Source organism: Lactuca serriola, chromosome 5 (assembly GCF_051521515.1).
Source record: "Lactuca serriola cultivar US96UC23 chromosome 5, Lser_US96UC23_V15, whole genome shotgun sequence".
NCBI classification, from domain to species: Eukaryota; Viridiplantae; Streptophyta; class Magnoliopsida; order Asterales; family Asteraceae; genus Lactuca; species Lactuca serriola.
The window spans coordinates 285,045,657-285,189,835 of NC_136412.1; the positions used below are offsets into that span (position 1 = coordinate 285,045,657).

General features: G+C 40.0%; 6 protein-coding genes and 1 pseudogene across 7 annotated transcripts; 4 read left to right on the forward strand and 3 right to left on the reverse strand.

Moving 5' to 3' along the window:
* The first annotated feature begins 18,385 nt into the window (after window positions 1–18,385).
* Window positions 18,386–19,500, forward strand: LOC145051684 (uncharacterized). Its single transcript, XM_078999536.1, has 3 exons — window positions 18,386–18,859; window positions 18,956–19,108; window positions 19,199–19,500. The coding sequence occupies exons 1-3, from the start codon at window positions 18,437–18,439 to the stop codon at window positions 19,451–19,453; spliced, it is 831 nt and encodes a 276-aa protein (XP_078855662.1). The 5' UTR covers window positions 18,386–18,436; the 3' UTR covers window positions 19,454–19,500.
* A 529-nt stretch (window positions 19,501–20,029) lies between these two features.
* LOC145051685 (uncharacterized) lies at window positions 20,030–22,066 on the forward strand. Its single transcript, XM_078999537.1, has 7 exons — window positions 20,030–20,282; window positions 20,369–20,525; window positions 20,601–20,678; window positions 20,772–20,872; window positions 20,967–21,137; window positions 21,241–21,426; window positions 21,508–22,066. The coding sequence occupies exons 1-7, from the start codon at window positions 20,058–20,060 to the stop codon at window positions 21,832–21,834; spliced, it is 1,245 nt and encodes a 414-aa protein (XP_078855663.1). The 5' UTR covers window positions 20,030–20,057; the 3' UTR covers window positions 21,835–22,066.
* Window positions 22,067–40,644: 18,578 nt separating this feature from the next.
* LOC145051686 (cell division cycle 5-like protein) lies at window positions 40,645–42,309 on the forward strand (annotated as a pseudogene). The gene is made up of 3 exons (XR_013683771.1): window positions 40,645–40,922; window positions 41,121–41,335; window positions 41,444–42,309. The product of XR_013683771.1 is annotated as a cell division cycle 5-like protein (transcript).
* Window positions 42,310–65,100: 22,791 nt separating this feature from the next.
* On the reverse strand, window positions 65,101–67,379 carry LOC145054521 (exocyst complex component EXO70A1-like). Its single transcript, XM_079002740.1, has one exon. The coding sequence runs from the start codon at window positions 67,141–67,143 to the stop codon at window positions 65,290–65,292; it is 1,854 nt and encodes a 617-aa protein (XP_078858866.1). The 5' UTR covers window positions 67,144–67,379; the 3' UTR covers window positions 65,101–65,289.
* Window positions 67,380–72,414: 5,035 nt separating this feature from the next.
* On the reverse strand, window positions 72,415–75,217 carry LOC145054522 (pollen receptor-like kinase 3). The gene is made up of 2 exons (XM_079002741.1): window positions 73,608–75,217; window positions 72,415–73,516 (listed from the first exon to the last, which is right to left on the reverse strand). Exons 1-2 carry the CDS (start codon window positions 74,929–74,931, stop codon window positions 72,783–72,785), a joined length of 2,058 nt encoding a protein of 685 aa, XP_078858867.1. The 5' UTR covers window positions 74,932–75,217; the 3' UTR covers window positions 72,415–72,782.
* A 2,853-nt stretch (window positions 75,218–78,070) lies between these two features.
* Window positions 78,071–79,332, reverse strand: LOC145050585 (uncharacterized). Its single transcript, XM_078998811.1, has 2 exons — window positions 78,832–79,332; window positions 78,071–78,757 (listed from the first exon to the last, which is right to left on the reverse strand). The coding sequence occupies exons 1-2, from the start codon at window positions 79,330–79,332 to the stop codon at window positions 78,071–78,073; spliced, it is 1,188 nt and encodes a 395-aa protein (XP_078854937.1).
* A 41,917-nt stretch (window positions 79,333–121,249) lies between these two features.
* Window positions 121,250–122,209, forward strand: LOC145050586 (uncharacterized). The gene has a single exon (XM_078998812.1). The coding sequence runs from the start codon at window positions 121,250–121,252 to the stop codon at window positions 122,207–122,209; it is 960 nt and encodes a 319-aa protein (XP_078854938.1).
* The last annotated feature ends 21,970 nt before the right edge of the window (window positions 122,210–144,179 follow it).

A 144,179-nucleotide genomic window follows, 5' to 3' on the forward strand; every position in this document is an offset into this window, starting at 1 on the left:
AGGCTCGGGGAGTGGACCAGGCCGACTGAAGGCCCAGTGCGGGCGGACCAGTCATACTGTAGACTCAGAGAGTGGACCAGGTGGATTGAAGGCCCGGTGCGGGCGGACCAATCACACTGTAGACTCGATGTATATGGCTAGATTCGGAGGGTGGACCAGGTGGACTGTAGGCCGGTGCGGCGGACCAGTCACACAGTAGACTCGAAGTGCATGGATGTTCTGTTCTGGTTATGATATTATGCGTGTATGGTATTGTGGTTGGTATTTTGGGGGTATCTCACTAAGCTTTCGGGCTTACAGTTGTGGTTTAATGTTTCAGGTACTTCAGGAGACCGTGGCAAGGCAAAGGCGTGATCGTACCGCTCCTCATGTTTATGTTTTATGATATGGTTCTGGGGAATACTCTGATAATAAAAGTATTGAAAACCTTTTTGTAGTAACTTTATGAATGTGGGTTGTTTTTGAAAAGTATTAAATTGGTTGAAATTTTTAGAGCGTTACAGTGAGCATGTGTGATGAACAACCACATATGAGTTGATTAAATTGAACAAATTTGATTAGCTATTATTACAAGTCTTACTTGATATGAACTGAACACTAGGAAAATTGTTAGTTTAATCAACTGGCCACTGTTTGAATTAACTTGTCTACTAAAGGATTGGTAATAGTGAACATGAACCCAATCACATTAGGAATCAGTAACCATTGACATATTGATCCATTGCACTTGCCACGAAATCAACCATAGGAATAAGTGACTCAAATCTGAACAGAAGTCTGTTTTATCATTGAATCTAGTTGTCATTTCTTATTCTTCTTAGTTGTTAATTGTCTTTGTTGGAGTGTTAATTGATTATTTAAGTTTCTAGTCTTGCAAAACTAGATAAACCTCATCTTTTATTACTTGTTTTATTTAGATAATATTAACATTTATTTTAATTTTTTACTGTTCCGTGTGTTCGATACCCTACTTACTTGAACTAAACTGCTAAACGATAGGTACACTGCCTTTCGTGTGTTTGTCTTTGTGTTTAAGTTAGTAGGATTAAAACTAGTTTGTTTAACACACATCAGGATCCTTAATTTCAAAACTTTAAAGTTAAGGAAAGATGGAACCTGATTGTCTTCAAGTTTCTCTTTAAGCTTCATGAGTCTTTGAATTTTAGACTTTACTGAGGATAAAGTCCAACTTAGGAGAGAACTTTGGCTCAATGTTAGGAATGAGGTCCCTTACTAACGAAGGTCGATGAGGATCCTTACTGTCAGAGATCCTACAAAATAAAGATCTTGGATCTTGTCAGGGAAATTTCTCCTTAGGCTAACCTGTTTAGATTATAGACTTAGATAAAATAGATAACATGTTAATGTTATATTTTGGGGAGGATCCCTACTTGAGATATAATTCATTGTGTATGTAACATGAAAATGTTACAATTTGACCGTGTTCTCTGAGGGACATTCCCAACGTGTGACAACATGAAGATGTTATAGACCTTATGTAATTTCTGTGGCAAAATCCTAATCTTTTATAACATGAAAATGTTATATGCCTTAAGTAGTTACTGGGGTAAAATCCCGATAACATGAAAATGTTATAAACCTAGAGAAATCACTGGGGTAGGATCCTAATTTTTGGATAACATGAAAATGTTATAAACCGTAAGGATCCCAACTTGTGTTCAAAGATAAGAGGTTTGCCAAGCCACTGAATCGTGAAATGATCCCCTTACCCGTATCCCACAGTTATATATCATGTGTCCAAGGGAGGTGTATAAACCTTATTTCATGTGAAAGAGATAATTAGCTCTTTAAACCTTAGAGGATTAAGTACCCTTAGGCGTGGGAGAGATGATCAGTCTCTAGCTTGTGTACATGATAGTTTAGGGATTATATTGTTAAATATAATGGAGTTTACCAAGTATTAGGATCTTTATGTGTCAAGATCCTTGTGCTTCAAGGTGTTCAATTGTGAGGATCCTGATGTTTCAGGATCTTCACTTTTGAGGATCATTGACTATATGTTGCTCTGCATAGCAAACGTTAGCTAAGGGTGGGCGTTAGTCTAGCTAACGTCCCTTCGATGCTTCAGTTAGTAATGTATTCGAGGAGAGAATCAATAATAATAAATTTTTTAAGGTAAAGAACATGTGTACCTTGGTTTTGTTGTGGATCATTCGATCCTACTTACATGTAGTATGCTTTGACGTGTATGGCATTCCAGGATCTTGGTAGAACGTCACCTTAGAGTGTCGATAGCCAGTATGCTCCTTTTCCTGCGTCAACATCTACAAGGTATGGTCCTTCCCATTTGGGAGCCAATTTTCCTGCACTAGGATCCTTGGTGTTTTGGAATGTTTTCCTTAATACCAAGTCTCCTATTTGAAACCTTCTGACCCTTGTATTCTTATTTTAGGCCTTGGTGATTCTTTGTTGATGAGCGACAATGTGTATTTTGGCGAGATCCCTGAGCTCGTGTGTAATAACCCAATTTCCGCGTCCAAAAATCTCACTTTCATAACTACTTTAATTAAAACATTCATAGGAAAAACATTGACAAATCATAACATCTCATAAAACCATGTACAATGTCTGAAAATCCAAATCATAAACTGGTGATAATGTCAGAGTACAATCCCAAGGAAACTCATAGTGCGGAATCTGGGGTATGTGTATGATGTGCAGCTACTGTGCTGACTCCTTCCCCTTCGTTGAAGAGGCACCTGAAACAAAACTGAAAACTGTAAGCACAAAGCTTATTGGGTTCCCCCATCGCACCACATACCACAAAATCACATAACATGCATATATTATCAGGCATATCTGGGTGCCCGACCTACCCCTTCAGTCCTATCTATCGGATAATGCCTAGCATATTTGGGTGCTGGCCTCCCCTTCGGTCCTGTCGACCGGATACTGCCTAGCATATCTGGGTGTTGGCCTCCCCTTCGGTCATGTCGACCAGATACTGACTAGCATATCTGGGTGTTGGCCTCCCCTTCGGTCATGTCAACCGGATACTGCCTAGCATATCTGGGTGTTGGCCTCCCCTTCGGTCCTGTCGACCGGTAACCTGGGACTATTTCACCCCTTACTACTACCACATAATATCATAATATGCTAGCACATAAACATAGCAGGTAGCAGCAAGTCTAGATGAATATCACAAAGACAAACATCTCATATACAACTCCTATTAGTGGGCCGGCATTGTGGCCGTAGACCCACCGCTAATGGAAGGTAACTCACCTCGAAAGGTTGACTGCTGAAAAACTGATCGGCAACTGACTGACTGCTGCTCCGGTAACCCTCCGGCTATAATCCCACAAAACACTCAGTTAGAATCTGATATATACTCTTAGGGTAAAATGACTATTTTACCCCTAACCAAGTCCAAGTCAAAGTCAACTTTCAGTTGACCCGACTCGTCGAGTTGGGCCGCCAACTCGTCAAGTCCCTAACTCTTTACCCGGCCTTATCCACGACTCTACTCGTCGAGTTCAATAATGACTCGACGAGTTCCCCCTCCCTTATGAACATTGAATGAATCTTCATCCGACTCGCCGAGTCGGATGAACAACTCGTCGAGTTCACCTTCTTCTGATAAACAAGCCATGTCCTTGACTCGCCGAGTTGTATGAATAGCTCATCGAGTTCATCTTCAACTGCAAGGATATTGCCTTGTACTCACCGAGTCCATTCTTGTACTCGTTGAGTCCAACGAACTCCAGATCTAAGGCTATGCCCAATACGTTGGGTCACTCCCTTGTACCCTGTAAAAACCCTTCTCGCGCACAACTGGGTTCCTTCAAATCTTAACAGAAAAGGGGAGTTTCGCCTCGGACTCGCCGAGTCCCAATAACGACTCGTCAAGTCGGGCACGTCCAAGTCTTATTTCTCGATTACCAGCGTACAACTCTTGACCAAAAGGTAGATCTAATCTCCTTCAATCGTTATAGCACGTAAAGTTACAAACTTTACGTGCATGCATGGGACTTGAGCTCAAAAGGACATAAAATAAGCTCTTACGATGCATGGGACCTTAGACGGGTGCAAAATCAACCCCTAACTGCCTTGTGACTCCCTTAAAGACTAGATTCTGAAGCCTCAACCCCCAACCATGCTTGCAATCATGGATGGTCACCAAAAATGGCTTATAAAAGCCCTAAATCTCCCCAAAAAGGGATCTATCAAATGAAAGAGCAAGGTTTCAACTTTATACCTCCAATGAACTGCGGAAGATGCACAAACTCGGGTTCCCTTGGTCTTCACTTGTTTCCTCAAGTCTTTCCCTCCCTCCTTATGGTCACAACTAGCAAGATCCACCAAAAATGCCTTAGATCTTCTAAAAAACGGCTAGGGTTTGCTATGGGGAGTTCTGGAAGCATTTGGGGATGAAAGGGAGGTTGAGTAAGTGGTTTAAATAGGGTGCAAACCCTCATCTAGGGTTTTTGTCCGGACAGCGCCTACTCGCCGAGTCCGGACGCGGGCTCGTCAAGTAGGTCATTAAACTTCTGTGTCCAATACGCTCTGACTCGAAGAGTTGGACCTCAACTCGCCAAGTCCAATGCCAAAATGCAAGATACTAGAATAAAATACATAACAGGAACCAGGTGCTACATCGTGAATTGTGTCAAGATCTTGTGCTAGGATCCTGTCATTATTCTCTTGGTCTTGCAGCAAGTATCTTACCGTCGGGATCACTACTTCAATAGGCATTATTGCTTTTGTTTCAAACACCAAGGAATAGGGGGTCCGACCTGTTGCTACTTTGGAAGTGGTTCTATCTGCCCACAAAACAAAAGGAAGTTCTTCTGCCCATCTTCCCTTCTTTTTGTCCAGCCTTTTCTTCAAATTATTAACTATGATCTTGTTGTTGGACTCCTCTTGACCATTAGCTTGGGGATGAACAAGAGTGGGCATTATCATTTTGATCCCTCAGCTTGTGCAAAAGTCTCTTGTTCTTTTGCTAAAAAATTGGGACCCATTGTCGCATATGATTTCAGTCGGGATCCCAAACCTGGTCAGGATATTACATTTAATAAATGATACTACCTCTTTGTCTCTTACCTGGTCGAAACCTTCAGCTTCGATTCATTTGGAGAAGTAATCAGTCATCACCAACATGAAGACTTTTCCTCCTGGGACTACTGACAATTTTCCTACGATATCCATCCCCCATTTCATAAATGGCCATGAGAATATAATTGGATGTAGAGGTTCTGCCGGTTTATGTAGGATGTTGTTGTGTCTTTGGCAAGCATCACACTTTTGAGCATGTAGAAAGGAGTATTTCCTCATGGTTGGCCGGTAGTATCATGTTCTTAGTATTTTGGAGCATAAGGATCTGCCCCCGGTGTGATTACCACAATCACCTTCGTGTATATCCTTTAATACTTCTGCAGCTTTGGGATCTTCCATGCATCTTAGGTACGGTCCTGCCATGGATTTTTTTTAAGGTTTACCTTGGATTATCACGAATCTCGAGACTCTTGTCCTGAATGCTCTTTCACTTTTTTCTCCCGTCGGGATTGTGCCATTTTGGAGATACTCCATAATGGGTTGGATCCTTGATCGCGGACTTCTTTGAGGATACCGTTACGGGATCCCTTTAAGGAAGGATCCTAGGGTCAAGATCTTCAATAGCTGCTACGCTTGTCGGACGCTTAGGATCTTCTGATTTGTCGGAGAGGGTTTCTATGGCTGGGGTTATTATGTGAGTTATACGAATCTTCGTCTTTGGTGGGATCCTAAGGGAGGATCCTAAGGGGTTATTATGTGAGTTATAGGAATCTTCGAAATCAGAAGTTGATTTTTTGAGGATCTTTAGGTATAATGCTAATTGCTCACCTTTCACTGCATAAGATCCGTTGTAGTGATTGGTTAGTAATAAATAATCAACAAATACATGAAGATCCTTGATTTGAAGATCCTTAGCTAATTGTAGTCCCATGATGAGTGCTTCGTATTTTGCTTCATTGTTTGTAGTGTTGAATTCACAACTAACTGCCTGGGGTATGATGTCCCCTTATGGTGAATTTAGTATGATCCCTAGGCCTGTCTATTTCTGATTTGAATCTCCATCTGTAAACATCGTCCATTTTCCTAGGTGTTCGTCTTCCAGGAGACGCTTGGTTTCCATGTCTCCTTCGTTTTGTAGATCATAACTAAAGTCAGCCACAAAATCTGATAGTGCTTGTGATTTTATGGCGGATCTTGGTTCGTATCTGATGTCAAATGTGCTTAATTTCACTGACCATTTTGCCATCCTTTCTGACATTTCTGGTTTTTTTCATGACATTCTTGATAGGATAGTTAGTTTTTACATGTACAGTGTGTGTTTCGAAGTAGTGTCTTAATTTGGTAGAAGCAGTCACTAAGGCAATAATTAACTTTTTGAGGTAAGAGTACCTGGTTTTAGGATACCGAGAGGTAGAGAATAAGTGGTTCTCTGTCTATAGGTTTTACCAGTAGTAGGGCAGAGCTTAGATATTTTTTCAATTCCTGGAAGGCTTTCTCGTGTTGCTCCTTCCATTCAAATCTCTTGTTCTTTTTCAAATTATCGTAAAAGGGCTTGCACCTTTATCAGGATCTTGAAATGAATCTGTTGAGTGCTGGTACTCTCCAGGTTAGCCTTTGGATGTCCTTTGTTGAAGATGGGGATCTTAGTTCCATGATTGCTTTTATTTGTTCTGGGCTTGCTTCTATCCCTCTCTTGGTCACCATTTATCTAAGGAACTTGCCTGAATTCATTCCAAAGTGACATTTGAGTAGGTTCAACTTCATATTGTACTCGTCTAGGGTGTCAAACTCTTCCTTCAGGTCTCTAAGGTGATCTTCGACGTTCATTGAATTCAGTACCATGTCGTCAATATAAACATCCATGGTGTCCCCCAGTTTGTCTTTGAACATCCGATTCACCAATCTTTGATATGTCGCACCTGCATTTTTAAGACAAAAAGGCATTGCGGTGTAGCAATATATAAATGTTGGTGTTATGAATGAAGTATCTTCTTAGTCTGATGGTTCCATTTGGATTTGTTGGAATCCTGCTGAAGCATCCATGAAGGTCAGGAGTTCATGGCCAGCCGTGGTGTCTATCATAGAGTCAATATGTGGTAGGGGTAAAGGATCCTTAGGATAAGAATTTTTAAGGTCAGTGTAATCTACGCACACCCTCTATTTTTTGTTTTTCTTTTGTACGACAACCACATTAGCTAGCCATCTTGGAAACTTTACTTCTTTGATCATCCCTGTCTTGAGGAGTTTCTCTTCCTCTTCCTGAATGATTTGGTTTTTTTCGGGTGCGAACTTCCTTCTCTTTTGGTGTATTGGTTTGAAAGAAGGATCAATAGTAAGTTTATGAGTAATAATACTCTTGTCTATACCTGTCATATCTTCGTGTTTCCATGCAAATTTCTTGCTTCTGGTTTTTAAGAAATCCAATAAATCCTGCTTGATTTGCTCAGGCATTGAGGATCCTATGAGGACTTTAGCTTCGAGATCCTCAATACCTAGGGGCACTTCCTTTACGTCTTGTTCCTTTGTCTTTAGAACATGTCGTGCCCCCTGCCTTAATTGTTATGCTTGTTGGGGTTTAGTCGTAGATTTCATAGAGGTTTTGTAGCATTCTTTCGATTCTTTTTGATCTTCACTGTTCCCCATGGAGTGGGCAACTTCATACACTGATGGTATGTTGATGGAACCGCTTTCATCTCGTGGATCCATGGTTAAACTTGTATCACATTATAAGAAGATAAGGTGTCAATAACACATAATTTTTGTATAGAGTTTACCCCTTCTATGTATATTGGTAGATTTATTTCTCCAATTGTGTGTTTTGTTTCCCCGTCAAATCATATGAGGACTGAGGATCCTCTGACTATCTCTAATTCTAGGATGTTCATTCTCTTTAGCACGTTTAGGAGTATGATATTGACCGAGGATCCTTCATCAAAGAGGATCCTTCTGACGAAATGGTTCGCCATGTACATTGTTATCACGATTCCGTCATGGTGAGGATCCTGAATTCCTTCCATATCGGTCTCGTCAAATGTGATTTCTTTTTCACTACTGACCATGGTAGTCTTTCATGGTTCGTCCTCCTTTTTTGTTTTGGATACCTTGGTGTGTCTTTTAGCCTAAGAATAAGAGGTACCACAGATGTTAAATCCGTCTGAGATAACATTAATTATCTTAGCGTCAGAGGGTGGAGATCCTGGTTTCTACAACATCCTGTGATTATCTTGGCTGTTCTCCTTGGATTTTTCTCTTTTTCTCTCGAGGATCTCTTTGAGGTGTCCTTTGCTAAGGAGGTAGCTGATTTCTTTTCATAGGGCTATGCAGTCCTCCTTTATGTGGCCAAAGTCTTTGTGGTAAGCACACCATTTGGACTTGTCTTTCCAAGCGGTGAATTTGTTGTCTCTTTTTGGCCATATTGCTTTATCTCCAAGATCCTGCATAGTGTGAATTACACCTGAAACATCCACGGAGAAACAATAGTCAGTGATTTTAGGAAGCTCTTCTTCTTCTCCTGTAACTTCAAGGGCATTAACCCTATGACGATCCTGTTTGGAATAGGGCTTCGATTTGTAGGATCTATGAGTTGAGGATTCGACCTTCCTGTTGGGGTTCTCATATTGATTCGAAGGGTTGCTTCTTTTCTAGATCTCTCTATCTTCTTCGAGCCTTATAAATCTCAACGCCCGGCACCTGACTTCATTCAGATTTTTTCAAGAGGTCATCACAAGGTCTTCATATAAAGGTGAATCCTTTCTTAATCCCATTTTAAAAGCTTCCACAACGGTGACCATGTCAAGGTTAGGGATGCTCAGAGCTTCCCTACCAAATTTGTTAACAAATTCCCTAAGTTTCTCCTTAGGATCCTGAACCACACGGTAGAGATCACTAGGGATCTTCTCGAAGGTTCTGCTACAAGAAAATTGGTTATTGAAGATATTGACTAAGTGTGAAAATGAAGTAATAGAATACAGGGGAACGTTTAGCAGCCATTTGAGGGCTGATCCCGTAAGGGTTGAACCAAAGCCTTTGCACATGCAAGGTTCCTTCAAGTGCCTTAGGATGGGGATGATCTCCATCCTTTCTCTGTATTGAGCTACATGCTCCTCGAGATCCGTAGTTCCATCGTATAGTTTCATGTTGGGAGTTTGGAAGCTCTTAGGAACTTCGGTATCGGCTATCACAGGAGCAAATCTAGAGATAATGTGGCTTGTAAGAGACAATTTTGGTATTGGTTGGACCACTCCGGGCACACTGGCGATCATTTGTCTCAATTTTTGAAGTTCCTTAGCCATGTTCGGGCTTATTCTTGCATCAACATTAGTGTAGTTAGTATTAATAGTACTGTTGTTCAAGAAACTACTAGAATCTAGGTTTTTTGGAGTGTTGAAAGGCACATTGAGATCATTGATCATGGACGCTCGGTTGTCCATATTTGCCCCCCAGGGCGACGCCACATTGGTCGGAATCGTATCCTTCTGGGGATTTTCTGAGGATCCTGCATTATTGAAATCCAAGATCCTTGGTTGCACAACTGTGGGCGTAGTTTCCTAGGATTTCTGAAATTACGTCTTCATCCTCTCCACTTCTTTGAGTAGTGCTCTATTCTCCTCCTGCTGTTGGGTCACCTGTTGAGTTATTTTCTTCATCATATCATAGAGTTCTGCAGTAGTGACTGAGCCAGTCGGATCCTGGAGCCCTGAGGATCCAAAACTTCCTGGACTAGTGATTGAAGGGGTATTTTTCTTGGAAGTGTCAGGCGTTTTCCTCTGAGTGGGGGGTCCACTTGGAGGGGTGGTAGGTTTTTGGTTGGAACGGAAGGAGCAGAGGATGAAGAAAGGATCGGTTGTGTAGACATCATGTTTTTTGAGGATTTTTGAACACCACGGACCCACGGTGGGCGCCAAATTGTTTGGGTCAAAAATTACACAAGTACTAATCAACCAAATTGAACAAGAGGTTGTGATGTTCAGATTGTGTAATAGCAAGTAGTAAAAGAAAAGTGACACGATGGTTTACAAGGAAAGCCCTTGATCGTTGCTAGGATCTCCGACATAAAACCTTGGGAGGTGATAATGATCACCTACCTTAATGATGTTATTGATATAAAGTAAAGATTACAGTGAATTCTTAGTATGAATAAATGTAGAAATTTGTAGAGTGAGCTTAGAATAAGAATTCATGTGTTGTGTGCAGATTACAAGTGTCAATTTATGGACTAATCTAGCCAACAAGATGTCTTATATTTTTGGGATCCTCTATGACCAGCTTCTTGAACGTTATTTGACCAAGTATTCCGAGTCTTTAGCATAGTTGAGATGATTCTTCGTTGAGAATTAGTCTTCCCTTTACTACTTCTGCACACGTGTTAGTTATAGACAAAATATGACCGTTATAAATATTAATAATAAAAAATAATAATAACGATAATTAGCTGGGATCCTGGTGTTGCTGAGGATCCTGGATATAGTAAGGATCTTGGTCCCAACACATAGGATGAGCGGGAGTTACACTTCCCATCATCCTTTCTTTTTGTCTAATCTTTTCTTCAAATGTTGACGATGATTTTGTTGTTGGATTCAGGTTGAACATTAGCTTGAGGATGAACAGGGATCCCGAACTTGGTCAGGATATTACGTTTGATAAATGAGACTACCTTCTTGTATCATATTTGAATACATGCTTCAACCTCTATCCTTTTTTTAGAAATAGTTTTTCATTACTAGCATGAAGACCTTTCAACCAGGATCTTTCGGTAACTTGCCAACTATACCCATTCCCCATTTCATGAATGGTCAAGGGGAGATGATAGGATGGAAAGGTTATGTTGGTTGATGAAGGATGTTGTTATTCCTTTGATAAGCATCACATCTTTTTGCGTGTAGGAATGCATATTTCTTAATTATTGGCTAGTAGTACCTCGTCCTTAACACTTTGGAGCATAAGGATCTACCCCCAACATGATTGCCACAATCTCCTTGGTGTATATCCTTTAGTACCTCGGTAACTTCATGAATTTCCAAGCATATCAAGTATGGACCAGCCATGGATTTCTTGTATAATTTCCCTTAAATCATCACAAATCGTGAGACCCTCATCTGGAATGCTCTATCACTTTTCTCTTCTTTTGGAATTGTGTCATTTTGGAGACACCCCACAATGGGCTGGATCTATGATCTTGAGCTTTACGAAGGATCTTGGATGTCGGGATCCTGAGGATTAGGATCTTGAAGAAGTAATTAAGTATCAAGATCTTTAATCATTGCTACGTTGGTTGTTTGATCAAGGTCATTAGGATTTTCTGGTTTCTTGGAGGGATCTTCTATCGCTAGGATCAATATATGGGTTATAGGGATCCTGATTTCTGGCGAGATCCTGAGAGAAGATCCTAGGTTGGTCAATGCGTCTGCCTCAATTTTTTCTTCTTTGGGAACATGACTTAGGCTAAAAGCTTCGAATTCAGAGGCTATTTTTTTGAGAATCTGGAGGTATACTGCCACTCTTTCTCCTTTTACTGCATAGGATCCATTGAAATGATTAGTTAATAATAAAGAATCAATAAATACCTAAAGATCCTTGATTTGAAGATATTTGGCCAACTGTAATCCCATGAGCAGTGCTTCGTATTTAGACTCGTTGTGGGTTTTCTCAAATTCACAACTAATTACCTTGGGTAACATTCCCCATTGTGGCGATTTTAGTATGATCCCAAGGCCAATTCCTTTTTGGTTGGATGCCCCGTCTGTGAAGATCATCCACCTTCCCATGCTTTCTTCGCTTTTAAGTTCCTTGCGTTCCAATTTTGGTCCAGGTTGTAAATCATCATTGAAATCAACCACAAAGTCTACTAGTGCTTGTGGTTTTATTATTGATCTTGGTTCATATTTGATGTTATATTTGCTTAGCTTCAAGGACCACTTTTTCATCCTTCCTGACATCTCTGGTTTTCTCCTAATAGTCTTAATGGGGTGATTAGGTCTTACATGTATAGTATGTGGTTCAAAATAGTTTCTTAATTTTTTTGGAAGCAGTTACTAATGCATGTATTAGTTTATCAAGGTGGGAGTACATAGTCTCAGGATTCAAGAGACTTTGCTTACATAGTAGATAGGATGTTGGTCCCCGTTAACATCCTTGGCTAAAACTGCACTTACAACATTAGGGGATCCTGAAAGCTATAGAAGGAGCGGTTCTCCATCTTTTGTTTTCACCAATAAGGGTGCTGAACTTAAATAATTTTTAAGTTTTTGAAAAGAATTTTCATACTCTTTAGTCTATTCAAACCTTTTGTTCTTCTTCAAGATATCATAGATAGGTTTACACCTCTCTGAGGATCTTGAAATGACCCTATTTAGGACTGCTACTATTCCTGTTAGTCTTTGAATATCCTTTGTCGAGGATAGGGATCTTAAATCAATGATGGCCTTTATTTGCTCCGGACTTGCTTCTATTCCTCTTTAGTTACCATGTATCCAAGGAACTTGCTTGATCTCATTCTGAAATGGCATTTGGAAGGATTCAACTTCATGTTGTATTCGTCTAGTCTGTTGAAAGATTCTTCAAGATCCTTGAGGCGATCTTCATCTTTCTTTGAGATGACCACCAGGTCATCGATGTAGACTTCCATGGTGTCCCCACGTTTGTCCTCAAACATTCGGTTAACTAGCCTTTGGTATGTTGCACCTGCATTTTTAAGACCAAATGGCATAACAATATAACTATATATATATATATATATATATATATATATATATATATATATATATATGTTGGGGTTATGAGTACAATATTCTCTTGGTCAGATGGTTCCATTTGAATTTTTTGGAACCTTGCTAATGCATCCATGAATGTTAATAACTCCTGTCCAACCGTATCATCTATCATGGAATCTATGTGTGGAAAGGGGAAACGATGCTTTGGGCAAGCCTTGTTAGGATCCGTATAGTCCACATATACTCGTCATTTCCATTCTTCTTCAATACGACGACCACGTTGGCTAGCCACCTTGGGAACTTGACCTCCTTGATCATCTCTGTCTTAAGAATTTTTTTTCCACTTTGCTTTAATTTTTATGCTTGTCGTGGGACTATGGAAGTATTCATCGACGTCTTGTAGCACTCCTTGGATTCTTGTTGACCTCCTGTAATCTTCCCTGTCCCCCATGGGGTGGGCATCTTCACACATTGATGGTATGTTGATGCGATTGCGTTCATTTCGTGGATCCATGGTCTAGCTAATATAATATCATAGGAGGATAATGTATCAATTAGGCAAAAACGTTGCATGAAGTTTACTACCTCTATGTAGATAAGCAACTTTATTTTGTCGACCATATGCTTTGTTTCACCACTTAATCCTATTAGTACTGGGGATCATTTGACTATTTCAGACTCTGAGATGTTCATTCGTTTTAAATCATCCAAGAGTGTAATGTTGATTGAAGATCCTCCGTCGACAAGGATCCATCTGAAAAAATGGTTGGCAATATAGAGAGTGATCAACAATCCGTCGTGGTAGGGATCCTGGACGTTTGCTTTCTATGTCTCGTCGAAGGTGATCTCCTTCTCATTCGTGATTGACGTATTCTTCAGCGTTCTTTCTTTTTGATCACCTGTAATCTTCCCTGTCCCCCATGGGGTGGGCATCTTCACACATTGATGGTATGTTGATGCGACTGCCTTCATTTCGTGGATCCATGGTCTAGCTAATATAATATCATAGGAGGATAATGTATCAATTAGGCAAAAACGTTGCATGAAGTTTACTACCTCTATGTAGATAAGCAACTTTATTTCGCCGACCATATGCTTTGTTTCACCACTTAATCCTATTAGTACTAGGGATCATTTGACTATTTCAGACTCTGAGATGTTCATTCGTTTTAAAGCATCCAAGAGTGTAATGTTGATTGAAGATCCTCCGTCGACAAGGATCCATCTGACAAAATGGTTGGCAATATAGAGAGTGATCAACAATCCGTCGTGGTAGGGATCCTGGACGTTTGCTTTCTATGTCTCGTCGAAGGTGATCTCCTTCTCATTCGTGATTGACGTATTCTTCAACGTTCTTTCTTTTTCTCTGTTTTTGACAATTTAGCATGCCTTTTTGCTATATAATAAGAGGTACCACAATTTTCAGAACCTCCAGAGATAACATTGATTGCCTTGGCGTTTGTAGGAGGGGATCCTGGTTTTTCTAGGATCTTATGAGGATCCTAATCCTTTTCTTTGGGTCTTTCTTTTCTTCTCCCAAGGATGTCTTTGAGGTATCCCTTTCCTAGGAGGTAGCTGATCTCCTTCCTGAGGGATATGCAATCTTCTGTAACGTGACCAAAGTCGTGGTATGCAGATTATTTGGACTTATGTTTCCAGCCAGTGGGCTTTTCTCCCTTTTTTGGTCATATCGCTTTGCCACCAAGATCATGCATAGAGAATATTAAACCTGAAACATCCACTGAAAATCAATAGCCAGTGATCTTGGGAAATTCTTTTTCCTTTCCTTTATCTTCACGGGCATTAACCCTATGATGATCAAGTTTGGAATATGGTTTTGACTTATAAGATCTTTGGGCCGAGGAGTCGGCCTTCCTATTGGGGTTATCATATGTGTTTAAAGGGTTTCTCCTCTTTTGGATCTCCTTGTCTTCTTTGAGCTTTATGAACCTTAGTGCTCTCTTCCTTACTTCGTCCATTCTTTTGCAGGGATTCACTACAAGGTATTTGTAGAAAGGAGAGTCCTTCTTTAAGCGCATTTTAAAGGCTTTTACGATAGTTCCCCTATCGATGTTGGGGACACTCAGAGCCTCCCTGCCAAACCTGTTCACAAAATCCCTAAGGTGTCCCTTAGAATCCTTAACTACCCGGTAAAGATCACTAGTCATTTTTTTAATGTTCTGCTACAAGACAATTGATTGTTAAAAAGTTTAACTAAGTGAGCAAATGAAGTAATAGAGTAAGGGGGAACGTTAAGAAGCCATTAAGGTTGCTCCTGTGAGGGTCGAACCGAAGCCCTTGCATATGAAATCTTCTTTTAAATGTGTGGGAATGGGGATGATCTCCATTCTTTCCCTATATTGTGCCACATGTTCTTCAGGATCCCTAATTCCATCATACGGCCTCATGCTAGGAGTTTGAAAGCGCTTTGGGAATTCAGTATCAACTATCGCAGGAGAAAATCTTGAGATCTAGTGGCTTGTGGGGGATACCTCTTGTATAGGTTGGACCACTCAGGGCACGCTTCAGATCATCTACCTTAACTCCTGAAGTTCCTTGGCCATAACCAAGCTCATTTATGCATCAAGGTCCACACAGTTAGTATTAAAAGTATTAGTATTCACGAAGTTACCAGGATCCTTGTTATTGGGGGTGATGAAGGTTTCGACAGGATCCTGGATCATATGGGCTCGCTCTTTTGGAGTTACACCCCAAGTAGGATTAGGTGGCGGTGTTGAGGATCCTATTTAATGGTGGTTTCCGGCTGATCATGTATTGTCAAAGTTCAGGATCTTGGGCTGCAATATTGACCGTGTTGCTTCTTGGAGTTTATGTATCTCCTCCCTCATTCTTTTTATTTCCTTGAGCACCGTCCTGTTGTCCTCCTAACTTGTTGTTCCAGTATCTTCATCATAGCAAAGAGACCGTTGTTGGAAATCACTTCACGAGAATCTTGAAATCCTTGGGTAGTGAGAAAAGAGGTGTTCTTCTCTGGTGCCTTTGGGGTCTTTTTAGGAGCTCCGTTTGGAGGTGGTGGAAGGGTTTTAGAGGAAATGGGAGGAATCGATGGCGAGGATAAGGTTGGTTGCGTAGACATGATTCTTGAATGATTGTTAACACTATAGCCCCACAATGGGCGCCAAATTGTTTTGGTCAAAAATTGATCAGGTATTATTCGACCAAATTATATGAAAGGTTGTGGTGTTTTACGACACGTATAGTTGTGTCAGTTTGATCGTGAAACTTCGAAGTTGGATTGCAGTACTCCTTATATCCCCGAGATAGTCATTACGAAGATTATTTACTATACCTTAAATGTCTAGCCCGAATTCGCGGGCGTTACAGCTCGCGCCAGTGTCCCTGTAGTAATTGTTATCCGGAGGCAGTTGAAAAAACATTGCTTGAAAAATTAAGTTGAGTTCAGTCATTTATGGCTGAGGAAAATGAAATAGAGCACTAAAAAAATTGTTTGACCGTTGTGGAGATGTGTCGAGATTTTCAGGCTTGTGATGCAAGAAATGGGGGTGTCCAGTTGGAGGTTGTTGGACCGAAGAGAAGGAGGCTTGGGCCGACTAGGACTATTAAAGCGGACCGATGAGCCTGATGTGGCCTGACGGTAGTTGGGTCGTAGAAAGGAGAACTAAGAGCAGCATAGGGTAGGTGATAATGTGAACCAGTGAGTCAAGTTGCTTGTGGCTGTCGTGGAATCTGAAAAGAAGATGTATTTGACGGATTTGAACCAAGAACACTTGCATAATTAGGTTGTGCAGATGTAGTATTTCCCGCAATGTGATTAGTACCAATATACAAAGTAGAATTACCCCCAACCTTAAAAGCAACCAAATTATTATTCCGGTTTTTATTCCATTTGTTTTTAGATTTTCCCAAATTATTGGATGTCGAGTAAAGAGTCATCGAGGATGTGAGTGTACTATCATGAGGAGCATTAATGGTTTCTTTGCTTCCTTCATGTAAAAGGAGCATTTTTTTGGCTTCTAGGAACGAAGTAAAGGGATTCATGTTGGTGATGACATCCACGATACTAAGATAGGACGGTGGTAATTGTCGTAAAATATGCATGACAAGCTCAATTTATTTAATATCAGATTTGACATCATGTAAAGTATCTATAAGGTCTTCAAGTTGTGACAAAATTTAGTGATAGATGAGGAACCTTTTTCGTGTCTATGAACTAATCTTGAATCATTTTATTATTGAGAAAAAAAATTGTGTAACAGGTTCTTCAAGTTGTGACAAAATTAATTCGTCCCATAGATTATTGGCAGTGCAATTGCCACGAGATATGATCTGAAGTAGGTTTGGATCGACAATGGAATAGAACCAAGAGTTGACTATTGAGTCAATAACATTCCAATCTTCATCATCTTCACTTGTGGGTTGGGATTTTTATATTGTGTGACCAACGAATTTGGCGCCTTTGTGGATATCAGTAAAGATAGGTCACCAAAGTTTATATTTCGACCCGTCCACAATCAGCTTGAAGCTAAACTAGTTGTACACATTTGTTACATCATAAACAAGAGTTTGAGCAGTCAGGGTCGATGTGGAGGAAGAGGAAGGGGTGATCATGATTCCAGAAAATCTAAAAATGTGTGAAATAAAAAAGAACGAATAATAGTAGGAAGCTTTACCGTGGGTAAAAGGATTGTATACTATATGATATCAATCCTTGAAGATGATGCAATGAAGTCGATTGAGAAGCAGCAAGTCGACAACATCGATAAGAGGAGAGAGCGACGTCGAGTGGAAGCAGCGGAAGTCTAAACGTGAGCCAAAGCCTCCCCGATTCTACTTTTGGCAGGCTATGGCGCGGATAAAAGCTTATGGGTTTCCTCTTGCTTATTCATTAGGGCGAGTGGATGTCAAGGGAGGGGATCATGGTCTTTCAACTCATCTGGAATACCACGGAGCAACTTCGTGCCCCTGTTCCGGTCCCCGATGCAGCCCGTCATCAGTAGCTAAAACCAAGGTCGGCCCTCGGGGTTTAGTACGCCCCGCCAAAACGGCTCTGAAACAAACAAAAAGGTGTGTGCCGCACTCACGAAGGGCTGCCAGTGGTATACCGGAGGAAGGCGGGTATGACGTCAAGTCCGCATGGCCTTTATGGGCTGGGCCACACACGTGCCACAATGGCAATTACAGAGAGAACAAACCGGAAAAAAATGTCATTTGCCGGAGGTGATGATCCGATATAGGAAACATGCGCCAGAATTTGGAAGATCACGTCGGAGGGAAGTAAGAGTGAAATCCTTAGTTTGATATCATATTGGATCGTGAAAATATATGTTAGGGTTTATATAGATTCCAATGTTTTAAATAGTAGTATAGGCCGAGAATACAATAATCTATCTTTATGATTTTGACATAAAGATTTTTATATCCATATCGAACAACTTTTCATTTATGGTAAGAGAGGACATATTGAACAACTTTTCATTCCAATCCTGGACAGTACACGTTAAAAAAATGTTTTCGCAAACTATATAATAAAATTAATTTAAAATGTTTATTAGGAATTAATTAAAAATCAACAATTACAATTAAATAAATTCAAAGGAGGGTGTATAACTGTATAATTATAAATTAATTTGGCTGTATTACAAACCAAGCGCGAAACACACAGTCACACTCGCACAAGCAAATTCGCTTTGTTTATCCTCCTCCTCCTGCGAGGTTCTGATAAAAAGATGACCACGGAGTTCTCAAAATCAGTGGACACCGGAATTAGGCTATCTAAACGTATATACTATGGAAAAGAATACGAGCCTCGCATGTCTGCTCCGAAGCCGGCGATAAGGACCAAGTCACCTTCACCGTCACCATGTTCATCCCCTTTGCCGACGAAGCATCATCCAACGGCGCCGATGGTTTATGCGATGATTACTGAACCTGATATAGTCGATAATCCTGATATCCGGAGCTACCAGCCTCACGTGTACGGACGTTGCAATCCGCCGGCGTTGATTCCTCTTCATATGTATGAGATTTCGATGAATATGGAGTGTTATTTGGACATTGCGTTTGTTACTGTTTCCGGCACTTGGCACGTCCATTGTGTCACTGCAAGTGCATGCTGTGATTGCTGTATCGCGATTCCCATGGGTGAGCAGGTAGTGATCTTGTTTCGTTAATATACGTGACACGTTTCTCTTATCCTTCTACTATGAATTAAAGTTCCCTGATTAAGCACTCGGTTTGACTAACAGGGTTCAATTCTAGACATCAAAGTTGAGAGCACTAAAAGATCATATTTCACAAAATTGATTGCTCATGGAGGTGAGAAAGATTCAGATCGAATAACCAAGGCAAAAGATGGGTTCTTGATGAAACGCAACACATACACACTAAGAATTCCTCAGGTTTTTCCTAAACCATTGTGCATGATGCTTTCTAATTCAATTTTTAGACCAGTCGACTTATTACTCAATATTGATGCTCAACTTTTCAAGGTTGATGGAGGATCCATTATCCATGTCAAAGTTAGATGGTCTCAGAAACTGGTGTATCAAGATAATGAATTCTTCCTCAGTATACCTTTCACTTTCCCCTCATATGTTTTACCTTTGAAGAACAAAATTCCTCAAATGGAGAAACTTCTGGTAAATGTGAACTCTGGTACTGGGACTGAGATTACATGCACTTCTACTAGTCACCCTTTAAAGGTACACTATAATCTAACAACGTTCAAATCCAAATTAAAATGACATCTTTGTCCAGTTGTCAGTAGATCTTCCAAGGATATGTCAACATCGAGCGGTAATTTGTATGTCCAAAATTGTCATTTAAATGAATTGGGTTTATTGTTAATTTGGTCTAGTTAATATTAATTAAAAGTCTCTTATTTTACATCTTGAAAGGAGGTACAACGAAAGCCGGCTGGGGAAGCAAGCTTCTCATACGAGGCAGAAGTTCCTAAATGGTCCACTCAAGACTTCTATTTTGCTTATTATGTAAGATCTTAATTTTTATGTCTCTATCAAATGGTAAAAAATTCATCATATAGATTAGATTGATTGGTAAAATATGAACAAAATATCTGGTGTCTTTTTTGTTTCTTTTGAGGTATGCTCGAATGAGATTTTTGGTGGTCTGCTGTTGCATCGTCCATCTCTACATGATTATGATCGAAGAGATATGTTTTGCTTTTATCTTTTTCCCGGGGCTAACATAATTAGAAAGGTTTGTGGCCAATTCTAGGTACGTTATTCGTTCATGTTCTTGATCTCTGTGATTGATGTGACTTTTTTTTTTTAATTCTAATAGCATTTTCGGAGGGAAGTGGTGTTTCTATTGGATAAAAGTGGTAGCATGAGAGGTGATCCTTTTGAGAAATCTAAACATGCAATTATAACATCCCTCTTAAAGCTTAATCAACAAGATTTGTTTAACATCATAGCCTTCAATGAAGGCATTCAATCATTCTCATCTTCACTGGAGTTGGCAACAAAAGAAACAATTAGAAATGCAACTGAATGGATGTGGAAAACATTGGTTGCAGAAGGAGATACAAACTTGATGTGCCCACTGAAACAGGTGAATCTATATATTTGTGAGATTGATCTTGATAATATCTCATCAATTTATTTTGCTAAATGGTATTGTGTGATCTTTATCTCTAGGCACTTGAGATGGTTGGTAAAAATGGTGAACTTATTCCTCTCATTTTTCTCATTACTGATGGTACTATTGAAGATGAAAGAGAGATTTGTAATATGATGAAATTCAGCCATGTAGATGGATGCTTGAGTTCTCCCCGGATTTTCACATTTGGAATAGGTGGCCTTTTTCTTCTTTAAAAAAAACAAAACTATTTATGTTAATTCATTAACATGTTATTCTTTCCATTTCCAGGTTCATACTGTAATCATCATTTCTTGCCAATGCTTGCTCACATTGGAAGGGGATATTATGATCATGCATATGATGTAGGTCAGTTTAATCAAATTACAATGAGCTTATAGTCTCACATTATTGTTAAGTTTCTTAATTCTTTTAATTTTATGGACATTGTTTATTTGCCAGATTTAATCGGTGATCGTTTGCAAAGGCTGTTTAATAATGCATTGTCACCTTTGCTTACAAATGTAACCCTTGATTCTTTAGAAACTCTCAAATCATATGAGGTGGCATTTCTATTTTTTCACTTAAAATTTCAGCATTTAATTGTTTTTCCATATTTAAAAATTACATTCTTTTACTACATTACTTTTGTTGCAGTTGTACCCATCTCGAATTCCAGATTTGTTACCAAGAAGCCCGTTGATTATATCAGGTCGATACCAAGGCAAATTTCCAGAACTTGTGAAAGTTAGAGGTTTGATGACAGATCTAAGTAGTTATGTGATGGATATTAAAGTGAGAAAGACTTCAAACATTAACTTGGATAGAGTAATTATCTTTAACTATTGACACGTAATCCTTTATATCTAATTACAACCAAAGAAAATATTCATCCAATGGTATCTTATTTTTGTTCTTTCTTCATTTCCAGATGTGTGGTATGAGGGAGGTGGATATACTGACATCACAGGCATGGTTAGACCAAAACATAGATATGGAGAAGAAGGTTGCAAAAATGAGCTTACAAAGAGGAGTTCCTTCTGAATATACTTGCGTAATTCTAGTTCACAAAGATAAAGTAAAGTCGGCCACCCTTCAATCTCTTCTATTAGACAAGGTACAAGTATCATTGCAGAAAACCCAAGTGGAAATCTTGATTTATCAAACTTTAATTAATGAAATGTTTATTGGATTGCAGAAATGTTCAAGATTGGGAAATGAGAAGGTGATATACCTGAGGAATCCATGTGTTGGATTTGGTAACTTAAAGGCTACTGCTGCAAATCTACCTCCAGGAATGGAAGACATAAAGTTAAACGAAGCTACAAAAATGGTGGTGGAGGCTGCAACATCATGTTGGGGGATGTTCATCAATTCATGGTGTTGGAGGTGTGTCAAAAAGATGTGGTCTCAACTCAAAAGCGAGCATTGCACACTTGCTATCACACAGATTTGCACTGCTCTTACTTGTCTTGAATGTCTTGATTGTTGTTGTGATATGTGTGATTTGTGCAGCACCCTATGATAATTCTGGTAGACCATTTGGGCTATAATTTATGCCCATTGGATCATCATGAATGTTTCAAGTTCTAGGAAAGTTAAAAGGGTCGTGATAAGCATAAAGCATGGCTCGTGGAGGGTGATTTAGGTAGGTAACTGAAAGTACAATGCTATTACGGGTAAGGACATGAGCAAGTGTTTGTGTATTACTTTAGTTTCTCAAACAAATATTTTTTCCCTCTCGCCTAGAAAACCAACTTATTTGTGACATTCGATGATCCGCCCTTTTAATAAAATTATACTTATTTGCACAAAGGTTTAGTATATGATTGTACAAATAAAAAGATTATATTAGTGTCAAAAGAACCAAGTGATGCAATAATTTATATGTTCAAGAAATGTAGGATGGTATTTATGCACTATAATTAGAGAATTCTCTAGTTCCCACCTTCAAAAACAAATATTTTCTTATAAGAAACATCTTAAATTCAAATTTAACATAAATAAAATCGGCAAATGTCACAAACCACAATGTCTTTCATTTATTTTGTTTACTTCAACCATTAGATTTCCAAAGTACAATGTTGCTTTGTTTAAGGATTGCATTCCTAAAACTGGGTATTTTTCACAGTATAATGTTGTAATAAGAAAATGTAAGTAGGATTATTATTTGAGTTTAACCCTAAATCAGACGAAGGCTAACCCAAAAAGCTTGCTACAACAAAAAAGAAAAAACAAGTCAAACAAAGATTCAATAAAACTGTAGTTACCACAGTGCATCACAAATCCTATAATATGAAATCTTAGACAAATACTTGTAACACCTAAATTTCAGGTATTCATTTTAACCTTTGAGTTATGTTTATTTTGAAAGATTAGTCCCTGATGGTAATTTTGTAAATATGAATACCTTTGGAGTTCGCGAGGCGTACACCCTCGTACGCAGGGCGTGCTCCAGAGTGCCTTAGATCGCTAAGCGTACGTGGCTACACAGGGCATACGAAGTCAGAATGCAAACCCTAAATTTTAGGGTTTAGACCCTATTTAAGCTCACTTATGGCCTCTAGCACCTTTTTACCTTCAACCTTCCTCCTCATCTTGAAAACCCTAAGAGTGTTTGTGCTTGTGAAGCTTGTTGGAACATTTTGGTGTACTTTTGGAGCTCTTGGAGTAGAAGGAAGAACATTGAAGTGGTAGTGTTACAATCAAGGCTTTGGATCCAACATTTAGTCCCCCCCTATGCACCTTGTGGAGGTAAAAAGTTTCAAACTTGACGATATAATCTCTTGGATCTAGTGTTGCTCAAATTGTTTCCTTTTTGGTCCCAACTTAGTCTTTGTGAATAGGAGGTACTCTAAGGCATTTGAGTTGTCCTTTCAAAGGTTTTTAGGGGTGTTAAGTCATAAAGTTGGGTTCTTGGTCACTAGTTCCCCCCCCCCCCCCATGCAAGTGCTAGATGGTCTTAAAGGGTTAAGAGGCTAGGGTTTTTGGTTTTAAGGACTTTATCGCCATGCTAGGCCATAAAGTTGGAAACTCTATGGCTTAGGGCATCTTACGTGACCTAGATCTGAACTTTCGACGTGGGTGCTTAAGGGATTAAGCACTTGGTTAAGAAGTTGGCAAGCAGCCTCATACACAGGGCGTACGAAGGGTAACCTAAGCGTACGAGGTCAGCCCCGCGTCCTTTGTTCCGAATTTATTAATTCATTAATTAAGAAAGCCATTTATTCTGCATTACATTTATTAAAAATCATATTATTGTAGAAACACGTAATCTTCAATGTTGCTGATGAGTGTGTACAGTCCCCCCTTCGCCTTCCACAAATAACCGATGATGCCTGAAACCATAAACAACGGGTTAAGTATAAAACTTAGTGAGTTTCCCCCAAAATACCACCACACAAAACAAGGCATACACACAAACACTCATGCCTGGCCCAATCAGCCTCAGGCTGGAATACTAGGCATGTCCACTATGGGTCCAGTCATCCTCGGGATGGAATACCCTCGGTTTGTTGGCCTACCGCCTCAACCCTACTGCTCCTCCCGAGCCTCCGTGCCTACGGCTTACAGCCGGCCCACACCAGGTATCTTGGACTACCGTACAAAAGCAGGACCGCCTAAACCAAACCAAACACAATATGTCGACATATAAACTATCAGGATCAAGTAGACATATAATACAGGCAAACAACAATCATACAGCTCACTACTACCTACTAATCCTCTCACAACATACATTCCCACTACCAGCTAATCCCCATAGAATGTGTAACCATAATTAACCAGATGTGAGATAGCTACCCAAACAGATGGTCCTACTCTAGAGCCACAACCAAATAAGGAATAGGCAAAAGAGCCTAGACCAAGAGTTCTTAGGCTATCCTACATGACCACCGACAGTCCTTAAGGGCACTCCATAGATGATAACCAGCAGGCACATATCACTATAGCATAACAACATGTAGGATACTAGGAGACAGATCTAACATATCACTATAGCATAACAACATATTAAATATCAACAATCCAAGAAATGCATGGCTGTAGATACTCAGACGTGAGATAGTCACCCGGACAGGTGATCCTACTCTAGAACCACAACCAAACAAGGAATAGGTAAGAGAGCTTAGATCAAGAGTCCTCAGTCTATCCTACATGGATATATACAGTCCCTAGGGTATCCCTCTACTAGCAGATAACCAAAACTAATGAGCCGACATTGGTGCCTTCGACCCACGGGTATAGTGAGGCGAAACTCACCTCGATATGCGCGTAGATAACCACTGTAGCAATGAAGAACTCTACCAGCTTCAACTCACTTTCAATCGCCTATAGGAAGATACTTGATTTAATACCCGATCACAAGTTATAGTCATTGCAAAAGTGACTACCCCTCATGAAATGGCGATTAGGGTTTCACATAAGATGACGATTAGGGTTAAGTAAGAACACTTAACCCATTAAGGACTTAATCACTTAAGGGTATTACTGATTAAGGTTTGACTTAGTCTTTCTCGAGTGAAATAATAATCCAATCAACAGCCCAATACACGCCCAATCATTGTCCAAAATAGAGCTCCTCGATTCTAGGGTTTTTAAATAAAATGATAACTAGGGTTAGTGTTCCACACTTAATCCATTAAGTCCAATATTGCATCAAGTTAATTGTGGAGAATTATTAATTATTATTTTAAGTTTAATTAATAGTTTTAACGCGGGTCCCGACCAACTCCAAAATTAGGGTTTCTTGATATTAGGGTTTTCTAAACCCTAATTAGGGTTTCCAACAATCCAACACACATACAATTTCCTACAACACACACACACACACTAGCACCAAAAAGAATAAGAAAAAGCCCAATACAACCACCAAAAACAGTGGTCGGCGGCAGCAGGAGGTGGCAGCCACCACCTCACGGTGGTGGTGGTGGTTTTTCTTCAGTCTCCGGTCAAGCAACAGCTAAAAACAACATTCAACTGAAATAAACACACACATAAACACCATTTTACACACACACAACCACCACACGCGGTGGCTGGTGGCGGCAGGAGATAGCAATATGCGGCAACCACCATGGTTGGTTTCCATGGTGGTCTTCTTGTTTACTGGCTAATAATTCATGAAAAACATATTGAAACATGCACACACACACACACACGATCAAATGCACCCACCACGCAACTACACTTCGGTCTTGAAGGAGGATGACGAAGGAGGGACGACAAATGGAATGGCAAAATGAAGTGGTGGCAGCAACGACGCCGGCAATACGAACGTCGTTACATGAGTTGGGGCGTACAACAGAAGAAACGGGAAGAGAATGAGATCGAATCAACCGCGAACAGCATCAGCATTTGTGCAACTTGAACCTCCGATCTCATCGACTGACTTAATGTCGGTCTCGTGACTCTTCGTCTTCGCCGGCAATAAAACAATGAAGATCTCCTCGACTGACTTAATGTCCGTCTCGTGACTCATCGGTGGCGACGAGGGGTGGCGGCCGGAGAGGAGGAGTGATAAGGTGGCGGCTGCAACGTCGTTTTACGGTTAGGGTTTGGAGGTTGCAGCTTCAAAATGAAGGGACATGGGTAGAGTGACAGGTCTTAACCCGTCTCTAATCAAACTTCTGTCAAAATTTCACTTTCAGTCCCTCCCTCATGTAACAGCCCGAAATCTCAGGTATTGTTAATTATGTTTTTGGGGTGAGTTGAGAGGGGACTCGGCGAGTTGGAGCCTAGACTCGCCGAGTAGGATCGCAGACCTAGTCGCGGGTCCGCGACTGGACTCGACGAGTCCAGATATGGACTCGGCGAGTCGACGCTGTTCAGCAGAAACCCTAACCGTGCGGTTTTGGATCGTATATAATGCTCTTATGTGCCGTCATTGTTCGTTTTTAGTCGATTGAAAGGGACCCTAAACGGTTGTGGGCATCTAGAGCAAGATTGGAGGATATTAGGGCTTGAAGAGGTTGTGGGGCAAAGAGGAGAAAGGTTTTGGCTAAAGGAACAACAAAGGATTCGAGTTCTGCGGTTTGGAAACACAGAGAGGGCATATTCCAGGTAATATTTCGGATTCCCTTCTGTTGTTTGTTGTGTTTATGAAGTTAGGGTTTATGAAACCCATTTAGTGATTAGATGGGTTATTATGTTATTACCCAAACGTTTATACCCCAGTAATGAGATGTTTAGAAGTCCAGAAAGTCCCATGGTTGTATATCTCGGGACCACACGTAATTCAGGAAGCAGTTGCTCGTCTGCATGGCATGGACTCGCCGAGTTGTTCTTCAGACTCGGCGAGTAGCTTGAAGATTTACTGGGACTCGCCGAGTTGTTCTTCAGACTCGGCGAGTGGAGTCGGGGTGGCCCCGCGATTCCTTCAAGGGTAACTCGTCAGGTTGAGGAGGGTACTCGACGAGTAGATAAGGAATCTCAGAAAGTTGGAGGACGTCTAGACTCGCCGAGTCGCCATGGTACTCGCCGAGTCCGGTCGAGCTGACCGATTGACCGTTGACCAGAGTTGACCTAAGTCTGACTTCTTAGGGATAGTCATCCTTAGCAGTTATAAGTGTTAATGAGATATGTGATGTTATAGGAAGGTTGTAGCTCGTCGGATTGTGCACGAGTGATTTCAGGAGTTGCTAGCTTTCAGCATTTACGAGGTGAGTCTTCTCACTATACTGTACCAGGAAGGGTTTGACTGTGTGACCGGAAGGTCGGATATGTTATGTGATATGTATGAAATATGTGGTAAGTTAATTGTTATGTGTGCTTATGTATGATATGTGGGCCGGAAGGCAATATGTTATGGGCCGGAAGGCGATTATGTTATGAGGACCGGAAGGTCAGGGCCTGGAAAGGCGTATGTGCGTAAGTGTATGTTGGGGAACTCACTAAGCATTTATGCTTACAGTTGTTGTGCATGTATTTCAGGTACTAGCGAGGACCGTGGGAAGGCGCCGGCATGATCGATACACACTGAAGATTGTCTTTATGATCTTGGGATTTTGAATAATTGTATTTGACAGAACAATTAATCTATTTATGCCTTGTTTAAAATGGAAACAATTATGTTTTTAAAATGAAAAATTTGTTTGAAAAATTTGAGCTGTTACAATTGGTATCAGAGCCTTGGTTTGAGGGATTCGGGTGCACCTTAGGGGGTAACTGAACTCAAACCGAGGATTTGAGGAAGCTTTTTAAATAAAGACATAAACTTTTGTAAATAGTTTTGTGGTAAGCAAGAAAGAAGCAGTGTGTGCGATCAGTCAGCGCCCGAACGGTAAAGATTCCCCAAAATACCTTACAATATTATATGATATGAATTGTTATGCATGCTAGAAGACTAGGTATTCATGATAGGACTAGAGTGGCCCGATTTGTGATGCCTTAGTCTAGGGAAGTTGCCTATATGAGATGCTTTGCTAGTATGCGGGTAGATAGAGCGTGTCAGAAGTAGAGTACTCACTATCCGGAGTTTGGGGAGGAGGACTTGGGATGAACATTGATGCGGTGTGGTCGGTAGTATTGGGCCCGTACTACCGAGGATACCGGGTCAGTGGGAGGCCCAAGTAAGAATCCCTGGATATCTGGGACTGAGTAGGGTTGCGTATCGAGTACGATTATACTCGATAGAATCTCTGATAGTTTTATGTTGTATTTCAGAGATATCATGGTTAGACCGCGTCAGGGAGCAAGTACGAGCGGTGTGAGTGACGAGGATATTCGTCAGATGATCCACGAGGAGGTGGCGGCGGCGATCCGGGACGAGATCCCGGAGATGTTTGGGTCTATCAAGACCACCCTGATGGAGACGTTCGACGAGCGGTACGCCGCATTGACTGAGGCTGCAACCGCTGCAGCTACCGCAGCTGTGGCCGCTGCTAGGCCACAGGGGGGTGATTCATTGCTGTTCCGAGAGTTCAGCAACACGAAGCCACCAGAGTTCGATGGGACGCAGGATCCGATTGCTGCGATGAGGTGGATCGCAGATATAGAGGGGTGCTTCTACACTTGTTCATGCCCGGAGCACCTGAGGGTACGGTTCGCTTTGAACCAGCTCCGTCTGGGAGCAAAGGACTGGTGGAAGTTCGTGACGGCGAACTTCACTTTGGCAGAAACTGCGGCAGTGACATGGGAGGGGTTCACTACCATGTTCAGGGAGGAGTATGTTCCCCCGGTGGAGCGGGAACGATTAGTTCAGGAGTTCTTAACCCTCAAGCAGGGTACTGATTCGGTGGCGGCGATCACGCGGAAGTTCCATGAGAGGGCGATGTTTTGCCCCGAGCTGGTGGCCACAGAGCAGGCTCGGATGAGCCGGTACTTGGGTATTCTGAGAAGGGAGATCCGGGAGTTTGTGTCAAACTCCACTTACCATACTTTTACTGAGCTTCAGGCGAATGCCAGGAAGCGTGAGATCGAGTTAGAGACTCAGGCCAGGGAGGAGGCCGAGTCTCAGCAGGCAGACCGGCGGCCGGCTCAGTCTCAACCGGCAGCCAAGCGGATCAAGTCCGCCGATTCGAGGACGGGAGGTTCGAAGAACCGCACTTGCGTAAAGTGCGGCAAGGGTCACGATGGGGCGTGTCGAGCCGGTGCCTGCTACAAGTGCGGCAAGGAGGGGCACATTGCTAGGGAGTGCCCCAAGGGGTTTATGGTTTGCTTTCATTGCAACCAGACCGGCCATCGGAAGGCCGAGTGTCCGCAGCTTCGTCAGGGATCTGCACCTGTTGCCAGGACTACTGAGACTCGACCGGTGAAGGTCGAGGCCCCGAGGGCTCGTGGGAGAGCCTTTCAGCTGACTGCGGAGGAGGTCCGCGCTGCGCCCGATGTTGTGGCAGGTATGTTGTAATTTGTGTAATTATTTTAATGTCGATATGTTATGCTTATGTTATTATGCGCGTAGGTACTTTCCTTGTGAACTCTGTGCCTGCCTTAGTGTTATTGACTCGGGTGCGAGTAGGTCCTTTGTGTCCTTAGCCTTTAGTCAGCAGATCGGCGTTAGTCGTGAATCGTTGAGTCGACCTTTGCGAGTTTCTATAGCTGACGAGAAAGTGATTCGTGCTACGGAGGTTCTTCGGGGATGTGTACTAGAGATTTTCGGGGTTGAATTCCCGATTGACCTGATTCCTATTGCGATGGGGGATGTCTGTGTTATCGTGGGCATGGACTGGTTGAGCCGATTCGGCGCTGTCATCGACTGCGAGCGTCAGTTGGTGACCATACGAGACCATAGTGGGGGAGTTCTTTCGGTGTACGGTGAGGGTACCCGTTCAGGATCAGCTTTTTGTTCGGCCGCTAGGGCGAGGCAGTGTCTACAGCAGGGCTGTAAGGGTTTTGTGGCGTATGTGACGGATACGCGGGAGGTTTCCGAGAGACCGAAGTCAGTTAAGGAGGTCCCTGTGGTGCGTGAGTTTTCAGATGTTTTTCCCGAGGAACTGCCGGGAGTACCTCCTGTGAGGCAAGTAGAGTTTGGTATCGATCTGGTTCCGGGGGCCGCGCCTATTGCTAAAGTGCCCTATCGTCTTGCACCTCCAGAGATGCAAGAGTTGTCCTCGCAACTCCAGGAGTTGCTGGGAAAGGGATTCATTCGGCCGAGCAGCTCGCCATGGGGAGCACCCATTCTGTTCGTCAAGAAGAAGGATGGTTCACACCGGATGTGCATTGATTACCGGGAGTTGAACAAGCTAACGGTCAAGAACCGTTACCCGTTGCCTAGGATCGATGATTTATTCGATCAGTTGCAGGGAGCATCTTGGTTTTCCAAGATCGATCTGAGATCAGGATACCATCAGGTGAGGGTACGGGAAGAGGACGTCCAGAAGACAGCGTTTAGGACGCGATATGGGCATTATGAGTTTGTGGTGATGCCTTTTGGACTCACCAATGCCCCGGCTGTGTTCATGGATCTCATGAACAGGGTATGCAGGCCGATGTTGGATCGGTCAGTGATTGTATTTATCGACGACATTCTGGTGTATTCGAGATCTAGAGAGCAGCATGAGGAGCATTTGAGGGAGGTCCTTGAGGTATTGAGGTCGGAGAAGCTTTATGCAAAGTTCTCCAAATGTGACTTCTGGTTGCGGGAGGTCCAGTTTCTAGGACATGTGGTTAATCAGAAAGGGATATTAGTCGATCCGGCCAAGGTTGAGGCGGTGATGAGTTGGGAAGTGCCGAAGTCACCCTCTGAGATCAGGAGTTTCCTTGGGTTGGCAGGATATTACCGGAGATTTATCAAGGATTTTTCCAAGATCGCAGTGCCACTCACCAGATTGACCCGGAAGGGTGTTGCATTCTCATGGGGACCCGAGCAGCAGACCTCCTTTGAGACACTTCGCCAGAGATTGTGCGAAGCCCTGGTATTAGCTCTCCCAGAAGGGATGGAAGATTTCGTGGTATATTGCGACGCATCGATTTCGGGATTGGGTGCAGTGTTGATGCAGAGGGGTCATGTGATAGCTTATGCGTCGAGGCAGCTGAAGCCTCATGAGACGAGATATCCCACACATGATTTAGAGTTGGGGGCAGTAGTGTTCGCTCTCAAAATTTGGCGTCACTACTTGTATGGGGTTCGATGTACGATATACACGGACCATAAGAGTCTGAAGTATTTGATGGATCAACCCAACCTAAATATGCGTCAGAGGAGGTGGTTGGATGTGGTCAAGGATTATGATTGTGAGATCCTGTACCACCCAGGCAAGGCTAATGTGGTAGCCGATGCATTGAGCCGCAGGGCGGAGAACACTCCATTGCGAGATGTATGCTTGAGACTGACTGTGATGACTCCAGTATTGGACGCTATTCGTGGAGCCCAGGCAGAGGCTGTGCGACCAGAAATGCGGAGGAAAGAGCGGGTTGTGGGGTTAATCTCAGAGTTTGTCAAGGATAGTCGAGGCCTTATGACGTTTCAGGGTCGGATTTGGGTACCGTTCGTGGGCGGTACGCGTATTACGTTGATGGAAGAGGCTCATAGATCGAAATTCTCGATCCATCCCGGAGCTACAAAGATGTATTTGGATCTAAGGAAGGAATATTGGTGGCCCTGTATGAAGAGGGACGTAGCATGGTTCGTTGAGAGGTGCTTGACCTGCCGTAGGGTTAAGGCCGAACACCAGAGACCGCATGGCAAGTTGCAGCCATTGGAGATCCCCGAGTGGAAGTGGGATCAGATCACTATGGATTTTATCACCAAATTGCCAAGGACTGCTAAGGGAGTTGACGCAATTTGGGTGATTGTGGATAGGTTGACGAAGAGTGCACACTTCCTTGCCATCAGTGAGAGTTCTTCAGCGGAAAAGTTGGCGGAGATATACGTGAAAGAGGTGGTGTCTCGGCACGGGGTGCCGATCTCGATTGTGTCAGACCGCGATGTGCGCTTCACTTCCAGGTTCTGGAAGAAATTCCATGAGGAGCTGGGTACTAAATTGCATTTTAGTACCGCATACCATCCCCAGACAGACGGCCAGAGCGAGCGGACGATTCAGACGCTGGAGGACATGCTCCGAGCGTGTGTGTTAGACTTCGGGGGTAGTTGGGATGCGTATTTACCATTGGCAGAGTTCTCCTACAACAACAGTCATCATTCGAGCATTGGTATGCCACCTTTCGAGCTGTGGTATGGTAGGAGGTGTCGGACCCCCATTTGCTGGGGAGAGGTGGGACAGAGAGTGATGGGCAGCACGGAGATCGTGCTCCAGACGACAGAGCAGATTCAGCGAGTGAGGCAAAGGTTATTGACTGCCCAGAGCCGACAGAAGAGTTATGCAGACAGGCGCCGATCCGAGCTTGAATTTCAGGTCGGCGACTTCGTTCTCCTGAAAGTCTCTCCTTGGAAAGGAGTGATTCGGTTCAGGAAGAGAGGCAAGTTGGGGCCCCGATATATTGGGCCATTTCGTGTGATTGCAAGGATAGGTCGGGTAGCCTATCGGTTGGAGTTACCAGCGGAGTTGGGTCAGATCCATGACACTTTTCATGTGTCGCAGTTGAGGAAGTGCATAGCCGATGAGTCGGCAGTGGTTCCATTGGAGGATATTCAGGTGGATGCGAGCCTGAATTACGCGGAGAGACCTGTGGCGATCAGGGATCGGAAGATCAAGGTTCTGAGGAACAAGGAAGTACCTCTGGTTTTGGTTCAATGGCAACACCGTAGGGGATCAGAAATGACTTGGGAGCCGGAACGTGAGATGCGGGAGCAGCACCCGGAACTATTTGCAGAATGAGACTTCGAGGGCGAAGTCTAACCCAAGTGGGGGAGAATTGTAACAGCCCGAAATCTCAGGTATTGTTAATTATGTTTTTGGGGTGAGTTGAGAGGGGACTCGGCGAGTTGGAGCCTAGACTCGCCGAGTAGGATCGCAGACCTAGTCGCGGGTCCGCGACTGGACTCGACGAGTCTAGATATGGACTCGGCGAGTCGACGCTGTTCAGCAGAAACCCTAACCGTGCGGTTTTGGATCGTATATAATGCTCTTATGTGCCGTCATTGTTCGTTTTTAGTCGATTGAAAGGGACCCTAAACGGTTGTGGGCATCTAGAGCAAGATTGGAGGATATTAGGGCTTGAAGAGGTTGTGGGGCAAAGAGGAGAAAGGTTTTGGCTAAAGGAACAGCAAAGGATTCGAGTTCTGCGGTTTGGAAACACAGAGAGGGCATATTCCAGGTAATATTTCGGATTCCCTTCTGTTGTTTGTTGTGTTTATGAAGTTAGGGTTTATGAAACCCATTTAGTGATTAGATGGGTTATTATGTTATTACCCAAACGTTTATACCCTAGTAATGAGATGTTTAGAAGTCCAGAAAGTCCCATGGTTGTATATCTCGGGACCACACGTAATTCAGGAAGCAGTTGCTCGTCTGCATGGCATGGACTCGCCGAGTTGTTCTTCAGACTCGGCGAGTAGCTTGAAGATTTACTGGGACTCGCCGAGTTGTTCTTCAGACTCGGCGAGTGGAGTCGGGGTGGCCCCGCGATTCCTTCAAGGGTAACTCGTCAGGTTGAGGAGGGTACTCGACGAGTAGATAAGGAATCTCAGAAAGTTGGAGGACGTCTAGACTCGCCGAGTCGCCATGGTACTCGCCGAGTCCGGTCGAGCTGACCGATTGACCGTTGACCAGAGTTGACCTAAGTCTGACTTCTTAGGGATAGTCATCCTTAGCAGTTATAAGTGTTAATGAGATATGTGATGTTATAGGAAGGTTGTAGCTCGTCGGATTGTGCACGAGTGATTTCAGGAGTTGCTAGCTTTCAACATTTACGAGGTGAGTCTTCTCACTATACTGTACCAGGAAGGGTTTGACTGTGTGACCGGAAGGTCGGATATGTTATGTGATATGTATGAAATATGTGGTAAGTTAATTGTTATGTGTGCTTATGTATGATATGTGGGCCGGAAGGCAATATGTTATGGGCCGGAAGGCGATTATGTTATGAGGACCGGAAGGTCAGGGCCTGGAAAGGCGTATGTGCGTAAGTGTATGTTGGGGAACTCACTAAGCATTTATGCTTACAGTTGTTGTGCATGTATTTCAGGTACTAGCGAGGACCGTGGGAAGGCGCCGGCATGATCGATACACACTGAAGATTGTCTTTATGATCTTGGGATTTTGAATAATTGTATTTGACAGAACAATTAATCTATTTATGCCTTGTTTAAAATGGAAACAATTATGTTTTTAAAATGAAAAATTTGTTTGAAAAATTTGAGCTGTTACACCTCATCTATCTATTCAATTTAAGTCCATAAATTAACAAACAGACCTTGCTTCATGAATTTCTTTACATCTCAAGTCCTAATGTTACAACATAGACCCCAAGTTCTGGAAATTATATCATTTAACTCCTTATGGATAACACTGATAAATTATTACGGGTTTAGGTCCAAAATAAAATAAAATATAAAATACATCTCGGGGTCTTAGGGCTTATTTATTTATCATTATTATTTGTTTATTTACTTATTTTATTTTATTTATTTATTTTTAACGGAATGTTACACAACTGCGAGCTACGCCCCACATACACGAGGAGTACGCCCCACGTACTAATTGAGTCAAGTCGGTTGACATTGACCTGGTTTTGACTACAGTTTGACCTAAGGGATCTGGAACGCTGCTCTAAGCAAAGCCCGGTTTTCTATAAAACTCGCTGTAAGTGAGCTACGCCTACGCTATTTTTAATATAGCTTTTATTTAATTATAGTAACGTTATTAGGAACTTATAATAAGTATTTGAGCTATTATTATGGGTTATATAAGTATTGTTTAACACTTATATAATAGTAATAATAGCTAGACTATTAATTAGTCTCAGCGAATAATAGACTAAACTCTAGTGGTAATAATACTAAGTTTCGTCGAAGGGAATTATTTTTAAGAAGCGAAGCGCTGTCTGAGTTCGGAATCACCACCTTTTCAAGTGAGTGCGTAGTCACTTTCATCTTACACATAGATATGAAGTATTTTATATAAATTACGTGCTATGTGTGCATATTATCTTTATACTTGTTGTCTATGCTGATGAATGATTTTTATACATGTTTTAAAGAATTTAAACTATATATGTATTTTATATCTACAAAAAAATGTTGGGGAAAAACATGAGTAGATGTAGTAGATGACGTGTGATAAAATGATGAGAGGCCTCGATGTTGTTGTTGATTATGTCATCTAGCGGAGTATGGATGACGACCACAGACTCTTCTAGATAGTCCAGTAGAACGCTAGTAGGCTCACAACCTGTAGGTGTTTGTGAACGATGTGTTCACCGGTATACTCCATCCCCCACATGGTTGCCTTAAGGACATTTATTACTGAGGAATCCCCTTAGCATTAGTGTCCATCCCAATGTTGATCCTTAGTCTAGGTCCCTTATGATATGTGTTTTAGGGACGTAATGTGAGGATGACGGGAACAGGTAATCGGGTTATTGTTGGTTGATGAAATTAATAAACTTATTTATTGTGACTTGAAAACCCTATGTGCTCACCAGACTTTCAAGCTTGGCCCACTTAGTTTCATGTATTTCAGGTAGTGGCGCTCGAGCGTAGATGTGATGTTTTGGATGAAGGATTACGGATATAGGCATGTAGATATGAAATAATGTAGTAAGGCTTATATTGTACTGTTTATGCTTTTGATATGTATCGAACATGACATCCCGAGTCTTTTTAATGAAATACATTTCTACGGAAATGCTTTGATAAATATTTATCATATTTTATTTTAGGAACAAATTCCGCAACACTTTTATGAAAAATATTACTCTGATTTTCAAACAAGCATAAACAAACTCGTTCTTTTCTGGCCGTGAAAATAGGGATGTCACACACACATTCAAGATGGATTGGATTACAGTTGACCTAGTTTACTTGTTGTTGTGTTATATGCCTATCTATTAAGGCAATTCATGTATTATTATTATTTGTAAAAATCTTGTATTTAAACATCAAGATGGAACACAAATGCTATTTTGTTTATTGTTGTACGTGTGCTATATATTCAGTTTACCTACGATCCACAAACTTAGTCGCACAGCTCGACGTGTTCCGCGGCCTCGGGCGAGGGTGTGACACTTGATGGCTTTGATTCAATCATGCATGAATTGTTGTTCATAATGTGAAATTAAGAAGTTAGAGTTTGATTTTGGACTTCTTTGACCCATGCAAAGGCATCAAGTTGACGACTTTATCAGTTAAGAGTAGGGATGTTATTCGGGCCGGAACCGGACCGAACCGACCCGAACCCGAATAACCCGAAAACCGAATAAGGGTTATTGCATGAATCAAAAACCGAACCGATTAACCAATACGGGTTTGGTTTGGCTCAAGTATTAATCGGTTCGGTTCAATTATTACCCGAATAACCCGAAAAACATGTATAAAATGATTAAGGACCTAATATGACCAAAAAAACCGAATAACCCGTATTAGGGTTCTATAACCCGAATAATAAAATAACAATGTACTTTTATACATCAACATAAAACATTCAAAGACTAACATAACACAATAACACATTGAAATAATAATATTTACATCGTAGATTGATATAATGAGAATAATTTCTTACTTGAGTTTTTTGAGTTGGAGCCTAATGTTCCATGACTAGACAAAGTAAGAATTTGTGAATCATTAAAGACAATAGGAATGGTCGATTTTTGAAAGTTTGAAACAAGAGGAAGGATTGATAGAAGTGATTTTGAGTTTGGAAATAGATAAGAAGATTGGTTGATTTTGAAACGATTAGAACGAGCATAGGTTTTTTTATGTTATGAACGAAGAGGACAAAAGTATGAGTCGTGATTTTGATTTCTATCGATCAGAGAAAGGGAAGGAGGAATGCTTATTTGGGTCGGGTATTTAGAACCGAATTGGCTCTTATTTGGGTAACCTGAACCGAATAAGCATAATATAGATACCATAAAACCGAATCGAATTGCTTATTCGGGCCTAATTCGGTTCGATTCGGTTCGGGTTTTCGGGCCAAATTCTCATCCCTAGTTAAGACATCCTCAAGAGCTAGATCTATGATTTGGGCGATTAGACTTTAGGCAATAAGTGTGTAATATGGACCTTTGAGCATCAGCAGAGTACTCTGGGCGTACCCTCTAGGTACGCTCAACGTAGCGTGTTTAGCCTCGATTTGCTTATATGTTAGTCTAGTACGTTGGGCGTAATAGGGTGGTTTACTTGGGGTACTCACCAGAAGGGCATTTGGGCCATTTTTGGGCCTTGGTTCGTATTGGGTTTTAGGCCATAACGGTTGGGCCAAGTATGAGAAGGGTAAATGGTCTTCTACCCTTATTATGATGGATTGTGATTTGGACCTTTAGGTGTGGGTTATTACCCTAAATAGTAATTAGGGTTAGCTTGAATGTGTTCATTTTAAGGAGCCATCGTAGCAGGAGCTTGTGTGTATGACTGTTTATCATCAGATTGAGGTGAGTCTTCTCATAGTGTTTAGCAAGTGGAAGGCACCAATGACGGCCCATTGATTTATGTTTATAGGATGCTAGATGTCTATGTGACTCTTAAATGTATTGTATGTGTTTGTATGTATATTAGGCGGGGTTCGATGTCAGGCGGAGCCTGATGAATGTGTCAAGCGGGGCCCATCTCATGTTACTGACAGATATGTACCTGGCGGTGTCGGACAAATGTCGGGCGGGGCCCATTATATGAATGGTATGTGGTATTTTAGGGAACTCACTAAATTTTGTGCTTATGTTTTAAGTTTATATTTCAGGTACTTACAGTTCGAAGGGGAAGGGTCCGACTTGATCGCAGCACATCCACTCGTGTCTAGTATTCTATGATTTTTGGGATTTTACTCTGATAACTATTTTCACATTGACATACTTATGATTTTTGGGATGTTACATTTTTACCATGCACGTGGAGCCTGTTTCAAGCCAAATAACGAGTGTTTCAATTTGCACACATAATCTGGGTATTTAGAGTGAACAAACCCACGTGGTTGGTGCAAATAAACAATCTCCTGAATGTCTCCGTGAAGAAACACATTATTTACATCAAGTTGATGAATTAGGCAACATCGAGATATGCCAAGTGAAAGGACGGTTCATATAGTAGTCGGTTTGACTACAGGGCTAAAAGTCTCCATGCAATTTATGCCCACCGTCTGTGATTTTTCGTTAACCACCAAACACGCTTTGTAGTGCTCCAATGACCCATCAGATTTGAATTTGTGAAGAAACAACCACATACATCAATTAACCGGGTGGTTGGTGGGTGTTGGAAAAATCTCCCATGTATCAGTTTTCGGCAAAGCACTATATTCATTTTTCATAGCATGTTGCCAATTAGGATCCCATGTATCAATTTTCGGCAAAACACTATATTCATATTTCATAGCATGTTGCCAATTGGGATCTAATAACGCTTTCAAGTAAGAGGTTGGTATTGGTGATATATGCTCAGAAGTGGTGAGATGGAGATTTAAGCGGGTAGCAGGTTTAGTGATCCTTGATTGTAATCAAGTGTGCATAGGATGCGTGGGAGGAGGGGTGGTGGAGGTTGTATCGATGGTGGAGTTGGTTGTGTGGGAATGGTGTGATGTTTCATGGGGACAGGTTCATCATCATGTGTGTGTATTGTGTCATCATCTAAGGGTTGTGGGCATATGGGCGATGTTGGGTCTAATGAGGTAGGAGTATTAGTGGTAGACGGTGGGGTCGACTGGGTATACGTATGTGGTATGGGAATTGTTTCATCATCCAAGAATGTATCGCAGATGAAGAGTAACAGGTTTGGTCATAGCTGATGCGTCACTGGATGAAGAGTCGCCAGCCATAGAGATCAGCAAAGGCAAAGGACGATATGAAGGTTATATGCGGCTGCTAGGTATATGGCTTTGATACCATGAAAACCTTTGTAATTGGATAATATCTTGTGACCGTAAAGAATCGATATACAACAATATATAACCATCAACCTCTTAAACGGGCCTAGAAATCAGGAAGGATAATATCTATCCTAAAATAAAAGATATACAAGATATATGTACGCCAATATTCTCATGTTTAAAGTTACTATTCTGACATATACTCACAGATAAAGTTGAAATTTACGTTAGCTTTTAGATATAAAAAAGACCATGATATATACTGGGTATTAGGGGTGAGCGCGGTGCGGTTCGGTGCGGTTATTATCCAAAACCTCACCACTAACCGCAAATGTGGTTAATGCATTTTCAAAACCGCTTGGTACGGTTATTTTTGTGGTGCGGTTAGGCGATTATTTTTGCGGTGCGGTTTTGTTTTTTTTTTGTGTTGCGGTTATTAACCGCATGAATTTGGTGCGGTTATTTTGTGTGGTTTTGAACCACAGTTTAAAGTTCAAACGGTTTTAAGAGTTCAAACATATTACTTGTAATAATAAAAAAACCATAAGGTATAAGAAAATTAACTTAAATCACAAATAACTAATATATTAAAAACGTCAAATCAATAGTAATTAATAATAAATATCTTAAAATTGTCTAATTTAACTATTTTTCAAAGTTAAACATAATAAAAAACCAACACTTTTGTCTTCTAATATTTTATCCATCTTTCATCCATGAAACTTGTCTCATTTTTAATATTTTATATATTAATAATTAATAAAAAATTGTATATAATATATGTGGTACTGTGCGGTTTTTTTGCGGTTTTTGAAAACTAATAACCGCACTGCTCCACATATTTGCGGTTTTTGAAAAACAGAAAATTTCACCATCGGTTTTTATTGCGGTTACGGTTTATTAGTTGCGGTTTATGCGGTTTTTACGGTTAATTTTAGCTGCGGTGTGGTTTTTGCTCACCCCTACTGGGTATCTTATACTTGATATTAAATCGAACACTTCCAACTTAAACTTGGATTTATACCTATGTTTATGTTTTGAGACCAATTCCGGCTTTAATGTTTGCAAACAAATAATGATTTCAAAAAGATAAACTCGTTTCTATTAGCCCATACAAAAGGTGTTTTAACATATAATAGTCTCTTATAAAGTTATAACATGATTACTCATGAATGATGACAACAAATTTTGACCCAAAAAGAAAAAAGTGAATAAAATCGTATTTTCTATTATCAACCTTTTCTGGTTCACGTTACATAATTTTTCTGTAAAACTTACATTTAAGAAAAAAAAATTGATAGATGATATATATTTGTTTCTTGTTTAAGAAATGTATATATTAAAGGGTGTATTATAATTGGAGAAATCAAATATCTTCTTACTTTTTTTATTATCATTTTTTTACATATTTAAAATTATGACATTTGTTATATTTAATAAAATTAATAAATTTTTATTATACTTGTCATGAAAGTGATAAAATGATAAGATAGGAAGAAAAAATATATATATATATATATATATATATATATATATATATATATATATATATATATATATATATATATATACTTTTTCTTATAATTTCTTTATTTCTTAACCCAATCTAAAAGGCAAATCATCTATGAAGTGAGCTATTTCTACATTGATATAAAAGAAAATCCATATTTCATAAAATAAATTTTATAAAGTATTATATGATAAAAATGACGGACAAAATCTTTGTTGCTGCCTGCTTCAATATGATGTTACGATTTATTTTAATATTGTTTTTTCACTTCAGTTTTTAATCAATAATCATAATATTATTTTATGTTAACAAAACTAGTTATTATTTTGCGGTTCCAAAAATAAAAAAAAAAATTACTATTATCATTTTATCAGCTAAACTCAGCTTATAATTCAAAAATTAAAATTGAAGTATAATTTTATTTCAACACCCGTCGCTAAAAATCCGGATTTGTGAATCTCATATCTGTAGAATTCTAAATATTTTACAAAACTTCCGATTTTTTGAACCCCCCTCACTAATTTAGGAAAACGATTGTTTTCTCGGCAAGTATGTGTGGAAGCTTTTTCGGCAAGTAGATTTAGGAGAATATACGGTTTCTCTTTCTGATTTTCTCACAAACGGTTATTTGATCATCTATAAATTCTGTTGCTCAAAGCGCCTTTCTCCTATTATCGGTTTCTAACAATCGCGACTCTCAAGTCTGAAATACTACAACATCACAGTCACGATTTTATTCCGATAGTAAGTTTCTTTGTTTAATTTAATGAAATAACTGTTGATTTATTAATCGTTAAATGTTGATTTGTTCAATTGTTGTAATTTTTCAAAGAGTCAAAGATTTCGATACTTTGACTGAGTGATAATGATAAGCGTTTTGATTAGGACTTTATTGCTTTTTCTTTGTTTAATTCGTGACGTAATTTTTTTTTTTTTTTATAGATCTGGGACTGATCAAAACGTAGAAAAAGAGGAGGAAGATGAAGATAATGGTAAAGGAAGGCAGCTGGACGAATACAGAGGATGAGATCCTCAAGGCTGCTCTTTCGAAATATGGAACCAACCAATGGACTCGTATCTCTTCATTACTCGTTCATAAATCCGCTACGCGGTGTAAAGCGCGTTGGTATGAGTGGCTTCATCCCTCCATTACAAAGGTATGCATGCAATTTACTCTCAAGAATTAGGTCACTTACAAAAACTGAAAAATCGTTTGATCAAATCCTGAATGTTTATTTTATTTTATTTTTTTGTAACCTTTACAGATTGAATGGACGAGAGAAGAAGAAGAGAAGCTGCTTCATCTTGCTAAGCTCATGCCCTCTCAATGGAGAACAATCGCTCCTATTGTGGGACGCACTCCATCACAGTGCCTCGAACATTACGAGAAACTTCTAGATGAAAACTATGAACCAAGAAAATTAAAACCCGGAGAGATCGACCCAAACCCAGAATCAAAACCCGCGCGACCCGACCCAGTTGACATGGATGAAGATGAAAAACAAATGCTTTTAGAAGCACGGGCTCGTGTATCCAATACCAAAGGGAAAAAGGCCAAAAGGAAGACCCGGGAAAAGCAGCTTGCAGAAGCTAGACTTTTTGCTTCTTTGCAAAAAAGGAGAGAATTGAAAGCAGCTGGAATCGATAACCGGAATTGGAATGGGAAAAGGAATGGAATCGACTACAATGCTGAGATTCCATTCGAGAGAAGGCCGCCACTTGGATTTTATGATGTTGCTAGTGAAAGTTTGTTGATTGGTGAACAACCTAGTAAATTCCCGACCACGATTGAGGAAATTGAAGGGGGAAAGAAGGGTCGATAAAGAGGCGCGTTTGAGAAAACGGGACATTGAAAGGAAAAAAATAGCACAAAGGAAAGATGCTCCATCAGCTATAAACAAACTAAATAATTCGGAATCCGTTAGAAAAGGCCGAAAATGAATCTCCCGACACCAGGCATTTCAGATTATGAATTACAAAATATCGCACAAATGGGTCTTCAAGATTTGAGCCATGGATTTTCATCTTTTTAATTGTAATGTCTCATGATTATGATTCCAAGTTCATACTGTAATTAGCGATTGTTTGCGAATGCTTTGCACGTATTGGAAGGGGATAATATGATTATGTATGTAGTTTTATTAAATCCAAAGGTTTTAATTTGTTATAAATCCATGATATGACTGTTGTTTCACATGATGGTTAAGCTTCGTACTTCTTTTGCTTTTAACAACATTTATTGGACAAATTTAATCGGTGATCAATGATCATATGCAACGGCTGTTTAATAATGCTTTATCATCTTTCCTAGTAAATGTCACCCTCTCAAATCATGAGGAACATTTTTTATTATTGAGGTACATTCAGTCAAAATTCTTGATTGTAATGCTAAGTTTCCTTGATTGTAATGCTAAGTTTCCAGTTTTTTGATGTGAAACCAATATGGTTTGCTTTCTTGTCCTAAATGAACCACAATCAAGCTAAAATTTGATAAATGAACATTTTGGACAAAGGTTTATAAAAGTTCAGTTTATAATCATATACAGAAAGAAGCCACATTTATTAAATCAACATTTGTATGTTCCATTTACGTTCAAGATTCATTTTCTATACATCTTGGGGACCTTTGAGATGACTTTTAATCCCAAAAGTAGTGTTGAATTTTTTGACTTCTTCCATTTCAATTTTTTCAAAAGTCTTCAAACCAAAGTAGCAACGCATTATATCCAAGATTTTAGTCCCCTTGAGAGAAAATTAAGACCTATTGTTCACAAAAGTTAAACATCATTAATTACAATTTACAAACAAAATCATCATCTCAACTAATAATGTCTTCGTAATTTAGATATTTAACAAAAGTTTGCATCTTTTTTAAAGTAACACAACCTATAATAAGCAGATCAACTAAGAAATGCTCATCTTACCACCATCACAAATTCAGTCACCCTTATCTATCTTGAAGTAAATGGTGTCTCAATGTATCTTTTATTCACAAAGAGAGTTCCATCTTATTTTTCAAAAGTGGAAATGCTACGTTTAAAAAAATTGATAAAATGCTAGTATATTTTAAAAGAAATGTTATTGCACGCTGCTGTATTTGTGTGTACTTTAAGGAAATATGAAAGACAAGCATGAAAAAAAAAATCTAAAATATGACCTATGGAACTTATACCACTTGTCATTTTTGTCCACTTGAGTACAACTTATGATGATAATATCATAACTAAAATCAATTACAACATCAGTTATTTATATAACAAAAATCAACTTTCAAAAACTCTGAAAATTTGAAATCATAATATAAAAAAGGAATATTATTTTACAGACATATTTTGTTACGGTTTATCATTACTGCCAGTTTTCATGTCAAAAAGTTCAGTCATATATTTTAGTTCAACCAAATGAACACTGCAACCAAGCAATTCAGTTTTTCATGGTGAGAACCTTTGGAAAATAGAAATCGAAACTATATTCTCCCGTATCGATTATTTTGCAATGATAGGATAGAGTTAATCGGGGAAAATCGTAAACAAATTGATTATAATAGATATTGGAAAAGTCAATGTATACATTTGGACAATGAACCTGTCAGTAGCTCTACCTCGTAAAAACCTGATAGGCTTAAAATGATGAGGTTTGGTTATTTCACCATCTCGAGAGATCTACAAAACAATAAAACGGTTTAAAAGGTTATGAAAATCGTATTTATTTCATCATGTTGTTCATCAAACTGTAAGTTGGCATAAACAGAAATTGGAAACCGTTTTTTTTCTTCAAAATATTGTCATCCCTCCAACTGCACAAAGGGTAGATTTGTCATTTTGTATAATTAGAAACCTCAAGGCTTAAAGTGTATTAACTTGTAAAAAGAAAACAATATAAGCTCACTTACCTCTATCAATGCATGAATTTGCACCAATCTCAACATTATTCTATGAACTTAAGAGCCTGAATATTAAGAAAAAAAAATAGAATAAATTACAAATGAAATGTGAAAATTGAAAAATGAAAGACAATATTATTGGGAACGAATGCAGATTATTACATTTTGTTAAGTGAAATTGATCTTAACTAACATCTTTAGCATTGCAGACTCCATAATGGATGAGACATGACTCACCAATCGTGTAATTAGCAAGTGCAACATTATATCTAACAAAACATAGGGATCTAAATTAATACTACATTTTAATAGAAAAATATTGAAAAAGTGAAATTAATAATTCAAATTTAATTATACCCTATTTTTGTGGATTGACCAATAGTGGCATTGGCCCAATTACAACTATTGATCCTACATGAACTAAATTCTATTAATTGAGTGAGATCAATGCCTGCTAGTGTGTGAAACATTCCTCCTTTGTGTCATTCCAAAAATTGAAGGTCATCACTTTCAATAGCATCATGGGATCTTGGATTGTAAGGCATATGCAATAATGCAAACGTCATTCTATTTTCTCATCATCTCATTTAAGTGACTTTTCTACCATTCGAGAACTTGTATCACTAGTCATGGTACCAACTTTCATTAATAACATCCCATCAACAACTATAACTACAATAAACATCAACAGTAATATTTATATATGAGCATTCAAAACAATAAGAAAATATGCAAAAGTTTTACCTTTATATCCGTCTCCGGTCCAACTCAGACATGTTCTTCTAGTCTTAGTTAAAAAGTTTTAGGTTAATGATACAACTAAATTTCATATTTTCAGATTTAGTAAATGAAATTTAAAAAAAAAAACCATAAAAAATTAAACCGAAGAATGAGTCGTTATGATTTCTGTAACGTCCCAAAATTCAAGACTAAAAATTTCATTTAATAAAACATTACGTTAAGCAAACTCATCGTTTTCAAACATAAACAAAGTATTAGTTTCCAAAATACATATTCGTTATCAGAGTAAACATTCCCAGGCTGTCTAAGCTATGGTGTGTGCCATGCGATCATCCCGAGCTCCATCATCCGTTACCGGAAGTACCTGAAACCAAAACTGAAAACCGTAAGCACGAAGCTTAGTGAGTTCCCCACCCTACCACATACCATGCATAACCACATACTGCACATACTGGGCCGCGCCCGCTATCCTGGGCCTCGCCCCTACCTCGGGCCTCGCCCGCTACAACGGCCCCGCCGCTCCAGGCCCCGCCTGGCTTCGAGCCCCGCTCGGATACAGATCTGTTTCACGTAGGCCTCGCCTGTCACAGGGCCTCGCCCACTAACATGTAATAGCACATAAACATCTCACATAAGCTAAACACATACTAACGGATATTGTCCTAAGGCCTCGCCTATCTCTGGGCCCCGCCCCTGACCTGCTACTGATGAGTCACGGAACCCCGTCCATGCTCCTACTAGTAGTGAGATACGGGCCCAGCCCACACTCACTCCTTTCCTGACTTGGGCCTCCCCCCTGCTCTGCTGCTACTGAGATATGGAACACCATCCACACTCTGCTATTGGTGAGATACGGGACCTCGCCCACACTCGCCTCCCTACCAGGCACATACAAGTATCACACAGACAACAAGTATAAACTATCACATAAACCATTCCTTGGGCACTCGCCCTCTATCATTGGACCTCGTCCCGAGTATCATACTAGCATACTGTGCCTAGGGCTAACCCCGGGTCTTCTACTCATAACTACATGGGCCGACATTGTGGCCGTAGACCCATTCATACAAAGGGAAACTCACCTGATACTGCTGAACTGTTGCTGCTAATCCCTTTGACCGCTACCTGACCACTGACTCCGAACTGCTGCTCCACTAGCTCCCCGAGCTACCAATATCAACATAACACTTAGTCTAACTGACCTTCAAAGGTCAACCAAGTCAACTCTTGCCAAAGTCAAAGTCCTGGTCAAAGTCAACCTTCCAGGTCAACCCTACTCGCCGAGTCCACTTACTGACTCGCCGAGTCCCTATGCTCAAAGTCCTTCCAATCACGACTTGACTCGCCGAGTCAGCCCCTGACTCGCCGAGTCTACTGATCCCCGAATCCTGTCCTGTCCAACTCACTGAGTCCTTGCTCGATTCGCTGACTCGAGTCTTAACTCGAAGGGTTTGGGACTGCGCGACCTGACTCGCCGAGTCTAAGAACAGACTCGCCGAGCACGAGGCAATCTTCATCCAACTCGCCGAGTTGTTCATCCAACTCGCCGAGTTCATGCCCATCTTCATCCGACTCGACGAGCTGTTCATCCCACTCGTCGAGTTCCTCCTTATCTTCATGCTACTCGCCGAGTCCACTCAAAGGACTCGCCGAGTCCATTCGGATCTACTTACATGCAGAGGACTTTCTAGTCATGCATGGACTCCAAACTATAGATCTACCTTCCCAAGCCTATCCCCCACGTAAAGTTGCAAACTTTACGTGTAGAGAGGGAGATCTAGGCAAAAAGCACCAAAACTAGGGTTTAAGGCCAAGGGGCTTCAAAATCGACTCAAGGGCTGATACTTTATGCTTCTCTAGTCCATAACACACTTGGATCTGAAGTAACAACTCCAGATCCGGCTCCTAACTCAAAATAATATCATTATGGCTAAAGAGCCCCAACAACCACACATAAATTTAGATGCAAAAAGGGTCCAGGAACTAGTTTATACCTCCAAAAGCTCAGAAATGTCTTCCCAATCCCGGATCTACAGCCCCCTTCTTGCACTCTCAAGATTCTTCTTCTTTCTCCAAGCTTAATGCACTCTTGAAGGCAATAAATGGCTTAAATAGAGGATATGGCGGCTAGGGTTTGATATCCAGGGCTTAAGAGGCAGTAAGGAACCCTAGGAAGAAGATTACGACGTTTATATAGGCTCCAAGTCCCGAATTTAGGGTTTTCCACGCACAGACCAGACTCGCCGAGTCACCTTGGCCGACTCGCCGAGTCGGTCACTTACTCCTCGACCTGGATCCCGCTCGGACTCGCCGAGTTCCTCCTTGGACTCGCCGATTCCCCCCTTAACATTAAGGTTTTCTTTCCTTTCTTGGCCTTCAAAACTTTGGGTGTTACAGTTTCATTTTCAAATCACGTTTTATTGTCTATTCTTCCAAGTAAATGGTCAAGATTTGCTTAATAATTTAAATTATATTTAAATTCTTAATAATATCTACAGATATAATTCTTTTCACACGATACAATTTTCCATGATGTCTAAGGCTATGTTTGGCGCGCCACAGCTAGCTGATAAGCTAGCTTATTTTTTGAGCTTTTTTATGTTGTCGTGTTTGGTTAGCCGAAAAGCAGCTTATAAGCTAGCTTTTTGAAAATCTATTTAGACTAGTTTTTTAGGAGTTTTTTTTAAATTTTCCAAATACAGCCCTTAATTAATTATACGAACACATATTCTTATATGTCCTTTTATGTAATTTTAAATATTTCAGCTAGTTTTACCAAATGTTATTTTTTATCAGCTAGCTTTTTAGCTATCAGCTAGCTTTTTATTTAACAACTAGCTTTTCAGCTAACAACTAGTTTTTCAGCTAGTGTGCCAAACATAGCCTAAGTGTATAAATTAATAAAAGTCATTTGGGGGTGTTTTGATCTTGAATAAACATTAGCAGATGAAGATGAAATCGAAATGATTTAGTGAAACAAATCGACCCAAAAAAAAGAACTGGGCCCCTAATTTGTAAAATCAAAAATTACCTGTGTCCTCGTTGCGTTGTTGCACCGAAGTAGAAAGCAAGGAGGAAATGAAGTCGATTCCACGCCGATGGAGATATAGAGAGGCAGTGGGGAGAATCCTATTAGGGGAAAATGGAAGATGGAAATTTCCCAAAACAAATTCATATCTCAAACGAAAGACACAGTCGATGAAAAAACGGAGTTACCTGAACGAAAGAGTACATGAGGCAATGAATCACCTCTTTTTTCTCTCTTCCGATATTTTCCAACTCCAAATCCATAGCTTTTTAGATTAGTAATATTTTAGAAATTACTGATATGTGCATAATTAGTTCATATTAAGTATTCATTTGTTAACTTAATTATCGCATATTATGGACAAAAGGTACTTAAAAGTGTTAAATTATGTTTTTCAGTCCAAAGATGAAGCTCGGAAGCGAAAGGAAGCGGGAGAAACAGTTAGAAGATTGAGAATGGAATAAAGAAGAAAAACACTGAAAAAGGCATCGACTCGGCGAGTCAGATCGTCTACTCGGCGAGTTCAATCGAAGAATCGAGAAGATAATGACTGGGGATCCCAGAGAGTTATCGCAATACGGGGAATGTGAGAGGGACTCGACGAGTCACCACTTGACTCGACGAGTCAGTTCGTATATTTAAAGATAATTCCACAGATCAATTGGAGGCGACTTCTAACCTAATTTAGTCGACAATTAACTTCTGTTAAGCCGTTTTGAGGGTCTAGAAGGCGGCCGGAAGGCCGTTAAGCTAACGGGAGCGGAGATCGGAAGGATTGGAGAGCGGATACATGTCGGTTATCATATGGATTGCTGACGTGACCATGTTTAGCATTCCATTGTGGTACTTTTCTGTATTTAGTTTCTGATTTGGGTGTAAAAACCTTTTACTTTGCGTTTATGATTGAATGAAGCTTTGATTATTAGACTAATTGCTATATTGAATAGTTTATTTGTGTTTAATTTATCTTGCCAAGCTTGTTAAAAGATCCTCATATGTTAATGATGATTATTTTCTGTTAATTGTTAAGTGAATTAAGTTGTATGAACATATGCTTGATTTGCTTGTCTCTTATGATTTTTGATGACCATCGAGATTATAAGACTAGAAATAACGAATGTGAAACCAGAATTAATTTGAGAATAAGTAAGTTAATGTGTGAGCCTTGTTTGATGACCATCAACAAGAGGTTAAATTGAATTAGTAATTCGATTAATTATATTTACAAGTCTTGCTTGATACGAACTGAACACTAGGAAGCATGTTAGTTTAATCAACTGATCACTGTTTAAATTGACTTGTTTGCTAAAGGATTAGTTATAGTGAACGCGAATCTAATCATTTTAGGAATCGGTGAACATTGAATAAATGAATTTGTGTATGCAATTGTCTATGTTTTAAGGTGTAATTTATCTAAACCAAAGTACCTGAAGAGATATGCTTTCCTGTTAGTTTATCGAGAGTTGTTAATTGTTAGTTTGAGATTTATTAAACCATTTTCTTTATTATTTCCGTGTGATCTATAACCTATAATCAAATATATTAAATTAATCCACCGTTCCCTGTGATCGACACCCGACTTACCTAAGCTATACTGTAATCTGACTAGGTACACTGCCTATAAGTGCATAGATAGTCTAAGTTTGTTAGGTTATAAATATTAAAATTAGTGGGTACTTTTGTGCACATCAAGTTTTTGGCGCCGTTGCCGGGGAACGGCTTTCAATTAATTTAGTTTATTTGATTATTCGTTATTTGTGTTTAGTTAGTTTTTTTATTTTTTATTTTTATTTTATTTTCGATGATATTATGTCACTTGTTGGGAAGGTTTTTGTTGCTATGTGCAGGAATTCGTGATCATACACATTGTTTGGTTTTACTTTTTGCATGGGTTTCGAGATTGCAAGCGATTAGGGAATTCTTGACTTGTTTAGTCTACTACTTTGTTGATTTGTCCAACTCGATCTATGAGGCGTAGTATAGCAAGGCGTGTCGTGGTGGTTAAGTGGAAGACCGAGCTCTTGCTGTTCTTGACTAGTTTGGTCACTTCTTGTTCTACTTTTAGTTAATGTTGCAAAGAAAACAAAGGAAATAGTCTGACAGGTCCCGAAAGTTTTTGTTTTCACAAACCACCTCTTGCATGCAAGGGATTTAATCAACAATTGTAACTTAATTTCGACGAAGTCGAGTGATCGTGATATCCTTTTTAGTTATTTTGTTTTTTTTTATTTATTTTAGTGAGTTTTTATTTTTATTTTTAGTTTGTTTAAATTTTGTTTTCCATGTTGATGCTCTTGATGTTTTAGATCTTTGCAAAACTTTTACCCTTCAGATGCTTTCAGAATTGGATTAGGAGTACTAGCTTCAAATGGGTTTAGAGTCATGGAATCAAAGTGAGAAAGAGAGTCAAGGAGGTGGAACTTTAACGTCAAAGTGTCGAGTCCGGTCCTTAGGGGTATGAGCAATTGAGTCTAAACATGGGGAAGAGTTAGAGACGTTTTTAGAGGATAAAACAGTTGCAAAATACCAAGTTTTTTCGTTCAGTGGCCTACTCGACGAGTGCACTAAGCTGACTCGACGAGTCGCCTTGTATTTCTACATATTCTGAGAAGGCGCGCTGGTACTCGACGAGTCCACCATAAGACTCGACGAGTCGTTCAAATGTTATACCGACGGACTGCTGATTTGATGCTGCTACTTGTTCCACTTGCTCACTTATTCTTCCATATCCATTCTTGAAGATCTTACACTGATTTCCGTGTATTTGGAGCAACCCACACGAGTTTTGACACCCAAGGCATGGATGAGATGTTACCATGTCTAAAGTTGATTAAAGTTGGAGCTTAAATGAGAGTGATCAGCCTATCGACTGCTATTCCAGAGGAGTTTGTTTCAATTCCCTCTTTAGTTTATTTTTATGGCATAATATGCAATGAGGGCATTGCATCAAATAAGTGTAGGGTAGGGGGTTGGTTACATAATAGAAAATCTAGAGTCTTAATTTAGGTTAATTTTAAAATTTTGCATACCAAAAGTATTACTTAGGATTTATTTAGAAATTTTTGGTAAAAAAAAAAAAAAAATTAGGATTCCATGTTAGAGTTGTGTTGATAATTGCATGATAACCCAAATGTTTAGTTGAACCTATACACGTTCTAGTGCATTTGTGGCTTCCTTATTTCAGTGAAATCATGAGATAAAAACACAATCTTGCTCAGCCTGAGGGATGCAATATGTTTAGCAGCCTAAACCTGAAATGTATCCAGGAAAATTTTTATCATTAGCCAATAAAGGTTGAGATTGAGCGCCCCTGCTTAAGCATGTAGGGATTTGAGTGAAAAAAAATATATATTGAGAAATACATGAAAAAAAAAAAAAAAAGAATTGCATGAAAAGTTATAGGAATTTTGGAGCAAATAAAGTGAAGATCAAAAGATCAAAATTCCAAGAAATTCAAAAAATTGAAGATACCCGAAAATCAAACAATAAAGGTGGTGAATTCAAAGATATCAAAGATCAAATTATCCAGAAAGTGAAGAATTCAAAAGAGCTCCATAATGGTATCGAAAAGTTGTAATTCTAGAATATGTATGCTTGGGTTGCTCAATTAAAAATAGCTTGAGGGTAAAGAGGTTTTCTGCGGATGGATTCGGAGGGTTGCATAAAATGAGCATAGTTCGTGGTGAGTGGGTGAATGTTTATGAGGATTGTGAGTATTTGGAATATGGGGGGGTTATTAGGAAAATTTTAGACACAAATGCATGCGTTGCGGTCTTGGCATAATGGCTGGGTTAGATTGGAGTTGTTATACATAATTCTAATGTGTTAAAATTCAGTTTTGCTTGAGGGCAAGCAAAAGACAAGTGTGGGGTATTTTGATATGTGCATAATTAGTTCATATTAAGTATTCATTTGTTAACTTAATTATCGCATATTATGGACAAAAGGTACTTAAAAGTGTTAAATTATGTTTTTCAGTCCAAAGATGAAGCTCGGAAGCGAAAGGAAGCGGGAGAAACAGTTAGAAGATTGAGAATGGAATAAAGAAGAAAAACACTGAAAAAGGCATCGACTCGGCGAGTCAGATCGTCTACTCGGCGAGTTCAATCGAAGAATCGAGAAGATAATGACTGGGGATCCCAGAGAGTTATCGCAATACGGGGAATGTGAGAGGGACTCGACGAGTCACCACTTGACTCGACGAGTCGGTTCGTATATTTAAAGATAATTCCACAGATCAATTGGAGGCGACTTCTAACCTAATTTAGTCGACAATTAACTTCTGTTAAGCCGTTTTGAGGGTCTAGAAGGCGGCCGGAAGGCCGTTAAGCTAACGGGAGCGGAGATCGGAAGGATTGGAGAGCGGATACATGTCGGTTATCATATGGATTGCTGACGTGACCATGTTTAGCATTCCATTGTGGTACTTTTCTGTATTTAGTTTCTGATTTGGGTGTAAAAACCTTTTACTTTGCGTTTATGATTGAATGAAGCTTTGATTATTAGACTAATTGCTATATTGAATAGTTTATTTGTGTTTAATTTATCTTGCCAAGCTTGTTAAAAGATCCTCATGTGTTAATGATGATTATTTTCTGTTAATTGTTAAGTGAATTAAGTTGTATGAACATATGCTTGATTTGCTTGTCTCTTATGATTTTTGATGACCATCGAGATTATAAGACTAGAAATAACGAATGTGAAACCAGAATTAATTTGAGAATAAGTAAGTTAATGTGTGAGCCTTGTTTGATGACCATCAACAAGAGGTTAAATTGAATTAGTAATTCGATTAATTATATTTACAAGTCTTGCTTGATACGAACTGAACACTAGGAAGCATGTTAGTTTAATCAACTGATCACTGTTTAAATTGACTTGTTTGCTAAAGGATTAGTTATAGTGAACGCGAATCTAATCATTTTAGGAATCGGTGAACATTGAATAAATGAATTTGTGTATGCAATTGTCTATGTTTTAAGGTGTAATTTATCTAAACCAAAGTACCTGAAGAGATATGCTTTCCTGTTAGTTTATCGAGAGTTGTTAATTGTTAGTTTGAGATTTATTAAACCATTTTCTTTATTATTTCCGTGTGATCTATAACCTATAATCAAATATATTAAATTAATCCACCGTTCCCTGTGATCGACACCCGACTTACCTAAGCTATACTGTAATCTGACTAGGTACACTGCCTATAAGTGCATAGATAGTCTAAGTTTGTTAGGTTATAAATATTAAAATTAGTGGGTACTTTTGTGCACATCAAGTTTTTGGCGCCGTTGCCGGGGAACGGCTTTCAATTAATTTAGTTTATTTGATTATTCGTTATTTGTGTTTAGTTAGTTTTTTTATTTTTTATTTTTATTTTATTTTCGATGATATTATGTCACTTGTTGGGAAGGTTTTTGTTGCTATGTGCAGGAATTCGTGATCATACACATTGTTTGGTTTTACTTTTTGCATGGGTTTCGAGATTGCAAGCGATTAGGGAATTCTTGACTTGTTTAGTCTACTACTTTGTTGATTTGTCCAACTCGATCTATGAGGCGTAGTATAGCAAGGCGTGTCGTGGTGGTTAAGTGGAAGACCGAGCTCTTGCTGTTCTTGACTAGTTTGGTCACTTCTTGTTCTACTTTTAGTTAATGTTGCAAAGAAAACAAAGGAAATAGTCTGACAGGTCCCGAAAGTTTTTGTTTTCACAAACCACCTCTTGCATGCAAGGGATTTAATCAACAATTGTAACTTAATTTCGACGAAGTCGAGTGATCGTGATATCCTTTTTAGTTATTTTGTTTTTTTTTATTTATTTTAGTGAGTTTTTATTTTTATTTTTAGTTTGTTTAAATTTTGTTTTCCATGTTGATGCTCTTGATGTTTTAGATCTTTGCAAAACTTTTACCCTTCAGATGCTTTCAGAATTGGATTAGGAGTACTAGCTTCAAATGGGTTTAGAGTCATGGAATCAAAGTGAGAAAGAGAGTCAAGGAGGTGGAACTTTAACGTCAAAGTGTCGAGTCCGGTCCTTAGGGGTATGAGCAATTGAGTCTAAACATGGGGAAGAGTTAGAGACGTTTTTAGAGGATAAAACAGTTGCAAAATACCAAGTTTTTTCGTTCAGTGGCCTACTCGACGAGTGCACTAAGCTGACTCGACGAGTCGCCTTGTATTTCTACATATTCTGAGAAGGCGCGCTGGTACTCGACGAGTCCACCATAAGACTCGACGAGTCGTTCAAATGTTATACCGACGGACTGCTGATTTGATGCTGCTACTTGTTCCACTTGCTCACTTATTCTTCCATATCCATTCTTGAAGATCTTACACTGATTTCCGTGTATTTGGAGCAACCCACACGAGTTTTGACACCCAAGGCATGGATGAGATGTTACCATGTCTAAAGTTGATTAAAGTTGGAGCTTAAATGAGAGTGATCAGCCTATCGACTGCTATTCCAGAGGAGTTTGTTTCAATTCCCTCTTTAGTTTATTTTTATGGCATAATATGCAATGAGGGCATTGCATCAAATAAGTGTAGGGTAGGGGGTTGGTTACATAATAGAAAATCTAGAGTCTTAATTTAGGTTAATTTTAAAATTTTGCATACCAAAAGTATTACTTAGGATTTATTTAGAAATTTTTGGTAAAAAAAAAAAAAAAATTAGGATTCCATGTTAGAGTTGTGTTGATAATTGCATGATAACCCAAATGTTTAGTTGAACCTATACACGTTCTAGTGCATTTGTGGCTTCCTTATTTCAGTGAAATCATGAGATAAAAACACAATCTTGCTCAGCCTGAGGGATGCAATATGTTTAGCAGCCTAAACCTGAAATGTATCCAGGAAAATTTTTATCATTAGCCAATAAAGGTTGAGATTGAGCGCCCCTGCTTAAGCATGTAGGGATTTGAGTGAAAAAAAATATATATTGAGAAATACATGAAAAAAAAAAAAAAGAATTGCATGAAAAGTTATAGGAATTTTGGAGCAAATAAAGTGAAGATCAAAAGATCAAAATTCCAAGAAATTCAAAAAATTGAAGATACCCGAAAATCAAACAATAAAGGTGGTGAATTCAAAGATATCAAAGATCAAATTATCCAGAAAGTGAAGAATTCAAAAGAGCTCCATAATGGTATCGAAAAGTTGTAATTCTAGAATATGTATGCTTGGGTTGCTCAATTAAAAATAGCTTGAGGGTAAAGAGGTTTTCTGCGGATGGATTCGGAGGGTTGCATAAAATGAGCATAGTTCGTGGTGAGTGGGTGAATGTTTATGAGGATTGTGAGTATTTGGAATATGGGGGGGTTATTAGGAAAATTTTAGACACAAATGCATGCGTTGCGGTCTTGGCATAATGGCTGGGTTAGATTGGAGTTGTTATACATAATTCTAATGTGTTAAAATTCAGTTTTGCTTGAGGGCAAGCAAAAGACAAGTGTGGGGTATTTTGATATGTGCATAATTAGTTCATATTAAGTATTCATTTGTTAACTTAATTATCGCATATTATGGACAAAAGGTACTTAAAAGTGTTAAATTATGTTTTTCAGTCCAAAGATGAAGCTCGGAAGCGAAAGGAAGCGGGAGAAACAGTTAGAAGATTGAGAATGGAATAAAGAAGAAAAACACTGAAAAAGGCATCGACTCGGCGAGTCAGATCGTCTACTCGGCGAGTTCAATCGAAGAATCGAGAAGATAATGACTGGGGATCCCAGAGAGTTATCGCAATACGGGGAATGTGAGAGGGACTCGACGAGTCACCACTTGACTCGACGAGTCGGTTCGTATATTTAAAGATAATTCCACAGATCAATTGGAGGCGACTTCTAACCTAATTTAGTCGACAATTAACTTCTGTTAAGCCGTTTTGAGGGTCTAGAAGGCGGCCGGAAGGCCGTTAAGCTAACGGGAGCGGAGATCGGAAGGATTGGAGAGCGGATACATGTCGGTTATCATATGGATTGCTGACGTGACCATGTTTAGCATTCCATTGTGGTACTTTTCTGTATTTAGTTTCTGATTTGGGTGTAAAAACCTTTTACTTTGCGTTTATGATTGAATGAAGCTTTGATTATTAGACTAATTGCTATATTGAATAGTTTATTTGTGTTTAATTTATCTTGCCAAGCTTGTTAAAAGATCCTCATGTGTTAATGATGATTATTTTCTGTTAATTGTTAAGTGAATTAAGTTGTATGAACATATGCTTGATTTGCTTGTCTCTTATGATTTTTGATGACCATCGAGATTATAAGACTAGAAATAACGAATGTGAAACCAGAATTAATTTGAGAATAAGTAAGTTAATGTGTGAGCCTTGTTTGATGACCATCAACAAGAGGTTAAATTGAATTAGTAATTCGATTAATTATATTTACAAGTCTTGCTTGATACGAACTGAACACTAGGAAGCATGTTAGTTTAATCAACTGATCACTGTTTAAATTGACTTGTTTGCTAAAGGATTAGTTATAGTGAACGCGAATCTAATCATTTTAGGAATCGGTGAACATTGAATAAATGAATTTGTGTATGCAATTGTCTATGTTTTAAGGTGTAATTTATCTAAACCAAAGTACCTGAAGAGATATGCTTTCCTGTTAGTTTATCGAGAGTTGTTAATTGTTAGTTTGAGATTTATTAAACCATTTTCTTTATTATTTCCGTGTGATCTATAACCTATAATCAAATATATTAAATTAATCCACCGTTCCCTGTGATCGACACCCGACTTACCTAAGCTATACTGTAATCTGACTAGGTACACTGCCTATAAGTGCATAGATAGTCTAAGTTTGTTAGGTTATAAATATTAAAATTAGTGTGTACTTTTGTGCACATCAATTACGTTTGCATATTCCAGAATCGAAAATAGGGAAGAAATTAGGGCTCAGATAATGTAATCTGAAAGCTGAAGATTGAAGTGATAGATACCATAGACATAAAAATCTATTTAAAGGCATGAGTGAGTGTGGGGAAATCACCATTGTTGGCGAATCAAGCCCTATCACCAAAAAATGGTGTTTATGAAAGTGTAACCATTACATGAAAACAGAGAATCAGGGAAGAAGAAGAGTATACCTTTTTTACTGCAGCTGTGGATCGAGGAACGAATGGAGAACTAAGACAAACAACAACAAGTTTATGAGGGTGTGCGGTGATTTACCGGGAGAACAGATTATGGGATGTTTACTCTCTGAAGCCGACTGCTTTTTTGTGTAACAACGGAGAAAGCAAGAAGTAGACAGTGACGATGAGAATGAATCGATAGAAAAACTGACCATCGAGATATGTGAGGAACAATGGAGAAGATAGATAGTGGGAAAGGAGGCGACACATTGAGATAAACTGGGTATTGGTATGAAGAGGTTGTGCATATGAGCAGTGGGCGGTGGTTTTTCTAGGAATGAAGTGGTGGAGATGCACATTAATCCCCGTTTTATTGGTTATAATGGCGGTGGAATCAGACGTATTTAAAAAAATATCTATCAATAGGAACAAAGGAAATATAAACTATTGCTCACAAGGGCTTTTAAATTAGTATATTACTAAGTTATTATATAATTTATTACTAGATATGAGATCCATGTATTATATAGGTTTATTTAAAAGAAAAAAATAAATATAAAATTCTAAACATTTGACAGTTTGAATTTATAAGAAAAATGAGAAAAATATAGAATAATGAAGCTTTAATTTAGTAATTTTGAAAATTAAAAAAAGTTCATTAAAAAAATTAATATGCATTTATTATTGTATTTAAATACTATGTTGAATTTAATAAAATAGAAAAACCATAAAATGACATGTGGAATATAAATTAATTCAAAATAACCACAAAATAACACTTGACAAATTGAATAAAAATGTGACAAGTGGCAAAAAAAATCTTCATTTATTAAAGTAGATTAATTAAATAATTATTAATATGTACGTATTTTTTTATAATTTATTTTTCAATTAATTATGATTTCATCATAATTTTTTATATTTTTATTATTAACTTAAAAATATTAATTTGTTTAAACATACTACAAAACAACATTTTTGTTATCTATTTTATAAGTCATATAAGATTTAAAGTCATTATGCCATGTTCTCTAACATTCTAACATAAAAGAGACTTGTAATTCTATTCCAAAATAGTATAGTATTAAAACAAATACAAGGTCTCAATTTCATATTAAATAACAAAATATAACTTTAAGGTAAATATCCAAACATAATATAATTATTTATTGATATTAGGATGAATTCTAACATAAAACCAAATTATAGGATCTAACAACCTAATTCAGTTTTAGGGGTGTTTTTTTTTCCTTTTTAAATCAACTTTTTGAAAATTTAACTTTTTCAGCGAGTTAGAAAAGTCCAAAAATTGTTTGGTAAGTGGAAAATGACTTTTAAAACCAACTTTTACTAAAGCATAAAAACTAGTATTTGCAAAAGTTATACATCCGTGACTTTTTGTATCTTTTTGAACTCTTAAGGTTGGAAAAGCAAAAGAAATACCAAACACTTTTTAAACGTCTTTTGGAAAAAGGTTTTCTACAAAAAGAATTTTCCCTTTGAAAAGGAATCCCAAACACTCCCTAAAGTTCATCTGATACATTAGGTGGCATGACTTTTATAACAGTATGTAACCATCAAGTAATTGTTATAAATCTTAATTGATGTTTTGATCTAACAGTTATGATGTTCGTTCTATGGTTAAGATCATATAACTTTGTTTTGAACTTCTTATCAATACAAGCAACATCCTTTTAACTAATTAATAGGGTTAGATTATTATATTCTAACTAACTATTGTGTGGATATAAGATTGATTTTTAGTTATTTTAAGAAAGTGATTAATAAATATTATTAAATTAAATATAATAGAAAACATCATCTAATTTCACTATAAAAGTATTTTAGTTATTAAGATAAATTTATTTAAAAAAAAACTTCATATTTTTTGGGATAATTAATTCTCTTGATTTAAAAATTCTGAATTTTTTAGCTAATTCAATTTTAATTCTAACATAATTTTTTAATTATATCCAATTTTATTTTGTCAAAATGACATTATGTTAGAATGATATTATATAAAAATGTCATGATATATATTTTTGACAGAATACATATTTTAATTAAATTAATTTCTTGAAACATTAGTTGAAAAATAACACGATCTTTGTATATTCATGGACATCTGAATGTAGATATATACATATTCTTACAGAATAATAGTCTTATACATTTTAATACAATTATCATATTCTAACAGAATGTCATAAAAAATGAAATAAATTCTTAAAAAAATGACAAAATGGAAAAAAACGGTCTCTATGGTTGTCAAAAGTAAATGATTTTGGTCCAAAATCGTTTGATGGTGCATCACTGGTCCAATTTTGGATACCTTATGCAGTTTTTGTCCCTATATTGTTAACTTTAACAGTTTAACTGTTAACTTTTTTAAAATGACAATTTTACTCTCATAGACTATTTATATAACTATGTATTTTTACCAAACTACAAGGACCATTTTTGCATCTCTTATTTTTAGTTTTATTTAATTATTATACATTAATTGTTTTAACTAATTATTTTTTAATCTATTTTTTATATAGGATTAATTTTTTAATTGGATTATTAGATATTAATAAATACTATTTTTAATTTATAATAATTATATATTAATAAATATAGTTTTATTGGCTTATTAATTTCTGTTAATTATATTTTTTAATTTGTTTTTAATAGATTGATTATTTTTTACTGACTTATTATATATTGATAAAATATTATTTTTAATATATAATATTTATACATTAATAAATATTTTTAGAACGATTATTAATTTATTCTAATTAATTCTTTTTCCTTTAATTATTTTATTGGATTAGTTCTTTTTTATTTGATGATTATGTATTATAAAATATTACTTTATTAGATTATTAATTTCTTATAGTCAATTATTTTTAATTCCGTTTTTATTGAACTAATTATTTTTTATTGAATTATAATATTCTAATAAATATTATATTAAATATATAATATTTATATATTAAAAAGTATTATTTTATTGCATTACTAATTTTTTAATTATTTTTTTAATTGTTTTTATCTGTTTTCTTTATTATTTTAAATAAAAAACCCAAAAAAATCCCACCCGCCTCACATATCCTAATTTATTTTAAATATTTGAAAGATAACATATTTTAGACAACACCACTATAACACCCATAAGATATGGATAGATTATTAAAATATAATAATAATTATTATAATTAAAATCCCCAAAATAGATGTTTTTGATAGAAGATTATTTGGGCTTTGGCAACCTGTGGAGACAAGTTTTACTTCGTTTTGAAGTCCATAAACAATCTAGGGGTCAATTTTGAAGATAGAAATTCAATTGGGGCATGGATTTTTAGAGTCAAGTGCTATTGTATCGAGATTTCAGTTCGAGTTTGCTTGATGATCGTGTCTTGCAATCTTTTGGTGATGTTTTTCTGCTTTAGTTTACTAAATATGGTGTAAAAACCTTTACTTTCATTAGATCTTGATGAACCTTCGTTGATATATTTTGATTTTGTTATTTGTATTATGTGAATTTGGTTAATACTTGTGTTCAATTGATCACCTTACCTTTCATGTTAAAGTTATGATTTTTATTGCCTATTGTTGAGTGATGTTTAGTTGAGAGGATCGATCTAATTACATTAACTTGAATCTTAATTAGTTTATGACCATTAGACTGTTAGAACTAGAGATTGACCATATCCTAGGGTTAGGTAATATTAATCGGTGACTTTGACTGTGTTAGAGAGTTAGATATCCATGTTATGCTTCGATTGATTGTGATGACCATTGACAAGAAATCACTAGATTATATCCTTCATAACTTGAATATGTTTAATTAATTATGTGTTCACTAATTGCATGACTATTGAGTTAGTTGTTCATTAATTATTAGTACTAGGAAATCTGACTAGGATAACTAGTCATATTACAATTCGGTAATCAACTCATTAATCCATTGCACTTCTAATAAATCAAACATATAAACTTGGGGGATTCGTATTCTAGTGGAAGTACTTCTTATCTATTGTTTTCGTTTAGCTCTTTAGTTCTATGTGATTAACTGACCGTTAAATCTAGTTTAATTTAGTTTAAATAAGAACAATCTTTTTTTACTTTACTGTTATAACTTTAATTAACTCTTGAATTATTTGATCTAAACTATCCAGTTCTCTGAGTTCGACACCATTTCGACACATCAAAGCCCTTATTCGTGTTTTTTTGGTTCGTTTACATCCCTATATAAATGTTATATAGTAAAATAATAGTTTTTAATATATAATAATCCAATAAAAAAATTTAAAAATAAAAAACAAGAATTAATTAAAAGAATTAATGTATAATAATTAAATAAAATTAAAAAGGAGAGATGCACAAATGGTTCTTGTAGTTTTGTAAGAAGACAGTTGCAAAAATGATCCTAAAGGGTAAAACTATCATTTTAAAGAAGTTAATGGCGAAGTTGTTAAAGTAAACGGAATAGGGACCAAAACTACACAAAGTATCCAAAATTAGACCAGTGATGCACCACCAAATGTTTTTGGACCAAAACCACATATTTTGACTACCATATGGACCATTTTTGCAATTTTGTTTAAAAAATGGCATGCTTAAATATACAATTCTTGAACAAATGCACTTGATTTTCTTCAATGGTCCAAAGTTGATTTGATTCCAATCATTCTTTTGAGAATGACATTCTGTGAGACGAACATCATACGAGAATTACAATATGTAAGACTACCATTCTGTGATAACACAATTATCTTCATCATCTAATATATGCAATGCTCATGTCTCTGACAAAAGAATACACATTATCAAATCCTATGATTAAATACCCTTACAAAATTTAATGATTATGAGTGGTCCTAAACAAGACACATACAAACAAAACACAAACTCAATCAGAACCCAAAAACGATACTTTCTAACAACCTTGCTACATTTTAAGTGGCCATGAGTGTGTGTGTGTGTGTGAGATACTAACTTCTAACCACTAACCGGCCATTCAAAAAACATAACCTTATTCTAATATATTGATTTGATGTACATTCCAACATAATCATAGATAAATGAAAGTATGAGATTCCATTCAATTGAAAAAGTTGAAAAAAAAAGTAATTAAATAGCCAAAATCATAGTTAAGTGAAATTACGACATATCATTATGTGATGTGTTTGGGAATTCACAGTTTAAGTTGACTTAGAATTCGAGATTCCATTCTAACATAACTAGAATTCGAGATTCCATTCCGTCAAAATTGTTGTAAAAAATACACCCTCGGACTCCGTCTTTTTCTAGGGAAAATAGATTAAAAAATATCACATAAATTGATTCATAAGTTCATCCACTTGTTCTTTTTCTCCACAACACCCTTTTAACCACTAAAATAATTATTATTTGAAATTGTATGAAACCCTCGGTATTTGATTTATATTGAATCAATTATATGCTTTTTAGGGTGTTTCCTAGGTTAATTGATAAGAAACAGTAATGAAATCCCGATTTTTGTCATGGTTAGCCGAAGAACAATTCCTCAAAGAGGTATGTTGATGAAGAATAGATCTGTAGAGCCTCAACAACCTTTACCAAAGCCCCATCTGATGAAGTATGCAACAAACTTTATTTTTTTGTCTTTTTCCGCTGCCACCTCAATTCCTCGTTACTATTCCAATTCATCAGAAGGTAAAAGGCTTCTACAGAGCCCCCTCTGCGGATCCCTTGGTCATTTTACAAAACTCAAATTTTCATGGTCAAAATGTTCAAACACCTCCTTCCCTTTGGTCATTTGATGAAATTTCTCTTTGTATTAAATTTTGAGTATTAAGTAATGTGTATATTGTTTAAGTAGACATTTTATCTTTTTTGATAAATATTACTTTGTGGCACACATCAACATTGTGAAATTGTAATATTGAAAAAGGGTCGGGTTAATAAGTCTGGTATTCGTTGATTCGGTGGATACGGGTATGGATTCAATTATTCAAAACCCTGAGGGTTATTTGAATAGGGCAGGTCATGTTTTTAATTTTTTTAAAGGGTTTGGATCAAGGGCGATTCGCTCCAAACCCGCCCCATTGACATGTCTAGCTAGCATACAATAAACATAATCCAGTGGGCCGACATTAATGCCTTCGACCTACGAATACATTAAAGAGACTCACCTCACAGACGAAATCAACATCGTCTCTCACAACAGAAGTACACGTTCTAAACACAACCTAATCAACCACACAAGGTGAACCCCTAGTCCACTTTCTAAATAAAGCAATTTGGTCAAAAGTCAACAAGGTCAAAGTCAAAGTCATAACAATCGACCTCCACGTCGTGGCCGACAGGTCTAAACCCGATTAAAATCCAAATCAAACAGTCAATATGGCCTCAGCCAATCTCCACGTTGTAACCCCCAATGGCCATGTCGTGGTAGCTAACAGACAAAATAATCGTGGCTTTCCTTCAGTCCATACACCGTGGTAGCTACCCGCCATGCCATGGCGACACTGAAATGACGTTCTTAATCCATTCAACCCTTAATCCACTAAGCCCTTAACCTATCTTCTCTAGAATGCTTCTAGGACCCCTAAAGGTCCATAAAAATCCAAACTTTATGGACATGCATGTCCTTTCCCAAGTTAGGTCAAATATGGAGAAATATGACCTAAAACCCAAGTATAATTCACAAATTACCACAAGGTTCTATATCTGAAAGATATAATACCCAAGGGACATAGATGAGTCATAAAGTTGATAACTTTAGCTCTTCTAACCTACCAAACACAAACAAGAGTCCAAAATGTGCCCAAAACATCTAGATCTATGAGATAACACTAACAAGAATGGAACTATGAAGCCCACCAAAGATCTAGAGAGTAAACACAAGGGGTGGAGGCGGATTGCTTGCTGATTCTTGCACTAAACTTCCTTATTCTCCCTTTAAAGATCACAAAAGTACCAAAATGAGCTCACGACATGCAAAGAAGGTTGGGGTTAAGGTTTCTTAGTTTAGGCGAGTAATGGAGGATGAATGATCACGAAGCCTTTTTATGGTTGAAACATCATGAATAAGAGATGAAGGAAAACAACTAGCTTATATACTTGTTTTGTTACACATTAAGCCCCTCAAGTTTCTAGTTTTTGCACATTAGCCACCATATGACTAAATATGTTACTAGCAACATAAGAAATTTCATAAATGACCATTCTCCACTACTTCTCTCATCGTGAACTCGAGAACATAGAGAACAACTTGGATCCATCTCCACCAAACCTCGTTTATTTATGCCACCCAATTAACTCCAACATCCACTTCACCCTCCCAATAGATATTTATGATCCTCTCTCTCTCTCTCTCTCTCTCTCTCTCTCTCTCTCTCTCTCTCTCTCTCTCTCTCTCTCCTATTGATTTGTTCTATTCTCATTAACCTAAGCTTTAATGACTTCTAATAAGAGCTTTAAATCACCATGTGCGGAGGTGAAATCGTCATGATGAAGCTTTCTTATGGTTGAAACGTCATGAACAAGAGATGAAAGAAAACAACTTGCTTATATACTTGTTTTGTTGAACATTAAGCCCCTCAAGTTTCTAGTTTTTGCACATTGGCCACCATATGACTAAATATGTTACTAGCAACTAAGAAATTTTATAAATGACCATTCTCCACCATTTTGTTAACATTCAAGTCCTATTTAGTCAACAAGGCCTAACTTTCGTGATTTAGAAACTTTGGTTCTTAATCATATTCTTCTCAATTTTACTCTAGGAAACTTCTAATTTATCTATGATATCATCATACTTATAATATATTTTATTTATTATCTTTTTGTTGGTTATACTTATAACTTTTTATTATTTACTTATATCTATTTTATTTTATTTACAAAAAAATCATTAAAAATAACAAAAACGTCTAGGTTCTGACGATGTTACACAGACGGCACCACATAAATCATACGTCATAGTATAAATCTACTTTAACACGATTTTTTTAAGTGACGTTAAAATCACTAATGAAAGGGGTTGTTGAAATAAAATTTGGCGCAAAACAACAAACAAGACTGAGAAGTCTTTTACATTTGGGTTTGGTATTGCATGTCATTTTCCTTTACTCCTTTTTCTAGTTTATAAAATCCAACTTTCAAAGACGCATATTCATGTATTTACAACACCACATACATATAAATACTAAACAAAAACATAAAAAAAGGCATACTAAAGCAGTTATGCAAGTTTTATTAAATATGAGTATTCATGTTAATAATTAACAAGAAAAGTGAAACAAAGTGATGAAATAACATACAACGTGCTAACAGATTATGAGGCTTCATCTTTCTTTTACTCAAAAAATAATCAAAGAATGATATCCTACAATATCCGACACTCCCTTTTACTGTGATCTTCTCCTCGAGTGTTGTGAAGCTGCATATCCTTCAAACAAATCCAACACAGCAGTCTCAAGATCTTCAACAGAGTACTTGATGTAATTCTCAGGGTGCCTCCCACTCTCAATATGATTCCTGAATCTCCCAAGAAACGACCGGTAAGCCGGAATTAATGTTTCCAATATGGAAATTCTGAGCTCTTCACGAAGCTGTTCATCGGGTACCAGCCATAACGATTGTGTCCTGTGAACTTCATCGAATATGGCATTGAACGATTTGAATCGTTCTCTCAGAGAGCTCTTTGAAACCCCAGCAGATGAGAAAGTTTTGGTGGTGTGTAATCCTTCGTCTCTCAAACACCGCAGTACTCCCACCCAGGTTGCTCGTTGGTGGTTTGTAGCTGCCTGTCTGAAGATCCTGGTAAGAGTTCTCAGGTACTGATCTCCGATCATCTCTCTCAACTCCGATGAACCTTTGATCTTTTGAACGATATAGTGGACGTTGTTCATGATGAACAAATGAGCTAGGGAATTGTCTTTGTAGTGTTTGGATTTTCCTTCCAGGTTGAATTGCAGTATCGCAATTATCCAGATTAAGTGGAGGGCTAATGGTGATTGACCTTCGTGGTCGGTGAAATCCATGTCCGGAGTAGTGGAATCATCAGAGTATCTAGATCCGGTTGTAGGTTTGGAGACGATTAATTCTGCTAGGGTTTGCTTGTAATCTGAAATCAAGCTTATGTAGTTCATTACATACCTCGTTAATGGATGAATGGTTCCACCGGGGACAGGAACACGAGAAGGTTCTCGAAGAACTGCACCTTCAAACTCCGATAGCATGCCTCTAGCAGCCTCCGCTAATCTGGAGAGTATCTCCGTCGCCTGAGTTTTGATTGATTCGGCTGGTTTAGAATCAAAAACGTCGTCAATGTCAGGTAATAAATCCAATAAGGAATCGTGTAAATCCAAGATCTTGAACAGCTTCTCCGGCGACCTACGGCTAATACTAATGGCTTCCACGAAGTTAAAAAGCTGAATCGCCGGACCTTTAACTGTTTCCATGAAACAAGCATCATCCGCCGCTGTTCCGAGATCCTCGAAGATCTGTTTGCAGAGTTTCTTCTCGCTTGCGAACAAGACTCTAACACAGATTTTGGCAGCGCGTATCCACCTTCCGATTTTGGTGTTCAACGCATCCCATTCCAGCCTCTGGATATCGCCGATGCTCAGTTTCTCAACACCGAGCTTCTTGAAGCTTCCATCCACCACGGACTTCCGTACGCTTCCATATACCTGCACGCACTCTCTAGAGTAACCGGCGGTGAACATACGCTCGGCGATGCATCGGAGATCAGCAATGCTTTCCGATGGTATGAGATCTTGCTCGCGAATGCTGGTCATAGATCTGCAGCTCTCAAATGTCGCACTGCGTTCCGGAAAGGAAGAAGAGCCATCTCTGGAAACAGCGTCGTCTTCCCCTCTGTTGCTGCAATCATCGTTTTCCGGCGACTCACTGCGGGAGCTATTGGTTCTGGTAGTCAAGCGAGTTGAAGAGATCGACTCGGTGACAGATTCGGTCTCGATCGGAGTAGAGTTGGTGATGAGTATATTACGAAACTCATCCTCGAGACGAGCCATGGCGATCTGGATTGCATTGTTGACTTTTGTTGACTGCTGGTCATCATCCGACAGTGTAGTTGAGTCCATGGATCGTTGAATTTGATCGACGGCCTGCAAGTAACGCTCAATCTCTTGCCGATCCCCGTCGAAGATCATACGGACCCTGGCGTCTTCCGAGGCCGTGGCATCCCATCGGAGGATAATCTGTTCGGCGGCGCCGTCGTTCACCACCGGTTCCATTACAGTAATCAAGAAAAAGGAAGTACTTTTTGTTTCAAAAAGCGTGGTAAAACGAAAATCTAAAAGGAGGGTTGGATCTTTGTATCGATAAAATGTATATAATTTGTTTCTAGCTTTTGTGATTCGTTAAGGTCGGTGAGATCGGGGAAGAAGATGACTTCAATCCAAGAGACTTAAAAAATAATCGAAATACAAACGATTCTGCTGGAATAATTAAATCCAAGGGAATTCGTGAAGGTTTTAAAATTACATTATTCAATACTATTAATATTTTATGTTAGAATATTATTTTTAAGATATAAAATTTATATATTATTACTCACACCATTAATTATGAACGACAAAAAATAAAAAAGAAAGAAAAGAAATGAGATTAAAAATATACGCTACATTATTTGGAATGATTCTAATTTCTAACAGAAAGATATATGTTTTTGGATGGAAAAATATAAATATCTGAGCATGGTTGAAGATTTTTTAGACAAACTTTAGCTTTCCTAATTTATAAGATTCATGGAAATCATGTATTTTATATGAACAGGATATAATTATTTTACTAAGAAAAGGCTACGGTTCATTTAACAGATATATGAGTTTGAGTTTATGGTTCAGTTAATCGATAAGTATCAAGTTTGATTTAAAGACTTATTAATACAAATATCATATATTATTTGATATTTACACATTTAATCACTGATTTTTTTTTCGTCCACATTTACTCTTTCAACTTGTTAAACTGTATACATTTAGTCCCGATGACCGGCTACTCCAGGTTAGCCGGTAAAAATGACTTAATATGGTAATATATTTATCATTTTGTACACATTTAGTCCTTAATATTTTTTTGTTGCAAAAATAAGTTATTTTTGTTTTTGTACTCATTCAATACCTATGAATGATTTCTTTAGGTTTTTCTCACGACATCTTACGTGGGATAGTCATATGATGGTAGGATAAGTTGAGGTGGTCCTGCTATATGTTGTAGGCCAAGATACCTAGTACGGGTCGGCTGTAAGTCGTAGGCATGGAGGTTCGAGAAGAGCGGTTGGGTTAAGGTGGCATGTCGACAAACCCTGGGTATTCTAGTCCGATGACTAATTGGACATATTGCATGTTGACATTCTAGTCCGATGACTGATTAGGCCAAGGTATTCCAGACTGATGAGTGTGGGTCCGTTATGCATGATAATGCGTTTGTCGTATCGGGTATTTTGGGGGAAACTCACTAAACTTTATGTTTACCCAGTTGTTTATGTTTTCAGGTTCTATCGTTGATCGTGGGAAGGCGAAGGCGTGACTGTATACATTCATCAATAGTATTGAGGATTCCATATTTCTTATATTACTCTGATTTTCGATAAATGTATTTTGGAATAAACGTTTTTTCTTAATAATAAATTTATAATCAGGGACTTTTGCCTTATTTAAAAAAGAAAATTTTTTGTTGTGAAAATGAAACGTTACACATAAACATCAACAACCCCACACACTTCATCAATGATTGTCTCATATTCATAAGTACTGAATGAGTATAAAAACAAAAATAACTTATTTTGAAACAAAAAAAATATTAAGGACTAAGCTAATGATTGTGTATCTCTTCTCAAAGAGAAAAGTCGTTTATATAATAAACAAGATTTAGGGTTTGCCTCTTACGGTTAACCGTTATGGGTTGCTTTAGAAGCAAGTCAGGAAATCCGAAATTTAATGATAAATCAAGGGTTTCCAAAACTGACGAATTTTGTTAGTTTTACCACAATCATCCTCAAGAATTCAGTGGGACCCCAGCCATGGCTTGGACCCCGCTAGGGGCGTTGCCCCTTTGGAAACCTCGGACCCAGGGGCACTGCTTCCAGACCCTGACTTGTCGTCGAACCGGCTTCTAATTCGATCTTATACATGCGTGCACCCCGCACAAACCCGTACATATATTATAGTACAAATTATGAAGCCCCTTAGCTTACATGTTAGTTCTAATTACATAAAATGAAATAGTGACACGAAAATCACCAACATTTTATACATTGTAATAAAATAACCACAAGTCACGTTAAATTGTTTTACGAACTCTCTAAGGTTCTTTATGTCATGTAGAACCTCAGCTATACATTCACAATGACATTTTATTTTTTCGTGTGATTTGTTTAAGTTAGTTTCAATTGTCGCTAACAAATATAATAGTTAAACATGCATGAGAAATAATTTGTGTACATTCGTGACGTACTCAGTCAACCATGAATACATAAATACTTATTGTTGTCAATCGTGAGGTTATATATGTATTCAGCTATGACATACGTGTATGTGTTTAATATGAAGACTAAGGTATGAGAAAGCAAACATGTAGCTTATAATGTATTCAATTTAGAACTCTATCATCCGCCGAGAATGTTACATACTTACATTCTTCCTCAATGTTCTATGATCATCGAGTTCAAAAGAACGATTGAGTAATGATGAATTTGGGGATACGAGCATCATTAAAGATATGTCCATTAGTTACAGATGAAAAAACTAAGATAAATCAACGACTCATTAGTCTTATATATATAAAACGTTTTTTGTATGGTCATTTAAGTTTCTTTAGTTGTTTGTTTCAATTATAGAGATGAAAACTACCAAGAGCAATAATAATAGAAATTTTACATAAAAACAAAAATGATCGAAGAATACATTTTCAAAAAAGACTTTTTCTCGAATATCAGGAGGGAGATCAAGTTTCAATCACTAATATGGTCATTGCCTTAATGATCAAGTTCCACTCACTAAAAATGTACGAAATTTTATCGCATTTTAGTTGAATTTTTGGATGTTATTTGTATAGATTATCCACTAGGAGGAGAGAATATCAAAGTTTCTGAAGATTTTATGTAATCTTCGTTTCGAGCATCCTATAACACACAAATGTTCTATCGTATGTTGACTACAAAGACATTAATCATTTATAAGTTGTTTGTTCTTCTTCTCATGCATCTCTAAATATTAAATGGACACTTCAAATCCACATTCATGTTCTTATTCGCCCTAGTGAACTCTTTTTAACCTATTTGTTTGTCTTCTCATAACACGCTAATGATATATTTGGTGATATAATAACTTTCATCGTCTTCATGATCGGGTATATCTAAAGACATATGTCTAAAAATAAAAACCTACTATTTCATAATGTGGTATGTTCATGTAGATATTAGATAAGATACGAATAGTATGTTCAAAAGTAACCACGAAAAGAAATGCGAAATCATGAGGCTCACCAACCAAGACAAATCAAACTCGTGTGTTGTTTTGTGATATACTTAATTTTTGCGGTCCTATTTATATAATCTATGCAAGGGGTTATCATTAACGAGACTATTAACTCATGAGGTTATTTGTGTCTATTTATAGACATGAGTGGGAGTAGATTTAGATATGCTCATCCATATTTGCCTTCTCAAAAATAAACATATCACTACCTTCACAATAGATATTAACAAATCAAACAATCACCTTAAAAAGATCCCAAAACGAGCAAGGATACACATGTCGAGACATATGAAGCTTTCAGTAACCCAACACACGCACTTCCCCGACACGAAGATATCTTTCTAAGAAAGAAAAAAAAAAACAGCTTAAAAGATCCCAAAAAAGCTAGAATAACATGTCGAGGGATACGGAAGTGTTCGATAAGACGATACACACAACCCTATGACATGAAAAATATTTCAATAACAACTAAAATATACATTCTCCAATGGAATCATCTACAACAATATTTTCACAACACTCACTTGAAATGTCAATAAGTGTTTGACGCATTATCAATGTTCAGTATAAGAGCTTGAATACCTCGTCAATATCAATGACTTATCATTTTTTTTTAAAAAATTTATATAGTAGTTAATTAGAGGTGAAAAGACATGGTTCCATACTTTCCACTATTATGTAGCAATTTATTTTATAGTAATCTATCATATATTAAAAGTAAAAAATATAAAGTTAATGCAAGATACTTTTTATTGTTAAACAAAGAACCAACAATGCATTGATAGGGAACAAAATGTTACATCAGCACCAATTATATAACATCTTATTTGTTAGAGAAATTAAATATTCTTCTACTTTTTGTTCCTATATATCCTCATATCCAATGAAATGGTGACATGTGTAACATTTAATGTTTATTTAATGAGATTTAATGGTGTTTTAAGATACTAATATAACACATGTTATCATTTAAATGGGTAGGATGATTGGTAGGATCAAAAAGTAAGATGATATTTAATTTCTCTATTTGTTATTATTGTTTTTTAGAATATTCTTGTGGCATTTTTGTTGCATAACGAGCATTCTTTGAAGCATTATGGTTTTTCCTTTGGGTTTTTTCATGGCTTAGTATACACGCGAGTTCACGATATATACTTGCAAAGCTGTTGGTTATTTATTAAAATTCAAAAAATTAAAATTGTATAGTTATAGTATAATCGTCTAATATGGTCGAATGAATAGCCTAAGACTAAATTTTGGTTTTACCATTAAGAAAAAAAGTGTATAAACTTTTGGTTTTCCCATGAATCAAATCTCATCTAAAGAGACTTTTTATGATAAGATCACATGTATATGAGCCGAATGACATCTTTTCACATTTTTATATTTTAAATGTACTTTGTCAGTTTGTTGTACATTATATTAAATAAACTTACTTTGTTGTATATCATGTTAAAGTTTATTGATTTTTTTTGTGGTCCCAATGGATGTAAAGGTGGGTTATGTGCTATCGGCTTATGGGGAGTAACAAAGAGTGTTGTGTATTAGTTGTCAATTTTAATTAGTGTGCAGGTGCAGGTTTAGATTCTGCTACTCCTCTTCCATGAATGGAGAGAGTATCTCTCTGAATCCGCTGTGCACGTGTGATTTACAGCTGCAATTTGCAATCCATTTTTCCTAATTAATATAATCAAATGATCTATCATTAATTCCCCTCTGCCTCTTTTCTTTCATAATCACCATCTCACATTTTCTTTATCGAACACAAAAATATATAATTCCATCTATTCATCTAAATCTAAAAGTAAATCAACCAAAACAAAAAACAAAACTGAAACTTAAGTAGACTGAACCACACCCAAAGTCATACAAAATATATCCAACTTTCTATAGTTTTTTAGATTATTCTATTTTAAATAGTTTAATTATAATATATTTAATTTTAATCATATAATACTCAAATTATAATTTGATGTGTTAATTAATCAGTTGTAACATTCAATAAATATACGTTAGAAAATCAACCCATTTTAAGTCTGTTAATAAAAATTGTCCACTTGATTCAAAGTATCAAGCCCAAATTTTCAAATGGTGTCGACTGTTGAGTGGGCCGAAGGCCCATGACAGGCCCATAAAATAAAAGCTCTTGAAGGTTGTTCATCCTCGAAAACACACCTGCTCCTATCATTTGAAGGAAAAAGATATAAAGTACATTGCCTAACTGCCTTCCTCCTTTCTTCTAATTATCACATCCGAAGGCTAACCCTAGCTAGGAGCATCCATTGTTGCAGGCGGATAGCACTAGCACAGCTCCAGAAGGAAACCATGGGCCCAATGATATTTACAAATCTTGGGGACATCTTTCGATTTCGATTTCACATACTAATAACTAATTAGGATACTCGATACCCAAAAGTATCGTTATTCCGTTGGGCCAATTCGTTGTTCCCGGTTTTAGCCTCAGCGGCGAACGACAAATACGAAGCATCCGATATCGTACTCGCTGCATCGTCGTATCTATCTCCCAACGATGAAACCATCTGAATCGCTCTCTCGTCTCCGCCTTGAATATTCTCTATGCTACAAATTACGTCTCTAATGTCTACTCGGTACTCCGGATCACTTTCCGTACAAGCTGCACCGATATGTAACAGCTTTCTCATTTCACCGATGCATTTACTCGATCCGGTGATCTCCGGATCCAACAATTCCACCTCCCGACGTTCCTCCATCGCCGATTTTACCCATTGAACCACATCTGTTCCCCTTTGGCCACTGTTAACGTACTGCGAAGGGAATTTTCCGGTGAGGACTTCGAGAATTACGATTCCGAGGCAATAAACGTCGGATTTAGGTGACACTTGACGATTTTCTACTGCCTCAGGAGCTTTGTAAGCTGCTAATGCATTTGCGACGTAGTGTTTATCAATCATGGGATGCAGACCGAAATCCACGACTAGTGGCTGGTAACCAGGGCCGATAAGTACATTGCTCGATTTCAGATTGCCGTGAGGCAACTCTAATGTGGCAAGTTCGGTGTGGATGTAGCCCATTCCTTGTGCGATCCCTTGGATGATTTTCAACCGAGCATACCAGTTGAGCTCGGCGTGCCTCTCTCCTCTGTCACCTGAAAGATATGAATCATGAATTCATCTATCTATATATCTGCAAATTAGGTAAAACAAATTAATAATTCTGCAAAGGTTGATGCTAATTACCATGCAATAAGTAAAGTAGACTTCCGGTGGGAATGTAGTCGTAAATCAAGAGCTTCTCCTGTTTCCGATAATGGCATGCTAGTGGCGACAAGATGTTTGGGTGGTTGAGTCTTCCTAGCTTCATCATCTCACCTTCGAAACCATTTTTATCGATCAAAGTCATTTCTTTCAGTCTCTTCACCACCACAGTCATCCCATTTGACATGGTGGCTTTGTATGATGACCCCAGCGAGCCATTTCCGAGCACCTCTGCAGCGGCCTTCAGCACATCCGACAACCGGAAAACTCCTTTAGTGTTGTTTAACAACATCAAATCGACAGCTGCAGCTTTCTTTTTTGCCAATAACGACGCCTGACCTGCTCCAAATCCTTGCTGCCCCGGAATAGCTTCTGGTCTGCCGATACTACAAATCGTTAAACCTACAGAACCTTCAAGATTATTTCTCTCCATGATCCCAATCGTCTCTGAATTATCTTTTCTCCTCCTCGCCAATACGAAGATTCCGACAACCATTAGAACAAGAATTATGAGAGACACAAGCATGAGTAGGTATTCTATCCTTAGAAACTTTTTAGATGGTTTTTCTTTTCGTTTAGCAGCGGTAAGTGGAGTTTTAATATGACACACCTTCCCAAATTTCGCCCCACAAAGCCCAGGATTTTCTTCAAAAGACGATGCATCGAATCTTATCAAACCCGTTGGAATTTCCCCGGTCAAGTTATTATACGAAAGGTTGAGCGACTGCAAACTCCGTTGACCGATGGGTGGAATTTGGCCGGAAAACTGATTTTCTTCGAGGTGTAATTCCAAAAGGTTCGGGAGTTGAGCAATTGAAGAAGGGATTTTACCTGTGAATTTGTTTCGATCGAACCATATTTTCTTCAAGGAATTCATGTTGGCGAAGTAATCCGGCGGGATTTCGCCGGAGTATTGGTTCCTTGACAGGTAAAGACCCTTCAAAGATCCAAGCTTATTGAATTCCGGAATAGGGCCTGAGAAAGAATTGTTTTCAAGGGAAATGATTCTCAAGCCTGGCATTTGCGAAAGGGCATTTAAGTCGATATTACCAGACAGACTCATTGATTTAAGATGAAGATTAGAAACGATCCCATTTGTACAAACAAGACCAACCCATCTTATTACTTCATCACACGGCTGTGTTCCGAGTTTCCAAGAATCAAGAGGCTCAGGATCATTCAAAGATTTCTTGATTCTAAGCAAAGCGTCTGCATCGGTCATGTAAGCTTTCAACATCCATGGAAACATGATGATGAGGATAATATACAGGAAAAAAGGTGGTTTAAAGAGAAAAAGAATGGCCATTTACTTAGCCAGGAGAAAGAAAAGAAAGAATTGCGATGGTTATTGCCTTGTTTTTTTCCATTAGCAGATTAGAGAAAATCTGGTGCTTTTGTGATTCTTCTGGTGTTGAAAAATGCAAGAGTGGCTCAGAATGAAAAAAGCCTATATGCTTTTGACCAAGTCAAATAATTAACCGTTTATCTTTCTTTCATTGGTGGGATTTGCAACACTAACACAAATCTTGCATTCATTGTAGATTGTAGATATAATATATGGGCGCCCAAAATTTTGGAGGAATTTACATATATTCCCAGATTTAACCCTAGGATTTTATGATACGAATTTTAAGGGGTGAAATAACCTTAAACAGAAAAAAAATTTTTTTTTGCTGCAAGAAGCAAGTTCATTTGTTTGTATGAAAATTATGTATTGCGACACATGTAGCATATAATGGTTTGTACATGTATTATTTTTGGCAATTGAATGTCGTGTGCTTCAACTTTTAGGGGGTACGGAGAAGTAGTTACACACTCAAACTATCAACTCCGTTTTAATCATGTGAGTTTTTGACATTGTAGCACGTTAATGTTTTGTCAATTTGTTGTATATTTAGTCACTAAAGTTTTTTTTGTGCTTAATTGATCCTTAATGTTAGTAAATACCGGCTAATTAAAGGAATGAGAGAAAATGTTACCAGTTTAAGGGTCATCGCTGACGTGTATTGGTTTTTGTGGACAAGCATTTGACCATGTCATCTTTAACGTGGAAACCTTCCTTAATTGAACCTTATATTGAACCATCGACGATACTTTGTCAAATTAGGTCAGTGCCTCCCTCCCGATACTCTACACTCAATCGATAAAATCAGAACAATGTCTGCCTCTTCCAGTTGATTGATCAACCTCCTACGTGTTGGAAACCTTTGTGATGATGACCCTTGTCCACCTTGTGATTGTCAAGACGCAACAGGCATGGAAAGGACTGCCTGGACCGACGATAATGTAGCTCGTAGGTTTTGGAACTGCAAAAACTCTTTGGTGAGTATTCATTTTGTTTACTTACACCGTATTTGTTATTTTGAGTTGGGAATGTACACATTTTCATTAATTGCAACCCTAACCCTAACTCTGGTTTTCCCTTTTAATCAGTCAGTTGAAGGTCCAAAATGCAAGTTCTTTATGTGGAAAGACAAAGAAATGGATGAGGGTTACTACAAAGAACAGCTTCGCAAGATGAGGTTTGAGCTTAAAAGGAAAGAAGAGTTTAGTGAAGTTTCGAAGGTTCAAAAGAAATTGGTTAAGCTGTAGCAAGCTATGAAAGTAGATAAGCAAGTGTTTGAGACACAGGTGATCGAGTTGATGAAGTAAAACAAAATGTTGAAGTGCGGGATCTTTGTTATGGTAATTGTAGTTATTACATGTGGTTGAAATGGTCTTGAAAAGTGCAGCTGATCAAATAGGTGTTTATGGTTGATGGTATATAATTCCAACCAGTTTTTTGGAAAATGTATGGGTGGATGTTAAAAGTTGTTTGCTTTTTTGCGAAGTGTATGGGTATATGGGTGTATGGGTACATGGTCATGGTTAGATCCTAGTTGTAATGTATAGTCAGGTCTTTGGTTGAATGCTTGTTTAATCAGTGTGTGTATGGGATGTTAGATGTAATGGAATGTAGATGTAATGGGATGGCAGTACATGGGAACCATTGTAATGACTTTGTGTAGATTCAATGAATGATATGAAAGATCCTAGTTGTGATATACCTTGCTAAATTTTATAATATGCATGTGCTCCTTTTAAAAATTAAAGTGTGGGTACCACATTGTCGGCCATAAGGAACTCACTTGGTCCACTTAAAAGTGCATTGTCTTTAGAGTTATGTGCAGGGGTATATATGGAAAAGTAAGGGTTAGTAAGGGTATATGGACCACTGACCACACGTGGTACATAAGGACATAATCAATGAAAATTTTAAATTATCCATATATGCAAATATATTCCCTTGCCATGCAGTTTAACCAGACAAGTCCTTGTTATACATGCAACTTCAAATAAACACAACAAAAAGCTCAAAATAACAACCAACTTATAAGGGCATAATCAATGACAATTTTAAATTATCTATATATGCAAATATATTCCCTTGCCATGTAGTTTAACCAGACAAGTCCTTTGTCATGCATGCAACTTCAAATAAACACAACAAAAAGCTCAAAATAACTACCAACTTATTTAACACAAAATACACATCACATAAACCAACATAGTTTCATACAAACTAACATAGTTAATAGCAGTTTCATAAAAAAAAACAATACACCAAAAAACATCATTTCACACTACATACCATGTTCCTATCACATAAACAAACACTTAAAGTTCTTCTAGAGTAACAGGTTTAGCTTCTGAATTCCCAGGTGCATCTACGCCACCAACTTTCTTGCCCAACTTCAACTTGATAATCCTTTCAGATTTCTTCCTCCTAATTTTCTTCAATAGGGTTGCAACTGGTGTTTCTCTAGCCTCCTGTTCTTGCACATGAACCTGACTAGGTTCTTTATTTGTTGATGCATCAAACTCCAAAGGAGTGAGTTCCACCTCATCATAGTCTTGTTGCACATGCACCTCATTGAATGCTTCTGCACCATCATTTACTGCTCCTCCATCATCATTTACTGCTTGATCACCCTCATGCACTTCATCACCTTCATTCATTGCATTAGCTTGATTACCTTCATCATCCTCATTGAGTGCTTCAGCTACACCCTGATTGACCAATATGAAACATTATTAGAAATTTAAAAAGAAATCGTAAAGATTAACCATTTAAATACTTATTTACCTGTTTTGTTTTTCTTCTAGCTTTGATTTTAGGAGGCCTTGTCAAAGTACAAGCTCTTTTGTTGTGTCCTTCAATCTTACAAAGGCTACATTTTTGTTTTTTCCCAGCCTTAGATACCTTCACCTGTTCCTTACCTTTGTTTTGTGTTTGGGTAGTTTTCTTTGATTTTTTACTTGACTGGGTTGGGTTTTTTAGTTACATCCCTTTTCCTTTTAGTTGCAGGTCTCCCAGGCATAGTTCTACGAACACGAGGTAAAGGTGGGGTGTAATCAGTTGCACGCCACAAAATACTTCCATTCATAGGTGTTAACCTAAACTTTTATGCCTTCATGTAAGTGATGCTACAAAACATTTTGTCCACATATGACTCCACATCCCTATTCATAAAACTAATAGCTGCAATAGAATGGACACAACCGATTCCATTAAGCTGCCAAAGCCTGCATGAGCAAGTTCTTTCTTCAAGATCCAACTCATAAGCATATGTAGTTCCTCTTACTTCAAACTGATTTAGTCCACTAGGTAAAACTTGGTAATGTCTTAGACCCTTCTTAATCTCATTCGCTATTTCTCTAATTGTTGGACAAATTTGGTTGCCCCTTCCTAGACCCTTGCATTTCTTGTTGAACACCCTCTCCATCATATACATCCTCAACTCCTCTAGCATGGTGATAGTTGGGTTCTTCCTAGCATCAACAATCACAACATTAAAACTTTCTGACATTCCATTCTCCATAGCATCACAACATCTTCCTGGTTGGAAGTAGGCCCTTGACCATGTTTTGGGGTCTTTGTCTATCAGATACTGATAAGCACTTGGGTCTAGCACTTTAAGCTCTTTCATGGAAACCTTAAAATCTACCTCTGTTGTTACTTTACATGCCTTCCAGAATATGCTTTCATATTGGGCACCACTATACATTTTCCTAAGGTTTTGGCTAATATGCTTGGCACACTGCCTATGCTCTACATATGGAAGGAGTTCTTTCACAGCCTTAATCAAAACCTGTTAACAAATTCCAAATATAGTGAATAAGGATGCAAATAGATAGCAAAATTAATTACAAACAATTAAATTACCTTGTGTTGATCCGATATTACACTGTATCCATAGCCTAAGTTAAGTCCCAAGTCATCAATGAGTAAATCCAAAAACCACCTCCAATTTTCCTTATTCTCCACACATACTACTGCCCATGCAATAGGATAAATCTCATTGTTTGCATCCCTTTCAACAACACATAATAACTCCCTTTTGCAGATCCCTTTAAGGAAACAGCCATCTAAACCTATTATCTTCTTGCATCCCTCCTTCCACTCCTTCTTCGGTGCATCAAAGCAAACATAGAACTTACTAAAGTATTTCTTCCCATCTGGCATACGATTTACATCAATTTTCACAGTGCTACCTAGATTTGATATCCTAATCTCTTCTGCATACGACCATAACTTTGCATAATGTTCAACTTGGGTACCATCTATTAGTTGGGGTGCATATTTTTTAGCTCTCCTACATTGACCAACACTAACATGAATACCAAACTTCTGTGACACAACTGTTCTTAGCTTTTTAACACTCATCTTTTGTCTAAGTAAGAACTCTCTTGTATAATGACTCCCTATCCAAGCATAAGTGACCATGGACCCTAACTTGTAGCTCCTTGCACATTTGTGGACTGACTTTAAAGACTTAATTTGGAAGCTTGATTCATCACTCATCCAAGATGCCCACAACCTGAATGTACACTCACCCTTGCAACACTTAACCAACAATTTTTTCCTATCATTTTTCTCTAAGAAAAGTTGGTACCCGTTCGTAACAACATAGTTGTATAACATTGTTTTTAATTAGAATGGATCTTTGAACCTCATACCAAGTATTGGGAACTGCTTTTTCCATGGAACTAACTCATTAAAAATGGAATGTTGTTGAGTTACATTGGCATCCTGTAACGTCCCAAATTTCACGTCTAAAAATTTCGTTTTTAAGACATTACTTTAGGAAACATTAACAATTAAAACATTGATTAGTTAAACCAATTCACATCAACAACCAAGTTTAAAATCCATAACAGATAAACATTCAAAATATCTGAGTATCAATCCCAGGTAAAACACATAATTGCGGAACCAAGGAGTGCGTGTGTGATGAGCCGCTACCGCGCCTGCTCCTTTCCCTTAGCTGAGGAAGTACCTGAAACAATATCTGAAAACCGTAAGCACAAAGCTTAGTGAGTTCCCCCAACCTACCACATACCATGCAAACACATAACACAAATACTGTCAGGCTATTCTGGGGTGCCTGACTACCCGGTATGGCCATTCTGGGGCGCCAACTACCCGTGCGGCCATTCTGGAGTGCCGTCCTACCCGTGTCAAGCCATTCTGGGGTGCTGACTACCCGTCAGTCCTGACAACCGATCCTCGGGGACTAGTCCCCTCCCACTACCTCTATCGCATATAACATAACAAGCCAGCATGCAAACACATCATCATATACTGTCAGACATTTCTGGGGTGTCTGCACATCCCTTCGGTCCTAACAACCGATCTCTATACTATCACATAAAACAGATCATGCTAGCACATAACATACCAGGTAGTATCAAACCAAGATGATATCACAAAGACAATCTTCTAATAACAACTCCTACTGGTGGGCCGGCATTGTGGCCGTAGACCCACCGCTACTGGAAGGTAACTCACCTCGAAAAGGCTGCTGGTCTGTGTGGGAATTGACTGTCTACTGCTGCTGCTCCGGACGTCCCCCGGCTATAATTCCCACAAAATGATCAGTCAAACACCGCTAGATGTTCTTAGGGTAAAATGACCCTTTTACCCCTTACCAAGCCAAGTCCAGGTCAAAGTCAACTTCCAGTTGACTGGACTCGCCGAGTCCATCCTTCACTGATCTGGTCCCACTCACCAGGTCCCTCTCCCCACTCACTGAGTCACCCTTGACTCGCTACCCGAGACTATGGGGCCGACTCGAGTCCCAACTCGCCGAGTTCCTCGAGCAACTCGCTGAGTTCCTCGAGCAGATCCCCTGCTCGCTTTCAATCCACACCAAAACACCCCATACGAGGGTTTGGGGTTTCGGGACTACGTTACACAGTTAATTCCGCGCACAGGTATGAAGGGTTGAGCCTTCGATGCTTAAACCCCTCGTGATCTGTGGATGTTCATATGACTCGCCGAGTTTGAGGAACTACTCGGCGAGCTCCAGGCAATCTTCATAGGACTCGCCGAGTTATTCTTCAAACTCGCCGAGTCGACGACCATCTTTATAGAACTCGCCGAGTCCTTCGAACCATTCCCTGAGTAGGCCAGATCTGGGACATGCAACACTTCAAAACCATAGATCCAAGGTCCTAGGGCTCATTTACCACGTAAAGTTGCAAACTTTACATGCATGCATGGCCTTATGAGCTCAAACATGCAATTCCAAGCTCTTTAAGAGGTCCTATACTCAATGGGGACCTCAATCACCTCAACCACAGAGACTTTATGCTACTAGGATGACCAAAAGGTCCAAATCCGAAGTCCTTGCAGAACATTAACCATAGACACATAGAGATTTAGGTTCTTAGGGCTTAAAACCTCTTTTTAGGGACAAAAAGAGGACTCAATGAACTAAAGATCAAGGTAGGAACTTTTCTACCTGAATAGAAGCCCTTCACAGAGTAGATTCCGGATCTTCTTCCCTTCTTGCACTCTTCAACCTTCTCCTTCTTCTCCCAAGCTCCAAACCACCTTCAAAATGCTAAAAATCACCCACAAGGACACAAAAGGGGCTACGGTTTCGTTCTACAGATCTCTGGGAGTGCAAGGGGAAATGGAGGCTGGGTTAGATCGTTTAAATAGGGTGCAAACACCCGGGTTAGGGTTTAAGTCCAGACAGGGTCTACTCGCCGAGTCCCTCGGACCTACTCGCCGAGTAGACCGAGTAGATCCCGCGTCTAGTCCCGCTTCTACTCGGCGAGTTAGTCCTTTAAATCGCCGAGTTCAAGGTTAATCATGCAATATAAGGAGATTTAATAACCAAGAATACATACCAGGAACCAGGTGTTACAAATCTCCCCCACTTATTTTAGACTTCTTCCTCGAAGTCTGCTGCTCGATCCTGAAACAGCTCGGGATAATGCTCCATCATCTCGTCCGCCGGCTCCTAAGTCCATTCCGAACCCTTGCGGTGCTGCCATTGCACCTTCACTAGCTCCACCCTCTTGTTCCTCAAATCCTTCGACTTCCTGTCGAGGATTGCGACTGGGCGCTCAATGTAGTTCAGGCTGTCATCAACCTGAATATCCTCTAAAGGCACTACTGCTGAATCGTCCACTAGGCACTTCCGCAGCTGAGAAACATGGAAAGTGTTGTGGATCTGGCTGAGCTCGACTGGCAGATCCAGTCTATACGCCACCTTGCCCACCCGGGCTACAACCCTGAACGGTCCGATGAATCTCGGGCCCAACTTGCCCCGCTTCCTGAATCGAATGACACCTTTCCAAGGCGACACCTTCAAGAGAACCATATCCCCGACTTGGAACTCCAAGTCGGATCGACGCTTTTCGGCGTAACTCTTCTGTCGACTCTGAGCAGTCTGAAGCCTGCTCCGAACCTGCTGGATCATCTCGGTCGTCTTGAGCACCACTTCGGTGCTCCACATGACTCTCTGGCCAACTTCACCCTAGCATATCGGGGTCCTGCACCTCCGTCCATACAACATCTCGAATGGAGGGAGGTCGATACTCGCGTGGTAGCTGTTGTTGTAGGAGAACTCGGCCAAGGGAAGATAGGTATCCCAGCTACCACCAAAGTCTAACACGCACGCCCGCAACATATCCTCCAAGGTCTGGATGGTCCGCTCGCTCTGACCATCCGTCTGTGGGTGAAAGGCGGTGCTAAAATGCAAACGAGTGCCCAACTCGTCATGAAATCTCTTCCAAAATCTGGAAGTAAAACGCACATCCCTGTCCGAGATAACCGATACTGGCACCCCGTGCCGCGCCACGATCTCCCTGATATAGATGTCAGCTAATTTCTCGGACGATATGCTCTCCTGAATCGGGATAAAGTGAGCACTCTTGGTCAATCGATCCACGATGACCCAAATCGAATCCACTCCACGCTCGGTCCTGGGAAGTTTCGTGATAAAATCCATCGTGATATCTTCCCATTTCCACAGTGGAATATCCAACGGCTGCATCTTGCCATGCGGTCTCTGATGTTCGGCCTTGACCTTCCTGCAGGTCAAGCACCGCTCAACGTACCATGCCACATCCCGATTCATGTAGGGCCACCAATAATCTAGACGAAGATCGCTATACATCTTCGTTGCCCCGGGATGAATAAAGAATCGCGACTTGTGCGCCTCCTCCATCAAAATATGGCGCACGCCTCCGTGATACGGCACCCATACCCTACGGTGTAGTGTCAATAGTCCTCGGCTATCATAATCGAAGGAGGAAACCTGACCCACCACACGCTCGCTCTTCCGGTGCTCTTCCTTGATAGCCTCCTGCTGAGCCTCCTGAATTCGCTCCAACAGGGGAGTCACCACGGTCATCCTCATGCATACGTCCCTGATCGGCGCCGCCTTGCGGCTAAACGCATCAGCCACCACATTGGCCTTTCCCGGGTGGTAGAGGATCTCGCAATCATAATCCTTCACCACGTCCAACCACCGACATTGCCTCATGTTCAGATTCGGCTGATCCATGAGGTACCTCAAACTCTTGTGGTCCGTGTAAATGGTACATCGAACCCCGTAGAGGTAATGTCGCCAAATCTTGAGGGCAAAAACCACCGCCCCCAACTCCAAATCATGCGTCGGGTAGTTCGCCTCGTGAGGCTTGAGCTGCCTCAAGGCGTAGGCAATGACATGCCCACATCTGCATCAATACCGTGCCCAACCCTGAAATGGACGCATCACAATAAACCACAAAATCCTCTACGCCCTCTGGCAGGGCTAAGATCGGCGCCTCGCACAATCTCTGTCTTAGTGTCTCAAATGCAGCCTGCTGCTCGGGTCCCCACCGAAAGACCACGACTTTCTTTGTCAGCCGCGTCAGGGGTACGACTATCTTGGAGAAATCCTGAATAAACCTCCGATAGTAGCCTGCTAATCCCAGGAAACTCCGAATCTCAGATGGAGACTTCGGAACCTCCCATCTCATCACGGCCTCGACCTTGGCCGAATCGACCAGAATCCCGTTCTGGTTGACGAGGTGTCCGAGAAATTGCACCTCGCGCAACCAAAACTCACACTTGGAGAACTTGGCATACAAGCTCTCCCTCCTCAGGGTCTCCAACACCTCTCTCAGATGCTCCTCATGCTCCTCCTGGGTCTTGGAATAAACCAAGATGTCATCGATAAAGACTATCACAGACCGATCCAACATTGGTCTGCATACGCGGTTCATGAGGTCCATGAACGCGGCAGGAGCATTGGTGAGCCCAAACGGCATCACCACGAACTCATAGTGGCCATAGCGCGTCCGAAACGCGGTCTTCGGCGCATCCTCCTCCCTGACCCTCATCTGATGGTATCCCGAACGCAAATCGATATTGGAAAACCAAGACGCTCCCTGAAGCTGGTCAAAGAGATCATCAATCCTCGGGAGTGGGTAACGGTTCTTCACCGTTACCTTATTCAGCTCCCGGTAATCTATACACATTCGATGCGACCCGTCCTTCTTTTTCACAAACAGAATCGGGGCTCCCCAGGGTGAACTGCTGGGACGAATAAATCCCTTGTCTAGCAGCTCCTGCAGCTGCGTAGACAACTCTTGCATCTCAGGAGGAGCCCGATACGGTGCCTTGGCTATCGGAGCCGCACCAGGAACGAGGTCAATCCTGAACTCCACCTGTCGTTCCGGAGGTATCCCAGGAAGCTCCTCCGGGAAGACATCTGCAAAATCTCGAACCACCGGAACCTCGCTCACTGTCGCCTTACCCGCCTCCTGGGTATCCATCACATACGCGACATATCATGCGCATCCCTGCTGAAGATAGCTCCTAGCCCTTGCTGCTGAGCATACAGTGGGTCCGCAAGGTGGCCTCTCACCATGAATCACTAACTCTCCCCCACCTGGGGTCCTGACTCGCATTAGCTGCTACGCGCAATCTATCACTGCCCCATTAGGGCTCAACCAGTCCATGCCTATAATCACCTTGTTCCCACGTAGCGGAATGGGAACCAAATCTACCAAGTAGTGCTCCTCGAACAAACGCAACACGCAATCTCGAAATACCATCGATGCTCGCACCGATCGATCATCAGCAATCTCTACCTCCAAAGGGCAATCTAACCCGCCCGATGACTCATGAAACTTCATACTAAGCGCAAGGGAAACAAATGATCAGGACGCACCCGAGTCAAACAACACCTGAACTGGAATGCCGTTCACATGGAACGATCCTAATGCATACATATACATACAGAGCACATATCAATAACATAGCATCATAAAAATAAAATAGAGGGAAATAATCATACCCGTCACCACATCGGGTGCGGCGCATGCCTCCTCGGTAGTCAGCTGAAATGCCCGGCTCCTCACCACTGGAGCCTCTGCATTGCCCTGCCGTCCATCCGTGATCCGCAGGGTCGCTGGAGCTGGCGCCTTCACTGGCGCTGAAACTGTCAACTGGGGGCAATTGGCCTTCTTGTGGCCCCTCTGGTTGTAATGGAAACACAGCAACTCGGATGTCTGAATAACTGCTACCGGAGCAGTGCAATCCCTACTGAAGTGCCCAGACTTGCCGCACTTGTAGCAGCCTGATGATCCCAACCTGCACGCCCGCTCGTGCGGCTTGCCGCATTTCCTGCAGCGGCTTGGTCCTGACTGGCCCTTCGGCCTCCCATCTAATCCCTTTGGCTTCTTCCCCGAAGCCCCTCCTGTCTGTACCTCCTCTGACTTCCGTTTCCGGATGTGCTCCAAATCTATCTCCCTCTCCCTTGCCCTGGCAATCATGGAGTCCAGGGTGGGGCAAGCTGAAAAACTGACGTGCTCCCGGATATCAGCCCGGAGCATGTCATGGTAGCGGGTCCTCCTCATGTCCTCATCGCCCGCATACTGGGGCACCAGCAATGCCCTCTCCCGGAACTTGGCGGTGATCTCCGCCACAATCTCCGTCGTCTGTCTCATGTCTAGGAACTCCCCGGCCAGCTGCTGAAGCTCGACAGCCGGCGCAAACTCCGCCCTGAATCTGGTCACAAAGTCCGACCAGGTCATAGCTTCGATAGCGGGGGCTCCTAACGAGTCACCCACTGACTCCCACCAATCACGAGCTCGGTCTCGCAAGCACCCTGCTGCATACCTCACCTTCGACCCCTCGGGGCAGAAGCTAGTTAACTGTGCAGACTCGATGTCTGCAATCCATCGCCTGGCAGCAATGGGGTCTTTCACCCCGTGGAAATCTGGCGCACCACTGCCCCTGAAGTCCTTAAAGGACAGTGTGCGAGGACCCAACTGGCCAGATGCCATGTCGCTCCTGAACGCCCTGAGGCGATCCTCCATCAACTCGATGATCCCTTCCTTGATCAACCCAAAGATAATGGGAGTCGAATCAAGGATACCCCTGGTGATCTCTGACGCGATGAACTCGCGTAGTCCCTCATCTACCTGCTCGGAACCTGATCCCGAACCTGACCCCTCTCCTGAACCGCCATCTATCGGCCTCGATCGAAGTACCACCATTCTGCAATACATAATAACACACATTAGTGATACTGATACTTCCTGAGGGATCACAACTACTTACAAGTTCCCTGGTCTTATCTTGGCCTTCCTTGGTTCGGGTACGGATCCTCTGCTTTCAGTAGTACGGGCCCATACTACCTTCCACATCTATCCGTACCTTCTTCAAGGACTGCCTTGACTTCACCAGATCCCCTCCACTACGGCTGATCACTACTATACTCATCCTAGGCTTGCCCTAGGAAAATCTCAGAATCCACCCTACCAGGTCCTCAGCTGCTGAAGGCCTCTTAGTAGTGCCAATTAACCATTACCTGAACACCATCACATGTGGTGAGGCTCGGATAATCCTTCGAGTGACAGGCTCACCCCTACAACGGTTAGACTCAAACGAGAGCTGCACAATAGGGCCAACTTGTAACGTCCCAAATTTCACGTCTACAAATTTCATTTTTAAAACATTACTTTAGGAAACATTAACAATTAAAACATTGATTAGTTAAACCAATTCACATCGACAACCAAGTTTAAAATCCATAACAGATAAACATTCAAAATATCAGAGTATCAATCCCAGGTAAAACACATAATTGTGGAACCAAGGAGTGCGTGTGTGATGAGCCGCTACCGCGCTTGCTCCTTTCCCTTAGCTGAGGAAGTACCTGAAACAATATCTGAAAACCGTAAGCACAAAGCTTAGTGAGTTCCCCCAACCTACCACATACCATGCAAACACATAACACAAATACTGCCAGGCTATTCTGGGGTGCCTGACTACCCGGTACGGCCATTCTGGGGCGCCGACTACCCGTGCGGCCATTCTGGGGTGTCGTCCTACTCGTGTCAAGCCATTCTGGGGTGCTGACTACCCGTCGATCCTGACAACCGATCCTTGGGGACTAGTCCCCTCCCACTACCTCTATCGCATATAACATAACAAGCCAGCATGCAAACACATCATCATATACTGTCAGACATTTCTGGGGTGTCTACACATCCCTTCGGTCCTAACAACCGATCTCTATACTATCACATAAAACAGATCATGCTAGCACATAACATACAAGGTAGTAGCAAACCAAGATGATATCACAAAGATAATCTTCTAACAACAACTCCTACTGGTGGGCCGGCATTGTGGCCGTAGACCCACCGCTACTGGAAGGTAACTCACCTCGAAAAGGCTGCTAGTCTGTGTGGGAATTGACTGTCTACTGCTGCTGCTTCGGACGTCCCCCGGCTATAATTCCCACAAAATGATCAGTTAAACACCGCTAGATGTTCTTAGGGTAAAATGACCCTTTTACCCCTTACCAAGCCAAGTCCAGGTCAAAGTCAACTTCCAGTTGACTGGACTCGCCGAGTCTGCGAGCAACTTGCCGAGTCCATCCCTCACTGATCTGGTCCCACTCACCAGGTCCCTCTCCCCACTCACTGAGTCACCCTTGACTCGCTACCCGGGACTATGGGGCCGACTCGAGTCCCAACTCGCCAAGTTCCTCGAGCAGATCCCCTGCTCGCTTTCAATCCACACCAGAACACCCCATACGAGGGTTTGGGGTTTCGGGACTACGTTATACAGTTAATTCCGCGCACAGGTACGAAGGGTTGAGCCTTCGATGCTTAAAACCCTCGTGATCTGTGGATGTTCATATGAATCGCCGAGTTTGAGGAGCTACTCGGCGAGCTCCAGACAATCTTCATAGGACTCGCCGAGTTGTTCTTTAAACTCGCCGAGTCGACGACCATCTTCATAGAACTCGCCGAGTTCCACTTTGGGACTCGCCGAGTCCTTCGAACCATTCCCTGAGTAGGCCAGATCTGGGACATGCAACACTTCAAAACCACAGATCCAAGGTCCTAGGGCTCATTTACCACGTAAAGTTGCAAACTTTACGTGCATGCATGGCCTTATGAGCTCAAACATTCAATTCCAAGCTCTTTAAGAGGTCCTATACTCAATGGGGACCTCAATCACCTCAACCACAGAGACTTTATGCTACTAGGATGACCAAAAGGTCCAAACCGAAGTCCTTGCAGAACATTAACCATAGACACATAGAGATTTAGGTTCTTTGAGCTTAAAACCTCTTTTTAGGGACAAAAATAGGACTCAATGAACTAAAGATCAAGGTAGGAACTTTTCTACCTGAATAGAAGCTCTTCACAGAGTAGATTCCGGATCTTCTTCCCTTCTTGCACTCTTCAACCTTCTCCTTCTTCTCCCAAGCTCCAAACCACCTTCAAAATGCTAAAAATCACCCACAAGGACACAAAAGGGGCTAGGGTTTCGTTCTACAGATCTCTGGGAGTGCTAGGGGAAATGGAGGTTGGGTTAGATCGTTTAAATAGGGTGCAAACACCCGGGTTAGGGTTTAAGTCTAGACAGGGTCTACTCGCTGAGTCCCTCGGACCTACTTGCCGAGTAGACCGAGTAGATCCCGCGTCTAGTCCCGCTTCTACTCGGCGAGTTAGTCCTTCAACTCGCCGAGTCCAAGGTTAATCATGCAATATAAGGAGATTTAATAACCAAGAATACATACCAGGAACCAGGTGCTACACATCCTCTTCACTCCCATCATCATCATTGTCATCTATGTTGTCATCATTTCCCTCCTCCTCTTCACCACATAATCTATTTAGAAATTCATCACCCTTTGTCCTATTCATAGTATGTCCTCATTAAAGTCCACATCCACATCTATTAGGTTATCAATTTCTTCCTCATTCTTACCACCATCAATGCATGAATCATCTCCATCCTCCTCTTCTATTTCAGAACCAAACCAAACTTCTATTCCTTGACCATCATGGTCCACATACATAGAAATTTTACCATCTGTCCCATATGCTTGAAAAATGAAACCACCATAGTCTTCATCATTAGCGATAATAGTTATCCCAGATATTAAGGGCTTACCTGGTTCACAATAGTATAACTTCTTTATACTTTCTTTCATGAACCGTTCGAGAAAGGTGATACATTCACCGTATGTCATTCTAGAAAAATCGTGATCATTGAAAGTGAAGTTGATACCATGGTTATACGAGAGAGGATTTCTAAGAAAAACACCTTTGAAGTTCAGCTCCACTATAGGGTGGAGTCCATCAGGGTTTGGCCTCGAGCTGGACATTGTGGGTTGGTTGACTGCTCACTGACTTTGATCGGAGAAAACGACTTCGAACCTTAGGTTTAGTGCTTCATATTTACTGTAAGATGAGAAAAAGGAAGAGCGAAGAAGGAGTGTTCTGACTAAATAAATGTGTTTATTTTGACTTCTAAATCTTACATGGATAAAATAAATGACATATATAATGTAAACTTATTCCACATAAGCAATACCACCGGTTGTTTCGTTTACCAGGTGCATAAGGGGGTAATTAGTCGGTATTTACTAACATTAAGGATCAATTGAGCACAAAAAACTTTAGTGACTAAATGTGCAAATTGACCAAACATTGTTGTGCTACAGTGTCAAAAACCCTAATCATATTATTAAACATAAGTTTTCAATAAAAATTGCAAGTAGAGGTGCTCAAAACCGGATCTTGGAAAGATCCGGACCAAAGAGTGAAAATTTCTAAGCATGCTTGGCAAAGTTGGTCCTAGGCTTCATCACAGAAAAACATAACTAGATTTTGATCAACCGTTAGTAACCATGGGTCATGGCTTCCAAAACCGGAAATTGTAATTTTTTATTTTTCAACAATGCCAGAAGATCTAAAATTTATAAATTTCTTGATACTCGTAATTTTATAAAATACGATCTCATATAGTTTCATAATTCACTACTAAATGTGTTGGTTCGTACTTGTCTACTTTGTGGAGGTTATGAAAAGTTGTATGGCATGATCGTCAAGTGGTATACGATTTACTGCTACATAATGATGTTATATGTACATAAGTATGATCTTCATACTTGTCATTAAAAATATTGAATAAATTTCCAAAACCTAATTTTATGCTTTTATTTTGTTTTCTACACAAAAGGGGTCATCTTGAGTTAAGGCCTAACCCACTGTAGATTTAAATTATTAAAACATCGACACCGACAACATTTATAGTTGTGTCAAAATGATAAAATGTATAAATACATTAGACAACCCTTTGTTATATTTTATAATTTTTTTATTATATACCGTAGCACCTGGCTCTTGGTATGTATTATGTTATTAAATCTTCATTTATTTTTGTATTTTTAGCCTAGGACTCGGCGAGTCGAAGGACTGACTCGCCGAGTAGAAGCGGGATGAGGCGCGGAGTTTAAGCTGCGGACTCGGCGAGTAGCCGCTGTTTGGACAAAAACCCTAATCCAGGGGTTTGCACCCTATTTAAACGACCTTATCCAGCCTCCTTTCCCCCTTTATGCTCCCAAACACTTCTCATAGCAAACCCTATCCGTTTTTGAGGAAATCCAAGGCCTTTGAGTGATTCTTGTGAGTTTTGACCTCAAGGAAGAAGGAAGAGCATAGGAGGATCAAGAGGAGACTGAAGGATTCGAGTTTGGTTCACCATTTGCAGTCTTAAGAAGGTATAAAGTCTGAACCTTGCTCATTCATTTGTTAGATCCCTCTTTAGGGTGATTTAGGGCTTTTATAAGCTATTTTTGGTGGCCAACCATGTTTGCAAACATGGTTGGGGGTTTGAGCTTCTGGGTCATGTCATTATTGGAGTCACAAGTCAGATTTGGGATGCTTTTGCACTCAAGGAAGGCCCCATGCAACAAAAGAACCATTTTAGAGCCTTTTAAGCTCAAAAGTCCCATGCATGCACGTAAAGTTTGTAACTTTACGTGCTAGGTCGAGTTTAGGGGCCTGGATTTATCCTTCGGTTAAGTGTTGTACATCAGAAATCGAAGTTTTAGGAAGGGATGTGACCGACTCGGCGAGTCCATTCCTGGACTCGGCGAGTCCAAGGGTTTTGGTCCCGTATCAGTGAGGGTCATAAGGACCAGATGAGTGTGGAAGGGTGTTAGGGAGTCCCGGGGAGTGACCCAACGTTTTGGACTAAGCAATTTTTTCTGGAAATTCATGGCACTCGGCAAGTGCATGAACGGACTCGGCGAGTCCAAGACAATCTTCATAAAACTCGGCGAGTTGTTCATCAACTTGGCGAGTCGAGGACAGGACGTGTTCATATGATGAAGAGTAACTCGACGAGTCAAGGCAGGACATGAATATCAGTTGATGAGGAACTCAACGAGTTGTTCATAAAACTTGGCGAGTCGGACGAGGATTCAGTCGATGTTCATTTAGAAGGAAAACTCGTCGAGTCATCGCCTAACTCGACGAGTAAAGACAGGTATGAGGTCTAATGGAAGGATGGGGACTCGGCGAGTTAGCGAGCCAACTCGGCGAGTCAGGTCAACTAGAATTTGACTTTGACTTTGATTTGGTCAAGGGGTAAAATGGTCATTTTATCCAAAGAGTAGATGTCAGTTTCTAACTTAGTGTTTTGTGGGAGTTATAGTCGGAGGATTTCCGGAGCAGCAGCGGCAACAGTCAGAGGATTTCCGCACCGTTCAACAACTGCTAGGAGGTGAGTTACCTTCCAGTAGGGGTGGGTCTAAGGCCACAATGCCGACCCACCATTGAGGAGTATTTAGAAGATAATTGTCTTTGTGATAATTTATCTTGGTCTGGTATGCGTTGGTTATGAGTTATATTTGTATGATATGTTACATGATAGGGATAGTTTCCCTGATAGTGGTCCTTAGGACCAAGGGGTAGGTCAGTACCCGGATATGTCTGGCTGTGTGCTTATATCTTGCTATTGTATGCTAGTGGTAGGGGTGGAATAGTCCCCAGTTACCGGTTGAAAGATACCAATGACGATTACCGGTTGAAAGATACCGATGACGATTACCGGTTGAAAGATACCGATGATGATTACCGGGTGAAAGATACCGATGGTATTGTATGGTATGTGGTATGATGGGGGAACTCACTAAGCTTTGTGCTTACGGTTTCAGTTTTTGGTTTCAGGTACCTCTTCATCTAAGGGGAAGGAGCCGGCGGCGTAGCATGGCATCACACACACATTGATTTTCTGCATCGTGTTTTCTGGGATTGTACTCTGATATGTTATTTGCTTATGGCATGGGTTTGAAACATGATACTTGATTTCATGAGATAATGTGTTGATTCAATATTTTCTAGTGAATGTTTTATGAGCAACTTAATTAGAAATGAAATTTTTAGACTTGAATTTTGGGACGTTACAAGTTGGTATCAGAGCCCTAGTTTGAGGGATTCAGACATGCCCTCGGGGGTGTCTGGACTCAAACTAAGGGGCTAAAAGATTTTAACAATAAAATGGTTTTCTAAAAATCTAAACGGAAGGATTTTACGAAAGACAAGGTGTGTGATGCATGCGACCGGCCGGGCTCAAGTAACTTTTCCCCAAGATACCCATACATGTTATGTTATGATATATGGCTTTGATTTAGAATTGCATGCTATAATAGGACTAAGGATCTAGGAAGATGCCTTGTGTGCCTGATATATGATTCTGATAATTGCATGCTAGTTAGGGCTAAGGATCTAGGAGGATGCCTTATATGCCTATTGTATGAGCTGTATGCTAGGACTATTTAGTCAGCAGTAGGATGGCCTGTATAGGTTATGCCTAATTTGGTTACTCGATGCACGAATGCTGCTTGCTTTGTGCTATGGGGGTTCTGGCTATTTCCGACTAACTAAGGAGCGGATATGTAACAGTACCTGCAAGTTAGTTAGGTGGAAATGGTAGGGGCTCCTGGTGCAGCTGATTGCGGAGGGTAGGTCGGAGAGTGCCCTAGGGAAGCCTAGGATGAGGTTAGTGGAAAGGGTATCAGTAAAGGGACTTGGTGAAGTCGAAGCAATCCTTGAGGAAAGCACTGGTAGATGTAGAAGGTAGTATGGGCCCGTACTACTGAAAGCAGAGGGCCGTACTCGAACCAAGGAAGGCTTAGATGAAACCGGGAACTTTGGGGAGTGTGTTAGATCTCTTGAGTATATGTATGATCCTGACTTTTATGTGTGTGTTTTCAGTATGGTGACCACACGACTTGGAGCAGGAGGTTCCGGATTAGGATCAGGATCAGGCTCGGGTTCGGGATCCAAGCAGGTTGATGACAGGCTACGCGAGTTCATCGCGTCTGAGATCACGAGAGGCATCCTTGAGTCAACCCCTATCATCTCCGAGTCGATCAAGGAGGGGATTGTTGAGATGATGGAGGATCGTCTCTGATCATTCAGGAGTGATATGGCGTCTAGCCAGGTGGGTACGTGCAAACTGTCCTTTAAAGACTTTCGTGGAAGTGGTGCGCCGGATTTCCATGGGGTGAAAGACCCCAGTGCTGCTAGGAGATGGATCGCAGACATTGAGTCTGCGCAGTTGACGAGCTTCTGCCCAGAGGGGTTGAAGGTGAGATATGTAGCAGGATGCTTGCGAGACAGGGATAGAGATTGGTGGGAGTCTGTTGGTGACTCATTGGGAGCCTCAACTGTTGAGGCTATGACTTGGTCGAACTTTGTGACCAGATTCAGGGCGGAGTTTGCGCCAGCTGTGGAGCTTCAGCGGCTGGCCAGGGAGTTTTTGGATATGACGTAGACTACGGAGACTGTGGCGGAGATCACCTCCAAGTTCCGGGAGAGGGCATTGCTGGTGCCCCAGTATGCGGGTGATGAGGATATGAGGAGGACCCGCTACCATGACATGCTACGAGCTGACATTCGGTAGCATGTTAGTTTTTCAGCTTGCCCTACCTTGGATTCCATGATTTCCAGGACCAGGGAGAGGGAGATTGATCTGGAGCACGTCCATAAGAGGAAGGAAGTGGAGGGGCTGACGACCGGGGCTTCGGGGAAGAAGCCCAAGGGATTTGATGGTAGGCCGAAAGGCCAGGCATGACGGGACCGCTGTGGGAAATGCGGTCGGTCACACGAGGGAGCTTGTCGCACTGGGTCGGGTTCGGGCTGCTATAAGTGTGGCAAGGTGGGGCATTTTAACAGGGATTGTACTGCCCCAGCCCCCGCGGTACAGATGACAGACCCGATTTGCTTCCATTGCAATCAGAGGGGCCACAAAAGGGCCAATTGCCCGAGATTGACAGCAGCGTCAACAGCGGTGCCAACAGCAGCGCCGGTATTAGTGACGTCGCAGGTTACAGATGGTCGGAAGGTCAAGACAGAGGCTCCAGTGGTGCGGAGCCGAGCATTTCAGCTGACAGCCGAGGAGGCACGTGCTGCACCTGATGTGGTGATGGGTATGATTCTTTCTCTCTAATATTTTTTTGTTGTGATTGCGTTATTGATATGTTCTCTGTTTAGGATCGTTCCATGTGAACGACATCCCAGTTCTGGTGTTGTTTGACTCGGGTGCTACCCGATCATTTGTGTCTCTTACGCTTAGCAAGAGATTTTCCGAGTCTTCGGGTATGTTGGATTGCCCTCTAGAGGTAGAGATTGCAGACGACCGTTCGGTGCGGGCATCGACGGTATTTCGAGATTGTGTGCTGAGGTTATTTGAGGAGTGCTACTTGGTAGAATTAGTTCCCATTCCATTGCGTGGGAAAAAGGTGATTATAGGCATGGATTGGCTCAACCCTAATGGGGCAGTGATTGACTGCGCGCAGCAGTTGGTGCGGGTCAGGACCCCAAGTGGGGGAGAGCTGGTGATTCAGGGCGAGAGGCCACAGCGAGGACTAACTTTATGTTCAGTAGCGAGAGCTAGGCGTTACCTCCAGTAACGTTGCGCAGGTTATGTCGCGTATGTTATGGATACCCGGGAGACGGGTCGGGCGACGGTGGATGATGTACCTGTGGTACGAGAGTTTGCGGACGTATTCCCCGAGGAGTTGCCTGGGATACCTCCGGAACGACAGGTGGAATTCAGGATCGACCTAGTCCCTGGTGCGGCTCTGATAGCCAAGGCACCGTACCGGTTGGCTCCTCCAGAGATGCAGGAGTTGTCTACACAGCTGCAGGAGCTGTTAGACAAGGGTTTCATTAGACCGAGCAGTTCACCCTGGGGTACCCCGATGCTTTTTGTGAGGAAGAAGGATGGGTCGCATCGGATGTGTATAGATTATCGGGAGCTGAACAAGGTAACGGTGAAGAACCGCTACCCACTCCCGAAGATTGATGACCTCTTTGACTAGCTACAGGGAGCATCTTGGTTCTCCAAGATTGACTTGCGTTCAGGGTATCATCAGATGAGGGTCAGAGAGGAGGATGTGTAGAAGACTGCGTTTCGGATGCGTTATGGCCACTATGAGTTTGTGGTAATGCCCTTCGGGCTCACCAATGCTCCTTCCGCGTTCATGGACCTCATGAACCGTGTATGTAGACCGATGTTAGACCGGTCTGTGATAGTGTTTATCGACGATATCTTGGTTTACTCCAAGACGCGAGAGCAGCATGAGGAGCATCTGCGGGAGGTTCTGGAGATTTTGAGGAGGGAGAACTTGTATGCTAAGTTCTCTAAGTGTGAGTTCTGGTTGCGCGAGGTGCAGTTTCTTGGGCACCTTGTCAACCAGAACGGGATTTCGGTAGATCCGGCCAAAGTGGAGGCCATGATGAGTTGGGAGGTTCCGAGGTCCCCATCTGAGATTCGGAGCTTTCTAGGATTGGCATGCTACTATCGGAGATTCATTCAGGACTTATCCAAGATAGCAGTTCCGCTCACCCGACTGACTAAGAAGTCGGTAGTGTATCATTGGGGGCCTGAACAGCAGGCCGCGTTCGAGGCATTGTGACAGAGATTGTGCGAGGCGCCAATTTCAGCCCTGCCAGAGGGCATGGAGGATTTTGTTGTGTACTGCGATGCATCCATCGCAGGTTTGGGCGTGGTATTGATGCAGAGGGGGCATGTTATCGCCTATGCGTCGAGGCAGCTGAAGCCTCATGAGGCGAACTACCCGACACATGATTTGGAGTTGGGGGCTATTGTTTTCGCCCTCAAGATTTGGCGTCGTTACCTCTATGGGGTTCGTTGTACGATTTACACGGACCACAAAAGTTTGAGGTATCTCATGGACCAACCAAATCTGAATATGAGACAGCGACGGTGGGTTGATGTGGTAAAGGATTATAATTGTGAGATCATTTACCATCCGGGGAAGGCCAATGTTATGGCCGATGCGCTTAGCCGCAAGGCAGCGCCGATAAGGGATATCTGTCTGAGGATGACAGTGGTGACACCGCTTCTGGAGCGGATTTGGGAGGCTCAGCGGGAGGCTATGAAGGAGGAACATCGGAAGAGTGAGCGGATTATGGGGCAGGTTTCCTCTTTCGACTATGATAGCTGAGGGTTAGTGACTCTTCACCGTAGGGTGTGGGTCCCTTATCATGGAGGCGTGCACCAGGTCCTGATGGAGGAGGCGCACAAATCCCGATTCTCCATCCATCCCGGGGCGCCGAAGATGTATAGGGTCTTCGTCTGGACTATTGGTGGCCCTGCATGAAGCGGGATGTGGCATGGTACGTGGAGCGGTGCTTGACCTGCAGGAAGGTCAAGGCCGAGCATCAGAGACCACACGGCAAGATGCAACCGTTGGATATTCCGATGTGGAAATGGGAAGACATCATGATGGATTTTATCTCTAAGCTTCCCAGGACCGCGCGGGTAGTGGATTCGATATGGGTCATTGTCGATCGATTGACCAAGAGCGCCCACTTTATCCCGATTCAGGAGAGCATCTTGGCCGAGAAATTGGCTGATATCTGATGGGTTTTAGCCATAAGAACTTTCCTATGTGCGCATGCAAAACCCTAATGCTTGGATCTAGGCTTTCTAATTAAACATGCTTTGAATCCAAGACTTCTAATGGCTAATTAGGTTAAATAACAACATTGAAACAGATCTAGAACCATACCTTTGAATTCCTTGTTGATCTTGTTGTCTTGGAGCTTCTAGAGTCACAATTGTCACTCCTCTAATGGCTTACAAACACCAATAGCAAGAAAGATGATTTAGAGAGAGGAGAGGGGAGGAAATTGGCCAGGGTTCTCTTACTTTAGGTGAGGTGCCGATTTCCCTTAGCCATGGGGTCTATTTATACTTGTAGACTCCTTAAGTGTTACAACCTAAACCCCAATTGGATAATCTTCTCTTAAGTCTATCCAAATCCTTTCCTTAGATAAGCAATGGACGATTTTGAAGCTATCCTAGCTTCTAGAATCCGTCCACTATATATCTATAATGATTTATAGTCTAAAGCTTAACTATCAAACAATTGACAGTTTATACCCCTTTATTTAATTAATCTCTTTAAGTCACCAAATTAATTCCAATTAATTCTATGACTTATATTAATCAAATAACAATATATTATTCTTTATATTATTCTCATAATATATTAATAATATTTACTCTCTCTTAATAAATCATCCTATCAAGTTGCTATGGTGAAGGCAACCCAAAAGGACCATGCACAACCGGGTCAAATACTTGCCTAATATAGTTGCAGCCTTAGACACTATTCCAACAGTCTCCCACTTGGATAAGTCTAGTAACTATATGCACAAGTACAATTCGGTTTGCAATCGTAGCTCTCAAAGACGCTGTCAAACTCTGATCTAATCAATCTTGTCCTTTAGATAAGGGATCGTACAGTCCTCTGTTAGATATCATGCTGACAATCCTATGGAACGGTTAGTCAAGCATTTAGGTTTCTTGATCTCTGATTTATTCGACATAGAACTTAATCGAACACATCAATTCAGTTCTGACCGGGCCCGGCACATAAGTCAAATCAAATCATCGAGCGGTCGAGATATCGCTTTTACCTTCTTAGATAAAAGTTACGGATAAACTTCGACTTATATGCATTTACTTATTCATTAATCAACTATACACAACAATGCATTTTATAACACCGAGTTACTAATGCGTTTTCGCATTATCAATGTACAATCAATTAACAAATAACAAACCATATATCTAGGTTTTAAGACTATATGATATTATCGTCTTGCGATCACCTTTTATATCGTATTCCATAAGGTGATTCCAGCAAGCGCGGGTTTGTTCCAATGCTCAAAACTAGTTCACAAGCACTCATGAACGTTGCAACAACCCTTTGCTATGTCTAACACCATTTAGACAATCTACACACCAATTCATGACAATCTTCATTCATATCTACTTCCAACATATGAACGATTGTGGACAATTTGAACAATTCAATTATTCCTAATAAACTCAATTATTCTGGAAGTCAAAACATGCAAAGTGAAACAATAGCTAAACAATTAACATAAGATAGTAACATTACTCATAAATAAAACTACTTTATTTAATCATCAAATGTTAATTACATTTATCTATTACATGTTTCTAATACTATCCAATCTATGCTAATATTATCCTTCAGCCCAATACTCCTAGCATGCTGCAAGTGCTTAACCCTACTCAGTCCCTTTGTAAGCGGATCTGCTGGGTTATCTTCTGATGATATCCTCTTCACTACGAGTTGTCCTTCTTCTACACGATGTCTAATGAAGTGATATTTTCTGTCGATATGTCTTGATCTACCATGATCCCTCAGTTCCTTGGTTAAGGCAACCGTTCCTTCGTTATCACAGAAAATCTCCATGGGCTCCTTTATGGCAGGTACAACTCCAAGATCACCGATGAAGTTCTTTAGCCATATTGCCTCCTTTGACGCTTCGCTCGCTACAATATACTATGATTCGCACGTTGAATCAGCTACGGTTTCCTGCTTGGAACTCTTCCATGTCACTGCTCCTCCATTTAGGGTAAAGACCCAGCCCGACTGTGAACGGTAGTTGTCCTGTCGGTCTGAAAACTGGCGCCACTATACCCTCGCACCTTCAAGTCATCACTCCCTCCGAGGACTAAGAACCATTCCTTCGTCCTCCGAAGGTACTTAAGGATATTCTTCACCGCAATCCAATGTGCTCTGCCAGGGTTCCCTTGATATCTGCTAACCATGCTCAAAGCAAAGGCTACATCAGGGCGAGTACAAGTCATAACGTACATGATTGAGCCAACTGCGGAAGCGTATGGTACTCGGCTCATTTCTGCTATCTCAGCTTCGGTACTTGACTTTGAGTCTTACTCAACTTGGCATTACTTTGTATCGCTAATTCTCCCTTCTTCGAGTTTTCCATACTAAATCGTTTTAGTACTTTATCCTATTCTGACTAAGTCCAATTAGTCTCTTACTTCTTTCTCTTACTATCCTTATTCCCAGAATGTAAGAAGCCTCTCCGAGGTCCTTCATAGCGAAGCACTTCCTGAGCCAGGACTTAACCTCCTGCAGAGTCGGGATGTCGTTTCCTATGAGTAATATGTCATCGACATATAGAACGAGGAAGCTTACTATACTCCCACTGGCTTTGACATATACACATGATTCATCTTCGCTTCGTACAAATCCAAACTCTTTGACTTTCTCATCGAAGCAAAGATTCCATCTGCGAGACGCTTGCTTAAGTCCATAAATGGACTTCTCAAGCTTACACACTCTATTTGGATTCTTCGGATCCACAAACCCCTCTGGCTGAGCCATGTAAACATCCTCAGCCAACTTTCCGTTAAGGAAAGCAGTCTTGACATCCATTTGCCAAATCTCATAATCATGAAATGCGGCAATTGCTAGCATCACTCTAATAGATTTTATCTTCGCAACTGGTGAGAAGGTCTCATCATAGTCAACTCCGGGAGTTTGAGTAAAGCCCTTCGCAACCAATCGTGCTTTATATATGTGTACTTTTCCATCCATGTCGGTCTTCTTCTTGAAGATCCATTTGCACCCAACGGTCTTACGTCCGGGCACATAATCAACCAAATTCCAAACTTGGTTGTCATACATGGACTGGATCTCGCTATCCATTGCCTCTTTCCATTTTGCAGACTCCGGGCCTGCCATGGCTTCCTTATAGCTATTAGGTTCATCAAGATTTATTAGTGTACCATCACTAATATACGTGTCCCCTTCGGTAGTAATATGAAAACCATAAAACTGGGGATGAACTCTAACTCTATCGGAACGTCTAAGAGGTAAGGACTCGTCAATCGGTTCAACCGGAGTTTCCTCCTCGGGTTGAGTGCCAGCGGTAGAGGTTCCTTTATCTATCGACTCTAGAATCTCTTCATGCTCGATTTTCCTCCCACTGTCTCCTTGGCTTATGAGTTCTCGCTCTCGGAAAACTCCTCTCCTCGCAACGAAGACAACATTGTCCTTCGGTCTATAGAAGAGATATCCAAAGGATGTCTGCGGGTAGCCGATGAAAATACATCGCTCATTTCGAGGTTCGAGCTTGTCGTGAGTATCTCGTCTTACGAAAGCCTCGCAACCCCAAACCTTGATATGTGCCAACGAGGGAGCTTTCCCTGTCCACATCTCGTGAGGTGTTTTGGCAACCTTCTTGGTAGGGACTCGGTTAAGGATATGGGTGGCAGTCTCTAAGGCATACCCCCAGAAAGAGATAGGTAGTGAAGCACGACTCATCATAGAGCGAACCATATCCAATAAGGTTCGATTACGCCTTTCTGCCACACCATTCAATTGCAGTGTCCTAGGAGGCATCAATTGCGAAACTATTCCACACTCCTTGAGATAATCATGGAATTCAAGACTTAGGTACTCTCCTCCTCGATCGGATCGAAGCATCTTGATTTTCCTGCCCAATTGATTCTCCACTTCATTCTTAAACTCTTTGAACTTTTCAAAGGTTTATGACTTTTGCTTGATTAAATAGATATACCCATATCTACTATAATCATCGGTGAAAGTCACGTAGAAGCGGTTCCCATCCTTCGTGGTTGATCTAAACGGTCCACATACATCGGTATGTATTAGGTCCAATAGACCCTCACCCCTTTCACATGTACTCGTGAAGGGTGACTTAGTCATCTTTCCAAGTAAACAAGACTCGCACGTGTCATCTTCCCTAAGGTCGAATGACTCCAACACTCCATCCTTTTGGAGTTGGGCTATGCGTTTCTTGTTGACATGTCCAAGACGATAATGCCACAAGGATGCTTTATCCATACTAGTGGAAGAATCTATGTTCAAAACATCATTTCCTAAGTTATCAACAATCATAACAGTTTCATAAATTCCATTACATGGTATAGCTTCAAAGTAAAAAACACCATTTAGATAATCCAAAATAGAACCATTCTCATTATTAAAAGAAAATCTAAAACCTTGTCTATATAAACCATGAAATGAAATGATGTTTCTAGCCATTTCTGGCGAATAGCAACAATTGTTCAAATCTAAACACAAATTATTCCTAAGCACTAAAGAATACACTCCAATCTTGGTCACAGGCGACGATCTTCTGTTCCCCATGATTAGATTGATTCTTCCTTGCTCCACATCCCTACTTCTTCTTAGTCCCTGCACATTAGAACAAATGTGGTAACCACAACCGGTATCAAGAACCCAAGAAATAGCATGATTAGAATCGTTAGATTAAATTGTGTATATACCTGCGAAAGATGGCTTGATCTTTCCTTCCTTGATTGCTTGCAGGTACTCTGGGCAGCTTCTCTTCCAATGTCCTATCTTGTGGCAGTGGTGGCACTCTGCCTCCTTCGGGTTAGGGCAGGGCTTAGCGGGATCAACTTTGGTCCCACTAGAAGAGGCACCATCTCGGGCTTTAACCTTGCGATAGTTCTTCGATGAAGCTTTCCTCTTCTTTCCCTTTCCTTGACCAATAGCCAAGACAGGAGCAGCAGACGGATTGGGAGTAGGTGCAACAGACTTGTCTTTGAAGTTGCTCTCAGCAACCCTCAAAAGACCTTGGAGTTTGCTTAGGGTGACCTCTTCTTTGTTCATGTGGTAGGTCATCCTAAATTGGTTGTACATCGGAGGCAAAGAGTGAAGCACCATGTCGATCGCCAAGTCTTCCCCAAAGTCAACATTTAACTTGTGAAGGCGTTCGACATACCTTTGCATCTTTTGCAGGTGCACGGTAAGAGATTCTCCACGACCCATCTTAGCGGAAATCATGTTGGTGAAAATCTCATAACGCTCTTGTCTCGCGTTTTGGTGGTATCTCTCCAATAGGTCTTGATGCATCTCGTACGGGTACATGTACTCATAGGACTTTTGGAATTCGGAGTTCATGGTGGCAATCATGATGCAATGTACCTTCGTTGCATCTTGCTCATGAGTTTCAAAAGCGGTGATTTCAGCCGGAGTAGCGATTTCGGGGTTGATCTTCTCAAGCTTCTCATCGAGGACATACTCCTTATCCTCATAGCGAGCAATGGTGCGAATGTATCTTATCCATTCGCTAAAGTTCGTTCCATCGAAGGTGACCTTTTGGCAAAGGCTCATCAACGTGAAAGAACTAGCAACAGCGTTGTTTGCGTTCGACATTTACAAATAGAAAGGACAAAGATAGATTAGAATAAGAATCCCTAATTATCACCCAATAATAAAATTAGGGCTAGGATCCAACAATAACATTTACATACTAGAAAAGGGATGCCGTAATCTAACATGCAAATAAATTGAAGGTAAGCGAATGACGATTCACTAATTCTCCATCACAAAAACCTAAACTGTTAGTCCTAAGTGTATTGAGAATTCCTAGGTTCAGATGAGATTCATTGAAACTATTCAATGGCATGTTTAAATCTCGATATGCCCCTCTTGTTTGTGACTGGGATACCGAGGATCACAAAGCGGGTGTGAATTACCATGCAAATTCACATGGTGCCTTCATTGTAACGATCACCTATTCGATGTGCCGGTAAACCACACACGCTCCGTCGAACTATGATAAACAATGAATCACCCTTTTCCACCTTTGCTTAGAACCAATTAGTGTGCCGGTAAACCACACACGCTCCACTAACATCTTAGCAAGGGTGCAAAGTGTAATTTCATGGGATTGCATCAATTCACTTTTCCTAAAGTAACTAAGATTGGGAAATTTTTAAAATATGTGTAGTTACTTTGTATTACTTATTATACTTTTAATGAGAGGATGAGGTTGCCCTATCCTACCCGTTCGGCTAACGACCCTCCACCAATCAAGCAAACGGTGGGTGTGAGTGTACACCCATTAAGCGCCATTTTATAGGCCGCAACCTTATACCCACCTTATAGATCGGCTTCGTGAATGAGGCCTACTAACGGTAAGACTAGCATTTAGTTATACATATATATATATATATATATATATATATATATATATATATATATATATATATTATTCTAGTAATATCATATTAGTATAGGGTTGTATTTTAAACCTTTTAAAATCTAGGGTTTGAAATTTAAGTTGTCTAAATTAAAACTTTTAATCACAAAATATAAATTTCAAAACTTGAGGACAAGTTTTAAACATTTAAAACATGGAGGATCAAATAACAAATAATTCCAATTAACAATTAATATCCTAATTATCTATATTTGATTTTATTCAAGATTTCTTTGAAAGATAATTACCAAAATAATCAAAATAATTAATTAATTATCATATAAGGAAATTAAATATTTTATTAGTTGATAAATATCTTTAATTTGATCAAGATTATAGTCATATATAACAAAAAATCGGATTAGGGTTGATCTAATATGATTAAGGTAAGTTTCCATAAGATAATTATGAAAAAACCCGAATCTGGTCATTCCTGATGCCTGGACTCGCCGAGTGCACAAAGGGACTCGCTGAGTCAGGCCTACTCGCCGAGTCCACTTTGGAATTCGCCGAGTCCATGACTCAGAAACCAAAAAATCGAATTTTGCAGGTTTGTTTCAGTTAATCAAGCAACAATTTAATGAAAACCAAGCTAGGCTCTGATACCACTGATGGGTTTTAGCCATAAGAACTTTCCTATGTGCGCATGCAAAACCCTAATGCTTGGATCTTGGCTTTCTAATTAAACATGCTTTGAATCCAAGACTTCTAATGGCTAATTAGGTTAAATAACAACATTGAAACAAATCTAGAACCATACCTTTGAATTCCTTGTTGATCTTGTTGTCTTGGAGCTTCTAGAGTCACAATTGTCACTCCTCTAATGGCTTACAAACACCAATAGCAAGAAAGATGATTTAGAGAGAGGAGAGGGGAGGAAATTGGCCAGGGTTCTCTTACTTTAGGTGAGGTGCCGATTTCCCTTAGCCATGGGGTCTATTTATACTTGTAGACTCCTTAAGTGTTACAACCTAAACCCCAATTGGATAATCTTCTCTTAAGTCTATCCAAATCCTTTCCTTAGATAAGCAATGGACGATTTTGAAGCTATCCTAGCTTCTAGAATCCGTCCACTATATATCTATAAGGATTTATAGTCTAAAGCTTAACTATCAAACAATTGACAGTTTATACCCCTTTATTTAATTAATCTCTTTAAGTCACCAAATTAATTCCAATTAATTCTATGAATTATATTAATCAAATAACAATATATTATTCTTTATATTATTCTCATAATATATTAATAATATTTACTCTCTCTTAATAAATCATCCTATCAAGTTGCTATGGTGAAGGCAACCCAAAAGGACCATGCACAACCGGGTCAAATACTTGCCTAATATAGTTGCAGCCTTAGACACTATTCCAACAATATCTATATCAGGGAGGTGGTGGCGCGGCACGGAGTGCCAGTTTCGGTGATTTCAGACAGAGATGTGCGGTTTACTTGCAGGTTTTGGAAGAAGTTTCATGACGAGCTGGGTACTCGTCTGCATTTTAGCACCGCTTTTCACCCGCAGACGGATGGCCAGAGCGAGCGGACCATCCAGACTCTGGAGGATATGCTGCGGGCATGTGTTTTAGATTTCGGAGGTAGTTGGGATACCTACCTCCCGTTGGTGGAGTTCTCGTATAATAACAACTATCTTGCGAGTATCGACCGTCCTCCCTTCAAGATGTTGTGTGGGAGGAGGTGCAGGACCCCGATATGTTGGGGCGAGGTTGGTCAGAGGGTAATGGAGAGCACCGAAGTAGTGCTCAAGACGACAGAAAAGATTCAGCAAGTCCGGAGCAGGCTTCAGACTGCTCAGAGTCTGCAGAAAAGTTATGCTGACAAACGCCGATCAGGCATGGAATTCCAGGTCGGGGATATGGTTCCCCTGAAGGTGTCGCCATGGAAGGGCGTCATTCGATTCAAGAAGTGGGACAAGTTGGGCCCTAGGTACATTAGACCCTTCAGGGTTGTAGCCCGGGTGGGCAAGGTGGCGTACCGGCTGGATCTGCCAGTCGAACTCAGTCAGATCCACAACACTTTCCACGTCTCTCAGCTGCGGAAGTGCCTAGTGGACGATACGGAGGTGGTACCCTTGGAGTACATTCAGGTTGATGGCAGCCTGAATACATCGAGCGGCTTGTAGCAATCCTTGACCGGAAGTCGAAGGATCTGAGGAACAAAAGAGTAGAACTCGTGAAGGTGCAATGGCAGCACCGGAAGAGGTCGGAGTGGACTTGGGAGCCGTTGGAGCACTACCCCAAGCTGTTTCAGGATCGAGTGGTAGACTTCGAGGACGAAGTCTAAAATAAGTGGGGGAGATTTGTAGCACCTGACTCTTGGTATGTATTATGTTATTAAATCTTCATTTATTTTTGCATTTTTAGCCTGGGACTCGGCGAGTCGAAGGACTGACTCGCCGAGTAGAAGCGGGATGAGGCGCGAAGTTTAAGCTGCGGACTCGGCGAGTCGGGTCTCGGACTCGGCGAGTAGCCGCTGTTTGGACAAAAACCCTAATCCAGGGGTTTGCACCCTATTTAAACGACCTTATGCAGCCTCCTTTCCCTCTTTATGCTCCCAAACACTTCTCATAGCAAACCCTAGCCGTTTTTGGAGGAAATCCAAGGCCTTTGAGTGATTCTTGTGAGTTTTGACCTCAAGTAAGAAGGAAGAGCATAGGAGGATCAAGAGGAGACTGAAGGATTCGAGTTTGGTTCACCATTTGCAATCTTCAGAAGGTATAAAGTCTGAACCTTGCTCATTCATTTGTTAGATTGTCACACCCCAAAACTGGAACGGCGGAAACGTTCTAGGGTGGATGACGTCATGTCAAGTATCACAACATATGCAGTATAGTAATCAAAGTATAACAACCATTGCATTAATAGTAATAGTTTTACATAGTTTACATTGTATAGAATCATCAAAGTAATACAGAAACTAGTATAGATGCAGCTTGACACAAAACCGTCTTCAACAGAAGCTCCTGGAATGTATCTGTCTAATGCTGACCTGAGAATACAAGTTATTTGAAAAGCGAGTATTAGCATTTTTACAAATGCTGGTGAGTTCCTAAGTATTCAGTGTCATTTTATTCAAATAACTTAATTAGAAGTAGTAGTTTGGAATCAACAGTGTATTAGAGTCCTTTCCAGAAAATGCTATATTTTCTTTATTAAAAGCAGTCTTCTACCAAGACTGGACAGAGTTATGTTATAAAAGTAGTTTTTCCCTAAACACTATCATAATCAAAATATGGTATTGATTTTAAAGAAAGTAGGAGAATATCAGGGATAAATCATATGCCTCAGCAGTGAAGACTGATGACTAAGGCAAAAGGAATCATAGACTCCAGGAGAGTATCGACTTAACGACACACCTGGCTCAGTCTAACAAAAGGAGACACAGACCCCAGACGGTATCAAATGAAAGATACAGCAAGTAAGGTCTAAAACAGTGAATACAGACCGTAGACAGTATCAAATGAAAGATACAACTAGCACGGTCTAAAACAGTGAATACGGACCCTAGGCAGTATCAAATGAAAGATACAACTAGCACGGTCTAAAACAATGAATACAGACCCTAGACAGTATCAAATGAAAGATACAGCTAGCATGGTCTAAACCAGTGAATACAGACGCTAGGCAGTATCAAATGAAAGATACAGCTAGCACGGTCTAAAACAATGAATACAGTGTTAAAAACCCGTTACCTTAAGACCATGAATTATAAGGTAACCCCGAGATACTCATAACCATACTGATAGACACTAGAGAACTAGACACTCTGCAAGCGTCTATGTAAGTGTGACATTTGTCACCCCTTGGCTTGGTAGGCCGTGGACTGTAGCTAGCAGTCAGGGTGCGGGGGTGTCAATCCCGTATAGATCTATACACACAATGTCCGCTCTCCCTACAAGAGACTCTGGTTACCAACTTAACAAAGGAGAAGGCCGTGTACTGAAGATGTATCTCGTGTAGTGAGATCTGATGTAAAATACTAGACTAATGATAGAGACTCACAACTGAACTGACTAATGTAAACCTATATGTCTATGCTTGTATACATAATATATAACTAATGATCAAACAACCTTCGAACGGACATCCGATCCCACCAGACCGCATCTCAACAAAGAAAAGGAAATAGGGCAAACAAGCCTTCCTAAGTCCTTTAAACATTACTTATATATATCTATACAAGCACAGGCATACATTTAACTAAGTAGAAGCCTTTAACGAAGTTTAAGTGTTTAACGAAGTAAAAGTGTTTCTCAAAGTATAAGTGTTAACAAGTAGGAGCTTATCATGAAGTAGAAGCGTATCGTGAAGTATAAGCGTATCGTGAAGTATAAGCGTATCGTGAAGTAGGAGCGTTAACAAAGATGAAGTGCTACTAAGGTATAAGCGTCTACGAAGTAGTAGTATTAACAAAGTAGAAGCGTTTAACAAGTATAAGTGAAGTAGGAACGTTAACAAGTATAAGCGTATCACGAAGTGAAAGTGTTATCAAGTAGGAGTTTAAACTAAGTAGAAGTGAAGCAGGAGTATCTTAACCAAGTAGGAGTATAAAAACATGGAAGAAATATTTGATGAAAACTTTGGAAAACCTTTATACGTAAGAAAATCATGACTTGACATTCTTTTGTAAAATTAGTTTGAAAACCTTTAGAAAATCCTTTGAAAACCTTTCATAAACACGTTTTGATCATAACTTTGATAAAACAATATAAGTAAAGATGTGAACAAGTAAAGACATTTTAGAAAACCATTTACAATATCATACTTGGTAAAACAGTTGACAGTGTAATAAATCCTTGTTCATGCGGGTTATCAATCACATGTGATTGATATGATAACTGGCATGTTTAACTTGTATCCCCCCACTAAAACATGTAAAAACATTTAAAAGGTTAATTCGGGGGTATGAACTCACCTGTTGTAAGTGGATCGAACGAAGGTGTCGGTTGGGTGCTCGGTGTCAAGTAAAGACTTGAACACACTTAGTGACCTATTAACATATGATAACATATGTTTACATACAATTAGTACATATAATACTAATTTAACAAGTATACGCATCCTAAAGTGCGGAAAACACTTTAATTAAGTGCTAGGGGTGTCCCGGGTAACATTTAAGGGTGTGTATGGCTCGGATAAGGAGTTTACTCTCCTAAAACTCACTTTATGTAAGTTCACGGTTGGGAGGCCACATCACCCATGAGTTTACGACCGTAAACTCATGGGAGGAGTGTTTTTGAATGGTTTCAAGCCTTATTGTGGTTCTAGAAATGGTTTTAAGGTAGTATACAAGGCTTTAGGGGTGATTAGGGTTCCAAGAGTGCACTCCCTTGGAGTTTACGGTCCAAATGACCACTCCTTGGGAGTTTACGGCCGTAAGCACCATGGCTTAGGCCGTGAACTCTCATACACCCTCCAATCTTTGATTTTAAAGTCCTTGGCTCATTTCTAGTAAATTCTAGTGAAGGTATAAGGTCATTTAGGGGACTTAAACTCTCATTTGACATGGTTTGGGGGAGTTTACGGTCTAAGCATATGCTTGGGCCGTAAACTCCATTTTATCCCTCAAATCTTTGTGTTTAATTGCTCCAAACCCGAAATAGCAAGTCCCTAATTCATATCCTAAGTCTAAGGGTGGTTTTGGAGTGTTTTGGACTTGATTTTACAAGTTTAGAGGGTGTTTACGGCCTAAGAATGTGCTTGGGCTGTAAACCCTCTTTTATGCCCCAAAAATTGTTGTTTTATGGATTAAACACTCCTAGGTTAAATCCCCAAATAGTTTCTAAGCTCAATGGGACAAATTTGGGACATTTTGGCCTCATTTTAGGGGTTTACGGCCTAAGGAGGTTCTTAGGCCGTAAACTCCTCTTTAACAACCTATATGTTCGATTTTTGGGTTAAAGCCTCAACCAATGATGTTTAGAACAAGTTAGGGTAGAAGATCTTACATTTTGGAGGCGGAAACTCGCGAATTTGAGGCGAAATCAAGCTTGATGAGAGAGAGTAGAGAGAGGATATGGGTTTAGGGTGGTAAAAGGGTTCTATGGAGTGTTCAACTCCCTATATATATGACCTAAGTGTTGCACCCGGTATACGACTACCCGATACTAGGGTTTAACGAGGTTTAAACTTTTTACCCGGGTTAAATGGTTGTAATAAAAATTAACTTTTTCCAATCAAATGGAAATGTAAGTTACTTGTCTTTATTTATTCTATCACGACGATAACGACATAAGGTATAAATAAATAAACAAAACATTTATTTATTTGCCGACCTCAAATTAACAGAACTTTTATAAAATGGAATATTCCGTTAACGGAAACGGGGTAATATAACGGAATAAACTTTGGGTTGTCACATCATCCCCCCATTAGAGGGAATTTCATCCTGAAATTCAGGTTTAGGCTAGGAAGTAGGTATGAATGACCAAGTAGAGGCAGGAGAGTACTCCGTATTCGGTTTGTCCTCGCACTCCCAAGTGAACTCTGGCCTGTGTTTGTCATTCCAACAAACCTTCACCTACGGGATGCGGATTCCGTCTCGTGCAGTTAGCGATTTCCTACAGGTATGTCTACGAAGTTAGGGTTCTCAATGGTTTCTATCAAGATGAGTGGGATATAAAGAGTGGCGTCGGGCACGCACTGATCAAGTCTAGGAACTTGTGGGATTTCCGAAAGTAGTAGTGGTCTGACGAGTGGTTGGACCGATTTCTAAAAGGAATCTCGGATGGTCCTAAGCTCTTGGAAGGGTAGAGCTTTTCAGTACTTAGAACATAGTGTACTTCTATGGCAAGATCATCACTGGCGTGATCGCCATTCCGAAGTTCCTAACATTCTCTCTCATACTGGAAGTGTAGTCCTTCAGGTTGGTTCCTAGGAAGCTCGGGTGGTCCTTGATTTCGCGTTTCCTATCATTTGGTTTTTAGAGACTTTCTAGATCATCGGATGGGTTGTGTGTCTACGGTATCTTTTTGTTGTAGAGTAGCTATCTCAATCTTGTGCAAAATGAACCTGCACTAATGAATCTTGAGATATTCCTAACGGAAACCCTCAGGGTCGGGGAGATTGGGTTTCACTAGAGGAGTGTTGGACTATCTCGGGAGGTGGTTCTACTATTTCTGGGCAAGATAGTATTCGTGGAACACCTAGTAGTCCAACGAATCTCTAAGATATGCCCTACTATCTAAGGCGTTGGCTTATTTTAGTGCGGAAAGTGCGTGCTCTTGTGTAACCCATCGACTAACACCTAAACTGGTGTCAAGTCTATAATCTCTTCAGGATCTGGGTTATAAGGCTTAACGCAACTACTTTTGCACTTTGATCAAGTATTCTTGGCTGCGGAGGTTATCCTGTGGTCCTCGGTATTCTAGTGTTCGCTTCGGAGAATGCAGTCTATCGCCTACAAGGCGGCGGTGTCTTCCTCCATGCGAGGGGGCGGAGGATCCTAGGTACTATTCGTCTGTAACGGGGTGGACGAAGTGCCTGAGTAGTGCGAACATCTTCAACAACTACTCTCCCGAAGGTTCTGAGTTTTTCTCGGTCTAGGTCAAATCTAGTGAGTATAGGGTTCCATTACTCGGAACTTTAATCTCCTCATCCACTCTTTTCAGAGTTTAAAATCATCGCAACTTTTGGATTTCCAGGATATCCGCTGAGATGCTTAATTCGGGGGATTAAGCGTGAATGGATGGTAGTAGTCAATGTCCTTGACTCTTACGACTCAGATTTCTTCACCAACCGAGAGTGTTTAGCTACTATGTTGGCTTAACCAGGATGACAACAAACTTCGGATCTATGGTCATTATAGTAGCTCAACCCGCAAGGGTTCTCTTGACTCTAGCTCTCGTTCCATGGGATAGGATGAAGGGTCTTTCTGGGGAACCTACAGAGTATGCTTCGGGTGGTTATCGTCTTCTGGAATACCTGCAGTGTCTTTCGCTTCGGTCTCTATCTGTCTAAAGAGGGTTGGTTAACAGCGCGCGGTACCCTTTCCTGGGTACTTCGGAAGGTTTGAGATAAGAGTGACGACTGACGGATCGCATTAGTTTTTATTATTCTTATTTTGTTTAGATTCGGAAGAACCTTTATTTGCCGAATGGCTACGGAGAAAGTTCTTTTTACACAACATTAAGGATTTACACATGGTTGCACGAAGTCAAACCATGATCGATAGAGGCGTCGAAGTTGGCATACATCGACATGACATAGAATGAGGATCGATAGGGTCATCTGCCGAACATGCACACAAGTTCTAGGCGTCTCGGGTTTCGTCCGGTGTATCACTGCCGCGGATACTTGGACCGATAGAGTTGACGCGGAACTATAGAGAGTCCTAAGTGTTTCTGAGTAGAGTACCTTTTCATGAATGGATTTTCACGAGGCATTTCTATAATTGTCTCACATATACTAGTCATGTATAATTAAGGTGGGGACGACTGTTGACTGAGCGACTCCGCCTTAAATCCACAACCAAACGAGGAACATGAAATGAGGCGGCCTTCACTCACTCTAGGTCTATCCATCTCAATTATACATGGCCGTAACGTATATGTTTAGCCATTATAGTTTTACCTGATGAAATTTTAAATTTTATAACAGTGCTACGACTTTCGCCTTAACGGGGAATAATTACATTTAGAATTAGCCTTTTTATGTTCTTGGTTAGTTATCTGAGATCGAGAGACGTACCCAAAATCTACCGGTTTCCTTGATGCTTCTCCCTAAGCATTATAGTTAGACTCCTCCTGTGTCCTTGTCTTTTCCTTCGGTTGGGCAGTCCTTCTTGAAGTGTCCAATCTCACCACATAGACGGCAAACTGGATTGGCCGCCACATTGGTGGTTGATGTAATAAACTCAACCGGGGTTTTGCAGACGCGATCAGTATGCCCCATCCTGTGGCACCTAGCACAATAGAGTTCCTGGCATACACCATGATGATGGTAGCTACACTTGCTATAGTGGGGAAGGTTTCCTAGGTATGGTCTCCTAGGTGTAGGGATGGAAGGGTTGGCAGGGATATTGACTGTCTCAGCTCGTTGCCCTTCGGAAGGTCCTTGAGTCGACGCACTTCCCTTCTCGATCTTGATCTTTCTCTTCAGTGGATTTAGTTGAGGTTCTTGGGTGTCTGGGTATGCAGGCGTTGGTTGCCGCTGTCTATTACTTGGATCGGAATTTCTGATAGGGCTCTTGCTAACATTGGCGTTGTTAGCATTCAGTTGAGCCATGACAGCTGCTACGGCTGCCGAGACCGCAACTTGGAACGTAGCTTCATCGAATAGGAGAGTCGGTTTCTTGCCGACGGATGGGTTAAGCTTCCTCGGAGGCATGGTTTTCCTACACGGAAAGGAAAAAAAGCTGATGAGAGACGATGGTTAACCCTTAGACGTATCTATCCTTACTATGTTAGGCCTAAATTTTCCCGTGCTTCGGGTATTGGTTGCCTGAGTGTCGACCTACATCCCTATGATGTAGTCCTGGTATGCAAGGTAGGAGTATGAGTATCGGAAAAGCCATAAGATGCGAGTCGTTCCTACTAAGTTACCTTTATACTCGGAAAGGTTTCACTCTCCGGCCTGGAAAGATTTGAGAACAGTTTGGAACGAAAACCGCGGGAAGAGAAGGCTCATGAAGACTTATGGCCAAACACTCTCAATAGAGGTGTTGGGATCCGCTCTAAACGTGTTACTGGCAACGGGAAAGGCGAATTACCTAACACATAGCATGAGTAGTGTGACCACTAACTCACTAAATTATATTATTTTATGGGTGTATTAGCGTGACGAACACGAGGAAAAGACACTTCTCGAGTTCCATGTACTGGCTCCCTCTGTCTACCTCGTAGCTTTGACTGGGATCGGCGTTGGTTTCCTTTGGGTAGTTACCTAGGGTTCTCTCCTCGCGAAGACATATTGAATTTCTACTCCGCCTTACTTCTGAATCCGACTCTGGGTGTCATCTCTTCATGATGGATGACTGGAAATCTCGGAAGTTTAGGCGAATTTCTCACCGATGTCCCTAAGAAGATATAGGCACTTGGTGAATTCAATAGTCTCGACCTGGTTCATTTATTTCCAAACTGGAAATCTTCTCAATGAACCTCTTCTGGGTCTGAATCAACTCTTCTACCGAGTACTGAAGTGGATAGGGTTTTCTACAGGGTTCGTGCGAGAATGGAAATGTCTAAAGAGTCCTAAGAGATTATTAACATTTCACTGAATGATCCATATCAAGTCCTGCTACGATTACACAGGGTATACAAATCATATATAGCTTAGATCCGATAGGCCTTCGAATATGTGGTACTACTCGATATCCACATCCAAACAAGGAAAAGGAAGTAGAGCGAAACCACACATTCTTAGCCTATATTAAAACATAAGCTATACTAAAGATAGGTTAGGCGTAGCTCACTTACAGCGGGTTTTCTCGAAAACCGGGCTTCGCTGGAGCAGCGTTCCCGAGCCGAAAGGCTCTTTTCTCGGGACTCTGGGAGCCTCGGGGCTTCCTTCGGGTGCTAGGGGGTTTACCTAGGCTTTTAGGGGGGTTAGGGGGCTAGAGAGAGAGTCTAGAGAGAGAAAGAATAGTTTAGGAAGGTGTGAAGAATGAGGGAACCCGAAACCTCTATTTATAGGGGTGCTGACTGGTCTACTTGCTGAGTAGGGGGGACCTACTCGCCGAGTTGGTCCATGTGGTGGCCTTCTGGTGGTGACACGTGTCCAATTCTGGTGGTACCACGTCACCCCCTATCGCGTATCAGCCTTCAAACTTAGAACAATCATAACTCTCGCATACGAGCTCCGTTTTCGACGTTCTTTATATCCACGCGTAGGTAAAATCAATATCTACAACTTTCATTTAGACTCCGTCGGCTAATTCTCGACCGATCTCAAATTTAACAGTAGGAGGCGTTTAGACTGTTAAATGACCGCGAAGAATTCGTAACTCCTTCATACGAACTCCGTTTTCGTCCATCTTTTTACCGTTGAGTTCCTATTAATGAGATCTTCAACTCTCATTTAGGTCGCATAAGCCAAAAACCGCTCGAACTAAAATTCGAGTTTCGGGCCGTGCACTTCTAAGCGGAATCTTAGAAAAATCATAACTTCCTCATACAAAGTCAGATTTGGGCGTTCTTTTTATCGGCGCTCTTAGTTTAACATATTCTACAAATTTTGTTTAGATTTCTAAGGCTAAATCTTGCTCTATCATAAATTCACTATTTACGCTCCCCGGTGCCGTGCCGGTTTTGCCGTAAAACTTCGACGGGCCATAACTTCTTCGTTATAACTCGGATTTCGGCATTCTTTATATGTACGGAAACCTTGTGACATACTCTACAACTTGGTTAAGATTATTTATTCTAAATAATCTTTTTGTCGAAAAGTCGTTTTTGATCCCTACTGCTTCTAATTTGACTAGCCCGGATCAGGAAATGGCTTGCTTAGAGAGCAAGTCGTCGCCCTAGGGTTTCTGGGGCTGGCCTGTGGGGGCCCGTTTTATGCCTTCTAGGGTTTCAATACCTATAAATATAGCCCCCTAGGAGCCATTCAGAACACACACGAATTCTCAAAGCTCTCTCCATCTCTCTGCGTTTTTTCTTCTAGTTTCCGAGTAGTCGCTTTATGTTTGTCGATTTCTAGTGCTGTTGGAATATCGATCTAGCTGCATTAAATCCTGGGGTTTTAGTCTGTTGCTTACAGCCTATACAAGCGAAGTAAAAACCTTTAAGGACAGGAATCTGATCCGTGCAGTTGCTTCAAGATCAATTCAGCTATCAACAGGTCGGTTTTACTTTTCTGTCTTGTGTTTAATTCGTCCAATAACATGTCAGTCTTCTTCTACCTTTCTTATAATCAGATCTAGTCGAGAAGAATAGATATAGTTTCTGGACGAAACTTGGTAAATTTAATAATAATAATTGAATTTATTATTCGCAACTAATTGACATATAATTCACAATATTATTTGTCGGTTTCCTTGCGTGTCTTTTAGTTTGATATACAACAATCTTAAAGGTTTTTATTTGTGATCAATCAACAGACTAATGGACACTACTGCTAGCCTCCACTTCATGAACCAAGAGTTTGCCAAACTTGACCAATTCGATGGTCAGAACTACACCCGTTGGGCCGAAAAGGTCAAGTTCATGCTTCATGTCTTGAAGCTCTCCTTTGTGTTGGACCCAAAACTGGCACTAATTCCTGAAAATCCAATTCCCAAGGAGGGGGAATCTGTGGACCCAGCGGTCATTGCAGAACTGGAAAAGCAAAGGATTCTGCATAGAGAATCCAAGGAATTGTGTGTGGGTCACATCAAGAATTCCCTATCTGATCGTCTCTATGATCTTTACTCGCCGGTCAAAGATCCAAAAGAGCTATGGAATGCGTTGGAACTTAAGTACAAGGCACATGAGGAAGGTACTAACAAGTACCTTGTGTCCAAGTACCTTGAGTTTCAAATGGTTGATGACAAATCGATTATGGAGCAAGTGCATGAACTCCAAGTCATGGTCAACAAGTTGAACGCACTCACCATCTCTCTTCCAGAACTCTTCAGGTTGGTGCGATCATCGCAAAACTGCCACCCTCGTGGAAAGATTTCTCTAAAAGAATGATGCACAAGTCTGAGGACTACTCCTTGGATGATCTGATGAAACACCTCCGCATTGAGGAGGAAACTCGCATCAGGGACAAGAAAGGTAAAGTTGGACAAAGTGTGCATCAAGTGTCAGCTGGGAGTTCTAGCCACAAAGGCAAATCTGGGGGACAGAACAAGAAGAACTTTGGACCCAAGAAACAAAGCTTCAAGAAACCGGGTCATCAGAATCCTAACTCAAAGCCAAAAAGGGCCGGTCCTTGCCACGTCTGCGGAGAGATTGGGCACTATGCAAGAGAATGCAAAGATCGCAAATCAGTACCGGTTGCACACGCAGTCGAGAAGGTGACTGACATGGTGGCCAGTGTGAACCTTGGAGAGATTTTCATGATCTCCTCTCTTACTCGAGCAATCTGTGCTCGAGGTTGGTTCATGGACACTGGAGCCATTATGCATGTTTGTGGGCATCGAGAAAGCTTTAGCACCTACCACCCCATGCCACAAGGGACGGTTGTCGTCTGTGCTGACGGCTACAGAGCTGAAGTTCTAGGAAAGGGTGATGTTCGGTTGAAGTTCACACGTGGTGAATGGGTGACTCTTCGAGATGTTCTTCATGTTCCTACCATCTCGAAGGGTTTGGTTTCTACGGACAAGTTTGACAAGGGTGGGTTCAAGATGGTGCTTGAGAGAGGCAAAATTGTGATCACTAAAGGCAGAAGACATGTTGGGAGGGCGAACAATACTTCGGGAATGTATCACTTGTGTCTTAGTGATGAAGGTAATGTGAGTGTTCCTAGTGTTGAGTGTGGTGTTTCTAGTGTTGCTAGTGTGTCGGGTGTTGGTAATGATGTAATTGATGGATTGGTTGCTAATGTGAATGAAGTGAACTTTTCTGGTTATATTGTTTGTTCAATTTCTTTATGGCATAAACGTTTAGCTCACACTAATGTTAAAAACATTGAAAAAATGCAATCTAAAGGTATGTTAAAATATGACACAAAAGATTTTGAAAAATGTGAAACATGTGTAAAATCAAAGTTCACTAAGAAACCATTTCCATCAGTTAAGAGAAATACATCTTTACTTGAGTTGATTCATTCTGATATATGTGAGTTAAATGGAATCCTTACTCGAGGAGGAAAAAGGTATTTCATCACATTTTGTGATGACTTCAGTAGATATCTACATGTTTATTTGCTGAGATCAAAAGATGAAGCTTTTGATGCATTTAAACGATATAAGGCTGAGGTCGAAAATCAACTTGAAAGACACATCAAAATTCTTCGCTCGGACAGAGGCGGAGAATATTTCAACCAAGAGTTTGACACATTCTGCGAAGAGAATGGAATCAAACATGAGAGAACATCACCATACACCCATCAACAGAATGGTTTAGCTGAAAGAAAGAACCGAACTCTTTGTGAGATGGTCAACTGTATGTTGAACCAATCGGGTCAACCAAACAATCTGTGGGGGGAAGCACTACTAACTGCTTGTTATGTTCATAACAGGATCACTAGTCGTGTGATTCCTACAAGCCCTTATGAGTTGTGGAAAGGTAGAAAGCCTAACCTAGACTATTTGAAAGTGTGGGGGTGTGTTGCTTATTATCGGACTCCCGATCCTAAGCGAACCAAATTGGGAGCACGAGCTAATAAGAGTATATTTATTGGATATGCTCAAAATAGCAAGGCTTACCGATTACTAGATATTGATTCTGGTGTTGTTGTTGAATCCAGAGATGTGGAATTCTTTGAGGACAAGTTTTCTAAGGATGAAGAAAACTCTAGTCATACAACACCTACAAGTACCTCTCGAGAAATACTCCCACCTCCTCCCATTGTGGAGGAACCAAGGAGAAGTACTAGGGATAGAATTAAGAAAACCTTTGGAGATGATTTCTATTTTTGGTCGAAGGAACACAAAAGAAAGTGACGAGAGAGGTCATCCTTTCAATTAATTTGGATGATGATCCTAAGACCTTTACTGAAGCCATGACGTCTCGGGATGCTCCTCTGTGGAAGGAAGCAATCAATGACGAAATGGATTCAATTATGGGTAATGGAACTTGGGAGTTAGCTGATCTACCCAAGGGGAGAAGACCCATAGGATCCAAATGGATATTCAAGAAGAAATATCATCCTGATGGATCCATATCTGCTTATAAAGCAAGGTTGGTTGCAAAGGGCTATAGGCAGCGAGAAGGGATCGATTATTTTGATACCTATGCCCCAGTTGCTAGAATTAGTTCAATTAGAACTCTCATAGCAATATCAGCTTTGAAGGGATTGTACATTCATCAAATGGATGTGAAGACAGCCTTTCTGAATGGTTATCTCAAAGAGGAGATTTACCTGGAGCAACCTGAAGGTTTCGTAATACCTGGACAAGAAAACAAAGTATGTAGACTTGTTAAGTCTTTGTACGGGTTGAAACAAGCTCCTAAACAGTGGCATGAGAGATTTGACACCACTGTGACTGCCTTTGGTTTTCAGCACAATAGTGCTGACAGATGTATTTATTCTAAACATACATTTGATTACATAGTAGTTATATGTCTTTATGTTGATGATATGTTGATCATTGGCACTCACCTAGAAGGTATTCTTGAGACGAAGAAATACCTATCCTCGAACTTTAAGATGAAAGATCTTGGAGAAGTAGATACTATTCTTGGTATCAAGGTGAAGAGGACAGCTGGTCAGATTTGTCTGAGTCAATCTCATTACATAGAGAAAATTCTGACAAAGTTTCAACATTTGAACATTAAGGAATTTAACACTCCTTTTGATTCAAGTGTGAAACTTAAGGTGAATTCTGGTCGAGCTGTGGCCCAACTAGAATATGCTAGTGCAGTTGGGAGCATGATGTATGCTACTCACTGCACTCGACCTGACATCGCATTCGCTGTAAGCAAGTTGAGTCAGTATACAGTTAATCCAGGGACGGAGCACTGGAAAGCAGTGGGTAGAGTACTAGGATACCTGAAAAGGACAAGTACTTTTGAATTGACATATTCGTCATTTAATGGAATACTTGAAGGTTATTCTGATGCCAGCTGGATTGATCACACCAGTGATTCAAAATCCACAAGTGGTTGGATTTATACTCTAGCTGGTGGTGCTATTTCTTGGGCGAGCAAGAAACAGACATGCATAGCTCATTCAACGATGGAAGCTGAGCTAATTGCCTTAGCAGCAGCAGGCAAAGAGGCAGAGTGGATTCGAGATCTACTTATGGATATACGTTTGTGGGATATTCCGATGCCTTCAATACCCATGTACTGTGATAGTGAGGCCACACTGTCTAAAGTATATAATGCGGTATATAATGGGAAGTCAAGACATGTAGGTCTGCGTCACAATTTTGTGAGACAACTAATTGAAAGTGGTACCATCAAGGTTGTCTATGTCAAGACAAGTAGGAACTTGGCAGATCCGTTTACCAAACCTCTGACGAGAGATATGGTTACATCTACCACGAGAGTCATGGGTCTAAAACCACAATAGAATTGTTTAGTGATGGAAACCCAACTTGACATTAGTGCTCCTAATTTTCAAGTTTAAAGGGTAACAACAAAATCACTAACGATAGAAGGTACTATCATTCATGATAGATCCATGTGAGGTAGGATAGTGCGTCGTTGCCGAGAACGAGGTTGAGTTACGACTCTTAACGTAGTTTTGGAGACATCTAAGCAACAAAGATATTGTAAAACTATGCCTATATGATCTAGAGGTGGTGTCGCCTCAAGTGAAGATTAGTGGTTTATCTTTTAAAGGGTCATGAAAAGGATTTATAGCGCATGGCCATAATAGCGCTCAGGGAGAACACAAATATGACTTGTGGTGTGTGGGGGTAAACCGGAGAGGTCATTGAGGTTCATGGTTTAAACCTATAAGGATACCATTGAATCGGTCTCTTCTTGTTTGTTCTCATTAAACTAGGGTTTAATCTTCGTGACACCTGAGTGACATCATCTGTCTGAGTGAAAGGAAACTTACCAACTTGGTGGGGGATTGTTGGAAATTTATATATAAAGGAATTGCAAGTTGGCAATTTCCTTTGTATCCCACATTGGTGGAGAGAAGAAACTTTTGAGGGTTTATAAGCCTATTCCTTTGGTAAGCCTTCAAAGGCTTTAGTGGATCAAAGGATTGGGCCAAGCCCACGCACGCGCCTAGCCTAGCCTAGCACTAGCCGACGCCGCGAGTGCGCGAAATGGCGCGATTTAGGCGCACTTTGCACTTCGCACGACGCATCGGTCGCTGGGAGCTGAGGAGCTTTTGTTTTTGGTGAGTTCGGGTCAAGCCGGTTTGACCAACCCGGTCAAATGGTTGACCGACGTTGACTTCGTGAAGGATAAGTCATCGGGGCATTCTAGAAGGATCAGGAAATGGCTTGCTTAGAGAGCAAGTCGTCGCCCTAGGGTTTCTGGGGCCGGCCTGTGGGGGCCCGTTTTATGCCTTCTAGGGTTTCGATACCTATAAATATAGCCCCCTAGGAGCCATTCAGAACACACACGAATTCTCAAAGCTCTCTCCATCTCTCTGCGTTTTTTCTTCTAGTTTTCGAGTAGTCGCTTTGTGTTTGTCGATTTCTAGTGCTGTTGGAATATCGATCTAGCTGCATTAAATCCTGGGGTTTTACTCTGTTGCTTACAGCCTATACAAGCGAAGTAAAAACCTTTAAGGACAGGAATCTGATCCGTGCAGTTGCTTCAAGATCAAGTCAGCTATCAACAGGTCGGTTTTACTTTTCTGTCTTGTGTTTAATTCGTCCAATAACATGTCAGTCTTCTTCTACCTTTCTTATAATCAGATCTAGTCGAGAAGAATAGATCTGGTTTCTGGACGAAACTTGGTAAATTTAATAATAATAATTGAATTTATTATTCGCAACTAATCGACATATAATTCACAATATTATTTGTCGGTTTCCTTGCGTGTCTTTTAGTTTGATATACAACAATCTTAAAGGTTTTTATTTGTGATCAATCAACAGACTAATGGACACTACTGCTAGCCTCCACTTCATGAACCAAGAGTTTGCCAAACTTGACCAATTCGATGGTCAGAACTACACCCGTTGGGCCGAAAAGGTCAAGTTCATGCTTCATGTCTTGAAGCTCTCCTTTGTGTTGGACCCAAAACTGGCACTAATTCCTAAAAATCCAATTCCCAAGGAGGGGGAATCTGTGGACCCAGCGGTCATTGCAGAACTGGAAAAGCAAAGGATTCTGCATAGAGAATCCAAGGAATTGTGTGTGGGTCACATCAAGAATTCCCTATATGATCGTCTCTATGATCTTTACTCGCCGGTCAAAGATCCAAAAGAGCTATGGAATGCGTTGGAACTTAAGTACAAGGCACATGAGGAAGGTACTAACAAGTACCTTGTGTCCAAGTACCTTGAGTTTCAAATGGTTGATGACAAATCGATTATGGAGCAAGTGCATGAACTCCAAGTCATGGTCAAAAAGTTGAACGCACTCACCATCTCTCTTTCAGAACTCTTTCAGGTTGGTGCGATCATCGCAAAACTGCCACCCTCGTGGAAAGATTTCTCTAAGAGAATGATGCACAAGTCTGAGGACTACTCCTTGGATGATCTGATGAAACACCTCCGCATTGAGGAGGAAACTCGCATCAGGGACAAGAAAGGTAAAGTTGGACAAAGTGTGCATCAAGTGTCAGCTGGGAGTTCTAGCCACAAAGGCAAATCTGGGGGACAGAACAAGAAGAACTTTGGACCCAAGAAACAAAGCTTCAAGAAACCGGGTCATCAGAATCCTAACTCAAAGCCAAAAAGGGCCGGTCCTTGCCACGTCTGCGGAGAGATTGGGCACTATGCAAGAGAATGTAAAGATCGCAAATCAGTACCGGTTGCACACGCAGTCGAGAAGGTGACTGACATGGTGGCCAGGGATGATTTCAGTAATTTACTCTTTTTTTTTTTATTACAGTGAAAGAGTTCCACTAAGAATTACGCCAAACCTAATAATAAAAATGCTTCAAGTAATTCATGAAAGGAATAAACATAATTGAAGTAAGTAGGCCACTTGTTTCTTCTTATTACACATTGTACGTTAAATATAGCTACATGCTTCCATTATTTGTTATTATAAGGTTTCATTTTGTTTAGTTCTTCAAATAATTAACTGTCAATTGTCATTTGGACAAAATATTTTTTCTACTGGGCTTCTTTAATTAATGTTGATTAGTTTCAATATAAATCAAAACAAAATGGTTGTTATTTAATTAACGTTGCTTTTGATGCATTTATATTGTAAGAAAGGAGAAACCATACGCTGTGAAGTGGAGAATGCTTCCTTTAATTATCTCTACATGTATCTATATGTTTTTACTGATTTATGCTATATGCCACAATATAAATGCATGGAGGATTGAATTGTATGGCTGACTTCAGACAAGGTTGTTGCTTCTTTAATTATGCAGTAAAGTCTCAGTGATCTAGATGCCGAACAAACAACTAGAAACAAAGGCATTGGAGTGTGTAGGAAAGACTATAGTCTATAGAGCTTCAAAAACACATGTATGCTATATAATTTTTTGTGTTTGGACTCGAGTTTTGGCCTAAAGTACAAGTGGGTTAATAGGTTTTATATGGTAGTGTAATCAGAAAATTGGGTACATATGACTGTGGCTATGTGCGTTAGTAAGTTCTAAAATGATATTGTTATTAGAAAGACATCTTAGACATGGTATGCTTGAAAGTATGTTGTTATTCTATGTGCTTGGATTGGAGTTTTATGTAGTTATTTCATTTAACATCACTTTCATTTTTTCTATTACGACACTAGGTTATAACCATAGACAACACGGATGAGAAATTTAAAATAATTTTAATTAAATTATAACTTAATTATTCAACATCGAAAAATAAAAAATAAAGTTAAAAATAAAATTATTAATTTCAAAGTACAGGTTACAGATGATAGTTATTTCATGTGATTCGAATAAACATCAATTGACAAATTAAATAATAATCAAATAATAAATAAATAATAATTCTAAATCATGTCAATTAATAATTTACATATTTATGTTATTTGTCTTTAAGTTTATAACTTAATTTTATAAAGTATGATTATAATCAATATTTAATATGTTTTGATGATATTTAGGACCAGTTGTTTAGGAAAAAAAAGTGATTAAAAATCTTGATATTGTGTAATGATATATGAATTATATTCACTTATAATTGTTAACAAATATTAATAAATTTAAATGACATTTTAAATTATAGTGAAATACATAAGACATTATCACTAACCGTACAGTAACAACTTCAAGACACGTACGTTAGCATAAAAGAACCCAATTTATTGCACTAAGAAGATACCCCCAAATGTCTATGGAGAGTGCGCATACTAGTAAAAGCCTATGGCAAAATCAGTTATCAGAATCAGATAAATCATGGGACTCTAGTTCAAACACATTAGGTTAAAAACCTTTTGCCGGCGTCGATTGCAAATCGAGACAAAGGTTGTGAAATTGGAAGTGTTATTCCAAATACGATGGTAAAATTCAACATATACTTTCATCTGTTATTCATATTTCTTCATTACAAAATCAGGTAATGGAAATAAATTATGATTTATAAACGTAAATATTTTAAAATTGAAGGTGTTACCTACGTAATTGTGGAGTAGTTCGTATTGGGATCGATACCTTCAGATTTGGGGGTAATGTGTTAGTCGTTTCCATCTCCTAGAAATCCCGCTGATCTCTAAGCAAGACAAACAACGCAAATGAAAGATTAATAAAACCAAGATCTGATTGAGATGAGTATTTAGAAGATGACGATGGTTTACAAAAAACCGTGACCTATTCGGAGGCAACTTGTTCAGCAAGATAACACGATGACACAACTTGTGGTAAGTGAAGTTGATTGTTTTTGTTTGTATATTTATTGAATTTATCATACATTTTTTAAATATGATGGATTTTTTATTTTATTTCTCATTCTTGACTTTTTATTTATCTATTGTTGACTGGTTTTCTTAATCCATGACATGAATGGTTGCATAAACATGGGGTGGCGGACAAAACAGGGCATAAAAAACTTGGGTGGTTGAGGTAAGGATGTGTACATCCATGCAATATATGAAGACAACAAAATTTGTAACTAAATTTAGTTAGATGTTTTAACAGTAGGGGAATCACTACCAAACGAAAGGCTAATAGCAATGCTACCATTTTCAAGTTCAATGCAATGGATATCCGGTGAGAATGGTGACTATTTTATATATTTTTATTATTTTTATTATTATTCCGAATTCTAGCAATAATGGTGATCTATGATTCATGGAAACGCCTAACATGGAGCCGCTCCCGTATCTGAAACGTGGGGGAAACGTCGGGAAACGTTTCCGGCAAGTATCGGTGTTAGGTCCAGTATTGTGTTGCGTCTATTGGGCTCGTTAGCTAGTCCATGTTTATCTCCGGTATGGGCCTGTCCATCCGTGAGTTTCGTAGGGTTTATTATAAATAGATGCTTGCATGCATCCTAGAAAAAAGATGATTAGAAACGATTAGAGAAGTATTGTTCAGCATATTCATCGTTCTTATTTTGTAACCCTAGAAGTCCTCTACAGCAGAAGTTCTTAGTCGAGCTCTGTTGAGGATTGAGTAATCTAATCATTCGACTCATTTTGATCCATACTAGTGTTTTATTTCCTTGCTTTTTACGTTCTTTACTTACCTATCACGAAGATCTAATCGATCTAAGAGTTTTTATAACTCATCAATTGGTATCAGAGCAGGAAGCTGTGTAATCGATACACTCTTTTCTGTGAAAGAGTTTACGATTAGGGTTATTCCACATTAACTATTATTTATTGAGCCGTCATTCCATAATCGACGTAACTCAGCATTTATTTGTTTTGCCCTAATATTACATATTACAAGTCTGATCTTTCAAACAGGTTAAACGATCAAGCATGGACGAGTCACAATCTAATCCCATCAATATCTCAAACAACATTGGATCAACGACAAAGATTCCTATTCTTTACACCCAAGATTACGAAGTTTGGGCGCATCATTTTGAAGATTATGTCATCGGATCTGAAGACAATGGATATCTTATTTGGGAAGTAATCGTGTCTGGACCATTTGCTCACTCAGGAACATCTAAAATCATTAAAACTCAGAAAGAGTACAATGATCTATTAAAGGATGTAAAGGACGTTGCTCAAGACGAAAAGGAAAAGCTTCAGTGCAACATTAAAGCACTGAGACTAATCAGATTCGCTCTTCAATCTGATACATTCAGGTTAGTGAGTTCATGCAGTACCGCTAAAGAAATCTGGGATAGATTGCGTGAGCTTTATTCCACAGATGAAGATTTGGAGCACTCCATTTTGACGTTGCTGTTGTCTGAGTTCGGTGAATTTAAGCAGAATTCTGATGAAACTGTTACTCAGACATTCGATCGCTTCAATCATCTTCTTAGCAAGATGATCAAACATGATATAGAAAGGAAGCTGATTGAACATAAGGTCACCTTTTTGAATGGCCTAAGACCCGAGTGGAGAGCGGTTGTGTCTACAGTCAAAGCTCATGAGCAGTTCAAGTCTTATTCGCTGGCAAAGCTGGTGGGAATTTTGAAATCCCAAGAAAAGATTGTCATGCAAGAGAAGAATGTGGTTTCAAGTTTGGGATCCTTGGCCCTCCTGTCTAAAGGCAAAAATACGGTTGATGATGAAGATCTAAACCTAGAAGATTATGATCTTACTTCTGAAGATTATGCAATGATGGTGTCTAATCCAAAGAGGTTTATCAAGAAAAGGTTCCCTACCAATAAGAACTGAAATTGGCAGGGAAGCTATAGTTCTGAAAAGGTCAGAGAGGAACCGAAGACAGAAGAATCAAAGAAGGAGGCGAAGGTTGAAGGAGATTCTGGTGTGAACTGCTACTACTGTGGAGGAAAGAACCATTATGCCAAAGATTGTGTTTTGAAGAAAATGGCAGAGAAGGATGAGGAGAAAGACGAAGAAGCTGCGTTGATGAAAAAGTTGGATGAGATCAAGAGGAAGAAAACTGCTACTAACCCTTCTATGAATGCTCTTATTGTACAGGGTTCGGCAGCGGATGACGAGTTCGGTGGTGTGCAAGTATGGTCTACCGACTCTGAGGATGATGAAGTGAGAAGGCCTTCGCATGGAAAGGCGTATGTGGCAAGAGGTGACGAAAGCAGTGGGAAATGTTTGATGATGACCAATGTATCTCACATGAGGGGATACAATACTGATGGCGGAAAAGAGGACACCAAGGAATGAGAGGACTTATGCTTCACAGCAAAACCTCTATGTGTGCAGATCAATGAGCTTGATGAATTGATCAAGAAGGTACAATCTCTTTTTGTTTCATTCAAAGTCCCACAGAAATCATATGAAAAAGAATTAAATAGCTTAAATTCAAGAATCTCAAATCTAGATAGCTGTTTAACTCAAACACGGGTCACCAATTCTAACCTAACTGACCAAATAAGCAGAGTGTCATCCAAGAGTGAGGAACGGAGGATGTGGATAGAGCTGAAGGAGTCAGAGCTGATTAAATCTAAGGACGAAAACATTTATTTACAAAGAGACAATTTAAAACTTTTGAAACAGAGAAATGTTTTTTGTTTAATTGCTAAACAACTTTATGCTAACATCACTCAACTTCATCTGAATTGTGAAATAGGGCAGAAAATTCATCGTATGATTTTGCCCTTCCTTGAGTTTAAGGAGCATGAAATCGATGCTGAGGCATATAATTGCAAAAGTGTAGTTTCGTCTGATGATGTAAATCCGACTTATATGTATGGACTGGACAAAATTGAATCTTTCATAAAGTCCAAGGACCATAAGGACATGCTGAAAAACCTTTTAGATGAAAGCGATAAGCTAAAACTAAGGACCGAAACCATACAAAAATTTGACTCGTTGAATGCCAATTTAAGTTCAGAAAACAAAATTGATGTTGAAAACGCATCTGAACTTAATAAGGATGATGATATGAGCGTAATTTCTGTAGAGGATGAAGTCGACTGTTCTGAGTTTGTCAAGAGCGAACCCGAAAACCACAAAAATCTTATTTCTGAAAATTCAGTGGAGTTTGCTCGTTTGTCCCAAAATAAGTCCCCGATTCTTGAAGAAAAGGCTGTAGTGCACCAAAAGGTGAGAACAACACCAAATCAAGTATATAAGGTCACAGGAGTAACCGAACATCAAACAGCCGAACTCACTGCCATAGTAAATGAAGATAATGCAGATGGATGTGATGAGTTTTTCTGGTCTGCTCCTATAGATAACGGTGACGAAACTGTTGGTATGTCAGAGCGAATGTCCTGGAAAACTAAAGGCATATATGTTCCAGAGCCACTGAACAAGCCTGACAACTTCGACGTGCCAAGCACTAGTGGTACAAAAGAAGTTCATGTAGTAGAAGTCGCTTCTACAAGCGAAACATCATCTGTTAAAAGTGAACCGGCTGACATGAAGCTAAAGCAAAAGTCTAACATCCACAAACAGCCGAAGCAAGTGAAGGATCAAAAGCAGCAAAGGAATCTAAGATACAAAAAGAATCTCTCAGAACGAAGACAATTTTGGCGATCTCAAAATGCCCATTTCTCTTATCATGACAAAAATTCAAAGTCAGAGAAAAGTGTTGTCAAGCCGCAAGAGAGTAACAACAACCGAAAGGATAGATTCGGTTCGGAAAGGAATAATAGCCGAAGGGACATGTTCGGTTCAGAGAACACCAGCAACCGAAAGCATAGGTTCGGTTCTGAGAGCAAAAGCTACCAAGGTTCAAGGTTCGGTCCCACTAATGACCAAAAACAAAAGGGTCACTTGGAACCTCAAGTCAAGAAAACTTCTCAGTCCAAATTCTCTCGTTCTAATTCCTCTCAACCTCATTCTAAACCCAATTCTGTTCAAACTCAAAATCCAAAATCTTCAACAGATTTGAAAGGAAAATTGAAGGTTTCCTCAGTCAAGAATGATCAGCAGCAGTCCAAGGTCCAAACGCCAAAACCCGAATCCAAACCGAATGTAACAAATCCTAACAAAATTAAAGTATTCACTATTAAGAAGAAAGATGAAACAACTTTAATAAAAAGAACATATCTTGTTGACATTTCTCTTACTATTCCTGTTCCTGTGAAAGGCTCACGTGGACCCAAGAAACTTTGGGTTCCTAAATCTGCTTAAATTTTGCAGGTTATTAGTGACGAGCAGTTCGACGAAGAATGGTACATTGACAGTGGCTACTCACGTCACATGACAAGGAGGAAGGAGGAGCTAAGGGAGTTTCGATCTCTTCAGAATGGTGGGAATGTCAAATTCGGGAACAACTCATATGGAACAATAAAAGGTTGTGGTATGATAACCAATGGTGATTTCATAATTAGAAAGGTTGCGTACGTTGAAGGGCTTCAGCATAACCTCATCAGTGTATCTCAACTTGTTGGAGGTACCGGTCTTAAAGTTTCATTTGACGATGAGGGTTCGGAAATAATAGAGAAGAAAACAAAAAGGGTAATTCTCAAATCAGAGCGTAAAGGCGAAATGTTTCCTCTCAATCTCAAACCTATCAAAGGAAATCCAGCTATCTGTCTGTTATCCAAAGCACATTCTGACGAAAGCTGGTTGTGGCACCGAAGGCTCTCCCATCTTAACTTCAAGGATATCAAAAAGCTTGTCACCGGAGGGCATGTTCGAGGTCTTCCATTGCTCAAGTTTGATCGAGAACATTTGTGTGCTGCGTGTGAAATGGGGAAGCAGAGTCGTCAAAGTCACCCATCCATTATAAACACTAAAGTTGTTGAACCACTTGAATTACTTCACATTGACTTGTATGGTCCATCATCTATCGAAAGCATTGGTGGTAGCAAGTATATTCTTGTTATCGTTGATAACTTTTCACGTTTTACATGGGTGTTCTTTCTGAAGCACAAATCTGAGGCCACTCTCAAGCTAAAGATGTTTATTAAGCAGGTTGAAGTGCAACTGAGGAAAGTTGTTCGCAACATCAGGAGCGACAATGGACTGGAGTTCAAGAATAAAGAATTTGAAGACTTTTTGGCAGAAAAAGGAACCAGTCACAACTTCTCAGCACCATACACCCTCAACAAAACGGAATTGTCGAAAGACGAAACCGATCTTTGTGTGAGGCAGCCCGAACCATGCTAAGTTTCGCTTCTCTACCTTTATATTTCTGGGCTGATGCTATTACTGCAACATGTTTTACACAGAACATGTCCTATCTCAATAAGCGATTCACTCTTACTCCTTATGAGATCATCAACAATAGGAAGCCGAACGTTAAATTCTTCCATGTATTCGGCTCACGATGCTTCATCTTCAACTCCAAAGACCATCGTAACAAGTTTGATGTTAAAGCTGATGAAGGAATTTTTCTGGGATATTCACTCACTTCAAAAGCATACCGGGTTTTAAATAAGCGTTCCAGGAAGATTGAAGAATTGTATCATGTGACTTTCGATGATAGTGTTGGATATAGTGTCTAAGTCCATAACTATATTTGGTATGTACTTGACCCGACCCGGCATGATCCATTTGGGTTGCACTTCACCCGAACAATTTATAGATAATATTTGAGAATAGTACAGGTTATGATTTATTAATATATTATAAGTTCTAATATATTAATATAAGATCATATTATTTAATTAGTATTGATCTATAATTAATCTAGGATTAATTTAGAGATCAAAGATATTACTAATTAAATATGGGCTTCTATATTTATATAGTGTGGGCTAAGGCTTATTTGGAATGGGCTAGGCTTGCATGGGAAAGTCCATGGATACTCCATGGAGCTTTAACCCATGGATCTCATGGAAATGAAGAGACATGGGTATTAGGGTTTACATGGATGTAACCCTAATCCATCATACTATATAAAGGAGGCTTTGGTTCTTGAAATCATACTAGTTGACACTTGTTGAGGTGAGGGCCGATTTCAAGATAGTAGTGACTATTCTCTCAAAGTTCCAAGTTTGTGGTGATTTGTGATTTCCATTTGAGGCATCCACACTATTGGTGTTAGGCTCTAAAACTCCAAGGAATCAACTACAACTACAAGGTAAGTGTTTCTACTAGCTTTATTTGATTCAAGTTCCCCATGCCATGCTAGTTAGGATATGAACCTTGGAAAAATAATTATTTGCATGTATCTTAGACAAACATAGATCCAAGGTTTATTAGGGTTGCATGTACACTTAGGAAGTGTTACAATGCTCAAAACCCATCAGTGGTATCAGAGCCTAGGCTTGTTTGTTTGATACTTGATGCAAAATAGTTGAAAAGGTCGAAAAACTTGTTGTCTGCCTGATGAACTCGCCGAGTCCATGGGGGGACTCGCCGAGTTCATGTGTATCTTCAACCTACTCGCCGAGTAAGTTCATGCACTCGGCGAGTAGGAGCCACAGAGTGCAGATTTTCGACTTTAGTTGCTGGAAATGGACTAGAAACATTACCCTAAATTGTTTCGGTACTTGAAAACTTGTTTTAGATGGTGTAATGTCTTTGCTAATCCATTTACAACAACTTGTTATCAAAATTACAAAGTCTTATGTGTAATTTTGATTCATGAAAGTGTTCATATTCATGTTCTTGATCTCATGATGTTTAGATGATCATAGGAATTATTTGTAACCTATGTGGTAGTTTAATTTTTGATCATAATGTGTTTTAATGGAGTCCATAACTTGTCCTCAAGTTATGGAAAACCAAGAGTCACACTTGAATTAAAAAAAAACCATTAAAAGAACACAAGAGTTAGAAAAATGAAGAGTCTTCATTTTATTACTCTATTAAACTCATAAGTTACAAGAAATGAAAAGTTTTGAAAGTTTACAAAACTTGCCCTCAAGTTTTGGAACAAGTAAAGTCATATTAAAAACTTTAGTTCCAACCCTTAGAATTTTAAAAGTTAAAATTCAACCCTTATATTTATATTATTATGATTTAATAATTATATATGTATAAGAACAAAGTCGTCTTACCGCTAGTACGCCTCATTCACGAAGCCGGTCTATAAGGTGGGTATAAGGTTGTTGCCTATAAAATGGCAACTTAATGGGTGTCCACTCTCACCCACCGCTTGCTTGACCGGTGGAGGGTCGTTAGCCGAACGGGTAAGACAAGGACTTATAAATTCTCATTAAAAGTATGATGAATATTATAAAGTAACTAAATGTTTTATTAAATTCCCAATCTTAGTTACTTTAGGAAAAATGTGAATAAGGTGCTAATCCATGAAATTACACTTTACACTTTGTCTAAGTCGTTAGTGGAGCGTGTGTGGTTAACCGACACACTAACTTGGACTTAACAAGGTAGGTAAAGGGTGACTTAATATTTATCATAGTATCGATGGAGCGTGTGTGGTTAACCGGCACATCGATTGAGGGGTAATTTATTAAGGGTACCAAGTAATTTGCATGGTTACTTCACACCTCGTTTTGTGATCCTCGGCATCCCAATCACAAAACTTGGAGGGCACACTCGAGATTGAAACATGCCTTTGAAAAGTTCATTGAATCACAAAAGAATCTAGGAATTTCTAAGTACCAAATCAAAAACTTAATATTTAATATTTCTTTTTTTGGTGGAAATTGGTGAATCGTCATTCACCTACCTTTCAAATATGTTATTACTTGGACTACGGCATACCTCTTCTAAGTTATAATATATTGTGATTGGATCCTAACCTTAATACTACATTTGGGTGTTTTATTAAGGACTATCTCTATATCTAAACTAAAACCTTCTTTCTTCTTTTTCAGATGTCTGCAAACACTACTGCTTCTGGCTCTAATCCCAATGGCTCCTTTACCCTTATGAACTTATGTGGGAAAGTCACTTTTGATGGATCCAACTTTAATGAATGGATCAGAAACATCAGAATGATTACTCGCTACGAGGACAAGGAATATGTCCTTGATAAGGAACTTAAGGAGATTGATGAGTCAGTTTCTACTCCTCAAGAGATCGCTGAGTTTAGGGCACATGAAAGAGATGCCACCAAAGTGGCATGCATCATGATGGCCACAATGACCGCGGATCTCCAAAAATCTTATGAAGATTTCTACCCCTATGAGATGCACCAAGACCTGATGGAAAGATACCATCAAAGTGCTCGTCAAGAGAGGTATGAAATCATCTCCTCCATGATAACAACTCGCATGAAGGATGGTGAACCCATCACGGGCCACATGCAGAAAATGCAAAGATTTGTGGACCGTTTGCTGAAGCTTAATGTGAACTTCGCCGAGGAGCTTGCAATAGATATCATTTTTCACTCCTTACCTTCATGTTATGATCAATTCCGCATGACATACCACATGAACAAGGAAGAGGTCTCACTCAGCAAACTTCAAGGACTCTTAAAGACCGCGGAAAGTGGTCTTAAGGGTAAGGCGGTTGTTACTACTCCTACTCCTACAAACTCCGCCCCTGTCTTGGCAATCGGGAAAGGACGAGGGAAGAAGAGAAAGAGTTCTTCGAAGGGTACCAAGGTTAGGAACCTTGATGGCTCTTCTTCAAGTGGAACCAAGAAAGGTTTCATCACTCCTTCTTCTGACCCAAAAGAGGCTGAATGCTTCTATTGCCATGAAAAGGCACATTGGAAGCGGAACTGCCCAAAGTACCAGCTAGATGTAAAGGATGGGAAAGTTAAACCCAACCATGCAGGTATTTACACTATCATTTCTAATAACTCACCCCATTCTAAATCTTGGGTCCTTGATACCGGTTGTGGTATTCATATTTGTTGTGACTTGCAGGGACTAAGAAGAAGTGAGAATGTGGAGCAAGGAAGAATAAACTTAATCATGGGGAATAGGAAAGTTACACCTGTCACCAAGATTGGAGTTTATACTTTTTCGCTAAGTAGTGGGTTTAGTTTAGATTTGAATAAATGTTGTTATTCGCCAGAAATGGCAAGAAATATTATTTCCTTTCATGCATTGTATAAACAAGGTTTTACCTTTTCATTTAATAATGAAGTTGGTTCTATTGATGCTTTCTTTAATAATGATCTTTATTTTAAAGCATTACCTTGTGATGGCGTGTATGAAACAGTATCTGTGGTTGATAACTTAGGAAATAATGTGATGTGTATTGATTCTATTAATAATAATAACTTGGATAAAGCATCATTATGGCATTGTCGACTTGGACATATAAGCAAGAAGCGCATAGGCCAACTCCAAAAGGATGGAGTCTTGGAATCATTTGACCTAAAGTCAGATGATAGTTGCGAATCGTGCTTACTTGGAAAAATGACAAAGTCACCCTTCACAGGTTCTTGTGAGAGGGGTGAAGGTTTGTTGGACCTAGTACACACGGATGTGTGTGGACCATTCAAACATGCCACAAGGGATGCTAATCGTTATTATTTGACTTTTACTGATGATTACAGTAGATATGGATATGTCTATTTAATCAAGCATAAGTCAGAGACTTTCGAAAGGTTTAAGGAATTTAAACAGGAAGTCGAGAATCAATTAGGCAGGAACATTAAGATGCTTCAATCCGATCGTGGTGGTGAGTATCTTAGTTCAGAGTTCCTCGACTATCTAAGGGAATGTGGGATAGTCTCACAATTGACACCTCCCAGGACACCACAGTTGAATGGTGTAGCTGAGAGGCGTAATCGAACCTTGTTGGATATGGTTCGTTCCATGATGAGTCGAGCTTCGCTACCAATCTCATTTTGGGGGTATGCCTTAGAGACTGCCGCCCATATCCTTAATCTAGTCCCTACAAAGAAAGTTGCCAAAACTCCTCACGAGATGTGGACTGGTAAAGTACCCAAACTAGACCACATCAAGATTTGGGGTTGCGAAGCTTTTGTGAGGCGCGAGTCTCATGATAAGCTAGAACCCCGAAGCGAGAGGTGTATTTTCATCGGCTACCCACAAAGATCCTTTGGTTACCTCTTTTACAGGCCTAGTGATAATGTGGTTTTTGTAGCAAGAAAAGGAGTCTTTTGTGAGAGAGAATTTATAAGCCAAGGAGACAGTGGGAGGCAAATTAACCTTGAAGAACTTCAAGAGTCAAGTGGTGAAGGAACTTCAAACCCTATCCCTCAACTTGAGGAGGAAACTCCTGTTGAGCTAATTGATGATTCTGTACCTCTGAGACGTTCCACGAGAGTTAGGAATGCACCTGAGCACTACTATGGTTTTCATATTACTGCGGAAGGTGAGACACTTATTAGTGATGAGACACTAGTAGGTCTGGATGAAGCTAACAGTTACGCGGAAGCCATGGCAGGCCCCGAGTCTGCGAAATGGAAAGAGGCTATGGATAGCGAGATACAATCCATGTATGACAATCAAGTTTGGAACTTGGTTGAGAATGTACCAGGTCGTAAGACTATAGGGTGCAAATGGGTCTTCAAGAAGAAGACGGACATGGATGGTAAAGTACACACTTATAAGGCTAGACTGGTTGCAAAGGGCTTCTCTCAAATTACTGGAGTGGACTATGATGAGACCTTTTCTCCAGTAGCCAAGATTAAGTCTATTCGGGTTCTGTTAGCCATAGCTGCATTTCATGACTACGAAATATGGCAAATGGATGTCAAAACCGCTTTCCTTAATGGAAAGTTGGCTGAAGATGTTTACATGAGTCAGCCAGAGGGTTTTGTCAGCAACGAGTACCCTAATAGAGTGTGTAAGCTTGAGAAATCCATTTATGGATTGAAGCAAGCACCTCGCAGATGGAATCTTTGCTTTGATGAAAAGGTCAGGGAATTTGGCTTTTCTAGGAGTGAAGATGAATCTTGTGTTTATGTCAAGGCTAGTGGGAGTATAGTCAGCTTCTTGGTATTGTATGTGGATGACATATTACTCATAGGAAATGACATCCCAAATTTGCAGGAAGTTAAGTCCTGGCTTGGGAAGTGTTTCTCTATGAAGGACCTAGGAGAAGCTGCCTATATTCTAGGGATAAGGATTTTGAGAGACCGTAGTAAAAGACTAATTGGACTTAGTCAAAGTACCTACTTGGACAAAGTGTTGAAAAGATTCAACATGCATAACTCCAAGAAAGGTGAGTTACCCATTCAGAGTAACGCCAGATTGAGTAAGACACAAAGCCCTAGTACTGAGGCTGAGATAGCAGAAATGAGTCGACTTCCTTATGCTTCAGCTGTAGGATCGATCATGTATGCTATGACGTGTACTCGACCTGATGTAGCCTTTGCTTTGAGCATGGTTAGCAGGTATCAGGGGAACCCTGGCAAGGAACACTGGACTACGGTAAAGAATATCCTCAAGTACCTACGAAGGACTAAGGACTGGGTCCTTACCTTTAGTGGGAGTGATGACTTGAGAGTCGTAGGGTATAGTGATGCTAGCTTCCAGACTGATAGGGATAATTTCCGCTCTCAGTCGGGCTGGGTCTTTACCTTAAACGGAGGAGCAATCACTTGGAAGAGTTCCAAGCAGGAGACAGTGGCTGATTCCACTTGTGAATCAGAGTATATAGCAGCAAGCGAGGCAGCAAAGGAGGCTATATGGCTAAAGAACTTCATCGGAGACCTTGGAGTTGTACCAGCTATAAAAGAGCCAATGGAGATTTTCTGTGACAGTAATAGTGCGGTTACCTTAGCCAAGGAACCAAGAGATCATGGGAGATCGAGACACATTGACATAAAATATCACTTCATTAGACATCGAATAGAAGAAGGAATTCTCGTGGCTAAGAGGGTATCATCGGATGAGAACCCAACAGATCCCCTCACGAAGGGACTGAGTAGGGTTAAGCATCTCCAGCATGCTCGGAGCATAGGGCTGAAGGATGATATGAGTTTTAGTAGTTAGATAAATTATAAAATTTGTAAAGTGTAATTGACATTAGATGATGAATAAAAGTGTTTTTTATTTATGAGTAAAGTGTTGCTATCTCTTGTCAATCATTTACTATATTTCTTTTGCATGTTTTGACTTCCAGAATAATTATGTTTGGTAGATCATATTATTCAAACCTCCACAGTCGGTCATATGTCGGAAGTAGGTATGAATCATGACTGTCATGATTGGTTGCAGAGGTCTAAGGAGTTGGACATGGCTACAACAATCATGAGTGCTCATAAGTTCTGAGCATTGGACTCAACCCACGCTCACTGGAATCACTTCATGGAATTTTATCTCGAGTGATCTTGAGACGGTAATATCATATAAGTCTTCAAGCCTAGAGATATGATTTGTTACTTACGAGTTGATTATGCATTGATTGTACGAAAACACATTGGTAACTCGATGTTATAAAACGTGCCTTTGTGTATAATTCAATGAGTGGTAGAACAAACATATGAGTCGAAGTTTATCTGTTCCTTCTTGGATTAGAAGCTGATATCTGGGACCCTCGATGATTGTGTTTTGACCTATGTACCGGGCCCGGTCAGAACTAAGTTGATGTGTTCAATTAAGTTCTTTGTCAAACAAATCGGAAATCGGGAAACAAACTGCTGGACAATAAGCAAGACATTGTTCCATGTATTTGTCCGGGTGATATCTAGAACAGAGGATTATATGATCACTTATCTAAATGGCGCATTCTAGTTAAACAGAGTTTAAAGAGCTACGATTGCTGATCGGTTCCTGAAGTTATACTTGCAACTATAGTTATTAGACTTATCCAAGTGGGAGACTGTTGGATATAGTGTCTAAGTCCATAACTATATTTGGTATGTACTTGACCCGACCCGGCATGGTCCATTTGGGTTGCACTTCACCCGAACAATTTATGGATAATATTTGAGAATAGTACAGGTTATGATTTTTTAATATATTATAAGTTCTAATATATTAATATAAGATCATATTATTTAATTAGTATTGATCTATAATTAATCTAGGATTAATTTAGAGATCAAAGATATTACTAATTAAATATGGGCTTCTATATTTATATAGTGTGGGCTAATGCTTATTTGGAATGGGCTAGGCTTGCATGGGAAAGTCCATGGATACTCCATGGAGCTTTAACCCATGGATATCATGGAAATGAAGAGACATGGGTATTAGGGTTTACATGGATGTAACCCTAATCCATCACACTATATAAAGGAGGCTTTGGTTCTTGAAATCATACTAGTTGACACTTGTTGAGGTGAGGGCCAATTTCAAGATAGTAGTGACTATTCTCTCAAAGTTCCAAGTTTGTGGTGATTTGTGATTTCCATTTGAGGCATCCACACTATTGGTGCTAGGCTCTAAAACTCCAAGGAATCAACTACAGCTACAAGGTAAGTGTTTCTACTAGCTTTATTTGACTCAAGTTCCCCATGCCATGCTAGTTAGGATATGAACCTTGGAAAAATAATTATTTGCATGTATCTTAGACAAACATAGATCCAAGGTTTATTAGGGTTGCATGTACACTTAGGAAGTGTTAGAATGCTCAAAACCCATCAGATAGCTACGTCAAGAAGCTGAAGGCCTCTGCAGAAATAATTGGGGAGATTTTCTCTCAAACAGGCTAAGTCACGGCCTCTATAGCTAATTTATTTGAGCAGTTTGTGGAATTGTTCGATGAACCGGAGAAAGCTACTCTATCGGAAGCCAAGGCAGCAGACAACAAAGTCGACCATCTGAAGCAAATCGTCGAAGATGCCGCCAAACAAATGGGTGAAGGAGGACATGTTCCAAACGAACCTCCAAAGCATGGTGCTTCAGTTGAGGGGGAGAATCCACCTTCTTCAAAACAACCGAGCTCACAAATTGAGGGAGAGAATTCCATTCCAGTTCCACCCGAAAGCTCAGTTCCGCCCGAAAGCTCGGTTCCACCCGAAAACTCAATTGCACCCGAAAGCTCAACCGCATATGGAAGCCCAACACCACCCGAAAGTCCTGTAGCACCAAAAAGTCCAGCTACACCTGAAAGCTCATCTGTCGAGGGGGAGAATGACGACATGTTTTACGACGATGATAGCCAGTCTGAACTAGAAGAAATGGTGAATGCTGAATTGGATCCATCCTATGATCCAAATTACCCTCCTCTTGTCAAATGGACCAGAGATCATCCCGTTTCACAGGTAGTGGGTAATGTCTCCGAAAAGGTCCTGACCCGATCTCAACTGAAGGCAAAGCAAGCATCTCTATTCTCAAAAGTAGAGTTCTGCATGTTTAACTCTTTCGTCTCAAAAGTTGAACCGAAGACAGTAAATACTGCTCTTGATCACTCTGACTGGGTTCAAGCTATGCAAGATGAACTCAACGAGTTCGAAAGAAATAAGGTTTGGCGACTCATTCCCACTCCTAAAGACGCCTTAGTTGTTGGTCTCAAATGGGTATTCAGAAATAAAATGGACAAGGAAGGCAATGTGATAAGAAATAAAGCTCGTCTAGTGGTGAAAGGATACTGCCAGGATGAAGGAATTGATTATGAAGAAACTTTTGCTCCTGTAGCTAGGCTGGAATCTGTTCGAATATTTCTTGCCTATGCTGCACACAAAAACTTTGAGATCTACCAAATGGACGTAAAGTGCGCATTTCTGAATGGAGAACTCGAAGAAACCGTGTACGTGGAACAACCTCCAGGCTTTGTTAATGAAAATTACCCCAATCACTGCTACATTCTGGACAAAGCGGTTTATGGTCTGAAACAAGCACCTAGGGCATGGTATGAAACGCTAACCAAGTTTTTAAAGATGTCCAAATTCAAACAAGGTTCGGTTGACCCAACCTTCTTTCGTAAGAAGGAAGGTAACCACCTTATGATTGTTCAAATCTATGTCAATGATATCATCTTTGGCTCAACGAATCCTAGCTTAACAGCTGAATTCACAAAGCTGATGGAGACTAAATTTTGTAACCACCTACTCAGCTGAATTCACGAATCCTAGCACACACAACACGTAATTTATATTAAAATACTTCATATCTATGTGTAAGATGAAAGGGACTATGCACTCACCTGAGTAGGTGGTGACTCAGCACTCGAACAGCGCTTCGATACTCTCAAAACAATTTCCTTCGAGAAAACCTAATATCAATACCACTAGGGTTTAGTCTAACGATAACCGCGACAAACTAATACTCTAGCTATTATTATTATTATTATATAAGCGTTAAATAACACTCCATATAACTCATAATAATAGCCCAAATACTCATTATAAGTTCCTAATAATGTTACTATATTAAAACATAAGCTATACTAAAGATAGGGTAGGTACAGCTCACTTACAGCGGGTTTTTCGCAAAACCGGGCTTCGCTGGAGCAGCGTTCCAGAGCCGAAAGGCTCTTTTTCTCGGGACTCCGGGAGCCTCGTGGCTTCCTTCGGGTGCTAGGGGGTTTACCTAGGCTTTTAGGGGCTTAAGGGAGGTTAGAGAGAGAAAGAAGAGTGTTGAGGGGTGAGGAAGTTGGAATGCCCGACACCTCTATTTATAGGGGTGCTGACTGGTCTACTCGCCGAGTAGGGGGGACCTACTCGCCGAGTTGGTCCATGTGGTGGCCTTCTGGTGGTGCCACGTGTCCAATTCTGGTGGTGCCACGTCACCCCCTATCACGTATCAGCCTTCGAACTTAGAAAAATCATAACTCTTGCATACGAGCTCCGTTTTCGACGTTCTTTATATCCACGCGTAGGTAAAATCAAGATCTACAACTTTCATTTAGACTCCGTCGGCTAATTCTCGACCGATCTCAAATTTAACAGTAGGAGGCGTTTAGACTGTTAAATGACCGCGAAGAATTCGTAACTCCTTCATACGAACTCCATTTTCGTCTGTCTTTTTACCGTTGAGTTCCTATTAATGAGATCTTCAACTCTCATTTAGGTCGCGTAAGCCAAAAACCGCTCGAACTAAAATTCGAGTTTCGGGCCGTGCACTGCTAAGCCGAATCTTAGAAAAATCATAACTTCCTCATACGAAGTCAGATTTGGGCGTTCTTTTTTATCGACGCTCTTAGTTTAACATATTCTACAACTTTCGTTTAGATTGCTAAGGCTAAATCTCGCTCTATCATAAATTCACTATTTACGCTTCCCGGTGCCGTGCCGGTTTTGCCGTAAAACTTCGACGGGCCATAACTTCTTCGTTATAACTCGGATTTCGGCGTTCTTTATATGTACGGAAACCTTGTGACATACTCTAAAACTTGGTTAAGATTATTTATTCTAAATAATCTTTTGTCGAAAAGTCGTTTTCGACCCTTATTGCCTCTAAATTGACTAGCCCGGATCTACGGGCGTTACAATTATCTCCCCCTTAGGATGATTACGTCCCGGAATCATCAACGAAACAACGCTCATATGATGACTCCATAAGTTATCTCTTCATCCTAATTAATAACCGTAACTTTAATGTTTCTCCAAATGAGTATCTAACTCTAAGACTTCCTGACTGCAGGCGGTGCTCGATCTTGCACTTGCTCCCTATCTCACATTAGACTCCAAATTATGACCTTTAAGTCACAATCTTGATCCTCATTGGATATGAACTTAAGATAAGTTCCTTTATTACTACGATGGAACGATGTGTCATATTCTAATGACCTCTCATCGTATGTTGCTTAGACTCGGGTCTATTATAGTTGTCCAGAACAGACTATACTTTCCTTCATGTTATAATCTCATCTTACAAGGTAGTATTTCTAGCTACAAGCAACTGTCGTGATACTTCAACCGATCGCTTTTAATTATCTTTTATTTCAATCTTCCGGCTTAAGTCAGATGTTACATCAAACTTGGTTCTATGAACAACGTAACATACTTATCGTAGTCGGACTCAATTCAATATGACCATTAGGGTCAGGATAACAACAATTTTTCTTAGTCATTACCGAAACAATGGTGACGACATACTTGAATAAAACGAAATCAATTACTAGCTTCTTGGTAACCTTGTGACTTTCCCTGATCCAAGCGTGAGTCCTGTGCTTCCGGTAGTATATGCATCTACTACCTTTCACACCTACTCATACTCGTCCCAAGTATTGTCTCGCAGTTTTCCAAGTCACCATACAAGAAAATCACATAACAGTTTAACACATCAGATAACAAAACAAAGGTTTTATTATTTCTTGAAACTATTACATAGGTGTTCAAGTTCACCCTAGACTATGCCTCTAATAGGCTACATCATATGATACTATGGCTACTCCATAACTTGATCTTCAGATATGAAGTCTTCATCCTTGATTCCTCGCGTGGTTTTCTGCTTCGTCGAGGATCATGTGAAATGCCCTTGGCCTTGGTGGCATGTTTGGCCTTGTTGCTTCATTCTTCTTTGGGCAATTCTTTGAAAGATGCCCCCTTCTTTACATTCATAACACAACCTCTTGTTGGATGTACACTCATTGGCGTAATGCCCAGACTTTCCACACTTGAAACATGTCACCTCTTCGCCGCATTTTCCAAAGTGTTTCTTCTTGCATTTATCACACCATCTTGCTTCACCTCCTCCTCCAGGCTTTGAGAATTTTCTCTCCTTGTTGGACCTTGAAGATCCTTCAAACTTCCGCTTCTCTCCTGCCTTATCTTTTTCTAGACCCTTTTCTCTTATCTGGGCCTCTACGTTCTTAGCTGCCCTAAAAGCTGTTTTCAAGGTAGTTGCCATTTTGACCATTGGGCCAAAGTCAGTGGGTAATCCGTTAGCAAACCTATCAATCTTAGAGAGTTCAGTAGGAACCAAGTAGGGAAATAGCTTCATCCTCTCGGTGAATGCGGTGGCGTACTCATCAACACTCATCTTCCCTTTCTTCAGGTTCTGAAACTCGTTGTTCAAGTCTATCAGATCTATCTCTGCGTAGTACTGCATTTTCAACTGTTCCAAAAACTCTTCCCATGACATCCTTAGGGCTTCTCCTCATGGCATCGTATCTGCCAATAGCTTCCACCAGCTCAAGACTCCAGTTTTCAGTTGTCTTACAGCGAAGACGGTCTTCTGTTTCTCGCTACAGTCGCAGCTCTCAAACACCATCTCCATCTCGGAGATCCAATCCATAATCTCAACAGGCTTTGGGCTTCCTAAGAGACTTGGTGGTTTCGCACCCAAGAAATTCTTGTACATTCGCCCATCCTTGTCGTTTCTCCTCTCCGGGCCATCCTTTCGTTCACCTTGAGTCTCCACTTGACTCACTTGGCGGCTGTAGTTCCCTTCCTCTGATTGCTCGGGAATTGGTTCGGGTTGCTCAATGGGCATAGTAGCTTCGTCCCTATTCAACATCTGCCTCATTTCTTCCCTTTGTTCAGCTAACATAGCCCGAATCATGGCTTGAACTCCAGCCATGGTGACTGGCTTAGGTGTAACTTCTTCTACAACAGGTATTTGCTGAACCATTGGGGGTTGGTTCCTATTCTCATTTGCATTCACGTTTCTGCTACGGGTCCTTGCCATCTTGATCTATACACCGAATAAGGTGAATCTAGACCTTTACTTAGGATTGACGTTTAAATCATCCTTATCACTCCGAAACGTTTACATGCTAGTTCTAATATCGTAGGCGTACGTTTAGAATCCTAAACACATAAGGTTTCCAGATCCGGTCGGCAACAGACCATAGATCCGATCAAACTATAGCATAACAAATCATTTAGCACATAAAATCGATTTAGGCATCATTTCCTAAAATAAGCTAGTGCTTGTGTCTATTCAGGTGTATTACCTAAATCTATTTGACACACTCCTCACAATCATCACTTAGCATTCTAAGTTTAAGTCTAGAAATTTCCTACAAATTCCTAGTTCGCTTAAACTAATGCTCTGATACCAACTGTGACATCCCCATTTTCACGGTCAGAAAAGACCGGTTTTGTTTATGCTTTATAAAAGTCAGAGTACTTCTTTTCATAAAAATGTTGCGGAATTTGTTCCCAGAAAAACACGATAAATACGTTATTAAAACATTTTCGAAGAAACGTATTTTATTCATTTTAAAACATTTGGGATGTCATTGTCAATACAGAAACATAAGCATAAACTTACATTTATTTACACTAGTGATCTACATGTCTTTAATCTCTCAATGTAATGTGACTTCATATCAACACCTGTGATATAAATAAATTGAGTGGGTCAGGTTGGGAAACCTGGTGAGTACATAGGGTTTTCAACCCACAATAATATAATTATTATGTTTAAACAATCAAGCAATTAAACCCAATTACCCATCCCCATTATCTTCTTTACTCTTAAGGATCTACCCTAAGAATCAGCTATTTCTCGTTCATTCATTCCTAAGGATTATCCTAAGGAATCGGCACGAAGTCCATCATAACCAAAGCTTATAGATTACAACTGATGAACACGTAGTCCAAAACATCTGGTAAACACTTAGTTCAAAAGTAACTAGTGAACACACTTAGTTCAAAATACCTAGTGAACACACTCAGTTCAAAGATACGTAGTGAACACACTCAGTTCAAAATACCTAATGAGCACCTAGTTCAAAAAACACCTACAGGTTACGAGCTTACTAGCGTTCCACCGGACCGTCTAGTATCGCCCATGGTCATCATCTATACTCCACTAGATGACTGGATCACTGACAACATTGATGTCTCCCATCGTGTTATCACAAAACAACTATTTCATCTACCCATGTTTTACCCAACACATTTTGTAGATATAAAATACATATACAGTTTAAATCATTTAAAACATGTATAAAAATCTTTCACCCAGCATAGACAGCAAGTATTCGGACAATATGCACACACAACACGTAATTTATATTAAAATACTTCATATCTATGTGTAAGATGAAAGGGACTATGCACTCACCTGAGTAGGTGGTGACTCAGCACTCGAACAGCGCTTCGATACTCTCAAAACAATTTCCTTCGAGAAAACCTAATATCAATACCACTAGGGTTTAGTCTAACGATAACCGCGACAAACTAATACTCTAGCTATTATTATTATTATTATTATATAAG

Excerpts from the sequence above, each read along its gene's own strand:
- LOC145051684 (XM_078999536.1), top strand. The coding sequence starts at position 18,437 with ATGACCACGGAGTTCTCAAAATCAGTGGACACCGGAATTAGGCTATCT. Across the intron at positions 18,860-18,955 it reads CGATTCCCATGGGTGAGCAG|GGTTCAATTCTAGACATCAA; the intron begins GTAGTGATCTTG and ends TTTGACTAACAG. Across the intron at positions 19,109-19,198 it reads ACACACTAAGAATTCCTCAG|GTTGATGGAGGATCCATTAT; the intron begins GTTTTTCCTAAA and ends CAACTTTTCAAG.
- LOC145051685 (XM_078999537.1), top strand. The coding sequence starts at position 20,058 with ATGAGAGGTGATCCTTTTGAGAAATCTAAACATGCAATTATAACATCC. Across the intron at positions 20,526-20,600 it reads GATTTTCACATTTGGAATAG|GTTCATACTGTAATCATCAT; the intron begins GTGGCCTTTTTC and ends TTCCATTTCCAG. Across the intron at positions 21,427-21,507 it reads AATCTCTTCTATTAGACAAG|AAATGTTCAAGATTGGGAAA; the intron begins GTACAAGTATCA and ends ATTGGATTGCAG.
- LOC145054521 (XM_079002740.1), bottom strand. The coding sequence starts at position 67,143 with ATGGAACCGGTGGTGAACGACGGCGCCGCCGAACAGATTATCCTCCGA.
- LOC145054522 (XM_079002741.1), bottom strand. The coding sequence starts at position 74,931 with ATGGCCATTCTTTTTCTCTTTAAACCACCTTTTTTCCTGTATATTATC. Across the intron at positions 73,517-73,607 it reads TCTACTTTACTTATTGCATG|GTGACAGAGGAGAGAGGCAC; the intron begins GTAATTAGCATC and ends CATATCTTTCAG.
- LOC145050585 (XM_078998811.1), bottom strand. The coding sequence starts at position 79,332 with ATGAGTGTTAAAAAGCTAAGAACAGTTGTGTCACAGAAGTTTGGTATT. Across the intron at positions 78,758-78,831 it reads TAATATCGGATCAACACAAG|GTTTTGATTAAGGCTGTGAA; the intron begins GTAATTTAATTG and ends ATTTGTTAACAG.
- LOC145050586 (XM_078998812.1), top strand. The coding sequence starts at position 121,250 with ATGGACACTACTGCTAGCCTCCACTTCATGAACCAAGAGTTTGCCAAA.